Source organism: Carcharodon carcharias, chromosome 1, assembly GCF_017639515.1.
Source record: "Carcharodon carcharias isolate sCarCar2 chromosome 1, sCarCar2.pri, whole genome shotgun sequence".
Classification (NCBI taxonomy): domain Eukaryota; kingdom Metazoa; phylum Chordata; class Chondrichthyes; order Lamniformes; family Lamnidae; genus Carcharodon; species Carcharodon carcharias.
The window spans coordinates 226,743,482-226,887,660 of record NC_054467.1 but is presented as its reverse complement, the minus strand read 5'-3'; the positions used below and the strand labels follow the sequence as shown (position 1 = coordinate 226,887,660).

Sequence of the window (144,179 nt, the reverse complement as noted above, 5' to 3'; positions counted from 1 at the left end):
TCCTCAGTCACACATTTCTCCCAATAAAGCTGGTCAGTCTCCAGCTAGTAGGTGAAACAGAACCATACATATTGCATCCTCATCAGTTTCCCCAGTTCCTGGTTCAGTGATCGTTTTGATCAGCTTATGACATAGTGGCAGAAAAGTTTCCTTATGAACAATCAAGTCCCTCTGTGTGTACTATCTACTCAGTGTGTACGAGCTACAGGATGTACTGCAGAAGGCTAAGGTTCCTTAGGCAGCACCTTCCAAACCTATGACCATCTGCAAGGACAAGGGCAGCAGATGCATGGGAACACCACCACCTGGAAGTTTCCCTCCAAGCCACTCACCATATATCACCATTCCTTCACTGTGGCTAGGTCAAAATCTTGGAACTCCCTAATAGTACGGTGGGTGTACCTACACCACATGGACTGCAAGAAGGCAGCTCACCCCCACCTTAGGGGTAATTAGGGATGAGCAATAAATGTTGGCCTGGCCCGCGATGGCCACATCCCATAAATTAATAAAAACAAAATTCAGCACACTAAAAATCGCTAGAATCTTTAAAAATGGTTACCAGAACAGGAACAAACACACTTTGGGTATTAAAATGCAAATTTCTAAAATATCATGACCTAATTTGATTTTTATACAGATTCACATATTACTGCACCAAGTTTGTGTAATCCAGGTTATTCATTCACTTCCTGTTTCTAGCTCCAGTCTCTCAAATGAACACTTATCAAGTGGAAGGCAACATATCCCAGTTCTGCAGTAGAATTGCAATAATTGGGAGAATTAAAAAAGCTTTGGTTAAAGCTATAAACAAGAGCCACATCCTAGTAAATTAAAGGCTTTCCATCAAAGGAAGGTTTAGTTCAGCTGGTAGAGCTAGCATGCAAGGCGTCTGATCCAATTCCTGCTCTATGCAGTTAGCTGATCTCAGTGGGGTGACTGTATAGCGTGCAAAGAGCTAGATTGCGTGGGTGGGGTGCTGAAAGAAACAAATAAAGAGTTAGCTGTTTTAATTCAGATGGCTTTCTAATGAGCCGCTGCTAGAAAGTCTACACTGATTGTGGGGATGTTTAGGCTACGTTGTTTTCTCCCTATTTTCTCAAACTTAAAAAAACTACATGATTCTAAGGTTTTTCTCCAACATGTTGGCATTCTATGTATTGATCACCATTGGAAAAACATCCTGATATCAGCCTGAACTTCTTTATCTCAGTTTCGCTATCTCTAGATATGACTGTTCCAACGCACTACTGGCTGGTCTCCCCCATTCTGCCTTGAGTAAACTTGAGGTCATCCAAAAGTCTGATGCCCGTGTCTTAACACACTAAGTTCTGTTCCCCTGTCTCCCATTTGCTTGCTGGCCTCTACTGACTCCCAGTAATGCAATGTCTTGATTTTAAAATTCTCATACTTGTTTTCAAAGCCCTCCGTGGCCTTGCCCTTCCCTAACTTTGTAATCTCCTTCAGCCCCATGACTCTTCAAGATGTCTGCACTCATCTAATTCTGGCCTCTTCTGTCTCCCTGATTTTAATCACTCCATCACTGGTGGCACCATCTTCAGTTGCCTAGGCCACAACCTCTGGGATATGCTCTCCATACCTCTCAGCTCTCTATGTTGCTTTCCTCCTTAAAACATACCTCATTGACCAAGCTCCTTGCCATACTTAGTTTCATAGTACTCCTGTGAAGTGCCTTGGGACATTTTATTATGTTGAGGCTTAATATAAATAGAATAGAAGAGATGGTGGTGGAGCGGTAATGTCACTGGACTAGTAATCTAGAGACCCAGGCTAATGCCCTGGGGACATGGGTTCAAAACCAACCATTGCAGCTGGTGAATTTTAAATTCAATTAATAAAACTGGAATATAAAGCTAGTGAATGGTGATCATGACAACTATCATAAATGTAAAAACCTATCTCGTTCACTAATGTCCTTATGGGAGGAAATGTGTCATTGTTACCTGGTCCGGCCTACATGTGACTCCAGACCCCACAGCAATGTGGTGGACTTTTAACTGCCCTCTGCAAGCCACTCTGTTCTAAGGCAATTAGGGATGGGCAATAAATGCTGGCCTTGCCAGCAATGCCCACATCCCATTAAGGGAAAAAAGTTGTTTAGTTTGAGGTCGTGTTCTCCTTGCATTTTCTATAGTTTACTATTTTTGTATATAAAAACACTTCTCATTTTCCTGCTGTCAAAGTTGATTACTTTTAGCAGGGATACAAAACTTTAGATAAGAAATACAGTTTCTGGTGCCCTGCTTTCTATTCTTCAGTCTAAGAGAGGAGAGAGAACCTGAGGGGAAACAGCGGGAAAGGCCAACAGATAAAAGCTGCAAAAAGTCAGCGAAAGCAAGAGAACAAGCCTGAGTGTGGTTAAGTCAGGATGAGCTGAACTTGGATACCAGGAAAGAAAATTTCAAAGTTGTCATTGCCATGGGGTGAGCAGGTTGTTTGGTAGCTGGCAAGTGTTCACTTATTGCATTAAATTGTTCATTTTTGTACTTTTGATTCACTGGATGGTAATTTCCATTGTGTTTTAGGTTGATGGATTTCAATTTCAATGTTTTTAGTTATTTTTGTAGCTCAGATTCTTAGGCAATGTCTTAAGATTTTCAGTGTTCGGTGCCAAGTATTTTAGTGGTCAGCATCTCGGTGATTTAGAGGTAAGTGAATTGATTACCATGGCAGGCCAGCAGGGTCCTGTTCCAAGCACATCCTGTTTGAGGTGGAGACTCCAAGACTTCCTGGATATCTGTATACAGGAAGTGCTGCCAGTTGCTCAAGCTCAAACTCCAAGTTTGAGCAGCTGGAGTCACTGCAGTGCATCAGGTACATTCCAGTAGGTACTCATCCCACTGCCACAGAAGGTAAAGGGGATGAGGGTCACCACCCAGCAGGAGGTGCAGGAATCCCTCACGTCAGTGGCACTTGCTAATCAGTTTTTAGTTTTGAATACAGGGCAGGATATGGCTCCCTGGAGAAATGCAGTAAGAATTAGATCCCTGGCATGTACTGTTGGAGGTGTGACTGCACACAGGGCAAAAAATGGTAGAAATGCAGTAGTCATAGAGGGGGGGGTGGTGTTCAAGAGTTAAGAGCATAGGCAAGTGTTGCTGTAATTGCAAATGTGATTCCTGAATGTTATGTTGATTCCCTGGTGCCAGGCAAAGGTTATCACGGAGCAGGTAAAAGGACATTTTGCAAGGGGAGCAGCCAGAACTCACCAAGGCTCCTTAGGCAACATCTTCCAAACCCACGACCTCTATCATCTACAGGGACAAGGGAAGCAGGCACATGGGAACAACACCACCTGGAAATTCCCCTCCAAGCCACTCACCATTCTGACTTGGACATATATCACCATTCCTTCACTGTTGCTGGGTCAAAATCCTGGAACTCCCTTCCTAATTGGGTGTACTTACACCCATGGACTGCAGCAGTTCAAAAAGGCAACTCACCACCACCTTCTCAAGGGCAATCTGGAATAGACAACAAATGCTGGCACCAGCCAGCGACGCCCAAATCCTGTAAATGAATTTTTTTAAAAAGTCGTGGCTATCTTAATCACCGGGATGAACTGAATGAGTGCTGGCAGACATCTTGGAGGCCGTGTCACAGTAGCAATCGACTGATATAGTTTAACACCATTATTCCCTGCTTTTATTCCCACATTATTCCAGCATTTTGCTGATGTTAGGAGCAAGGACATCAAATGAACCAAAGATTACTAAAATCAGAAAACAGAGGGTACACACAACAGATCAATCAGCATCTGAAAGAGAAAGATAGGTTAATGTTGTCATTAACATTTCATTACATAGAGCAGTGGAATGTGTGCTAAAATAATGTTAGTGTGAATGTATTCCACAGCTCCAGCATCCAATCCCCTTTAAAATTGCAGTATGGCAGTTGATGAATTCCATCAAGCAATTTGATATTTTGAATTAAGTTATATTTTGAAGTTGATCCAGTTTTTTGTCACTTGGTCTTGCTGGCAGCAGAAAGACACAGTGGTTTGGCTCAGTAAAAAGCCCAAACTTTCAGCTCGGTCATGCATTCAGATATGGACAACACTTCAAGCAGAAAAATGCACAATATGGGGGGTGGGGTGTGGGGGGGGGAGAGAGAGAGGCACTGCAAACTGAGCATGCAGGGTAAGCATGCAGCAGGGCGAGGACAAAACTCCAGGAAACTTGCCTCTTTTTCAGGACTGGGGATTTCTCACCAAAGTAACTGCTCATGAATAGTCTGTCACTAAGAGGTCACAAGGATGACCAAGGTGGGGACACACACAAAATATGAGATAAAATGAGATGAGCGGCGCTTCCCATCAGCTACACTGCTGGATTATGACACAAGAGCATTACTTTCTACGTATTACCCGATCTGGCCCGCCACTGGAAGAAAATGCAAAATGAAGCCTCAAATTCCTCAATTTTGGTGGGGTGCAAAAGTGGGGTAATTGCTATGGGCCGGAGGGGAGGGTTTTGGGGTGCAAGATATACAACAGTTCAATACATTCTAAAACGCATGCTCAATTTCAGTTAGAAACAGATGCTGGCCGACGATGCATCTGCATATATGATAATTGGGCCAAAACCTAGTGTCCTCAAAAAATCCACAATTTAAAACCGAACCACAAACCAACAGCCTTAGCCTGTAGAAAAGGAGGATGTTACCTGCATGGCTTGTCTTACCTGGAAGTGGTTGAGTTTGCAACCGCGCCAACTTCTATTCAAATAGCACCATTCGATGTGGTAAAACGTCTGGCGATACTTCGCAGCAGCATTATCAAACAATTAGGACAGGTGACCAGAAACTTGGTCAGAAGACAGTGAGGCGAAAAGGTTCAGGGAAGGAATTCCAAAGCTCAGGACCTAAGACGGTGATGAAGCAATGAAAATTTGGGATGCATAAGAGACCAGGAGGAACATAGATGCCTGTGTTTCAGATGCATTTGTAGGGCTAGGGGAGATTACAGAGATAGAATGGGATGAGGCCAGGTAGGGATTTGAAAACCAGGAGTCCTTGAGATGTTCCTGTACATGGTTTATAATGTGATTGATCAGGAATAAACCAGACAGCCTGACAGTACTCTTCTGGTGATGTCCTTCTCAGCCAGGTTGCTTGCTTCCTCCAGTGCTGTCATTACCCCCTTAAGCAACAACATGTCTTATATTCTGATGCTGCACCAATTCTCTGCGAGTCCTCCAACTATTTCTCACCCCCAGCTCCGATCGCCTAACTGGAAGCTTTCCAGGCTAGGTTTACACAGCCTGCACATCTCTCAAACTTCCAACTATCTGACGCTCCAACTTATAGTATTTTGGAATTATGACAGGTGGACATTCTGTCCCGCCCGCCTGAATCGGCCATGTGATAGCTCTACGTAAAGTTTCAGTCTCTCGATGTTTTCCAGGGGAAGAAAGCTCAAGGTGTTTACGCATCGAGAACAAACATCTGGGTAAACTCAGATGTTCAGCTTTGGTAATAATTCAAATTCAAAGGTATCCCGCTCCTCCACAAGGTGCATTGTAACAATCTTTGTCAATACAGTTGCTACAGCATTGATATCAATGTCATGAACTTGGGATAGTTGCCCGCCAGTTCCCCACTTTCCATAAAAGGACCGGCCTGATGTATTCCGGAATACGTAAACTTTCAATGGTATGAGAATTGATACGTATTGCCAAGGGCAGCTAGGGACGGGCAATAAATGCTGGCCCAGCCAGTGAAGCCCACATCCCATGAATAAATAAAAAGAAGACGAGCCTCCCTGGTCCTGAAAATTTAATTTTAGAAGAATGGAACCTCATTCCTTCATTAGTTAATTGGTGTCGGAGATTTAAAAATATAATTTTTAACTCTGTCTCTTATCCCTCTCTCTTTCCTAATCCCATCTGCCCCAATCTTTATTCTTCTTTCTGTACATGATTTAAATCTAATTTATATTTCCTTCAATATAGTGTTCAAATGGGTGGAGATTCTCCAATCTGATTGAAGAGGCTTGCTGTTTCAAGCACTGCTCACAGATACCACAGATGCACAGTAGAGGGCACTGCGCTGGAGCTGTCACCAGATTAGAGAAAGTCTTCAGTCTGAACCTGTAAAACCTTTGGGAAACTGTCAATAAATCGAAGGTTGGGCACTGTTCCGCCACCACTGACTGCATAATTGATAGACTATCCGTATGCAAAAAACTGTAGCAAATGGGGTTCAACATAAGGAAGTGTGAAATCATCCATTTTGAACCTGAAGAAAGATCAGAGTATTTTTTTAAATGACAACATGCAAGGAACTATGGAAGAACAGAGAAATTTAGGGATCCAAGCGCAGAAATCGCTAAAATGCTTAGCAGTTAACTATAAGTCACCATCAACCAGTGCATTCTCCATAGTAACATCTCTACTAATCATAGTCTACTTACCAACCAATCAGCGCTCTGTTCTCATACAGGATAAATTGTTGTTCCTTTTACAATTGGTATTTTCTTGCGAATTGTCCTGATGAGCGCAAGACAAAAATCTTTGGCAAAAAAGTCTCTTTTTTTCAGCAATACTTGAGTTCTGTACCACCAAACGACTATCTAAGCCACTAAAAGGAAGAGGACAGGCACAAAAGTCAATTTAAAGTGTTAATGGAATGTTCACCTTTATCTGAAGGGAGCTGGAATATAAAAGGGATGGAAGTTATGTTACCAATATATAAAACTCTGGTTAGACCCTGTTTACTATATTCAGTTCTCCAGAAACATATATTAGCCTTGGAGGGTCGGGAGGTGGGGTAGGCGGGGGAAGCGGGGGGCGGGGGGCGGATGTTGTCGGGGGGTTGTTGGATGGAGCAGTGCAGAATCACTAGAATTACACTGGAGCTAAATGAGTTAAATTATGAGGACAGGGTGCATAAACACTGCTTATATTCACTTGAACATACAAGATTAAAGGAGTGATCTAATTGAGATGTTTTACAATTAAGGTGTTATAGTTTCTCTCTGACTATCCTATTTAAGGAAGACTAGGAATCCAGAGGCCTAGGCTAGAGGTCTGGGCCTCCAGGTTCAAATCCCACCACAGCAGCTGGTGGAATTTAAATTCCATTAATAAATCTGGAATATAAAGCTAGTCTCAGTAATGGTGACTGTGACAACTATCTCAACCCATCCTATTCACTAATGTCTTTTAGGAAATGAAATCTGCCATCCTCACCCGGTCTGGCCTACATGTGACTCCAGATCAATAGCAATGTGGTTGACTCTTAACTGCCCTCTGAAATATGCCCACATCCCATGAAAAAATAAAGAAAAAAAAATCCTGGAATGGGAGAGGCAGAATGTGGTGGGGGGGATGAATAACCTTAAAACTGGAGCTAGGCTGTTGAGAGACGGTGTCAGGAAACACTTCTTCACCTAAAGAATAATGGGGAAAAAATGGTACTCTGGCCCCAAAACACTGGGGTGAAGTCAGTTGAAAAATTCAAAGCTCAGCAAGGACATTACATGTTATGAAGTGGCTAAATGGAATTAAGATATAGATCAGCCATGATCTAACTGAATGGTAAAAAAGACTCAAGAGGCTGAATGAACTATTCCTATATAAACTACATAAAATATAAACTATTCCTATATTCCTATTTAAAAGAGGTGACTTCCCCAAGTGCTCCTAAAGTATAAAATCTATGTCCAAAGTGCTACTCAGGCATACAGGCTCAAAAATGCCTGCTACCTCTGATCTGTGCTGAGCTAGCTAATCTCAACAAGGATTGCACTGTGACCCTACAGCTGGCTCCCTGCAGAACACAGGTGCGTAGCAACCTATGAAAATGTATGCAAAATCAGTCAGCATGATCAGAAAGCAGGGTCAGGGTTGAGGGGGAATGTGGTGAATTACAATATCTTATTTTGATAAAATGCACAATCTAAATTAGGCATAAATAAATGTTTTGTATTCACTGAAGATGCAATCTAATTAATAAGACACGAGCTACGTTCCCAAATAGGGTCCCATTTCCAGATAAAAATAGCTGATGCAGGGATAAGTTCAAATTTGCCAAGTCACGACCATTCAAACCCTTTTCCGTTAAATCGGACTCCATTTGTTTTCTTTCCAGATTAACTATGCAAGATGTCTCCATTACCTTTCACACGTTTTAACTTAAATAAATTATCCGCGATATGGCGCTTGGCAAAACCTACTGTCATTCCGATTAAAACATATAATCATGTATCAAGTTCAGAGGGCTTCAGATTTGCCATAAGACAGGCCACATAATGTGATGTTCATGGGAAGAAACACAAAGGGCAAAGGGAAGAAAATGTCTGTTATGTGGATTCAAGTGAGGGAGACAATTAAAAAAAATACTAATTACCTGCTTACCGAAATCTTGATGAGTCTCATTAGCAGGAACGGCTCCAAAAACAAACACCTCAGCTCTCCTGAATGTACAGCATCCCAGAAGTCGAGGCCAGCTGTGATATAGGAAGAGGAAGTTAGAACAAATTGTCCCAGCTCCTTACAGTCAATAACAGGTATGCTGGGAGTTGTAGTCTTTGTAACAATGAAAACAGTCTGCTGTAATCTAAATGAGCGAATACTAAAACTTTGAAGAAATTTAAATCTTCAATAAATAATCTTGTTAATTTTATTATTTTGAACTGAACAGCCAGAGGTAAATGTAGATGCTTATGCCTTTGCAAGAAAGGTTAACTTGACTGAGTGGGTAGCCCATTGACTGTAAGTCAGAAAGTTGTGCGTTCCAAGTCCCACTTCATGCACCACTGAGGGAGTGCGACTCACCCCAGACATTCATTTTCTGCTCGGCAGTCTGCCAGGCAATTGGGTGATCAGGCCCAGACCCCAAAATAGGACAGGTCTCCACTAGGATATTGGGCAGCACATCTGCCCAACACCCTCTACCAGCTAAGATAAAAGCAAAAAACTGCGGATGCTGGAAATCCAAAACAAAAATAAAAATACCTGGAAAAACTCAGCAGGTCTGGCAGCATCTGCGGAGAGGAACACAGTTAACGTTTCGAATCCGCATGACTCTTCAACAGAACTAAGTAAAAATAGAAAAGAGGTGAAGTATAAGCTGGTTTAAGAGTGTGTGTGTGTGTGTGGTGTGTGTGTTTGGGGGGTTGGGTGGGGGGGGGTGGTGGGGGGGGGCGGCGGTAGACCCTCTACCACCTGCCTGCCTGCCTGAAAACTGAATTTGAGGAGGAAATGTACTTAATCCTGTCAAAGTCGAAATTTCAATTGAGGTGGTGTTTTTTTTTTAAATTCAAACACCTCATCACCTGTACAATACATTACAACACAGTGTAATGTAGGGCATCAGTAGGTAGGAACACTACAACCTGTTTTCGTCCAGGACAAAGCAGCCCAATTGACTGGCACCACATCAACAAACATTCACTCCCTCCACCACCGATGCACAGTTTCAGCAGTGTGTACCATCCACAAGATGCACTGCAGGAGTTCACCAGGGCTCCTTAGACAGCATCTTCCAAACCCACAACCACTACCACCTAGAAGGACAAGGACAGCAGATAGATGGGGAGACCACCACCTTGAAGTTCCCCTCCAAGTCACACATCATCCTGACTTGGAAATATGTTGCCGTTCCTTCACTGTCACTGGATCAAAATCCTGGAACTCCTTCCCTAAGAGCACTGTGGGTGTACCCACACCACATGGACTGCAGCAGTTCAAGAAGGCAGCTCACGACCACTTTCTCAAGGACAGCTAGGGATGGGCAATAAATGCTGACCCAGCCAGCGAAGCCCGTGAATGCATAAGAAAAAAAAATCCTCCATCCATGCTAATTATAACCCCAGTTCCATGAACCCTTATCTTGTGTATTAAGTTTTTAAAAACATAATTCCCTAGAATAGGGACATTGTGAACAAGGCCAGTATTTGTCACGATTCCTAATTTCCCTTGAACTGAATGGTTTGCTAGACCATTTCAGAGAGAAGTTAAGAGTCAACCATATTGGAGTCACCTGTAAGCCAGCAGGTAAGAATGGCAGATTTCCTTCCCCAAAGGGCATTAGTGAACCTGATAACTTTTTATGACCATCAATTATAGTTTCAGTATCACTATTACCAAGACTAGCTTTCAATTCCAGGAATTAATTGAATTTAAAATCCACCAGCTGCCATAGTGGGATTTGAACCCACCTCCCCAGACCCCCTGGGGTCTCTGGATCCCTTTCATGTGGCACCTTATTGACTCTCTTTGGAAATCCAAGTTTACTACATCTACTGGTTTCCCTTTATCTACCCTACTAGTTACAGCCTTAAAAAACTCTAATAAATTTGCCAACCAATTTCCCTTTTGCAAAACCATGTTTTTGTCTGATTATATTATGATTTTCTAAGTGTATTGTTAATACTTCCTTAATAATAGATTCCAGAATATTCCTAACTACTGATGTCAGGCTAACTGTCCTGTAGTTCTCTGCTTTCTACCTCCTTTCTTGAATAGTGGTGTTACATTTGCTAACTTCTAATCTGCTGGGACTAGAATCTAGGGAATTTTGAAAATCATGACCAGTCTACCACCAAGTCTACACCTTAGGGTGTAGGTCATCAGTTCCTGGGAATTTTTCAGATTTTAGTCACTTATTCTCCAATGCTTTTTCTCCACTGATATCAATGACCTTATGTTCCTCACTTATTAGCTCCTTGGTTAGCTATTCACAATATTTATCAATTATTTGGATGAGGGAACCAAATGCAACATTTCCTAGTTTGCTGATAACACAAAACTTGGTCAGAATGTGAGTGGTGAATATGATGTTAAGAGGCTTCAAAGCAATTTAGACAGGTTGAGTAAGTGGGCAAATACGTGGCAGATGCAGTATAATGTGGATAAGTGTGAATTTATCCACTTTGGCAGGAAAAACAGAATTAGAGTATTATTTAAATAGTGATAGATTGGGAAATGCTGATTTAAAAAGGGACCTGGGTGTCCTTGTACACCAATCACTGAAAGCAAGCACGCACGTGCAGCAAGTAGTTAAGGTGGTAATTGGTATGTTGGCCTTCATTGTGAGAGGACTTGAGTACTGAGTAAAGATGTCTTACTGCAGCTGTAAAGGGTCTTGGTGAGACCACACCTGGAGTATTATGTGCTGTTTTGGTCTCCTTACCTAAGCAAGGATATACTTGCCATAGAGGGAGTGAAGTGAAGGTTCACCAGACTGATTCCTGGGGTGACAGGATTGTCGTATGAGGAGAGATTGGGTTGACTCTGAAGTGGTTCTTTGCTGGTTTCCAAAGCACTCCAAATCCTCAGGCTTTCCACTGTTCTTTGCAACATTATATGCCTCCTCTTTTAACCCAATACTTTTCTTAACTTCCTTAGTGAGTGACAGTTGGATCCCTCTTGCCAAGTTTTTCTTTAATGGAAAGTATTTTCACAGTATCTTCATAGTGCAGGAGGAAGCCATTCAGCCCATTGAGTCTGCACTGGCTCTCAAAGCGCATTCTACCTAGTCCCACTCCCCTGCCTTATCCTCACAACCTTGCACATTCTCTCTTTCCAGGTATCAATCAAATTCCTTTTCTAATACCTCGATCAAACCTGCTTCTACCACCCTTTCAGAAGGTTTATTCCAGTCTCCAACCACCCTCAGGGTGAAAACATTTTTCCTCATCATATTTGCTCCTTATGCATTATTTTGAATCTGTGCCCTCTAGTTCTTGATGTCTTCTTGAGCATGAACAGTTTCTATTTACCCTGTCCATACCTCTCAGGATATTGAATACCTCTATCAAGTCTCCTCTCAGCCTTTTTTTCTCCAAGGAAAACAGTTCCAACCTCTCCAATCTATCAACATAGCTACAGTTCTTCATCCCAGGAATCATTCTTGGTAATCTCTTCTGTAGTCTCTCCAAAGCCTTCAAATCCTTCTTCAAGTATGGTACTCAGAATTGGACACAGTACTCCAGATGAGGCCTAACTAGTGTCTTATACAAGTTCAAGATGACCTCCTTATTCTTGTACTCAATACCCCTAATAAAGCCTGATACTATATGTTTTATTAACTGCTCTCTCAACATGCCCTGCCATCTTCAATGATGTATGTACGTATACACTGAGGTCCCTCAGTTCCTGCACCTCCTTTAGAGGCTCTCCCTTTATTTTATATTGTCTCACCATATTCTTCCTGTCAAAACGAATCACCTCACACTTCTCTGTATTGAACTTCATCTGCCACTTGTCTGCTCAATCCACCTATGGACATGTCTATGTCCTTTTAAAGTTCAAGATTATCCCCATCAGTTAACATTTCCAATCTTCATATCATCTTCAAATTTTGAAATCATGCCCTGCACACCACAGTCTGGATCATTAATGTATATCAGGAAGAGCAAGGGTTCCATCACTGACCGCCGAGGAACTCCACTACAAACCTTCCTCCAATCTGAGAAACAGCTATCTATCACTACTCTCTGTTTCCTGTCACTCAGCCAATTTCTTATCCAAGTACCTACTTTCCATTTTGTTCCAAGACCTAGAATTTTGCTCACAAGTCTGTTGTGTGGCACTGAATCAAATGCCTTTTGAAAAACCATATATATCACATCAACAGCATTTCCTTTATCAACCTTTTCTATTAGCTCCTCAAAAAAAGCTACAGCAAGTTAGTTAAGCATGATTTTCCCTTGATGAATCTACGCTCATTTTCATTAATTATCCTGCACTTGTCTAAGTGATTATTGATTTTATCCCATACTGTAGTTTCCAGAAGTTTCCCTGCCACTGAGGTCAAACTGTAGTTTGCCAGCTTTACCCTTGGATCCCTTTTTGAACAAGGTTTTAACATTTGTAGTTCTCCAGTCTTCTAGCACCTCCTGTGTCCAAGGAAGACTGGATGATTATCACTAGTGCCTCTGCAATTTCCACTCTCACTTCCCTCAGTACCTTGAAAGCATCTCATCCAGTCCTGGTACTTTATGTTTTTTAAGTAAAGATAGCCTTTCCAACACCACCTTCCTCTCAACTTGAAAGCTCTTCTAGTATACCAGTTACCTCCTCTCATCTCAGCCCGGGTAGCAAGTTCTTACTTTTGTTGAATTGTTTCTTTAAATGTTTCTCTCTGCTTATTTACCACCATACATTCTATTTCCGTTAGCAGGCTCTCCCCTCATACCTATATCATTGGTTTTGTTTTAAAGTTCTTGCTTGGGATCGGATATGTCAATTTCATGCTTAATATGGAATTCAGTTTTATAATGACTTTTCTCAGCAGACCTTTTATATTGTGATTACTAATTAACCCTGCCTCATTGCAAAAACTATTTATCTCCCTGATGGCCTGCAATGCTGAAGAACTGACAACTTTGACCCCAAGTTCCAAAATTGCAGGCACTTGTCACAGATAGTCATCCAGCTCTGCAATGCATTCCACAAACTCCCAAATGTTGCATCCTTGACACACCACCTGCCTTGTCATGCCTGTCTAACCTTATTTATTTGATTACTTTACTAAATTAGTAACTGGTTAGTGAAGTTAATAACAAATTGCAGTCTCCTGGACTGGAAACAAAAGAACCCTCAAAAATAAAAAGCAGCAGCTCTTCTTCCTCCCTCCATGCCAAATTCCCACTTGCACCAAATTCCCAAGTTTGCACTCAATTCACGAAGCAGTCAGTGCTACTGCACAGAGTGGGAAAGCAACCTCTATCTACTTATAAAAGAGCTTATGTCTCACACACAAGCCACAACAGCTTCCTGCTAAAGTAATTAACACTTATTCAGTTAACCCCTCTGTTGATGAACAATTGCCTGTCATTCGCAGGCAGTTCCTTGTAATTAGGTATCTTAACTAGCTTAGAATTTTAAAACTGCAGATGAAATTGTAAATATGGAGTGGTGTTTTGGGAGAACAGGAGGGTAATTAAAGAGGAGGAAATTAGGCAAGGGAAGCTGAAACAGGGATCAAAATCACAGGGCTGAATTTTCCCAGTTTATGGTGGTGGGCTTTGAGGCAGGTAAGGTAGTGTTTGGTATCTTTGACAAACGAACCACAGGAGACTCAGGTACAGATTACGATCGTTTATTCGAGCAATTGCAAGGAGAGAACCACCTCAAAGCAGCTTGAGGTAGCACTCTACCAAATTACAAGTTAACAGCTTATTTATACATCACTGATCATGTACAAGAACATTGTTCAGTACATACATCCCCCTTCACCCAGGCAGAGCTTCTCCCCCTATCTGAGCTGGGACCATCTGTCCTTTCCTTATCTGTTGAAGAGCACACTTAATCTATATTGTTTTCATCCTCCATCTCCAGACTGGTTCCCAGGGTCTTTCTGGTGATTGCAGGCCCTAAGGGTGTGCAAAGTTCATCTGGTAACCCTTAGCTGTTAATGTACTTGATGGCACGGTCTCCCTGGAGATTCTAAGTAATTCCTTCTCAACAAATTCTTACCGTACTCCCCCTAACAGTAGGAAAATAGGGGGAGCCAGGTTGGGATGGCTCTCTGAAACATTCCCAGGGATCTTTCCCAGTGCGAGTAGGATTGGCTGTGTGCTCCACAGAAGCTAGCAGCCGGCTAAGATGTTTAAGGCCCCAATTAAGGGTGATTTTGAAAGCATTTTGTTACCTTTTGAGTGACTTCAGCCACATGCAGAGGCTGCCGCTTCCAGTAAGGCAACCACGAGGCAAGTTTGGGGGTGGAGAGGGCATTGGAGCCAAAGGCTTCATCCTCCAAAGAGGGAGTCAGGCAAGAGTGGCCACTCTTGCAGCCCAAATTATTCACCTGGAGGCATTTCCCCCACCCTCTCAAAAGGGGGCAAGGTTTTGCCCCTCATAACTTTTATCTTAGATCTGTGCCTCCAGCATCTTCACTGTCCCTAACCTGCTTCAACAGCGCCTGCCTGACCTGTTGGGGGTGCCAAGGCTTGAGAGCCACTAAGCCTGCAAGGCCAGTGAGGTGAGCATGTAGGCAAACTATTAAAAGGACACTCCCAGAAAGACCATAAGACATAGGAGCAGAAATTAAGCCATTCCGCCCATGGAGTTTGCTCCACCATTCAATCATGACTGATAAGTTTCTCAACCCTATTCTCCTGCCTTCTCCCCAGAACCTTTGATCCCCTTACCAAAGAACCTATCTCGGTCCTAAATACACCCAATGACCTGGCCTCCACAGCCTTCTGTGGCAATGAATTCCATAGATTCACCACTCTCTGGCTGAAGAAGTTTCTCCTCATCTCTGTTCTAAAAGGTCTTCCCTTTACTCTGAGGCTGTGCCCTCGGGTCCTAGTCTCTCCTACTCATGGAAATATCTTCCCCACATCCACCCTATCCAGGCCTTTCAGTATTCTGTAAGTTTCAATCAGATCCCCCCTCATCCTTCTAAACTCCATCGAGTATTGACCCAGAGTCCTCAAACGTCCCTCATATGTTAAGCCTTTCATTCCTGGGATCGTTCTCATGAACCTCCTCTGGACCCTCTCCAGGGCCAGCACATCCTTCCTGAGATACGGGGCCCAAAATTGCTCACAATATTCTAAATGTGGTCTGACCAGAACGTTATAAAGCTTCAGCAGCACATTCCTGCTTTTATATTCTAGTCCTCTTGAATTAAATGCCAACTTTGCATTTGCCTTCCTAACTACCGACTCAACCTGCAAGTTAACCTTAAGTGAATCCTGGACTAGAACTCCCAAGTCCCTTTGCACTCCAGATTTCCGAATTCTCTCCCCATTTAGAAAATAGTCTATGCCTCTATTCTTCCTACCAAAGTGCATGACCCCACACTTCCCCACGTTGTATTCCATCTGCCACTTCTTTTCCCATTCTCCTAACCTGTCCAAATCCTTCTGCAGCCTCCCCGCCTCCTCAATACTACCTGTCCCTCCACCTATCTTTGTATCATCTGCAAACTTAGCCAGAATGCCCTCAGTTCCTTCATCTAGATCATTAATGTATAAAGTGAAAAGTTGTGGTCCCAACACTGACCCCTGCAGAACTCCACTTGTCACCGGCCGCCATCCTGAGAAGGACCCCCTTATCCCCACTCTCTGCCTCCTGCCAGACAGCCAATCTTCTATCCATGCTAGTACCTTGCCTCTAACACCATGGGCTCTTATCTTACTGAGCAGCTTCCTGTGCGGCACCTTGTCAAAGGCCTTCTCGAAGTCCAAGTAGATAACATCCATTGGCTCTCCTTTGTCTTATCTACTTGTTAGTTTCTCAAAGAACTCTAACAGATTTGTCAGGCATGACCTCCCCTTCATGAAACCATGCTGACTTTGCCCTATTTTACCATACACTTCCAAGTATTCTGAAATCTCATCCTTAATAATGGACTCTAAAATCTTACCAACGACCGAGGTCAGGCTAATCGGCCTGTAATTTCCCGTCTTTTGCCTTACTCCCTTCTTAAACAGGGGGGTCACATTAGCGATTTTCCAGTCCTCTGGGACCCTCCCTGACTCCAGTGATTCCTGAAAGATCACCACTAACGCCTCCACTACCTCTTCAGCTATCTCCTTCAGAACTCTGGGGTGTAATCCATCTGGTCCAGGTGATTTATCCACCTTCAGACCTTTCAGTTTTCCTAGCACCTTCTCCTTGGTAATGGCCACCATATTCACCTCTGCCCCCCGACTCTCTTGAACTTTGGGGATGTCATTCGTGTCTTCCACTGTGAAGACTGACGCAAAGTACCGATTCAGTTCCTCCGCCATTTCTTTGTTCCCCACTACTACTTCTCCAGCATCATTTTCCAACAGCCCAATGTCCATTTTTGCTTCTCTCTTACCCTTTATATATCTAAAAAAAACTCCTGAAATCTTCTTTTATATTACTGGCTAGTTTACCCTCATATTTAATCTTCTCCCTCCTTATTTCTTTTTTAGTTGTCCTCTGTTGGTCTTTGTAGGCTTCCCAATCCCCTGGTTTCCCACTGCTCTTTGCCACATTGTATGCTTTCTCTTTAGCTTTTATGCTGTACCTGACTTCCCTTGTCAGCCACGGTTGCCTCGTGCTCCCTTTAGTATGCTGCTTCTTCCTAGGGATGAATTTTTGCTATCTCTCCCAAATTACTCCCCGAAACTCCTACCATTGCTGTTCCACTGTCTTTCCTGCTAGGCTCATCTCCCAGTCAATTCTGGCCAGCTCCTCCCTCATGCCTCTGTAGTTGCCTTTATTCAACTTTAATACCGTTACATCTGATTCCAGCTTTTTCCTCTCAAATTGCAAGGTAAATTCTATCATATTATGGTCACTTCCTCCTAAGGGTTCCTTCACCTTAAGCTCCCTTATCAAACCTGCCTCATTACACATCAGTAAATCTAGAATTGCCTGTTCCCTAGTGGGCTCCACCACAAGCTGCTCCAAAAAGCCATCTCATAGACATTCCACAAATTCCTTTTCTTGGGATCCACTACCAACCTGATTTTCCCAGTCTACCTGCATATTGAAAATCCCTCATGATCATGGTAAGCTTGCCTTTCTTACACGCCTTTTCTATCTCCTGGTGTATCTTGTGCCCCACATCCTGACTACTGTTCAGAGGCCTGTACATAACTCCCATTATGGTTTTTTTACCTTTGCCGTTCCTCAACTCTACCCACACAGGTTCTACATCATCTGACCCTACATCATTTCTTGCTATCGATTTAATTTAATTTCTTACTTACAAAGCAACGCCACCCCTCTGCCAACCTGCCTATCTTTTCGATAGGATGTATATCTTGGATATTTAGCTTCCAGTCCTGATCCCCTTGCAGCCATGTTTCCGTGATGCCCACCACATCACACCTGCCAATTTCAATCTGCGCCACAACCTCATTTACCTTATTTCGTATACTGCGTGCATTCAGATACAACACCTTCAGTCCTGGATTTCCCATCCCTTTTTCCCTTCCCCTTTCTCATTGTCGTCTCTTTGTCTGATGTGCTTGAAGTTAGATTCCTAGCCCTTTCCAAACACTCTGTCCTATTGTGTGTTCTGGAGACTTTAATAGCCTCTCCTGGGCTCTCCTTTCTTATCAGTTTTTTCATAATTTTCCATGAAGTTGAATCCACCCTCCCCCCTCCCAAACATGCTAACCTGCTGCTTTATTTCCCATTAGTCATACTTCTTGGAGTTTTACCCTTTCCTTCCCCCCCCCCCAACTTTCTAGTTTAAAGTCCTGTTGACCACCCTATTTACCCTTTTCGCTAGTCCCAGATCGGTTCATGTAGAGACCGTCCCAATGGTACAGATCCCTCCTGTTCCAATACTGATGCCAGTGCCCCATGAAATGGAACCCTCTTTCCCGCACCACTCCTTTAGCCACGTGTTTACTTCCCTTGTTCGCACGTCCCTATGCCAATTTACACATGGCTCAGGTAGTAATCCAGAGATTATAACCCTTGAGGACTTGTTCTTTAATTTAGTTCCTAGTTCCTGATAATCCCCAAACAGATCCTCCTTCCTAGTCTTACCTATGTTATTTGTCCTGACGTGGACCACAACAACTGGATCCTCCCCCTCCATCTCCAATATCCTTTCAAGCCAGTCGGAGATGTCCCTCACCCTGGCACCAGGCAGGCAACATACCATGTGGGACACTTGATCCTGTTTACAAAGGATGCTATTAATTCCCCTATAGAATCCCCTACAACTACCACTTGTCTTTTTGCTGCCCCCTCTTGAATGGTCTCCTGTACCATGGTGCTGTGGTCAGCTGGCTTATCCTCCCTACAGCCCTCTTCCTCATCCACACAGGGAGCAAGTACCTCGTACCTGTTGGACAAGGTCAAGAGCTGAGGCTCCTCTGTTCCTGAACACAGGATCCCTCTACCTGCCTCACTTGCAGTCACACCCTGCTAACCCTGACCACTGACCGAATTTGAGGTACTTAATCTACCGGGTGTGACCGCCTCCTGAAACAAAGCGTCCAGGTAACTCTCCCCCTCCCGGATGTGCCGCAGCATCCGGAGCTCAGACTCCAGCTCATCAATTCTGAGCCGAAGTTCCTCCAGGAACCAACACTTGCTGCAGATGTGGTCACTGTGGCTCACAATGGGATTTGCCAGCTCCCACATCATACAGCTACAGAACATCATCTGCCCAGCCATCTCAATTTAGCTAATTAATTTATTAATTAGTTCTGCAGTGTTTTTTTCAAATTTGGTGCAGATTTCCTACCAACCAATCAGGATACAGCTTTCCTGTGATGTCACTTTTTTCAGTTTTGGCTTCAGTTACTCTGTATCCTGAGGTCACCACTCCGGTGCTCCTCCCTCCGAGTCTGCTCCCTGGAGACAAAGCCGTGAATCCCCGAAGTAAGCTAGATTTATACTCACCGCTCCGTTGCTCCTCCCTCCAAATCTGCTCCCAGGATTTACTCACCATTCAGCTGCTTTTTCTTTAAAATCCACTTTCAGAAGAGTGTCTCTCGCAGGTCTGGTGCACTCCTGAAGGCACTGCCTCTTCCTCTCTCTTTTTTTAGGTTTGAGGAGGGAGGGAGGGATGGAAACACAACAGCAATGTAATGTTTGGGGCTATTCCATTCTTTGACAGTGGGTCCTCCTCAATTCCCTCCTGAGTAGCGGTGTCTGCGGCGACTTCTTCCAGAACGCTTCAGTCACTTCTCACCAGCGCCCTCTGTTGGATTGCTAAGCTAGTCTCAGTGCTGGCAAGTGTGAGCTCAAGGCCCCAATTTGGAACCAACATTGGGGTCCCAAAGTAAAATTCAGCCCATAATGTCTATTAGCCATACTCCATTGAGGGGCCTGCTTACTTCTCAAACCAATCATGCCAACACAAACCATACACCACAAAACCAAACACCAAAACATCTCTGAACAGTCCTGTGAAAGAAAGAAGTCTGAGTCCTTTCAGTTTGGTCATTTCACATACACAGCATTTATTTTTCTTAAAAAATTACAATTCAAAATATTAAGCATTTCACTACAGGATTCAAGGCACACCTTAGTGGAAAGAGTCAACATTAGAGTCTGCACCAAATTTAAAAATCAGAGTTAGAGAACCATCACTTCCTCTTCTCAATCCCAATTTTTAAAAAAATCTACTTAAACAGTCAGCACTGATGTCACTGGAGGTATCAAAAATTCAGCTGTGAATTCAGTTAAACATGCAAACATCCCAAAAACACAATTACCTGTACTGATATTAATATAGTATCCATTTCAGTTTTTCAGGTTAAGTGATATCAAAGCCATATTTTGCCTCCCAAAATGTATGGATTCCCAACTATATAAAAATATAATTTTGTAAGATCTCAGATCAATAGTACAGTGAGTCACATGAGTTCAGTGACTTACATGGACAAAAAACAGGAATAAGAAATTGCTTAATGATGTGAGGTTTGAAGAGACTGGTGTGGGTGTTTGGGTGCAGCAGGGTTTGGAAGGTGAGGAGAGGGAAGAGAGAAGATTTTTTTTTTAAAAACGGGGAAGAAATTTTGCTCAATTAATTTTAGCCAGCGAAATCCATTCAATGCCTGCAAGTTACTATAGAAAACAAAATTTGATTTATTGAAGCGTGCAGTTCTGATAGTGCATCTGTAATAACTTCCCACTTTTTGAGAGCGACACTATCAGACACCCAGCCCCACTGACCAACTCACTCCAGTTTACACTTCAACCTGAAAAATCCACAAAATAAATAAGTGGGAATCTACGAAGGTAAACTGGGTCCTTCACAGATCTAATTGCAGCCAACAATGAAGAGCGAACAGCACATTTGCAGTTGACTTGGCACTTCCACATTTGAAAAACTTTCAACTTCCAAAAGGAAAAATGGACATGGGGCAAGGAAGACAATCCTTTCCCCACTCATCTATACAGGCTATTATATCGCTTTACAGCACGCTTTAAATATACAATCGGCCAGAGTTTTACTGCAAACTAATTTACATTTAAACATTCCATAAACAACATTTTATATAAAAAGGTTCAGAAGAGCAAATTTAAAATCCAGCTTACCAGGGGGGGAAAAAAAGTTACAATTTGGACAGTGATGGTTCCAAAAAGAAAATTTAGTGAAATCTGCACATGTTCACTTTGTACCAACGATCCATTAATAACATGGGAGCACAGTTCTATGCTTCATTCAGTTACTTCCTGGAAGAACACTGTACCAGACAAAGTTAGATAAGTAGCACCCCATCATAACTTCCAAAATAAAAACAAAGTATTTTTGAATAGATACTGCCTGGAAAAATGTAGTTAAGGTGCATCCAGTAGTTTGTCAGTAAATTTTTACTCAAAACAGAAAAATTCTAGTACCAAAAAAAAAACCCCAATGTTTTTTTGTTAAGATAAAAGACATTAGTGCAAAATGCAATTGTTAACCCTGTTCATCTTAAATTTTGTGTCTCATAACTTTCTAGGCTCTCAAAACAAGTGAATTATGTACAGTTCTGGGTGCAATTTCTTCAGCAAACAAAAAGTTGATGAGGTGACTTTGAGATGCCCTGGTGGCACAAGGATGAGCCATTAACCTCCAGCCAGAAATTCTATTTGCAAGACAACTGGTAACAGCTGTTCAACTCCATGGAACGCCACCGGGTTTCATCTGGTCTTCTAGATGGCATCGTCACAAAGAAGGATGCAACAAACCAGTCCGGTCGACTGATCACATTGAAAGTACCTCATCACCAGTGAACATTATAGACCATGTCAGACAAACGACTCAATTGTCCCTCTCTTCTAAAGGAAACGAGACAGGTGACAATGGGCAACAAAAGACACCATTTAAGAAATTGCTCGTGATCCAGAATGCATCAAAGATTTGTAATGAATCAGAGGATTGTGTGGTTCCACAAGACTCCAACTCCCAGTTCAGAAGATACACATTTGGATGAGCATCATTTCTTCATTTTTTTTTTTAGAAAGAAATTGTGCATCGTGTACCAATCGTGAGCCTAGCCCTGGTGCTGAAAGAATCGTGGGGCCACAGTTACCATCCTGCATACACCGGTTCTCTATCCCAGGAGATTCCGTAAGATGGGTGAGGCTCCTGCCCAGGGAACTGCTCTTTACTCAGTAATGGGGATCGCACGGAGTCTATTGGTCTGACTTTCTTTTTGTGACGAACAATTATTACAGAGATTATCAGCAAAATAACTGAAAAGGAAGGTGAAAATTGATCAGAGGCGGAAGCATGCAAGAACACAATTAGTAACAGGCAAGTGCACAACAGTTTTACTTGGTCATTTTTCTTTGTAATTTCTTTATAATATAAAAAAAAACTAGAAAAGCAAAAGTGAGCAGTGAAGAAAAAATACTTGCCTCTTACACCAAATAGCCTAGTCAATTATTGTAACTAACACCAAGTACAATATATCCACTTACAGCTGACTTTTAACTTGATGGATTCCACCCCCACCCCATCCCCACTTCCAAAGAAAGAGGCTTGTTACTTGATAATCCTTCAAGGTGTTTAAAAAACATTTTGAGCTGAGAAAGATACGTACAAAAAAGGTGATCCGAACAAAATTATTCCAACTTTGGCTGGAAATATTCATTTTAAAAACAAACCTCCCCACTTTTCCAATTCTAACATCTTGTACTGCTGACTCCAACTACTATATGGCCAAGGCAGACTGCCAGCATCTCGCCCCAAGCAGGGCCCACTGATAACCGCCAAGAACACACTCTTGAATCCAGGACCCAGAATCCAATGGCAGAATCCTTCTTGCCACATGACACAGATCCAGGACCGATGAAATCAGGAACCTTCAAGTCTGTTCAGCTCAATATTGCCAATCTGTCGTGCAATGACTCATTGAACCACAAACTGAGCTCTCAATGGCACTGGGACAATGACAGATGATCCTCCCCAGGGATGTGTACTGGGGCCTCAGTTTTCACCAAATACAACTTGCTTCTTTAAGTATATCCAAGTTTGCTGATAACACTAAGTTACATGGTACAGCACGTTGTGTAGATTTATTAATTTACACAGTGTGGGCATCACTAGCAAAGCCAGCATCCATTGAGCACCCCTATTTTCCCTTAAGAAAGTGGTTCTCCATTGAAGTCCATATGGTGAAGCTACTCCCACAGTGCCATTAGGTATGGAAAGGGAGGTGAATAATGAACCCATTTATCTTAACATCTGTTACACAAGAACATAAGAAATAGGAGCAAAAGTAGGCCATTCAGTCCTTTGAGCCCACTCCACCATTCAGTCAATATACTTAATGAATATACTCAATGACTGAGCCTCCACAGCCCTCTTAGAAAGAGAATTCCAAAAGATTCACCGCCCTCTCGAATGAAGAAATTCCTCCTCATCGGTCCCAAATGGCCTAGCCCTTACTCTGAGACTGTGTCCCCTGGTTGTGGACACCCCAGCCAGGGGAAACATTGTTCCTGCATCTACCCAGTGGGGCCCTGTAAGAATTTTGTATGTTTGAATGCGATCACCTCTCATTCTTCTAAACTCCAGAGGATAAAGGCCCAGTCTATTTAATCATCCCTCATTGGACAATCCTGCCATCCCAGGGATAAGTCTGGTGACCTTTTGTAGAATTCTCTCTATGGCAAGTATATCTTTCCTTAGGTAAGGGGACCAAAACTGCACACAATACTCCAGGTGCAGTCTCACCAAGGCCCTATATAACTACAGTAAGACATCTTTACTCCTATGCTCAAATCCTCTTGTAATAAAGGCCAACATACCATTTATTGTCTTAATTGCTTGCTGTACCTGCATGTTAGCTTTCAGTGACTCATGAACAAGGTCATCCTTTGATGTTCAACATTTCCCAGCCTCTCACCATTTAAGAAATACTCTGTTTTTCCAACCAAAGCGGACAACCTCATTTCTCCACACTGTATTCCACCTGCCAAATCTTTTCACATTCGCTTAGCCTCTCCAAATCCCCTTGAAGCGTCTTTGCATCCTCTTCATAACTCGCACTAGTTTTGCCTCATCTGGAAACATTACATTTAATCCCCACATCCAAATCATTGACATACATTGTGAATAGCTGGGGCCCAAGCACTGATCATTGTGGGACCCAACTAGTCACAGCCTGCCAACCTGAAAATGACCCATGTATTCCTATTGTTTTGTGTGTGTTTATCAGTTCTTAATTCATGCCAGTATATTCCCCCCAATCCCAAGTGCTCTAAAAATTTTGTTTACTAACTTCTTGTGTAGGACCTAATCAAAATTTCTGAAAATCTAAATGTACCACATCCACCAGTTCCCCCTTATCTACACTGCTAGCTACATCCATGTTTGTTAAACATCATTTCCCTTTCATAAACCCATGTTGACTCTGCCCAATCCTACCATTATTTTCTAAGTGTCCTATTATTATATTCTTGATTATAGATTCTAGCATTTTCCCTACTAATGTCAGGCTAACAGGGTTGTAGCTCCCCATTTTCTCTCTTCCCTTTTTTAAATGGTGGAGTTATATTTGCCACCTTCCAATCTGCAGGAACCGTTTCAGAGTCTATAGAATTTTGAAAGATGATCAAAGCTCTAATCACCTCTACAGCCACCTCTCAACACTCGGATGTGGATCAACAGATCTAGGGGGTTTACCTACTTGAAGCCCCATTAATTTCTCTCATACTTTATAAAAAAAACGAATATTAATATCTTGCAGTTCCTTGTTTAGTCCCTTGATTCTCCAAGGGAGAAACTCCAAGGGAGGTTTTTAGTATTTTCCTCCAAGAAGACCATCTATCCCCCAATTCTTCTTACCCACTCTAGCAAAACCCTTCATACTTTGAACATCTCTTAACTCCCCTATTAGCCTCCTCTGCCCTTAAGGAGAACAATCTCAGTCTCTGATCATGCCTAGCTGACTAGTTAAATTCTCTGAGGAGATCCCTTACATGGAAAATAAAGGAGTGTCTATGGGTGGTATTTATATGGACCTCCAGAAGTTCATCAATAAAAGGTTCCACAGAGTGCAACGAGGCCAGAGTGTGATGAGGTACGTGCTAAATTGGGAATTTGGTGGAGGGGGAGGAAAGAGGTGCTGCTTTTTATGCAATTTTTCAGCCTCCAGAGGCTGGTGAATGTTAAAAGGCTTTCATTAGCCAGAGGTCGTGGTACACATTGGTACTAACGACATGGGCAGGAAGAGTGACGAGGTCCTGCAGCGAGAGTTCAGGGAGTTAGGCAGAAAGTTAAAAAACAGGACCTGTAGAGTTGTAATCTCAGGATTACTCCCTGTGCCACGTGCCAGTGAGGCTAGAAATAGGAAGATAGTGCAGCTGAACACGTGGCTGAACAGATGGTGTAGGAGGGAGGGTTTCCAATATCTGGATCAGTGGGATCTCTTCTGGGGCAGGTGGAACCTGTACAAGAAGGACAGGTTACATCTAAACTGGAGGGGCACCAATATCCTGGCTGTGAGGTTTGCTAGTGTCACTCGGGAGGGTTTAAACTAGTATGGCAGGGGGGTGGGAACCAGAGCAATAGGTCAGCAGGTGAAATAAAGGACTGGGAACCAGTGAATATGGCCAGTAGGACTAAGAGGAAGGGCAGGCAGGGAGAAATTACTGAACACAGTGGGACTGGGGGTCTGAAATCCATTTGTTTTGGTGCGAGAAGTATAACAGGCAAGGCAGATGAGCTTAGAGCTTGGATTAGTACTTGGGACTATGATGTTATTGCTATTACAGAGACTTGGTTGAAGGATGGACAGGATTGGCAGATAAACGTTCCAGGATTTAGATATTTCAGGCAGGATAGAGAGGGATGTAGAAGAGGTGGGGGAGTTGCACTGCTGGTTAAGGGGAATATCACAGCTGTACGACAGGAGGACACCTCGTTGGGCTCATGCAGCGAGGCAATATGGGTAGAGCTACAGAATAGGAAGGGTTCAGTCACAATGTTGGGGGTTTACTATAGGCTTCCCAACTGCTGGCAGGAGATTGAAGAACAGTTATGTAGGCAGATTTTGGAAAGATGTAAAAGCAATAGGGTTGTTGTGGTGGGTGATTTTAACTTTCCCTATATTGACTGAGAATCACTTAGTGCTAGGGGTTTGGATGGTGCAGAATTTGTAAGGTGCTTCCAGCAGGGCTTCCTGAGACAATATGTAGATAGTCCAACTAGGGAAGGGGCAATACTGGACCTGGTATTAGGGAATGAACCTGGCCAAGTGGTTGAAGTTTCAGTAGGAGAGCATTTCAAGAAAAAAAGTGACCATAATTCAGTAAGTTTCAAGGTGCTGGTGGATAACGATAACAGGAGTCCTCGGGTAAAGGTGCTTAACTGAGGGAAGGCTAATTATAACAATATTAGGCAGGAACTGAGGAATCTAGACTGGAGGCGGATGTTTGAGGGCAAATCAACAACTGACATGTGGGGGGCTTTCAAACGTCAGTTGATAAGAATTCAGGACCAGCATTTTCCTGCTAGGATGAAGGATAAGCATGGCAAGTTTCAGAAACCTTGGATAACGAAGAATATTGTGAGATTAGACAAAAAGAAAAGGGAAGCATTTGTAAGGGCTAGAAGGCTGGGAACAGATGAAGCTCATGGAGAATATAAAAAAAGTAGGAAGAAACTTAAGCAAGGAGTCAGGAGACTAAAAGGGTCATGAAAAGTCAATGGCAACCAGGATTAAGGAAAATCCCAAGGCCTTTTATACATATGTAAAATGCAAGAGGGTAACCAGGGAAAGGGTAAGCCACTCAGGGACAGAGGTGGGAATGTGTGTGTGGAGCCAGAAGAAATGGGAGAGATACTAAATACTTCTCATCAGTATTCACCAAAGAGAAGGACTTAGCAGTCGATCTGTCTAGGGAAGAGTGTGTAGATAGCCTGGATCATGTTGAGATCAAAAAAGGTGTTAGGCGTCTTCAAGAATATTAAGTTGGATAAGTCCCCAGGGCCAGATGGGATCTACCCCAAAGTACTGAGGGAGGCAAGGGAGGAGATTGCAGGGGCCTTGACAGAAATCTTTGTATCCTCACTGGCTATGGGTGAGGTCCCAGAGAACTGGAGAATGGCCAATGTTGTTCCATTGTTTAAGAAGGGTAACAGGGATAATCCAGGAAATTACAGGCCGGAGAGCCTTATGTCAGTGGTAGGGAAATTATTGTAGAAGATTCTCCATGACAGGATTTACTACCATTTGGAAGCAAATGGGCATATTAGTGAGAGGCAGCATGGTTTTGTGAAGGGGAGGTTGTGTCTCACTAACTTGATTGAGTTTTGAGGAAGTGACAAAGATGATGGAATGGCAGTGGATGTTATATACATGGATTTCAGTAAGGCCTTTGAGAAGGTCCCTCATGGCAGACTGGTACAGAAGGTAAAGTTGCACAGGATCAGAGGTGAGCTGGCAAGATGGATACAGAATTGGCTTGGTCATAGAAGACAGAGGGTAGAAGTGGAAGGGTGCTTTTCTGAATGGAGAGCTGTGACTAGTGGAGTTCCGCAGGGATCAATGCTGGGACCTTTGCTGTTTGTAGTATACATAGATGATTTGGAGGAAAATGTAACTGGGCTAATTAGTAAGTTTGCAGATGACATTAAGGTTGGAGGAGTTGCAGAAAGTGAAGAGGATTGTCAAAGGATACAACGGGATATAGATCGGTTGGAGACTTGGGCGGAGAAATGGCAGATGGAGTTTAATCCAGACAAATGCGAGGTAATGCATTTTGGAAGGTCTAATACAGGCAGGAATTATACAGTAAATGGCAGAACCCTTAAGTGCATCGACGGGCAGAGGGATCTGGGTGTACAGGTCCACAGGTCACTGAAAGTGGCAACGCAGGTGGATAAGGTAGTCAGAAAGGCATATGGCATGCTTGCCTTCATTGGCAGGGGTATTGAGTATAAAAGCTGGGAAGTCATGCTGCAGCTGTATAGAACCTTGATTAGGCCACACTTGGAATATTGCATGCAATTCTGGTCACCACATTACTAGAAGGATATGGAGGCGTTGGAGAGGGTGCAGAGGAGGTTTACCAGGATGCTGCCTGGTCTGGAGATTATTAGCTATGAGAAGAGGTTGGAGAAACTCGGATTGTTCTCACTAGAGCGACGGAGATTGAGGGGAGACTTGATAGAAGTTTACAAAATTATGAGTGGCATGGACAGAGTAGATAGTCAGAAGCTTTTTCCCAGGGTGGAAGAGTCAATTACTAGGGGACATAGATTTAAGGTGAGAGGAGAGAACTCTATAGAGGAGATGTGCGGGGCAAGTTTTTTACGCAGAGGGTAGTGAGTGTCTGGAATTCACTGCCACAGGAGGTGATGGAAGCAGGTACGAAAGTGGTGTTTAAGAGGCAGTTTGACAAATACATGAATAGGATGGGAATAGAAGGATACAGACCCCGAAAGTGCAAAATGTTTTAGTTGACGGGCAATATGATCGGCGCAGGCTTGGAGGGCCAAAGGGCTTGTTCCTGTGCTGTACTTTTCTTTGTTCTTTGTTCTATTAGGTGAGCAGGTAGGTGATTTCTTGGTGAGTTAAGATTTTTATCCTTCTAAATGCAGGCAATAGTATAAACTGTACTGGGGAGATAAACATATTAAATTTATAGCTTGACTACTTAAACTACTTGGTATAGCTACAAGTATAACTAGAGTGATATTTCAATAATTTAGTAAACAAAATATGGCAGGGCAAGGTGATATGTTGCAGCTGTAGCAATCACACCTGCAATGTCTGTGGTTTAAGGAATTTCAGCTCAGAGTTAGAGTTGGAGGCTGACCTTGACAAACTTCAACACATCAGGGAGGGGGAAGTTACCTGGACACTTTGTTCCTCAAGGCAATCACATCCCTTAGGATAGGTACATTAGATTTGGTCTGGGGTCAGAGACAGGAGAGTGCGACAGCGAGTGAGGCAGGTATGGGGACCCAGAAGGCAGCAATGAATCAGCCTTGCTTATGGTCCAATAGGCTCAAGGTTCTTGCAAGTTGTGAGGGATGAGAGCTGGGACTGCAGGGAGGATGAGCAAACTGACCATGGCATTGTGTCGCAGGAGGCCATTCAAGTGGCAGGAATAAAAAGGAATGTAATTGTAGGAGGAGAAGAGAGTGTAATCAGGGGGTTAGATATTGTTCTTTGCAGCCAAGGGAGAGAGAGTCCCAAAGAATATGTTGTTTGCCCGGTGCCAACATTAAGGACATCTCCACAGGACTGGAGAGGAACTCGGAACGGGAGGGGGAAAATCCAATTGTTATGGTCCACATGGGTACCAACAACATAGATAGTTCTAAGAAAGAGGTTCTGCTGGGGGTGTACACGTAGCTAGGGACTAAATTAAAAAGCAGAATCATAAAAAGATAATCATCTCTGGATTGCTACCCGAGGCACAAGCATATCGGCACAGGGTAAATAAGATCAGAGTTGAATGCGTGTGTCAAAGATTGGTGTGGGAGAAATGGGTTTCAATTCATGGGGCGCTGGCATCAGCACTGGGGAAGGAGGGAGCTGTACTGTTGGGACGGCCTTCACCTGAATTACACTGGGACCCGTGTACTGGCAAATCATAACTAGGCTGCAGAGAGATCTTTAAACTAAATAGTGGGGTTGTGGGGGTGGGGGTTTCCACATGAAGAGACATCTAGAACGTTAAAAAAGTAAAAGGCAACAGTGCAGAGTAGTCATAACCAGAATGTGATAGGAAAGGACACAGCACCAGCAAAAAGTGCCAGAGTAGGGGGAAAAAATGGTAACGAGACAGAATTAAAAAGTCCTTTATCTCAATGCACAAAGTATTCTTAATAAGATGGATGAATTGATAGCACAAACAAAAATAAATGAATATGAAATAATAGCTACGTGACCACAGCTGGGACCTGAATATTCTAAGGTATTTGAAATATAAGAACAAGGAGAAAGTGAAAGGAGGTGGGGTGGATCTGTTAATAAAGCATGAGATCAATACAGTAGTGAGAAATGATATTTGTTCAAAGGATTCAAATGTAGGGTCAGTTCAGGCGGCAATAATAAAATAAATCAGTGGCGGGAGTGGTTTATAGGTCCCCCTGGTAGTAGCTACATTGTAGGACAGAGTGTAAATCAAGAAATAATGGGGGCTTGTAAGAAAGATACTGCAATAGTTGTGGGTGATTTTAATCTTCATATAAATTGGACAAATCAAATTGGCAAAAGTAGCCTAAAGGATGAGTGTATTCAGTAATATAGTGTATTCAGGATGGTTTCTTAGAACAATACATTCTGGAGCCAACCAGGGAACAGGTTATTTTACACCTGGTATGTGTAATGAGGACAGTTAGGGAAGCCTGGTGCTCATGTAAATTATTGGCTTGGATTTTGCAGTGAAACCGTTAGCATTCTCAGTCATTGCTCTGTGAAACCAGCAGCAACTTCTGATATCCAATATGCAGTTAAATCCGGAAAAAGTCTGTTAATGATTCCCAACTCCTCCACAGGACATGCTGCTGTCGTCCTTGCAAATGGAAATCTTAGAAATCACTTCATTTGATATGAACTTCCGTTAGTTTCACTGCAAAAGCCCTTGAAAAGGTTATACCTTGTGAAAGAGGTGTCTTTGGGTATTTAATGGCACTCATCTGACCAACCACACTCAACCTGAAAAACTATTTCATTTTTGTGAAATGTCAAATTGCTCCATTATTATAAGAAAAAGCTGTCTTTTAAAGAAAAGGTTATGATGATATTTCAGCTTCAATCACATGTATACATTTCAGTCTCTAAAATAATTACCAAGGTGAAGGATAATCAGTTTTTGGCTTCCTGATTTTATGTCTGCAAGAATTCTTGTGTGTGGTTGGCTGCTTAGCCTGCTTAATCCTTTGTTCGATATTGGAGAACCCAGTAGATGATGGCGAATGAGATTTCACTTTCCCGATGTTAATTTATGTCACAGAGATCACTAAATCTTTGCAGATAGCCTTCTTCAAAGTTTGTGGTGAACACCATCAGCTCGGCACCGATTTCAACATCCAGGCTATATGTATCCCAGAAGCAAGAACATATCAAGGGAATTCTGCTTCTTTACCCAGTAAAAACACCAAATCCCCTTCTCTAGATATTCTTTTTTGGAATGCTCTATAATGTGCAATGAATGAGCTGAGATTTTCCCTTCATCTGCTTCAAGGACTATTGGGAAACTTCCTTTGAGTTACTGAGCAGTTACAGTTGGACACCATGTCTTACTGCAATAAATTACTGTTCCTGAGGGACAGATCACAAGGGAGAGATCATGAGAAGAAATATACATTGCATACTCACTTAGTGACATGACCACAAGCAGGAATATGGTCAGTGGTGCCAGCACACAGTGATCTCCTGATTTGAAGAAGAATGTCTCCATGCAGTACTGAGGGGCAGTACTTCCAGCTGGACAAAATGCATCACTTGGACATCGGATTGGAGCTACATCTGGACTCTGAGAAAACAGAGGTCAGGTAGTTTGCACTTCCTATTGGCCATATTTAAGATTGGGTTTAAATTCAACTGCCAAGCACCAGAAGCTCAAAACATGGAAATAGTGAAACAATTGATATGGCAAAATGAGAAAAAAACACAAACAAACACTGCAAATCTTGGCAAATATTCTACCTGTGTTTTTCATGGATGTTGACAAATTTGTTGTTTATTTATATTTATTAGATTATGAAGACCTTGCTCTTTAAAATAGGACTTGGAATTCATTAAAGTGCTTTGAAACTTCCCCCTTTTTTAAATGATGTTGTAACAAATTATATTGCAATTATTGTTCCTGTCCACTCCTGACATTCATGCTTAAATCACACAGGAACCATTATGGTTTTAACTGATTGCTGAGGACACTTACAAAGCAAAACCCAAGCAACATAGAACAGCCAAAACGCCAAAGGAGGACATCCAGCCTTCAAAAATATATATGAGGTATTACTCACAGTAGACCAAGAGATTGAGATTTTTGTGAGGCAGTTTGTTCCCAACCCCAAAAACCAAGCACATATTATGGAAATAACTCACATTCACTCCACATTGCTGAAAATTACCATGTGCAATTTCAGAATTTTTTATTTTGTTTTTGTGGGTTATTTTCATTCATAGCAAACCACGAGCACAACCCCCCACCCCCACATAAAAAAAGTCCCCAATCAGGATAGTGTCCAAATACTCCAACTCCATCAAACTAGGATTACTCACAGGGCAATAATGTTCTTCAGGACATAGGCTACAACTCTCCTGTCCCATCATTATCTGGTAATACCCAGTTTTACACATTCTACAGAGCAGATCTTTTGGTTGTTTGTGCATTCCTGCAACATAAAGAAACTCCATGAAAGCATCAGGCTGGGACCCAATCATCACACCTCACAAATGTTATGATTTCAAATTCCTACATAAACCCACCTGTTAGATATCGCCACTGTTCAATGGGTAAATACGCCACGTGGCATCTAGAGCTCTCGAGCTATGCAGACCAGCACAATGATTAGTCTGATTGCTGCTCTGAGGAGGAGTAACCTGGTGCCAACCAGAAGAGTAGCACAGCCAACGACAGGCAAGCAGACAAGAAAGGGGCACTACTAATAACCTCCCTACTCTCAATCTGGGAGCCGGAAGGGGCACAAACAAATGAGGCTCACTGCCTGCTTCAGTAACCTGCACCCCCCTCCATCCCCATTGGACAGGATTACTCAGCTCCAATGAGCTTTGGTTACATATCCCATCAACGTTGCAGTTCCAGAAAACACTGCCGCCCGCTTGGACCAAATGAGTTGGAGACAATTAGAACAAGTCTAGTTAACAGGAATAGCATTATGCTTTTGACCACATGCTTTACCCTCCCGCTTCGTCTGTCACTGTATTTAAATTCAACCAATCTTAAAATGGGCAGATTTCACCACTATAGGATTTCACTGCGCATTTGAGATAGTCGTGTGGGTTGAGCAGAAATAAATTGTATATATGCACAACCCAGGTTTAGATACCATAAAAAAATTGCACCAGTTCAGGTAGAAAGCTCACCACCAGCTTCTCAGGGTAACTAAGCACATACCAATAGACACAGCTTTGGCAGGGTCATCCACATTCAGAGAAGAAATTAAAAAAAAAGGTAAAAAAAGAAAATTAAACCAAAAGATAGGACCCAAGGGTTATCTTAGAAACTGTTAACAGGAGACATCTCCCACCATCTGAAAAACTTCACTGCTTAATGCTCTAGCAGTCACTCAAAATTTCAGAAAATCTACTGTTCCTTTCCTTAATGTTTTGTGCATATACTTGGTTTTGTTTCCTCTTTGCCACCCACCCCGCCAAATATTGAATTTCCCCCAATAAAGGGTCCTCGATTGCTGCAGCCAGCCCCCATCACCATGAAAGTACCTGGTCGACACGGCGTACACTCTGTTGCTGCTGTAGACAGAGCTTCCTCCCCACCGGGACACAGTGTACACTTGCTGCAGTTAGTTGTGCTGGAAAGCAAGAGAACATTTTACACATGCACACTAACCTGAAAATAGGCTTCCAATCAGTAAAAAGATAGAATCCAAAAAAATAAAATTGAAATGATCGAAGGTACACTTGACCGACAGCACAGCTCACATTAGTGAAAAAGGTGGAATCTTAAGTCTACGCTGATGGCCAATTTGCATTTCTATAGCATCCCTCATGTGGATGTGTCTAAATGGGTTCACAGAGAGCGAGCAAAGCAAAAGGGAGTGGGGAAGTGGGCAAGGCAAAAGCACGATCAAGAGAGAAGGATTTTTGGGAGACATTTGATTCAAAGAAATAGAAAATAAAACAAAAAAAATGCTTCAGAGTCAAAAGAGGGCTGAAAAATGGCCAAAGAGTGGAAAGAAGGCCAAGAAGCAGCTAATTCGAGGACTACAGGATGAAGAGATTGGAAAAGATCATGGTAACATTCAATAAGTTCAGAGAGAGATCCAAAAGTGATGAGAATTTTGAAGTTACCTCGCTGCAGCACGTGGAGTCAGGAGACAACAGGGGCAATAGGAGTTTGATACAGAGTCGGTTGGCGGGGGAGCAATAGGAGTTTGATACAGAGTCGGTTGGTGGGGGGTGGGGGGGGTGGTTCACAGGCTGTAGATGTACTGAGCAGAGATCTGCTAACACAGCACACACCAGGAATCCACAAATTAGCAACTCCATAGATGTGGTTCTGCAGATATACACACTGCCAATACTTACTTGCAGAATAATCCTTGGGAACAGGACTCACAGACAGTTGCATTTTTCTCAGAAAAGTAACCTGGGGAAACAAGTGGAATTTTGGTGCATATCGCTTCCAACTGAACATATTCAGAATAAGCCAATTTTCACACAAATATATTCAAACTAGAGACACATCAACGAAGAGGCATCAAGTCCTTGCAGTCCAGGGGTGACACTGGCCTGTATAACTACCCCCACCCCTCAAGTCCAAGGAGCCACTCGACTGAAATTTACAGGCCAGCTTGGTCCCCGGTCTCCTTTCCCCTTCCAGCTAAAAGTTGGGAGAGAGGTGGGCGAGCCCATCCACAATCTCAACTACTGCCCCGCAGCAATTTAACGCTGGGAATAGCAGTCGTCTCAGCACCCAGCAACAGTGGCTACTGCTGGGATGACACGTAGTCCCCCAATGTCAAGGGGCTAAGTAAAGTCCAGGGTCTCGGCAAGGAGAGTGAAGGGTGTTAGAGCCAGGTTCAAGAGACAGGGGGAAAAGTTGACCTTAGGTGCTTCCAATTGGCCAAGACAGGCACCCCCCCCCCCCAAAAAAAGAGACCCCCTTCCCCCACAGACTTGCACAGCTAGAGCTGCTGGGCTTCCTGCATGGTGTGGCCCTCCCCCACTGCCACAGGTAGAATGCCTGCAGTGGCAGGGTGAGACCCTTAAAGGGACCATTAATTGGTCATGCGAGGGATTCAATAGGTCCGAGGGCAGATGGGTAATGTGTCCAATGCCTCCCATAAAACTTCAGACAGGCAGGAAGGCTACCTGCTGGATGTTGAGGCCCCTGCCTTTAAATCCATTGGCTGGGTGGGGCAGGGTAGGGCGGGGGGAAACCCAGCCCGTCACTTCCAAATACAAAGCAAATAGCTCCTTCAAATTCTCTTATCCAGTTCATAATTTTAATGGAATCATTAAGCACTGTTCAACAGTGGATAAGAACAGTGACAGATGGATGAAATGGGCAGACACACACACACACACACACACGAAATTTAACAATGTTGGGGGGAAGAAGGCAAAAAAAAAAAGCAGCAGCGATACAAAACGGTATAATTGTAAGAAAAGAAAAACCCATGCGGGACATATACCCAAATTTTTGAAGATGGCAGGACCAGTCAGTAAGGCTGTTAAAAAAAGCAAATAGGATCCTATAAAGACACATATAGTGCATAGAAGCTATGGTAAACCTTATTTTAATCCCCAGGGGATTAGAAGGCTCACAGTCTCAGCATAAGGGATCAGTTATTTAGGACTGAGATGAGGAGATATTTCTTCATTCAGAAGTGTTGTGAAGCTTGGAATTCTCTATACCCGAGAGGGCGATGGGTGCTCAGGGTATATCGAAGACAGATGGCACTAAAAGGAATGAAGGGCTGTAAGGATATTGTAGGAAAGTGCAGATGGAAGTTCAGTCATTATATCATTGGCTAGCAGAGCAGGCTTGATGGGCTGGAGAGACTAGAGAATTGATCTCCTTAAAGCAGAGGAGTTGCATGGAAGATTTACAATATTAAAAAAATTATGAAAAGTTCTGTTAGATAAGGAGAAACTGGTTCTACTGGCAGGAGAGCCTGTAACCAGAGGACACAGATTTAAGATAACTGACGAATAAAAGGTTTGGTGGGGTGGGTGGGAGAAATAAGGAGAATTATTTTTAAAACAAGCAGAACATTGTTCTGATCTGGAATATACTGCCTGAAAGGGTGGTGGAAGCAGATTCAATACCAACTTTCAAAAGGGAATTGGATAAACTTGAAAAGTAGAAATGTTCATGGCAATGGTGAAAGAACAGGTGAGTGAAACTAACTGGAGCACTCTTCTCAAAAGTGCTTCTATGTAGACCCAATTGGCCTCGATTTCTGTATCATTCTATGCATCAATAGAAAATCTAACTCTACATCTACACCAAACATGCTGAATAGATTGTTTCAGTGTGGATGGTCATCTGCATAGCAGCCTACAAAAATAACAACCATGGAACAACAAAGGTTCAAAATTAAAAAGCTCAATGGACATGGATCAAATTCCAAACTGATTTTCCTGAACAGAGAAATAACACAAACTACTTTGGGGAGAAAAGAGTTGCTCTATTGTTTTCAGAGTTGTTTCACAATCAGGAAGTAAAATACTGCAGGAGGAGCTGTTGTAAAGAACATATCTTTTTATTTTCTGTTGGACTGTGGATTGGGATTGCAATGGCTGCAGTTTGAGAGAAATGTCCACTGGGACAGGATGAGATATATATACAATGTTGCAGCCCTGGAACAGAGTGTGCCATGAAAGGCAGGATGGTGCTGGACAGCAGTGCTAGACCAAGGGAGCTGTCTGATAACAGCTCCTGACCAGGTGACCAGGTTTTTGTGCAAGAGCAGTGCAGAAAGCTCCTGGCCTGCAAAGATGGCCTGCATCTCAAATCTCTTTTCCCCATTTCTCTCCTACTCTCTCTCTCTGAGGAAACATCTGTTAAAAGGAAAAGGGGAAAACCATTGTTTGAGAACTTGCTTTTCAATGTCTCTATCAGTGAGCTAAATACTGAAAATGCTGGAAGACCACCTCGTGTCATCAACAAGAACTGAAAGGAATTTGGAAGACATCAATCCAAATCAACCCATCGAGTCCTGTGCTCCGGATTGGTGCTATTGAGCTGTTTTATCCCACCCTTAAAACCCATGGTGTGTGTGTGCGCGCGCATGTATATATAGGGATTTAAGAAGGGAGTAGAGTTTAATTTATTTACTTTTAAGTTTATAAACCTGGTGCTTGTACTCTGATAACCTACAGTTAGGTAGCATTGAGGCAATCTGATGGTTTAATCAAACTTTTCACATTTGTCATGGCTCAGGGAAGCAGTGGGGCTTGATATTACTGATATTACTGCGCGCTATCCCCAGTGAGTCGTGACACAGTTCAATCACAAACTCTGCTCCCTTCTTTTAGCTTAAAGATGATGCAAAACATCCATGTGGAAAAGGGGTGAACACAATGATCTAGTTTAAAACTTCCACTTTGCTGCGCAAGTGAATCAAAGTTGGGTTTAAACCTATGTTTGTTCCATTTACCTTCCATGAGTTATAAGTGAAGGGAGAAAGAACGTAAAGAACACAAGACACAGCAATTTACTGCATTACCAACCCTCCCCACCCACCCCTAGCCCACCTTCACTGAACTTTTGCATAGCAGTAGGAAAGCAACTCTACCTGGAAGGCAAGCTCTGCAGGATTTGGAACCAGTTTCATTGGCATAAAACCCAGATTCACAGGATTGGCATTCTGTGCTCCCTGTAGAACTGCAAAAGAATAGACACCAAAGTATTACGTTGGAACTTAAAATGACTTGGAATGAAACTTTTAAAACTTACAATAAAAGATTAGGCAATTGTGAAGATCTACCTCATACCCTTATAGATGGAATTGGAATTTATTATACACAATCCCAAATCTTTCTGCTTTGAATCCACTTTACTACATGAAGGGTCTTTTCCTCCCCCACCTATATTTTGTAACAAGTTTATTGTTGGCTAAACTGAAGCTATATATACGCACACAAGCAAAAAAAATCCAGACAGATCTGAATTTGAACCCATACCCAGAAAATAAGGGGCAGTAATAAGGGGCAGTGTCGTAACATTTTTCACCACTCAAAGAATCTACAATGTATCAATACAATGTCTGCCAAATGAGGAATTACACAGAATGAGTGAACTGCCAAGAAGCCCCACAAAACACACTTAAAAAGAGTTAGAGAATTACTTTGCAATAAAAAAACATTCCTCTCCGGCCACCTATAAACAAAAGTCAGTGAGTGTATTTTATTTGATTATTGGGCATAGAGAACAAGGTTGCATTGATTTTTTTAAAATTTATTCTTTCATGGGATGTGGGTGTCATTTGTTGCCCATCCCCAATTGCCCTTGAACGGAGTGGCATCATCACGAAACTAGTTTTTCATTATATTATTGTGGTTTATCGAAAAGGACTTTTAAGGGTATGAATGTGGATGGGTCCGCCTGTATAATTTAATTGACTTAGAGTCAGATAGACTGAAAGCTTGAAATTATCAAGAGTTAGGGGTAAAAGGCATTTGAAATGCAAATGAGTAAACATGGATGAGGTCTTAGCATTTAGGGTGCGAAGGAAATTTTAATCTTAGATAAATGAAGAGTTGTTTAGGTTTCAAAGGGATGATTGGATGTTTACAACTAACAAGATAAGCAAGGCTGAGCTGTATGTTTATTTTTCCCCCAAAGCTACTGACCATATTGGCAACATGAAAGATTTTTATATTGTGGGAAAAGTAAATTTCCAAAGACATATCGAACAATGAGATTTACAGATAAGAGAATGGAAGGCTATGTTGGGGGCCAGGTAAGATCTAAGAGGACCATGTAAAATGATGCCTCCAGCCATTTTTGCAGAACTCTGCTGTATCCAGTAACCAAAGATGGGGGAAAGCATTTGGAATTCCACTGTCAAGTGGGTGCTGTGGTAGACTTGCTGGCTTGATGATTTAAATTTAAAATGTATTTTGGACTGTTGCCTTAAAAGGGGTGTATAGTTGGGAGACAGGCCTCCTGAGTTTTTCCAGGTATTTTTATTTTTGTTTTGGATTTCCAGCATCTGCAGTTTTTTGCTTTTATCCAGAGTTTAGGGCCTGGACAGCTGAAGGCATGACTGCCAATAGTGGAGTGATGACTAAGAACTCTGTGTTGCTCCATTCCTAGAGTTGTAGGGCTGTAGGAGTTACATAGCTGGGGAGGGATTTGAAAATAAGAATGAAAAAAGTAGAGGTGTTACCAGGTCCAGAGCTAAAGGACAGCAGGCATCAGAGTGATGGGTGAACAGGATTTGGTTGAGTTAGGATAGATGGATAAGCTCAACTTTAGGAAGCATGGAAGATGAGAAGCCAGCTACGAGGGGTTTAGAATAGTTGAGCCTTGAAGTAACAAAGTATGGATGAGGATTCCAGCAGCAGATGGACTGAATCATCTGTTTCCCCATTTCCACAGTTCGGACTTCATTTTTGATCAACTTGTGAGGGGTCCCAGCAATGTCTACCATGGTAGTAAAATGTTTCATTATGAACAGTCTAGACCCTCCCAGAATTCAGTACACCGAACATGGCTGGAATGTATTTTTTTTAAATGGTAGCCAACACAGGAAAAGAAAAGTTCAAATTCCTAAAACAGTCATGACCCCATTTAGATATTAGATCAGTTCACATTCCTACAGGAAGTGTGTGTGTTAATTGGCTCTCTGTGATCCACATTACTCATTCACTTCCTGTCATCTGTTTCAGTCCCGCGAATGCCCATTAAACACTTAAGCAAAGGCAGCAGGTCCTAAAGCTACTGTGATGGATGGAAGAGTATAAGAACAACGTTTATGATCGCAAAGCAGTGTCACACGCACAGTAAACTAAAGGTTTCCCACTAAAAGGAAGTTTAATACAGATCTTCCAGTGGATCAGTTAGAAAAGCTAGCATGCAACTGAGCTACTGGTATATTCAAAAAAATTAGATCTTGGTGTGCAGGGGACAATTTCAAAGTTTGCAGATGACACAAAACTTGGGAGAATTGTAAACTGTGAGGAGGACAGTGTAGAACTTCAAAAGGACATTGACACATTGGTGGAGTGAGTAGATAGGTGGCAGATGAAGTTCAATGCAGGGAAGTGTGAGGTGATACACTTTGGTACAAAGAACATGGAGAGACAATATAAAATAAAAGATACTATTCTAAAGGGTGTGCAGGAACAGAGACCTGGGTGTAGATGTACATAAGCCATTAAAGGTGACAGGACAGGTAGAGAGAGTATTCTAGGCTTCATTATTAGGAGCGTAGAGTACAAGACCAGGGAGTTATGATGAACTTATATAAGACACTGGTTAGACCTCAGCTGGAGTATTGTGTAGAGTTCTGGGCGCCACACTATAGGAAGAATGTGAACACATTGGAGAGAGTGCAGAAGAGGTTTACAAGAATGGTTCCAGGGATGAGACACTTCAGTTATGAGGAAAGGTTGGAGAAGTTGGGACTGTTTTCCTTGGAGAAGAGAAGGCTAAGAGGAGACTTGATAGAAGTTTTCAAAAACATGAGGGGTCTGGATAGAGTAGATAGGGAGAAACCCCCTACTCTGAGATGAGGAAAAATTTCTTCAGCCAGAGAGTGGTGTGCCTGTGGAATTCGCTACCACAGAAAGTAGTTGAGGCCAAAACATTGTTTGTTTTCAAGAAGGAGTTAGATATAGCTCTTGGAGCGAATGGATCAAAGGATATGGAGAGAAAGTGGGAGCAGGCTATTGAGTTGGATGATCAGCCATGATCATAATGAATGGCAGAGCAGGCTCGAAGGGGTGAATGGCCCACTCCTGCTCCTAGTTTCTATGTTTCTTTGTTTCTAAACTGTTCCTGCTCGTAAATGGATCAAGGACGAGAGGGCACAGACTTAAAGTATTTTGCAAAAGAAGCAAGTGTGAGGTTAGAAAAAACTTTTACACACAACGGATAGTTAAGGTTTGGAATGCACTGGCTGGAAGTGCGATGGAGGCAGATTCAATTGAGGCACTCAAGAGGGTATTGGATGATTATTTAAATAGAAACAATGTGCAGGGTTATAGGGAAAAGGCAGGAGATTGGCACCAAGTTAAAATGCTTAGGGAGCCAGTGCAGACACGATGGGCCGATTGGTCTCCTTCTACAATGTAACAATTCTGTGATTCTGTGATAGTGAGACCAGTTAGTGTCTGATTCAGTTCCTAGTCTGTACAGGGTTGGTTGATCTTAGTTGGGTAATGGTATGGGTTGTAGACTGGATGCATCGGTACAACGTTTTATTCATTTTGCTAACCCCTAGTGGACTATCACCATCAGCTCTCCTGTACTCTTCAGTAGTCCCCTTTCCTCTCAAACATTCACATGTCTAGTCATCAATTTAGTTGCTCTGGGACGAAGGTTTAGCAAACATTTTCCTGCCTTCCAACTTGAAGGCACATAATTAAGCAACCTTTTAGTTCACTGTTCCTTTTTCACTTTTCCAACTTCTCAGTCTATGCAAGTCTGGCTATTTTTCTGTTATTAAAACCTGGAAATTTAGTCAGCTTTTTCTATAACATTTGGATAAACCCTGACAAATGATGATATGGTGCTCATTTGACCATTCATCTGGTGGGTGCAAAGCTTCAATGTCACTGCGGAAGGAAGGTTAACTGTCAGAGGAGATTAGGATTGGGCTCAACTACATTGCCCGTCTGGTCAAAGAACCTGCCACTCAGTGCCTAGAGCCACCCGTGAAGAAGGGCCACTTGTGAAGATATTAAAGGGAGCCCAATGTCCAATTGTTGGTATTTCTCCCATGTACTTACTTCGTATAAGCACCTTTTGAACAAGGCAAACAAGTCATCTGTCCAGCCCGAGACTGGTAATAACCCTGTGGGCACATCAGACAATCATCTGGGGCAAGGCAGAACCCATCAGAACAGCAGGAGCAGTTCAGGGACCCTTGAAGAAGTGAAAAAAATAAAAGTTATGGCCATACTTAAATATCCATCACATTAGACATGAAATATAAACACTTTAGTTAAACTCAATAATATAAACGAGGACATTCATAAACCTTAGTTAACAGCAGAAGTGTATCAAATTCAAAATAGCTTGGCAAGTCAGGCTTCCTGTTGTCCCATAAACCACCTAAAATTCGCACTGGAATACATGATTTAATTGATTGGCGAAACAGGTTTAAGGAACTGAATGAACTTCTCCTGATCCTGAATTCCTAAATCTGGGGATGCATGTAGATATTTCTGATGTTAGAATCATATCGCTCAAGACTGAAGTTTCTTTTACAAAATGGAAGAATTTGTCATGATCTGGATGTGTGGATGCTAACCTGGGATTTTTTTTTTTAAAAAAACGTCATAAGTTCACCTTGGAACTGTAAACAAGCAGGCCTTTTCCAAGAAATCACCTGGCCTGTACAGTACTTGAGAAGGAGTTGTTTGTTTGTGTTGAACTGCAAAAGCAAATCAATAATGAAAATCTGGGTGACAAAAAGGCATGGGAGAGAGAGAAAAAAAAACTTAAGTTGTGAACCTGCTTGTTTTGAAGGCAAAGACAAAAACTGCTGGAAAAACTCAACAGGTCTGACGGCATCTGTGGAGAGAAAGACAGGGTTAATGTTTTAAGACTGTACGACTCTTCTTCAGAACTAGATAGCTCTGAAGGAGAGTCATAGGCACTCAAAACATTAACTCTGTCTTTCTCTCCACAGATGCTGTCAGACCTGCTGAGTTTTTCCAACATTTTCTGTTTTTGTTTCAGGTTTCCAGCACCTGCAGTATTTTGCCTTTGTTTTGAAGGCAGTTTGGTTAGAAACCAAGCTGAGGAAAGAAGGCTACCTCGACTGGCCCCCTTTCTCTAACTTGCCTGAAATTGTGTGGCTATCAACCAGAGAACCCTCACCGGAGCGTAACCAGCTTTGCAGGTCCAAATGCAGACTGAAACCAGTGGTAAGAACACCCAGGCATCCACTGGGATCAGCAGCCTGTCTTTATGTGAGAGAACTCCAAGTCAACAGGATTGAGGCCCTGTGAACGTTACCCTTTAGTTTATAACACCCATCCCTGCAGAGAGACTCCATTATGCAAGTGAACGAGCTGGGGGAATTCTTCAGGAAGAGATGGTTATACTCGATTGCAAGTGTGTTAACCAGTACTTGCAGCTTGTTAAAACAAGTTTTGCTTTTAAAATAAATTAAATCATTCTGAGTCTTTGAAAGAAGACTGACCAGCGTCCCTTTTTTTCTGGGTGCTAGAGGTATAGGTACACAACTGGCCATTTTGGTGAGTAAATTAAGCATTTAAATTAACAGTACAGACTGTGGAGTAGTAGGGCTTGATAATTCTCACACTCCTCACATCCCGGTGATAATACTGAGGATTGGATTTCCATAGTGGTACTAATTTGCATTAGGATGATCCAAACAGATTACAGCTGCGAATCCAGGCACAGTAAAAAGTATACCAACAGATGCATCATCACATACAACATGCGTTAAACAAAGATAGCACAAGATGATGGAACTGGCTGGAACCGTGCACCAAAGACCAAGGCCAGGATTTTCCTGGTCCTGTCGTATCAGGACCTGCCACAGGAGGTTCGGTGGGAACAGATGAGCCTGGTTTTGGGGGTGGGGGGGGTTGCAGAGGTGGGAAATCCCGCCCCAAGATTCATTCCACAGGGGGGGGAAAAAAAGACCAAAGATTTTAAGTACATTGCTGCTTTAAGACTTGGGCAAAACTTCTAACTATAGAAACACCAAAGCCACTTACCATTATTGGAGAAATGCCCTGGAGAACACCCAGCACAATTAGAGATGTTTAAAACTGTACAGTTTGGAGAAATGGATGTGACTGTCCCTGAAAAGTGAGCTGATGTGGCGTTAATTCCCTGTGTCGTGCTGCTGGTAATGTTAATGCCATCAGTTGTGTTAGGCAAAGTGGTCACTAGTGTAGAACCAAGTGGAACTGTAGGAACAGTGCTGACTTGACCAAGCACCAAACCTAAAAGTAAAAACACAAGCATGACTTTTTAAAAAAAAGAAACAGAATGATGCCATGTGCGCACATAATAATTATAATCACAACTCGGTGCATTAACATTCTGGTTATTGGGTTAATACACTGAATGCAGAAACCAGAGCCCCAATAAGAACATAAGAAATAGGAGTAGACCATTCGGCCCCTCAAGCCTGCCCCATCACTGGTTGAGATCATGGCTGATCTACCCCAGGCCTCAACTCCTCTTTCATGCCAGCTCCTTATAGCCCTCAACTTCAATATTTCAGAAAGACTCCATTATCCAAGAAGTAATCTTTTCAGGCATTTAATCTCGTCATAGAAAGGTTTCCTAAACAACAGTCAAGATATCGAGCAAAAGTGAACTCTAGACTAGTACAGTGTAGTAATTATGGTTTTATTTAGTTTGCAATGTACCTTTAAGAATAATACTTGTTAAGGAAGATCACATGATCTGTAGTAACCAATAGGAGAGTAGTGCAGGCTACCTCGGAAGTCGGTGTAGAGACAGAGTTGGAGTTGAAAGCACACATGTAGTTGCTGCTGCGTATATTGTAAATAAACTTAATGTTTCTACTCAAAAAGTGTCTGTATATCAACTCTATCACTAATAGTACCACTCAGCCACCCTACAACATATGGCATAACAATGCAATGGTGGAAAAAGCAAGCAGCTCTGCCATTTTTTAAGGTTTACACTCAGCTGGTTAGACATTCAGGAACTTTCTTCATTACCACATTGGAATATGTTCCCATTACTCAGTTGCTGCAAAGAAACAAGACGAATTGGCACTTTGCTATTGATACAAGCCACAGAATGGAGCAATAGATAGGGATTCACATCCATGATGCTCCATATAGATTCTCAGTCATTGCAGGCAGACAAGAACATGGAGGGAAGCAAAATGAACAACAGCCTAATCTATACTTCAATTACAGAGCACAGCATCATATTTAAATTCTATCATCCTTCTCTTGGGATTGCAAACTCCTCGCTGGAAAGTGCTCTAATCACCCAAATGGTCACTCACATAACTACTTTGCACTGCACCGCTGTAGGAATGCATGAATTTGGCTCATATGCAGATTTCATAGGGCAAATGTTCTACCTAAACAAAAACAGAATTACCTGGAAAAACTCAGCAGGTCTGGCAGCATCGGCGGAGAAGAAATGAGTTGACGTTTCGAGTCCTCATGACCCTTCGACAGAACTTGAGTTCGAGTCCAGGAAAGAGCTGAAATATAAGCTGGTTTAAGGTGTGTGTGTGGGGGGCGGAGAGATAGAGAGACAGAGAGGTGGAGGGGGTTGGTGTGGTTGTAGGGACAAACAAGCAGTGATAGAAGCAGATCATCAAAAGATGTCAACGACAATAGTACAATAGAACACATAGGCGTTAAAGTTAAAGTTGGTGATATTATCTAAACGAATGTGCTAATTAAGAATGGATGGTAGGGCACTCAAGGTATAGCTCTAGTGGGTTTTTTTTTTAATAATGGAAATAGGTGGGAAAAGGAAAATCTTTATAATTTATTGGAAAAACAAAGGGGGAAACAGAAAGGGGGTGGGGATGGGGGAGGGAGCTCATGACCTAAAGTTGTTGAATTCAATATTCAGTCCGGAAGGCTGTAAAGTCCCTAGTCGGAAGATGAGGTGTTGTTCCTCCAGTTTGCGTTGGGCTTCACTGGAACAATGCAGCAAGCCAAGGACAGACATGTGGGCAAGAGAGCAGGGTGGAGCGTTAAAATAGCAAGCGACAGGGAGGTTTGGGTCATTCTTGCGGACAGACCGCAGGTGTTCTGCAAAGCGGTCGCCCAGCTTACGTTTGGTCTCTCCAATGTAGAGGAGACCACATTGGGAGCAACGAATGCAGTAGACTAAGTTGGGGGAAATGCAAGTGAAATGCTGCTTCACTTGAAAGGAGTGTTTGGGTCCTTGGACGGTGAGGAGAGAGGAAGTGAAGGGGCAGGTGTTGCATCTTTTGCGTGGGCATGGGGTTGTGCCATAGGAGGGGGTTGAGGAGTAGGGGGTAATGGAGGAGTGGACCAGGGTGTCCCGGAGGGAGCGATCCCTACGGAATGCCGATAAGGGGGGTGAAGGGAAGATGTGTTTGGTGGTGGCATCATGCTGGAGTTGGCGGAAATGGCGGAGGATGATCCTTTGAATGCGGAGGCTGGTGGGGTGATAAGTGAGGACAAGGGGGACCCTATCATGTTTCTGGGAGGGAGGAGAAGGAGTGAGGGCGGATGCGCGGGAGATGGGCCGGACACGGTTGAGGGCCCTGTCAACGACCGTGGGTGGAAAACCTCGGTTAAGGAAGAAGGAGGACATGTCAGAGGAACTGTTTTTGAATGTAGCATCATCGGAACAGATGCGACGGAGGCGAAGGAACTGAGAGAATGGGATGGAGTCCTTACAGGAAGCGGGGTGTGAGGAGCTGTAGTCGAGATAGCTGTGGGAGTCAGTGGGTTTGTAATGGATATTGGTGGACAGTCTATCACCAGAGATTGAGACAGAGAGGTCAAGGAAGGGAAGGGAAGTGTCAGAGATGGACCACGTGAAAATGATGGAGGGGTGGAGATTGGAAGCAAAATTAATAAATTTTTCCAAGTCCTGACGAGAGCATGAAGCGGCACCGAAATAATCATCGATGTACCGGAGAAAGAGTTGTGGAAGGGGGCCGGAGTAGGACTGGAACAAGGAATGTTCCACATACCCCATAAAGAGACAGGCATAGCTGGGGCCCATGCGGGTACCCATAGCCACACCTTTTATTTGGAGGAAGTGAGAGGAGTTGAAGGAGAAATTGTTCAGCGTGAGAACAAGTTCAGCCAGACGGAGGAGAGTAGTGGTGGATGGGGATTGTTCGGGCCTCTGTTCGAGGAAGAAGCTAAGGGCCCTCAGACCATCCTGGTGGGGGATGGAGGTGTAGAGGGATTGGATGTCCATGGTGAAGAGGAAGCGGTAGGGGCCAGGGAACTGGAAATTGTTGATGTGACGTAAGGTGTCAGAGGAATCACGGATGTAGGTGGGAAGGGACTGGACAAGGGGAGAGAGAAGGGAGTCAAGATAACGAGAAATGAGTTCTGTGGGGCAGGAGCAAGCTGAGACGATCGGTCTACCGGGGCAGTTCTGTTTGTGGATTTTGGGTAGGAGATAGAAGCGGGCCGTCCGAGGTTGGGCGACTATCAGGTTGGAAGCTGTGGGAGGGAGATCCCCAGAGGAGATGAGGTCAGTGACAGTCCTGGAAACAGTGGCTTGATGTTCAGTGGTGGGTTCTACCTACCTTGAAGAGAGAAGAGTTCAGAGGTGGGAAAGTAAATATATACTGATTACTATACTGATTATTAGTCTGCCAAAGCAAGATATGCTATCACTAGGTAACATGAGATTAGTTAGGTGAAAGAATTGTGGGTTTCCCCACACTAAAGAAAATCTTGATACCCAGGTAATTGCCCAATGCTTTTCACTTTACCACACAGCACAAGACCAGATGGGATTTAGCATTGATTCGAGTTAGCGCAATCACAGACAAGCAGAAACACTAACTGCATCCTTGCACTGTGGCTTTTCTTGCTTCCAAACTGCTTAACCACAGCACAAACAAAATCACGAGTCCCATCAACAGGCAGCGTAAAAATTGGACCTACAAGATTGATGGTTTGTTCTCAAATTGCCATGAAAAAATCAATAACAAAAGCAACATCCCTTAACAGGATGTTCTACTTAGTGGTTAACAAGCCAATACCCCAATAAGCTGAGGAACGAATGAAAAAAAACAAATTTGTCAGTTGCATCAAGACCAGGCCATAAGGATTGTTGGTGCATGAAGTGAAAAGTTTGGCACTGCTACTGTAAGAGCTTTTCCTGTGGTGATGGTTAAAGGGACAAAGAAAACACTTGTCAATTACATAATGCACTAAAATTATTTCAAAAGGCATTTTTTGGCTACATAGGCATTAAAATAGTAATAGCTATCTTGTGTCAAATTTGTTTCATGATCCTTGTAGAGACTTTTAAAAAGAAATTCGAACTTCCAGCGACTGACTGGAAGGATCACATGACAAGGTTAAGTCAAGGCTTCTACTGCAACAAACTAAAAGCAACATTGACTAAACACTGTTTCAGTAGGCAACCTATACTCTTAAATGGGGGATCCTTTCTGTAGTTTACCTTTCACAATGACCGCAAATCCCCCGATACGGTTATACTTCACTGTCCTTCAAGTGGAAACTTCATTCTTCAAGAACCAGTCCAAGGTTATTCTCAGCTCCTTTTCCTGTCCCACCCAGGTAACTTCTATTCCCCAAACTGACTTTGAGAAATGAATTGTAGCTCCTTCCTCTAGCCAAAGCTAGAGGAATCTCCCAGTTGTGTTTAAACCCTTCATGAACTTGGTTTCTTTATCCCAAGCATGGGTTCCCACCTACATCTTGTATGGTGAACAATAGGGACTTGCTGTCTCTATCTCTCTGCTTGCATTCTTGAAGACAGAGCCTAACAGTTCAGGGTATTTTTTTTTTAGGAATTCCTCCAACTCAATCCTACAATGGCTTCTTATGGACTCTTCCCCCTATCAAAGCCCATCTTCATAGCAAAGTGACTCACATGGGCCTTGTATCCAGGTAGAAATGCCGATTAGTATTCTCCAGATCCACAACTTCATTTTATCAAGAATTAAATAGACAGTTTAAAGTATTGCCATTTATAAAACATGCCATCCTAACAACACCCAGTAACTTGGAGAATAATGGTCAATCGATCGTCAGCACAGCTTCCCTGGTTATTACTGTGTTTACAGGTGTGAATATCTAGCACCTCAGTAAAACACCGAGGCTCCCTTTAACAGCCAAGCGACCCAGGCTTGTTGTCAGCATAATTCAGAGCAGGTCTTGTGACCCCTCCCTTCATTCTTCCTTTTTACCTTAAAGGCACAGTCCCAAAACATCATAATCTCTGTAATTGTAACATTCAAGAGTACAATTTGCCTTTTGAGCTCAGAATACACATTTTCACCCTCCATCCCAGCCTGTACCTGGGTGTACCAGACTCAACAGGAAAATAGTCGCAAAGTGATGAATGTCAGTGCTGAGGCATAATTACCAGGTTCAGTACAGATACAAACCTTAAGTCTTATAAGCCAGGTACCATTTACCACCCCCCTCCCCCCCCTTGTAATTCAGCAATGTAAAATACAAATTTTAAAAGCAGCTTGTTGAATACAGCTAAGCAAAGGGCAGTCTGGTGCCTATAATGGATGCATTTCATTTTCATTAGAACAGATTCACGAATGCTTTCATAGATGATACAGCAAGATGGAGGCCTTGGCCCATCATTCCCGTGACAGCCCTTTCAAAGAGCTAACCCTTTAGTCCCATTCACCGTCACATCCGCCTGCCCTTTCACTGTAGGCGTACAAACTTTCTCCCTTCAAGTATTTATCCAATTCACTTTTGAAGGTTATTATTCAATTTACTTCCCCAACTCTATAAGATAATGCTTTTCAGATGATAACCAGAATTTAAAAAAAGTCTCTCCTCTCCAACTAAAAACAGTTTCTCCTTATTTACTCTAATCAAAAACCCTTCACGAACCTCTATTAAATCTCTCCATAACCTTCTCTACTCTCAAAGAAATCAGCCTTAGTTTCTCCAGTCTCTTTACATAACTTGAAGTCCCCCATCCCGGTACCATTCTAGTAAATCTCCTCTGCATCCTCTCTAAAGGCTCGATGTTCTTCTTAAAAGCGTGGTGCTTAGAATCAGAAGAAATACTCCAGCTGAGCCTTATCCAGTGTTTTATAAAAGTTTTTACTATAATTTTCTAGCTTTTGTACCCTATGCTTCTGTTCACAAAGCCTCCTCAACTTGCCCCGTCACCTTGAAAGGTTTGTCTACATACACGCCCAGGTCTTCGTTCCTACACCCGCTTCAAAACTGTACCATTTAGTTCATGCTACCTCTTCTCATGCTTCCTACCAAAACACACCTTTGCACTCCTTTGAGTTAAAGTTCACCTGCCCATTTTGTCAGTTTGTTGTCTTACTATCCTCTTCACTGTTTTACTATACTTCCGTGTTTCATACCACCTCCAAACTTCGAACTTATATTAACGACCTTGCATATACATGGAGGCATCTTGAAAAAGAGCAGGAATCCTATACCAACCCCTGGAAGATACCACTATGAACATCCCTCCAGTTTGAAAAATAACTCTTCTCCACTCCTCTCTGCCTTTGTCCATTATCCAATTTCCTATTCATGCTGCCATTGCCCCTTTACTCCCATGGGTTTCAGTTTTACCATCAGTGGTGCCAACCCTTTCCAGCCCCTCTTCACCTCCCAAACCTCATGTGCAAGCCAGGGATTAAGACCAACTAATTTAGCGACATTACCAGCTGCATTACATCATGGGCACTGTTCTTTCTCCCCTTCCCAAGAAGTCCACACAGATCGTTAGCCAACACTGGTGCCAACTGGCAACGGAACAGTTTAATTTTCTTCCTTAACCCCTTCCACGTTCAGTGTTGTATGATATGCCCAATGCAATCTGGCTGGAAATATACTGAGCAGGTTGATTAATAACTATGATGGATCTTCTTGGTCAGGTCAGAAAGTCACAGTAGAAGGAAAAACTCGACAAGACACTAACTTATCTTCCAACCATTCACAATCAATGCCATCACTTCACTTTATTTTTTAACCTTCAGAAGCCTAAACTGTGCAAGTGAAAATCAGTTTTGGAATAAGTAGTTTACCCTTTGTTGCCAATATCTAGTTCATGGTTCACATGTTTTTGAATATCATCTTTAGTTTCAGGAATTAAAGTTTATCTATTAAAAAATGATACATGTAATTAAAGCAAGCTTGGAGTCTATTACGTTTAAAAGGTTGGAGTCACGTTGCCTTAAAGAGGTTAACAGCTAGGAATGCAAAGTAATTAAAATGCAAGGCTTTACAGATTGCCAGAAAACATCAAGAAATCACAGTTCAAAAAGATGACTATGTTTGTTTAGTAAAGTCAGAAGAGAAGAGATGGAGCTATAAAACAGGTGGGCTTATTTAGCTAAAAGAGTTGGTTACATGATGTCTGCAATGCTTGCAAGACGAATCGCAGCCCAGAGAGATGTTTTTGTTTTGAGAGGTAGAGCTAACTTAGTTCAAAAGTATTCACTACACCCCAAAAGGTCGTGAAACCCATGAAGCGGGAGATAATCAAACTGAAGGTCAGATGGATGACATCCCAGATGGGTGGAGCTTAGGAAGGTTTGCTGGATTCAATTTATCTGGATGCTTTCTGAGAGTGATTTGGTAGTGCAGAACTTGAGTACTGCTGAAAAAAGATAGTGTAAAAGTTTTTCATCTTACACTCATCAGGACAATCGCAAGAATACTAATGTTAGGGAAGCAATAACTTTACATACTGTATGAGATGAACGTGCTGGTTGGTTGCCAAGTGGTCTCTGGTTTCTTTTTAATTAATTTATGGGTTGTGGGAACTGCAGGCTAGGCCTGCAGTTATTGCCCTTCCCTGAGTGCCCTTGAGAAGGTGGTATGTGCTGCCTTCTTGGATTGCAGCAGTCCATGTGTTGTAGGTACACCCACAGTGCTGTTATGGAGGGAGTTCCAGGATTTTGACCCGGCAACAGTGAAAGAATGGCAATGTATTTCCAAGTCAATATGGTGAGTGTTTTGGATGGGAACTTCCACGTGGTAGGGTTCCCATGTATCTGCTGCCCTTGTCCTTCTAGATGATAGTGGTCGTGGGTTTGGAAGGTGCTGTCTAAAGGAGGCTTGGTGAGTTTCTGCAGTGCATCTTGTAGATGGTACACATTGCTACTGTGCGTCAGTAGTGGAGGGAATGAATGTTTGTAGATGGGATACCAATCAAGCAAGCTGCTTTGCCTGGATGGTGTCAAGTTTCGTGTACTTGGAGCTGCACTCAACCAGGCAAGTGAGTAGTATTCCATCACGCTCCTGACTTGTGCCTTGTAGATGGTGGACAGACTTTGGGAGTCAGGAGGTGGGTTACTAACTGCAGAATCACTGCTCTAGTAGCCACAGTATTTATATGGCTAGTCCAGTTCAGTTTCTGGTCAATGGCAACTCTCAAAAATTGTTGATAGTGGGGGAATTCGGTGATGGTAATGCCATTGAATGTCAAGGGGAGATGGTTGGACTCTCTCTTGTGGAGATGATCACTGCCTGGCATATGTGGCCTGAATATTACTTACCACTTGTCAGCCCAAACCTGGATATTGTCCAGGCATTGCTGCATTTGGACATGGACTGCTTGAGTATCTGAGGAGACGCAAATGTGCAATGTTCAGCACCAATCATCAGCGAACATCCCCACTTCTGAACTTAGGTTATGATGAAGTAGTTGAAGATGGTTGGGCTGAGGACACTGTGGTGATGTCCTGGAACTGAGATGATTGACCTCCAACAACCACAACCATCTTCCTTTGTGCTCAGTATGACTCCAACCAGTGGACAGTTTTCCCCGATTCCCATTGACTCCAGTTTTGCTAGGGCTTCTTGATGCCACACTCGGTCAAATGCGAGCTTAATGTCAAAGGCAGACACTCTTGCCTCACCTCGGGAGTTCAGCTCTTTTGTTTGAACCAAGGCTGTAATGAGGTCAGGAGCTGAGTGGCCCTGGCGGAACCCAAACTGAGTGGCAGTGAGCACGTTATTGCTAAGTAAGGGCCACTTAATAGCACTGCTGATGACCCCTTCCATTACTTTACTGATGATCGAGAGTAGACTGATGGGGTGGTAATTGGCCAGGTTGGATTTGTTCTGCTTGTGTACAGGACATATCTGGGCAATTTTCCACATTGCCGCGTAGATGCCAGTGTTGTAGCTGTACTGGAACAGCTTGGCTAGGGGCAAGGCAAGTTCAGGAGCACAAGTCTTCAGGACTATTGCTGGAATATTTTCAGGGCCCATAGCCTTTGCAATATCCAGTGCCTTCAGCCGTTTCTTGAGATCACGTGAAATGAATCGAATTGGCTGAAGACTGGCATCTGTGATGCTGGGGGCCTCTGGAGAAGGCAGATAGATCATCCGCTTGGCTTCTCTGGCTGAAGGTTGCTGCAATTGCTTCAGCCTCATCTTTTGCACTGATATGCAGGCGTCCTCCATCATTGATGATGGGAATCTTTGTGGAACCTCCTTTTCCAGTGAGTTGGTTAATTGTCCATCACCATTCATGACTGCATGTGGCTGAACTGCGGAACTTAGATCTCATCATTGGTTGTGGAATCGCTTAGCTCTATCAGTTGCTGCTTAGAGACAGCACTTGTGTGCCAAACAGCATGTTATAGCTTCACCAGGTTGACACTTCATTTTTAGGTATGCCTGGTGCTGCTCCTGGCATGCTCTCCTGCGCTCTTCGTTGAACCAGGGTTGATCCCCTGGCTTGATGGTAATGGTAAGTGGGGGATATGCCGGGCCATAAGGTTACAGATTGTTGTTGGGTACAATTCTGCTGCTGCCGATGGCCCTCAGCACCTCATGGATGGCCAGTCTTGCTAAATCTGTTTGAAATCTATCCCATTTAGCACGGTGGTAGTGCCATACCACACAATGGAGGGTATCCTCAATGTGGAGACAGGATTTAGTCTCCACAACAACTGTGCGGTGGTCATTCCTACAGATACTGTCTCAGACAGATGCAACTGCGGCAGGCAGGTTGGTGAAGTTGAGGTCATGTATGCTTTTCCCTCATTGGTTCTCTCACCACCTGTTGCAGACCCAGTCTAGCAGCTATGTCCTTTAGGACTCGGCCAGCTTGGTCAGTAGTGGCTACTTCCCCCATCCAGAATACATTGTGCAACTTTTCCACCCTCTGCTTCCTCCAAGTGATGTTCAACATGGAGGAGCACTGATTGATCAGCTGACAGGGAGTGGTATGTGATAACCAGCAGGGGGGTTTCTTTGCCCAAATTTGACCTGATGCCATGAGACTTCATGGGGTCCGGGGTCAATGTTGAGGACTCCCAGGGCAACCCCCTCCCGACTGTATACCACTGTGCCACCACCTCTGCTGCGTCTGTCCTGCTAGTGGGACAGGACATACCCAGGGATGGCGATGGTGGAGTCTGGGACATGATCGGTAAGGCATGATTCCATGGGGATGCCTATGTCAGGCAGTTGCTTGACTAGTCTGAGAGACAGCTCTCCCAATTTTGGCACCAGGCCCCAAACCTGCCAACAAGGATGGTGCTATTGTTGTCTGGCATATTGACCTCTACCTCGCAGAGGCAAAGCGCCAACTCTCAGGCACTTCCTCCTACCTCCCCCTGGACCGTAACCCCACCACCGAACATGAAGCCATCATTTCCAAGACTGGCCTCATCTCCTCGGGAGATCTTCCCTCCACTGCTTCCAACCAGTCTCCCAACCCCAAACAGCTTCTACCTCTTTCCCAAAATCCACAAACAGGACTGTCCCAGTAGACTGATCATGTCAGCCTGTTCCTGTCCCACGGAACTCATTTCTTCCTATTTTGACTCCGTTCTCTCTCCCCTCATCCAGTCTCTTCCCACCTACCTCCGTGATTCGTCAGATGCCCACGTCATATCAACAATTCCCTGTTCCCTGGCCCCAACCACCTCCTCTTCACCATGGACATCCAATCCCTCTACACCTCCACCCTGCACCAGTATGGTCTGAGGGCTCTCCGCTTCTTCCTTGAAGAGAGGCCTGAACATTCACCATCCACCACAACTTTCCTTCGTCTGGCTGAACTTGTTCTCTCACTAAACAATTTCTTCTTAAACTTGTCTTGCTTCCTCCAAATAAAAAGGTGTGGCTATGGATACCCACATAGGCCCCAGTTATGCCTGTCTCTTTATGGGGTATGCAGAACCTTCCTTGTTCCAGTCCTACTCAGGCCCCCTCCCACAACTTTTTTTGGTACATCGATGACTGTTTTGGTGCCAATTCATGCTCTCGTCTGGACCTGGAAAAATTTATCAACTTTGCTTCCAATTTCTGCCCCTCTCTCACCTTCACATGGTCCATCTCCGACACTTCCCTCCCCTTCCTTGACCTCAATCTATCACCAGAAATGGAGACACAGTCTACCAATATTAATTACAAGCTCACCAACTCCCACAACTACCTCAACTATAGCTCCTCATACCCTGCTTCCCCAAAGGACTACATCACATTCTCTCAGTTCCTTCACCTCCGTCGCATCTGTTCCGATGATGCCACTTTTCAAAATGGTGCTTCAAACATGTCTTCCTTCACTGAGGTTTCCCACCCACTGCGGTTGATAGACCCCTCAGCCGTGTCCAACCCACCTTCTACGCCTCTACCCTCACACCTTCCTCTCCCTCCCAGAACCATGATAGGGTCCCCCTTGTCCTCACTTTTCACCCCACCAGCCTCTGCATTCAAAGGATCATCCTCTGCCATTTCCACCAACTCCAGCATGATGCCACCACCAAAAACATCTTCCCCTCACCCTGTCAGTATTCCGTAGGGCCGTTCCCTCCTGGTCCACTCCTCCATCACCCCCAACACCTCATCCCTTTCAAAATACAGAAAATGCTTCTTCCCATGCAACTGCTGAAGATGCAACACTGGCCCCTTTACTTCCTCCCTTCTTACCGTCCAAGGGCCCAAATACCCCCTTCAGGTGAAGCAACACTTTACTTACACCTCCTTCAATTTGGTCTATTGCATTTGCTGCTCCCAATGCGGTGTCCTCTACATTGGAGAGACCAAACACAGACTGGGTGACCGCTTTGCAGAACACGTCCAGTCTGTCCACAAGCATGACCCAGACCTCCTTGTCGCTTGCCATTTCAACACTCCACCCTGCTCTCATACCCACATGTCCATCCTTGGCCTACTGCAATGTTCCAGTGAAGCCCAATGCAAATTGGAGGAACAGCACCTCATCTTCCAATTAGGCACTTTACAGTCTTCCAGACTTAAAAGAGTTCAACAACTTCAGACTATGAACTCTCTCCTCTATCCTCAGCCCTTTTTTAATCCCCTTTTTTCTACATTCATTTTTATTTTTTATCCATAGTTTTATCCCTTTTTTTTTTAAAATCCCTTCTATCCTATTTTCTATCCTCCCCACCCCCCCCTCCCCCCCCCCCCCCACCCCACCACTACCCCCTGCCCCCACCCCATCCCTTAAAGGGCCATCTGTTACTTGTTCCATGTTGTTCTTTCACACAATGCCACCCTTGTTCTGCTATTATCACATTCTGCTTTCTTACCTTTGCACCACTATCAGCACCTTTTTTCAGCCCTTACCATCACAATTAACATTCCTTTTGTCCTTTAGTTCATGACATCTTTGTCAATCTCTCCTTTGTCCCACCTATCGCTGGCCTTCTAGCCAGCTTCACCTGCTCCGCCCCCCCTTAAAGAGTATAAATTTCATCATATTTCCACTTCTCTTCAGCTCTGTACTACCAATCCAGTGACAATACCACTACGTCACAGCCTCCCCTTAGAGGCAGTGTGATGGAGAATGCACCAGTTTAATGGTGACAACAGTTAACTGCCTAGCATTATTTGAAATTTAAATCAGGCAGCTTGACTGATTAGTCAAGACATTGCCCTGAGGAATGAACCAGCAAATGGCTATCACTTATTTTATTTAGCCGAAACAGGTGCAATGCGTGTACATGCTCTCACTTATTCTTGCTGTTTTCCTGATGAGTGGAAGACAAAAAGCTTTGACAAAATGTCTTTTTTCAGCAATACTAGAGTTGTATTTTGGACCTCGTGCAGTTTGCAGCTCAGAGAAGTAATCCAAAGCAAATGACAAGTTAGATCTGCACTGTAAGCAGAGTAAAGAACCAGCATCATTACTGACTGCATGGAACGCAGGTAAGGTGTAATCTCAGTTTGAATCTTGAGGCAGCAGAAGCTGGAGGATTAATTAGTCTGAAGCTAGTAGGAGAATCCACAGTGGGCCTCACAGTTTCTTATTGCAAAAGAAAGTAACCGGCTGAATTAGCATGGAAGCATTGAAAGATAACCAGAACTGGGAATGGGGCATCCAGAAGAGAATTCTCCAGAGCACTGTGGCATACTTATCGGTGTTGCCACCAGAAGTAAAAATAGTTTTAAGATTGATGTGCCCTATAAGAGAATTCTTTGGGTGGGGGGAGGAGGAGGAGGTGTAAAAAGTAAACCTGAGTGCATAACATCCATCGTTATAAACCATATTGTTAACAGTGGGTTTTTTTTGTTTAATTCTTTTATATAGAAAAACGTTTTGTTTTTTAAAAAAGTGAAATCTTGTAGCATAGCTTTACTGGTTAAAAATGAGGTATTTGGATTTCTTTTTAAATGTTAATGGTCCCTAACTGGAGTGTAACACTAATAGCACTGTTCACATGACCAACTTAAACTGGTCAGAATTCAACAAGAGTTTGTTAATACAACCAATAAATAAATGTCCCATACAGAGTTGCATATGCTGCTTTTTGTTCCACCTGCTGCACAAACAGATAATTCAGCAGGTTTACCCAGTAAGCTGGTTGACGATCCAAACAGTTCAAGAAGGGCCCTGTTGGAAATGCCTGTCGTGGACAAGATGAGGCTCATTGTAATTGTGAATAACAACCTGCTAGTCACATGATACCAGAGAGTGAGAGAGAGAGGAGATCATGCCTCATGCCAGTGAAACCATGCTGTAGTACAGTGGGAGGGGAGAAACTAGCATAGAATATATATTAAAAACAAAAAAGGAGCATAATTACCTTTGTTGTTGAGTAAGAAGGGGGTGTTATCCTTTTGATGATATTCAGTTGAAGCCTTCATTGCCTGTTCTAGTGGTTCACTTCAAGGTAATTGTATGTAAATTCCTTGGACATTGAGACTTGCTATGATACTAAATACAGTAAAATTTTGTTCCATTGTGGTATTTATTAAAGAAAGTATGATGCAACTATACTGAGGATATATATATGTACCAGAGTACAGCCAAACCAAATAGTGGTCATATGTTTAAGATGCTTCCTATAAAAGTTGCAAATAGTAATATTTAAGAAACTATTATGCAGTAGCCATAAGTTAATATTACTGCTTAGTCAATAAACGGACTAAAAGATACTAAACGCATTTCCAAGATTCACCCCAACAAATACACCCCCTCTTGTAAATATTGGGCTTCGGTTTCTCTGAATACTGAAGCAAAAACCCAAAACTTTATTAATTGAGGCAAGAGGGAAAAACCTGGACTTCACATCAACCAAAACCAGGTCACAAGGGTTTAGTTTGGAGTGTAGGACAAATAAACCACTTACTATACAAAGGGCATGCCACTGCTTTATATTAGAGTGTGCATATACCCATTAGACTGAATGTTTACTGAGAAAAGGAAAGTTTAAAAATAACCTTAGTAAAGCTTAAAATTGAAGTACTGCTGTCTTAATGAGGAAGTAAAACACAAGACCTAAATTAGAGGGGGAGAAAAAATCCCCACATCGTTCATGTGGCCAGGTCCAAAATAAATCAAATAGAAGTTCAGTTCTAGCTTTCACAATGCTGTCTGTCAGAGGGCGGGTGCATTCCCATTCTCTCCAGCTTTCTGAAAGCATATTATAGCAAGAGGTTTAGAAAGAATTGAAAGGGGGAAGATTTCCCCCAGAGGCTGGTGGGATTCTGGAACTTACTGCCTATAAAAAGGGTGGGAGGGGCAGAAGCCCTCACAACATTAAAGTACATGGACATGCACTTGAAGTATCGTAACCAACCAGGCTATAGGCCAAGAGTGGGTTTAGACTGGATGGCTACTTGTTAGCCTGTGCAGGTGCAATGAGCTCTTTTGAGGTTGCCAAATTAAATGCATATAGTGAGTGCATATGTCTTACCTCATGTCCAAGAAAATATAGAGAACCTCTACTCATGGCCTTCATTGATCACAAAGGCTTTCGATTCTATTGATGGGGAGGGATATGGAGTGTCCTCCTCAAATTTGGCTGCCCACAGGAATTAATCATCACCCTCTATCTGTTGCACAATGGCGTGCATGCTGTGATCTACCACGAGTGCAAACTGGAATCAAGCAAGGCTGTGTCATCGCACCAACGCTCTTTTCCATCTTCTTCACCACAACACCCTACCCCATTCCACGAAGCTCCCCGCCAGAGTGGAGATACTCTGCAGAATGAGTGGAAAACTATTCAGCCTATGTCACTTCCAGTCAAGAACCAAGATCACCCCAACCTCTGTCAGAGCTGCAGCATGGTTGACGACACTTGCATAGGCACACACTGGTTTGGACAGCGAACTCCAAACTATCATCGCACATTCATGGAGTGTGAGAAAGAATGGGCCTGAGGCTAAACATCTGGAAGACAAAAGGTCCTCTACAGCCTGCTCCCACTGTGCAACATTGTCCCCTGGCCATCAAGATCCACAGCGAGCCATTGGACATGGATCATTTCTCATACCTTGGGAGCCTCCTCTCAGCGAGGGCAGGCATCAATGATGAAACTCAACAGTGCCTCCAGTGTGCCAGCACAGCCTTCGGCTGTCTGAGGAAAAAATTTAAAAAGTGTTTGATGACAAAGACCTCAAACCCGGCACAAAGCTCATGCTCTACACGGCTGCATTGCTATCTGCTCTCCTGTATGTGTCAGAGTTATGGACAATGTACAGCAGACACCTTAAATCACTGGAGAAATATCACCAGCAATGCTTGCACAAAATCCTGCAAATTCATTGGCAGGGTAGCTGCTCACTCAGGCCAACATCCCCAGTATTGAAGTACTGGTTTTGGCTAATCAGCTATATTGGGTGGTTCACACCTTCCACATGCCTGAGACAAGGCTCCCAAAACAAGCTCTCTACTTAAAGCTTTGTCATGACAAGCAGTTACCAGGAGGGCAAAGGAAATGCTCAGGGACGTCCTCAACACCTGCCTGAGAAAAATCCAACATCCCCACTGATTTGTGGCAATTTGTTGCTCGAGACCACTCAAACTAGAGACGAATCATCGTGAAGGTGCCAACCATTTTGAACATCTCCGACAGGTCCAGGTGGAGGCCAAGCACAAACAACAGAAGGAGTGTACCAAAATCCCAGCATCCCACCCATCCACCTACCTCATCAAACACCACCTGCGGCAGTGAGTAGATTCAGCATTGAAATTTTTAAGTCACCTCAGGACCCACAGCCCTGGATTGGAAGAAAGTTATCCTCAGTTCCGAGGCACTGCCTAAGAAGTATGTGTTTTACCTAGTGACTACTGGAAACCAGTACAATTGAAGCATTAATTGGAGGGTAATTTACAGCGTGGAAATCCAGCCAACACAGTAGGAAAGTTTGACTTGCTACTATCTTAAGGTGACAACTAATTGCATTACCCGATAGAATTAAGCAAAATTTTTTGCAAGAACTGAGAGAAGCATTTCTTACAAAGATCACAGGTAGTCAAATCACAAACCTCGAACCATAATGAGGAGAAAAATTTCCAGAGAAAAAAAATAGCAAAGAGAAAGAGGAAGAGAAGAAAGAAAATAAGGAAATGAAAGTGCTTGCATTTAAATAGTGGCTTGCAAAACATCACAATACCCCATAGCACTTTACAGCAAATGAAATACTTTTGAAGTGTAGTCACCATTGTAATGCAGCAACAACCATTTGCACCAAACCAGGCCCCATACACAGCAGCAAGATAAATGACCAGATATTTTGTTTTAGGTAAGGTGGATTGAGTAAGTGATGTTCGTCAGGACACTGGGAGAACTTCCTCCAATAAGACTAGAACTTTTATATTCACTTGAAGAGGAAGGTGAGCCCATATAGTTTAACGTTTCATTCAAAATGTAGGATCTCTTACAGTGCAGTATCATGGGAAGGGAATGCGTGTGCACTACAATCCTGGTGATCCGTGACCAAGTACAACAAATTGGCCAACATTGCAAATACCTTGCAACGAGACCGATGCATAAAAATGCAAGACCCAAGATAACTTGTACAGATCTTAGTTGTATGTTGGAGGTCTTCCTCAATGAAATAGAACCACAAGAGGCATACACTCAAAGGAGGCACATTGGCTCTTTGCTAATGTAATCCAAAACTAATTCCAATGCTCACTTTCTCTCCGTAGCCCTGGATCTTATGCAATCTCAAATATTTATCTGCTTTTGTTTTAGAGATGCAACAGTCTTTGCCTGTTCCCCGAAGCAAAATATTTCACACTCCTAATTGCCTACATGAAGAAATTTCAACAGATAGTTAAGGGAGGGGTCTGTCCACATTCAACAAAAATGAACCCATTTTCCTTGATGTAAATTGTCCTCATTTCACTGCTCAAAACTTACAGCATGGGAATAAACCATTTGGCTGGTGTTTATGCTCCTCATTAGCCTCCTCCCATTCTATTTATTTGGCTTCCTCTCTGGCTAAGGGAGGCTAGGAAAGAACAGGTCCAGCTGGAGTGGGCTCCTGGTATATCCCATTAAACATTCCCTGCAGCCTCCAACTCTAAAAATGCCTAACTTGCTGGAAGAGTGAGCTGATAATGGTGTGTTGAGAGCAACAGGGCATCTGGGACCTGAAGTGATCAACTGATCTAACAGTGTATCTCCTTAATCAATGAGATTTAAGGATTGAGAAATAAACAGAACAACTAAAGGAGGGTGAGAGACACAGACAGATGCCACTGGAAAGGAAAAGTACAACAGTTTAAAATTTAAAATTTGGCATTTTAAAAACCTCAACAATAATTCAGAATGAGATGCAATGCCACAGTTTAAATTGTTCACTATTTTTAGTCAGCAAGGTCAATTGACAGTCATTAACAATTATTACTTTGTTAAATATATACTTACACATTAATTATGAGATTTTACTTGCCCATTAAACTTAGCAGTTGAGAGAAAATTCAGCAAATACTTACAAATAAATATAATGCTAAGGGCAAGCTGCTGTTTGAAGCAAACAGCGAGCGGCATAAATGGACCAGCAATGGATCAGAGCTGCACATTAATAACGGCATGCCTTGTCAACAATGTTATTTTACCAGTAAAATCCGGCTAATTCCATAGAAGCCTGAATTTGAAACTAACAGACAAACTGTGGTTAGTGCCAATCAATGCAGAAAATACATCAAGGGTTAAATTTCTATCAATTATTACTCCTTGTTAAATTACTTAATTAGATCAAATTTCACAAAAATCTGTCCACATTCAACAAAAATGAACCCATTTTCCTTGATGTAAATTGTCCTCATTTCACTGCTCAAAACTTACAGCATGGGAATAAACCATTTGGCTGGTGTTTATGCTCCTCATTAGCCTCCTCCCATTCTATTTACTTCATCTCACTTTATCAACAGATCCTTCTCTTTTCTGCCTCCTGGATTCCTCTGAAAAGAATCATCAGTTCATCTTCCAGAATATAGAGGAAAATGTGCATGGAGCACATGCAAGATCAGAGTGTCCAGTATGGTGTCTTATTATGGGCCCCATCTCACATTATGATATAACTGTACAAGGAAGTGCAAAGGCAAATTCCTGATTGTAGTGGCCTCAGGGTTAAGTGATCTCCTGCATTTGTTATCCTTGTAATCGTTTCCACAAATGCACTTAAACCTGAGCTGGTTATCCTCATTATCCCATGCATTTCACAATGCTCATGAATTTGATTTCAAATTATGGATTATAATAGATTGCCCAGAATTGACATTAAACTCACCAATTTAATGTTGTCTGGTTTATCCTTCTCTGCTTTTAAGTAAAGGTGATACGTTGGTTTACCTGCCACTGCACCCCCACCCCAGAACAATTTGCACATCAAAAGGAAGATTAAAACATTGCAGTCAGAACTTCTGATATTTCTTCTCCTCAAGTTCCTTCAGTCATCTAAAGAGGTGCCAGCCAATTAATAGTGGCTTTTGTCTCTTCAGCCTCGGTAACTTTGTTGTTCAGTCACTGCCAACTAGTTGTGCCTCAGTGTATAGAAGCAGTAGGTATTATGTCCAGTAGTGAGCTCAGGTGCCACCTCAAAAGCTGCCATTAAGTGCCAAGAAGTCCTGAAAGCAACCATACATTTCCTTTCTGCAGAAACTCTGTTTTCAATGCGGCAATTTCTTTCAAAACCTGAACAAGTGAGACTTGGTTCAGCTTCTAAGCTGAAAGTTGGTCAACTTGGACACCAGTGGCAACTGCCAAATTGAACAGACAGAATGATGGATTGCCTTTAGTATGCACTTGTCACTAGGCCCAGCAGGGCACAATAAGAAGGGCTGGCAGGTGCACTGCCTGGAATTGCCATCATGCTTCCCATCTCATCTCCAAGCCTGGGCACAGCTTACACAGACTTAAGATCGATATCTCCAGAAGTTACGATTTAGCTAGAACTCAGCGATGGAGCAATGTTACGTACTTCAAGGAGGAGTTCCAAAGCCAATCAGTCATTTTTTTTTTTAAATGAATCAGTATTTCCACCCTCTCTCCCTCTCCAAAGTACCTGTCCTTCATTCAGCACCCCCACAGATGAGTTATGTCTCAGAAATATTTTGGAATATAAGACCATAAGACATTGGAGCAGAAATTAGTCCATTCAGCCCATCGAGTCTGCTCCGCCATTCAATCATGGCTGATAAGTTTCTCAACCCCATTCTCCTGCCTTCTCCCCGTAACCTTTCATCCCCTTACCAATCAAGAACCCATCTATCTTGGTCTTAAATACACTCAATGACCTGGCCTCCGCAGCCTTCTGTGGCAATGAATTCCATAGATTCACCACTCTCTGGCTAAAGAAGTTTCTCCTCATCTCTGTTCTAAAAAGGTCTTCCCTTTACTCTGAGGCTGTGCCCTCGGGTCCGAGTCTCTCCTACCAATGGAAACATCTTCCCCATGTCCACTGTATCCAGGCCTTTCAGTATTCTGTAAGTTTCAATCAGATCCCCCTCATCCTTCTAAACTCCATCGAGTATAGACCCAGAGTCCTCAAACGTTCCTCATATGTTAAGCCTTTCATTCCTGGGATTCTTCTCGTGAACCTCCTCTGGACCCTCTCCAGGGCCAGCAGGTCCTTCCTGAGATACGGGGCCCAAAATTGCTCACAATATTCTAAATGTCGTCTGACCAGAGCCTTATTAAGCCTCAGCGGCACATCCCTGCTTTTATATTCTAGTCCTCTCGAAATAAATGCATTTGCCTTCCTAACTACCGCGTCAACCTGCAAGTTAACCTTAAGAGAATCCTGGACTAGGACTCCCAAGTCCCCTTGCACTCCAGATTTCCGAATTTTCTCCCCATTTAGAAAATAGTCTATGCCTCTATTCTTCCTACCAAAGTGCATGACCTCACACTTCCCCACGTTGTATTCCATCTGCCACTTCTTTGACCATTCTCCTAACCTGTCCAAATCCATCTGCAGCCTCCCCGTCTCCTCAGTACTACCTGTCCCTCCACCTATCTTTGTATCATCTGCAAACTTAGCCAGAATGCCCTCAGTTCCTTCATCTAGATCATTAATGTATGAAGTGAAAAGTTGTGATCCCAACACTGACCCCTGCGGAACTCCACTAGTCACCAGCTACCATCCTGAGAAGGACCCTCTTATCCCCACTCTATGCCTCCTGCCAGACAGCCAATCTTCTATTGATGCTAGTACCTTGCCTCCAACACATGGGCTCTTATCTTACTGAGCAGCCTCCTGTGCAGCACCTTGTCAAAGGCCTTCTGGAAGTCCAAGTAGATTGCATCCACTGGCTCTCCTTTGTCTAACCTACTCATTACCTCCACAAAGAATTCTAACAGATTTGTCAGGCATGACCTCCCCTCAATGAAACCATGCTGACTTTGCCCTATTTTTACAATGCACTTACAAGTATTCTGAAATCTCATCCTTAATAATGGACTCTAAAATCTTACCAACGACCAAGGTCAGGCTAATCGGCCTGTAATTTCCGGTCTTTTGTCTCACTCCCTTCTTAAACAGGGGGGGTTACATTAGCGATTATCCAGTCCTCTGGGATCCTCCCTGACTCCATTGATTCCTGAAAGATCACCACTAACGCCTCCACTATCTCTTCAGCTATCTCCTTCAGAACTCTGGGGTGTAATCCATCTGGTCCAGGTGATATATCCACCTTCAGATCTTTCAGTTTTCCTAGCACCTGCTCCTTGGTAATGGCCACCATACTCGTCTCTGTCCCCTGACTCTCTTGAACTTTGGGGATGTTACTCATGTCTTCCACTGAAGACTGACGCAAAGTACCTATTCAGTTCCTCCGCCATTTCTTTGTTCCCCACTACTACTTCTCCAGTATCATTTTCCAGTGGCCCAATGTCCACTTTTGCCTCTCTTACCCTTTATATGTCTAAAAAAACTCTTGCAATCTTCTTTTATATTACTAGCTAGTTTACCCTCATATTTAATCTTCTCCCTCCTTATTTCTTTTTTAGTTGTCCTCTGTTGGTCTTTGTAGGCTTCCCAATCCCCTGGTTTCCCTCTGCTCTTCACCACATTGTATGCTTTCTCTTTAGCTTTTATGCTGTCCCTAACTTCCCTTGTCAGCTATGGTTGCCTTGTCCTCCCTTTAGCATGCTTCTTCTTCATAGGGATGAATTTTTGCTGTGTAAAAAGAGCATTAATAGTTCATCTGACAATAATCAGTGCAATCATTTATAACACCACATGGAATCATTAACATTTATTCAAAGCCTTTTCACCCTAGTTTTACATGGCTTCTTGATTAAGAAGCCGAGAAAACAGGTTGTGTTTTAAGCAAAGATAAAAACAGTTCTGTCGAAGAGTCATGAGGACTCGAAACGTCAACTCTTTTCTTCTCCGCCGATGCTGCCAGACCTGCTGAGTTTTTCCAGGTAATTCTGTTTTTGTTTTGTGTTTTAAGCAAGTTTAGTCGAATCACTGTTCATATGTTGACTGACTTAAATGAAAACTCTTCTAAATAACCAACTATCTGTTCCACAGCACATATTGTTTATGAATAGCTCATTCGAACTCCAGTTCCAGCTTTTATTTATGGAATGATTGCACTTACTGTCAACATCATGTACAGGAACATTCTCTACATGGTCACATGTGCAGGAAAACAGTTTATCCTGTTTGTGGGATGAGGAAGAGGAAGAGCACAAGAGCAAGGGAGCATGAGTGACTTCAAATAACAAGATTCAGCCACAATTTTAACCAGTGACCTGAACAGGGAAGATGTTGTAGCTTTCCCATCAGATGAAAAGTGAGAGCAGATAGAGAAGCCTGTGCTGAACGAATATCTTATCCTTTCATTGAAATACTCCTTTGGACACCCACAAGCAAACTTAGGCTTCCACTTCCCTGAGCACGAGACCCCCAGCTGGACAGCACTCAAAGCCAATCCCGCCACCTACCTGGCATTAGTACTTGGCTTCCCAGCCATGTGGTTTTCCTAAACAAAAATAAAAATACCTGGAAAAACTCAGCAGGTCTGGCAGCATCTGCGGGTAGGAACACAGTTAACATTTCGAGTCCATATAACTCTTCAACAGAACTAAGAAAAAATAGAAGAGAGGTGAAATATAAGCTGGTTTAAGGGGGGGGCGGGTTCAGACAAGTAGAGCTGGATAGAGGGCCAGTGATAGGTGGAGATAACCAAAAGATGTCATAGACAAAAAGGACAAAGAGGTGTTGAAGGTGGTGATATTATCTAAGGAATGTGCTAATTAAGGGTAGAAAGCAGGACAAGCAAGGTACAGATAGCCCTAGTGGAGGTGGGCTGGGGTGAAGGAATCGAAAAAGACTAAAAGGTAGAGATAAAACAATGGATGGAAATACATTTAAAAATAATGGAAATAGGTGGGAAAAGAAAAATCTATATAAATTATTGGGGAAAAAAGGGGGGATTGGAAAGGGGTTGAGGATGGAGGAGAGAGTTCATGATCTAAAATTGTTGAACTCAATTTTCAGTCTGTAAGGCTGTAAAGTGCCTAGTCAGAAGATGAGGTGCTGCTGTTCCTCCAGTTTGCGTTGAGCTTCACTGGAACAATGCAGCAGGCCAAGGACGTTCAACAATTTTAGATCTTGAACTCTCTCCTCCATCCCCACCCCCTTTCCAATCCCCCCCTTTTTTCCCAATAATTTATATAGATTTTTCTTTTCCCACCCATTTCCATTATTTTTAAATGTATTTCCATCCATTGCTTTATCTCTACCTTTTAGCCTTTTTCGATTCCTTCACCCCACCCCTACTAGGGCTATCTGTACCTTGCTCGTCCTGCTTTCTACCCTTAATTAGCACATTCCTTAGATAATATCACCACCTTCAACACCTCTTTGTCCTTTTGTCTGTGACATCTTTTGGCTATCTCCACCTATCACTGGCCCTCTATCCAGCTCTACTTGTCCCAACCCCCCCCCCCCCTTTAAACCAGCTGATATTTCACCTCTCTTCTATTTTTACTTAGTTCTGTTGAAGAGTCATACGGACTCAAAATGTTAACTGTGCTCCTCTCCGCAGATGCTGCCAGACCTGCTGAGTTTTTCCAGGTATTTTTATTTTTGTTTTGGATTTCCAGCATCCGCAGTTTTTTGCTTTTATCCGTGTGGTTTTCCTCTTCTTTATGCTGACACTCCCAAGTGGGATTTAAATGAGATCTGGGAGTTAGATAAGCTGGATCGGGTGGGGAATTAACAGGAAGCAGTGGAAAACTGCACGGGAGGTTTAAGCTTTCCTTAAGATAAAAGCAAAATACTGCGGATGCTGGAAATCTGAAAAAAAAACAGAAAATGCTGGAAAAAAACTCAGCAGGTCTGGCAGCATCTGTGGAGAGAGAAAGAAGTCCAACTCATGGACTTGAAACATTAACTCTGTTTCTCTCTGTACAGATGCTGCCAGACCGGCTGGATTTTTCCAGCATTTTCTGCTTTTATTAAGTTTCCCTTAGTTGTGAGATCCCAGGTGATTACTCCTGCTCCTCCTGGCCCCAAAACTGAAAATTTACTAAAATAAATAGTTTCCTCAGTTTATTCTGAGCCCAGCTACTCTTTCCCACTGCCTTTACCTGGCAGGAACCCTCCAGCAGGTTCTACACCAGTTTAAACTGTAGTCAAGACTCAATGGTTACTGAGAGACACGACGTGAATCTGTCAAAGAATTTTGCCAGTTTTTGGGGCAGCTTTTTATCGCCATCTGCTCAGTAGAGCAGCTCAAGTTCAGAACAGTGAGCTCCTGGAAGCTTTCTGGTGAGTGAGTAAACTGGGCCATGGACCACACTCCTGGTTTCTGTCTAGTGGATACTGTTTAAATTACTCCATTGTTTATGGTTTTAATATTCATTGTAATCTGCTTTACGGGTTATATAGAAAAAAGGAATTAACAACCCCATCCAGCTATTTCTCATCATGGGCAGGTTTAAAACAATGTGACACCTTTCATAACCTCCAGACGTCCCAGAGGATTTCAATTAAGTACTTTTGGAGGTGCAGTCACTGTTGGAACGCTAGAAATCAAAGCAGTCAACTTGCGAGCTGAAAGATCCCACAAGAGCAATGAGACAAATGATCAGATCAAATGTTTTAACAATGTAGGTTAAGGAATGTCTTGGCTACAGGTCTGTGCTTTTTAAAAACTGTGGAATCTTTTACATCCATCCGAGTGGAAAGATGGGCCTAACTCATCTAAAAAATACTGTAGCATTTCCAAAGCTGGAGTATTGTTAATGGTATTTATATTTATATCAAGATACACAGGTGAAGGCCATTGTTTAATTAAACACTGACCACATCAATAGTGGACATGTTAATTAGTTTAATTAGTTAATTAGTCTACTTCATTTTATTGGTCTACTCAAGAGTATAAATAGGGGACACTGGGTGTGAGAGGGGAGAGCTGTGAAACTGAACAAATTCAATAAACTCTCAGTAAAACAAAGCTCCGTATCTTGATTTGGACATCACCAACTGGCCTGGATTCTATTAACAAATACTTCTGAAATTGTGTGCTTAAATTGTTGGTGTTTTGGTCAAAATTTCTGACTCAGGTCAGAAGAGTCCTACACTGAGCCATGGCTAACACTTCATTGGTGACCATTTTAACTTCTTTTGAATTAAATACCTCAATATTTTTCAATTTATTTTTTAAAAACACTTTATATTAGTAGGGTTCTGGACTTGCATTAACACAGCTGTGTTGCCGTTAATTGCTCAAGTAGCAGGGCTTCAAATACTGAATGTTTTGGCAGTTGCGCAATTGAGGAAGCAATCATCTGCTACAGTCTTTGATTTGTGCTGAGGGATTTGTTGTAGTCAGAAGCAAGCAGCCATTAGGCACCTGGATATGCTCAAAATATAAACTGTAGTTGAGTCTTTGGGTTTAAAAGACAGCAATGAATTAGTGATAGTGGTAAGAATGTGGAACTCAGCCACATGGAGTGGTTGACGCAGATGGCATTGGTATATTTAAGGGGAGGCTTGATGCGTCCACGAGGAAAAAGGAATTGAGGGATATAAATGCTCAAATCGGAGTTTAAACATCGAAGTATATAGATCGGTTGGCATGAATGGCCTGCATGTTTCTATGTTGTACATTCTGTGCAACTCCCAATGTTTCAAGTAGCACACAAAACACTTAACAGTACTAGTCCTCGCTCCAGGCCTACCCTACTACAATGCTACACACAGTATTCAAGAAAGTTTTTTTAAAAAAACACATACTTCACCAAGAAAATTGATCAGGCATCTCAGAAGAATTAGCATAAACTTCTTCAAACCCTCAATTTAATTTCCTGGTATTAAAACCAATTTTAATCCTTTAGAAATTTCAATATCACATATTTGGTAAAAAAAAGTGTAACAAAGCGTTTGTTTAAAAAAAATGTATTTGCCACTACTCCACATTGAGTTGGTTTTGACAGTGAGCTTGCAAACCTTTTATATCTGGTATACAGTAGGAATCTAAAAGCTGGCTGCAACAATGCACTTTTGACATGAACAGCAGAATAATACATTTAAACTGTAGAGAGACCAGGAGAGGAATGTGAAGCTCCCAAATGGGCTATCATTCCAACTGGTCTGGGTAATTCCTGGTGCCAAACACTCATGTTGGCATTATTTGGTGTATAAATGCACTCTTCAAATGGTTAAACTACATTCAACATTAGATGTACAGTACAGACTTTTCTCCCTTTCCTCAATAGCTGGTTGGCCAGTGTCCGGCTGTACCTTTTCTACAATACACAGTGACTGAACCCGGCTATAATTTCCCGATCTCGTCGCTCTCCTTACAGAAGTCTAAACATACGACACAAAAAAGCCATTTTGGTATCTTCTTCCAGTTTAGATTCTCTCAACAAAACACCTTTGCCAAAATTCCAGGCTTTTGTCCAGTCGTTTGCTCTAAAAGAGAACACGCTGGAAACACACAGCAAGTCCCTTCACATTTACAATAAAAGGACAGCTTAATATCCCTGAAACCACTGAGCATTGTCAACTTAGATTTCTAGCATTTAGAGCTTTACTTCCCCCCTCCCCCTCCTCTCTTATTCCCAACTTGTTTGGACAGAGAATGAAGAGAAAAAAGTGTGACAGAGGTAAAATTTGCTACACAGGGACACTGTTATTTTTCTGTGATTACTAATCTGTTTTAAATATTTCAGTGTTAATTTCTGAAGTATTTACAAGATTTTAAAGCAAACGCAAATAAGACACGTCTGTCTAATCTGTAAATGAAACCCGAAAGTAATAAATATTCCTCACCGACGGACGAGACCACAACCAGAAGCGAGTAGTATCTGTGCCCGGGGTGTTTCATGGTGTTTGTTGTGAAAAGCTGATCTGTCGCTTGGCCGATGGGAATTTCAGCGGCGATTACACTCCTCTTTCAATCTGCTGATGGCAGATATTGCTGCTTTCTGTGTTTTGCCTATTGTGTGATCATACCGGTAGAACAACTCAGGAACCAGCGCTATCATATGATTCCCATCATGTGACAAGTCCCAGCTACAGCAACAACTATTTTCATTCCGCATTCTGCGGAGGTGGGGTTTATATTTTCGGGAAGAGGCTTTCGATCCAAACTTTGTACTGCTTTAAAAATAACAAACCGTTCGTGTAAATAATTTCAATTCAATTGGCAAAATCATTGTTGAATATGAACGCGAATGTAAAGTTTCAGAACAAATTCTGTTTTCTTCCATTTTTAACACCGCGAGTGACATGTTGAAGTCACTGCCGGATCTCTGTCCTGTAGCTTGTGAGTAGCTTGCTTCATAGAGCAGAATCAGAGAGATGATGCACTTGTTAAAACACGGAGCTTTGCTTACAAACCAAAATACGCCGAGTAAGATTTGTGTCACACAAACAAATGCCAGGCAATAACCATCTTCAACGGGAGATAATCTAACCGTTTCCCCTTGACATTCAGTGGCATTAGCTTTGATCAATCCCCCACTATCAACATCCTGCGAGTTACCATTGACCAGAAACTGAACTGGATAAGCCACATATATATTGTGACTACAAGAGCTATGTCAGCGGCTGGGAATCCTTTGCTCAGTAACTCACCTCCTGACTCCCCATAGTCTGCCCACCAAGGCACAATCAGGAGTGTGATGGCATACTCTCCACTTGCCTGGATGGGTGCATCTCCCACAATACTTGGAGCTTGACACTATCCATAACAAAGCAGTCTGCTTGAGCAGCACTCTATCCACCATAACGTTCACTCCCACTACCATACCGCTTCAGTAAGAACTATACAGGATATCTTCAGCAGATCCACTGGGAGTTGAGGCGTAGACTGGTTCTTAGGATGAGGCTTCTATCAGTATCCAATCCTTCTTTGTCAGGTTTTCCAGTTCTCCCCTGTCGCACACCCCCACCCACCCCCCATGCCAATCCACTGCTTTGCTCTTCCTCTGGACCCATCTATTACTTCCATACATGTTTCATTATCACATCCCTTTGCCTTACACCATTCTCACTTTTGTCATTTAATTACTCCTCTCTCCAGACTTTTCCCCTAGGTTCTTTTCTTTGGCTCTTAATTTATTTAAACACTTAAAATCTCTTAACATCTTCCATACCTGATCAAGAGTCATCAAACCAAAACATTAACTCTGTTTCTCTCTCTGCAGATGTTGCCAGACCTGCTGACCATTCCCAGCACATTCTGTTTCTTTTTCAGATTTCCAACATTGCCACAATACTACTCCTTTCAAAATAATGAGATTGTTTTGATATTTGGCTGAGTAGTGGTGAACAATCAGGCCTTGGTTGGTAGTGCTCATGCCTCTGAGTCACAAGATGTTGAGTCCAAGTCCCACCTTGAGCACAAAAATCAAGGCTGACACTCCAGTGCTACACTTAGGGAGTGCTGTACTGTTGGAGGTACTATCTTCCAGATGAGATGTTAACCTGTCTGGTGGGCAGAAGATCCCATGGCACTATTTTGAAGAAGAGCAGAGGAGTTTTGCTTGGTTTATATTGATTGATGGACAGAATCAAACTCTAATTTAAATGTCATAATGTAGTTCTAGTTTGCTTAGGATGGGTTTATTATTGGTCCCTTCTTCCTGGGGGCACTTAGTCATTTATTTTGCACCAGGTGGGCTTTATTGACCCCTTCAAAACAATTGTCCAACTGTTGCTTTTGATGGGATTCTGTCCTCCTTCAGCAATTGCTCCTCCATCAATCAATACAAAGCAGGGAAAGCTCCTCTGCTTTCCTTCAAAATAGTGCCATGGGGTCCTTTGCCCAACCAGGCAGGTCAAGGTCTCATCCGGAAGACAGTACCTTCAACAGTACAGCATTACCTCAGCAATTGTTCAGCAATTGCAAAACACCTCAGGTTGCCAGCAATGGGCTGTGTATTAGCTGCCATGTGGTGAGGTCAGGTGTTGAAAATAATTCCTTTTATTTCAGCTTGCTGGATAAATCACATGCTCACTTGTGGTCACCTTGGCTTTGGAAAGTGGTAAATGTTATTAGACTATGGTTTAAGCTATCAATTACCAAACAGATCTATTAACTGTTGAACTGGTTTTCTATTCCCCAAAACAGAACTCCAGCAGTAGTTGTACCAGTAGTGCTCGTGCTACGGGTACCGACTATTTTGGACAGGTCTGAACTGATTCTCCTCCAACAGTAACAAGGATATAGCAAATTCACCAGAATTACAGATTTAATAACTTAGATTCTCCAACCTGAACTAGAAATACAGCAGAGCATGAAACATCTGCCCGACATCATGTACTGACTCTGCTGTCCCAGGATTTAACTAACTGCAGCTGTTTAAAGAGGCAAGAATCATCATCTTTATTCCTCCTGTGTCAAAGCACACACTTTTGCTAAAAGAAAAATCTGTAATGTCAGCCTTCTCCAATCCAGATGTGGAACTGCAACTGCAGGAGGTTATGTAAGGGGATGCATTGTTTGCTATGCAATGAGAACTGCTCAGGAGGCAGTAGAAGGAGGTGATTGTATGAGTGTCATAGAATCATAGAGGTCTACAGCACAGAAAAAGGCCCTTTGGCCCATCGAGTCTGTGCCGGTCAAACAAGCACCTAACTATTCTAATCCCGTTTTCCAGCACTAGGCCCGTAGCCTTGTATGCCATGACATCGCAAGTGCACATCCAAATACTTCTTAAATGTTATGAGGGTTTCTGCCTCTACCACCCTTTCAGGCAGTGAGTTCCAGATTCCCACCACCCACTGGGTGAAAAAATTCTTCCTCACGTCCCCTCTAAACCTCCTGCCCCTTACCTTAAATCTATGCCCCCTGGTTATTGATCCCTCCACCAAGGGGAAAAGTTCCTTCCTGTCTGCCCTATCTATGCCCCTCATAATTTTATACATCTCAATCATGTCCCCTCTCAATCTCCTCTGCTCCAGGGAAAATAACCCCAGTCTACCCAATGTCTCCTCATAACTAAAACTCTCCAGCCCAGGCAACATCCTGGTAAATCTCCTCTGCACTCTCTCTAGTGCAATCACATCCTTCCTATAATGTGGAGTCCAGAACTGCACGCAAAACTTTAGCTGTGGCCTAGCCAGCATTTTAGACAGTTTCAGCATAACCTCCCTACTCTTATTTTCTATGCCTCAGTTAATAAAGGCAAGTATCCCATGTGCCTTTTTAATCACCTTATCTACCTTTCCCACTGTCTTAAGAGACCAGTGGACATGCACACCAAGGTCCCTCTGATCCTTGGTACTTCCCAGGGTCCTACCATTCATTGTGTATTCCATGCCTTGTTTGTCCTGCCCAAGTGCATCATCTCACACTTATCCGGGTTAAATCCCATTTGCCACTGATCAGCCCATCTGACCAGTCCATCTATATCCTCCTGTAATCTTTGGCTATCTTCCTCACTATTTACCATCCCACCAATTTTCGTGTCATCCATGAACTTATTGATCAACCCTCCTACATTCAAGTCTAAATCATTTATATAATACCACAAACAGCAAGGGACCCAACACCAATCCCTGTGGAACCCCACTGGACACAGGCATACAGTCACAAAAACACCCCTTGAACATCACCCTCTGCTTCCTGTCACTCAGCCAATTCTGGATCCAATTTGTCAAATCGCCTTGGTCTCTTACCTTCATTATCAGCCTCCCATGCGGGACTTTATCAAAAGCCTTGCCGAAGTCCAAGAAGACTACATCAAATGCATTGCCCTCATCTACACACCTGGTCACCTCTTCAAAAAATTCAATCAGATTGGTCAGACATGACCTCCTCTTAACAAAACCATGCTGACTGTCTTTGATTAATCCCTGCCTTTCCAAGTGTAGGTTAATTCTGTCCCTCAGAATTGCTTCCAATAGTTTCCCCACCACTGAGGTTAGACTGACTGGCCTGTAGTTCCCTGGTTTATCCCTTCCTCCCTTCTTGAATAACAGTACCACATTAGCTGTCCCCCAGTCCCCTGGCACCTCTCCTGTGGTCAGAGAGATATTGAAAATTATTGCCAGTGCCCCTGCTATCTCCTCCCTTGCCTCACTCAACAGCCTGGGATACATTTCATCCGGGCCTGGAGATTTATCTACTTTTAAGCCTGCCAGACCACTTAGAACCTCCTTCCTTTCTATGCTAATTTCTTTAATTATATCACAGTCCTTCTGCCTGATTTCCATACCCATGTCGTCCCTCTCACTTGTGAACACTGACACAAAGTATTCATTTAGAACCCTACCTACGTCTTCTGTGTCAACCGTGCACTAAAAGCATAGTTACTCAATGAAAGTTTACCAGATCATGCAAGGTAAGAGCACACAGCTGCACTTTCCAAGGATGAAGCAGATGTGATCCTGTGCTTTATAAATAGAGGCTTAGAGTACATAAACCAAGAGGTTATGCTAAACTTTGAAAACATGAGGTTGACCCCAGCTCAAGCATTGTCTCCAATTCTGAATGCCAAACTTTAGGAAGAATGGTAAGCATTTGAAGAGGCTCCAGATGAGATTTATTTGAATGGTTGCAGGGTTGAGGGGTTTGAATTATATGAAGAGACAAGATAAATTGAGGCTGTTTTCCTTAGAGCAGAGAAAGGCAAGAGGAAATTTGATAATGGTGTTTAAAGTCATGAATGGTTTAGATAGAGTAAATAAGGAAAAACTGTTTCCAGTGCCTCAAGGTTGGATGACCAGATATAGGTTGATTGGTAAAAGAACAAGAAGTGACATGAGTACTTGATTGGCATTTGGAATGCACTGCCTGATAGTGATATAGATTCAATAGAAGTCTTAAAAGGGGAACTGGATAAATGCATAAAGAAGAAAAAAATGCAGGGATTTGGGAAAAGAGTTGGGGAATGTAACGAACTGGTTTGTTATTTGAAAGAGTTGGTGCAGACTCAATGGGCCGAATGCCCTCTTTCTGCATTGTATTACTCTATGATTCTTTGATTCTATGAACTGTACTAAGCATATCTGCTGCTTACAATCATACACTCCTCCGTTAAAATGACTGATTTGTTTTTTACTATCAATGCTCAGAAATAACATGGGACATTTGTACTTCCCCAGTCTTCACCTGTACATGTTCTATAACACAGCTCCTTGAATTCTTCTCACAGAAAGCCTTACATGACATGTGTTGCATCACCCATTGCATTGTACTATTATAATCCCTATATGCTGATAACAGTGTCTTATTGCCTGTCACGAGAATCAGCAGTAACCTTGCCTTTTGCTTACTTTTTTTAAGGACAACACAACTCACAATAGTCAGGAGAGATCTGCAATGACTGAAATGAAAGGGTTTCTTTTCAACACCTGACCTCACTACATGGCTGATAATGCACAGTCCATTGCTCACAACCTGACGTGCTTTGCAATTGTTAAAGGAGGACAGAATACCATCTAAAGCTGCAGCCGGAGAGTTTCCTCCATGATTCCCACTGATTCCAGTTTTGCTAGGGCTCCTCGATGCCACACTCTGTCAAATGCAGCCTTGGTGTCAAGGGCAGTCACTCTCACCTCACCTCTGGAGTTCAGCTCTTTTGTCCATGTTTGGACCAAGGCTGTAATTTTGTTAAGGCTGTAATAGGGTCAGGAGCTGAGTGGCCCTGGAAGAACCCAAGCTGAGAGTCAGTGAGCAGGTTATTACAGAGTAATTGCTGCTTCTTAGCATTGTCGATGACCCCTTCCATCACTTTGCTGATGATTGAGAGTAGACTAATGGACCGGTAGTTAGCCAAGTTGGATTCATCCTGCTTTTTGTGGACAGGACATATCTGGACAATTTTCCATATTGCCAGGTAGGTTGTTTTTAAAAATGCATTCTTTCATGGGATGTGAGTGTCGCTGGCGAGTCCAGTATTTGTTTTCCATCCCTAATTGCCTTTGAACTGAATGGCTTACTAGGCCATTTCAGAGGGCAGTTAAGAGTCAACCACATTGTTGTGGACCTGGAGTCACATGTAGGCCAACCAGGGAAGGACGGCAGATTTCCTTTCCTAAAGGACATTAGTGAACCAGATGGATTTTTATAACAATCAATGATAGACAATCTTCCAATTCTTAGTTTTATTAATTGAATTTAAATACCACTAGCTGCTAATTGTTTTATTTGTTCATGGGATGTGGGTGTTGCTGGCTGGGCCAGCATCCCTAATTACCCCTGTTCAGAGAGATTTAAGAGTCAACCACATGGGTTCTTTAATGAAGCAGCTGAAGATTGTTGGGCCGAGGACACTACCCTGAGGAACTCCTGCAGTGTTCTCCCTGAATTGAGATGATTGACGTTCAACAATCACAACCATCTTCCTTTGTGCTAAGTATGATTCCAACCAGTGGAGAGTGTTCCCCCTGATTCCCATTGACTCCAGTTTTGCTAGGGCTTCTTGATGCCACACTCGGTCAAATGCGGACTTGATGTCAATGGCAGTCACTCTCACCTCACCTTGGGAGTTCAGCTGTTTTGTCTATGTTTGAACCAAGGCTGTAATGAGGTCAGGAGCTGAGTAGCCCTGGTGGAACCCAAACTGACGGTCAGTGAACAGTTATTTCGGAGTCTGCAACATGTCTTAGGGTATGATTCCATGAGTATGACTATGTCAGGCTATTGCTTGACTTGTCTGTGGGACAGCTCTCCCAATTTTGGCACAAGTACCCAGATGTTCATCAGGAGGACATTGTAGGGCTGAGAGGGCTGGGCTGCCTACACATTTTACCCAAGAGATAAATCGTCTGTTTTGGGAGAGTCCCAAGTATTCCAGGAGGTTCGCCAGCCCGAATCTGAACTATTTGTGAATTTTCCTATGGTCTTTGATTCAATCTCCTACTCTGTTAGAGGATTCCACTGCATTTATACCCTCAATCTACAAAGGATTGTTCTTCTATTCGGTCCTTAGAGTCCAAATCCTTCCATCATTGGAATCAGCCTGTTTCTGTCTCCCTTAACCCTTCCTTTCATAATTTTAAACACTATCAAATCTGTAATCTCCTCTGTTCTAACGAAAACAGCCTCACTAACACTCTTCATCCTGGGGAGGGAGGGAGGAGAAGGAAGTGGAAGAGTTTGTGGTAGTTGTAGGTTTGTGTGATACCCTTCACTCCTTCACTGAAAGTGACACATGAACTCCATTCAGGAAACTGTTCTAAACTCACTTCTGCTTTACTTTTTAAAATATACCACAGGAAGAAAGAAGCCCCTCTGCATTCAGCATTGGCATCACTTTACTCTCTCCCTAACTGACAGTTAACACACATTCAACTTGTGAGAATTAGAGTGGGTGAGCCACAGGGGAGACACACCAGGCAACACATAAAGCATAAGCGAACAGGGGATGGCGCATCGCAGCAACTCACATTTATTGAGTTCCTTTAATACAGAGCTCCTTCACAGAGACATAATCAGACAAACATGAACAACAAGCCAAAAAAGGAGGAATAGGAGAGGTGATCTAAAACTTGGGCTGTTTGTGGGTTTTAAAGAGAGAGAGGGAGGTGGAGGATTAGGATGCTAACACATTAAGCTGCATGGGAAAATCCATTGCTGCTTCAACCTCGAGGAATCCTGCCATTCTGTAAAATTATAGTGTTCTGAGGCAGCACTGGTTGTACTTAGAGCAAGAGGCTGAAATTGTTGCTCTAGCAAATAGTGCATCTGTACTTGCTCAAAGCACAGCTGATTGGCTAATGCTCCCTCTGTTCCCATTGACAGTCGGAATGACTGGTACCATAAAACTGATGGGTAGCTGTGATCCTTATACTTGTTGGCAGTGTAATGCTAGTGGTGGAAATAGACCATACGTCAACTTGAAGGAAGTGTCATAACTCATTGACCTCTCTCCTCCTTTCAGATCCTCCTTAAAAGCTTGTGGTTACCTACTGTAAGGTATCCTAATGGCTCAGTGGCAATCTTTGTTTGAATTTGCTCCTGTAAAACACCTTGGGACATTTTACTGTGATAAAGATGCTGTATAATTGCAAGTTGTTGTTGATGGCCTTATTTATTAAGTAAAACACCTGCAAGCACTGCTCCTGGGATAACTGGAGGTAGGAGCACCTCAGTTTGGATATCTTAGTGTGGGGTACTGTGACCTCCGTGCTGTGAGGCACCAGTACCATTTTCCCACTCTGCCTCCATTGCTAGTCCAAGTCCGCTCTATTTAAGCTTCAGGAACAGTATCTAATCTTTGTTCCATGCAACCTATTCCTCCAATCTGAAGTTTCAGGGGACTGGTGATGTGGGGTGTTATCGACAATTGGGAAGGGGGAAGGTTTGTTGACAGTTCACTTGAACATAGCTCTGGTGGATGCCAGTGAGATGGGGATCCAGGGTCTGCACCCTGGGTGTTGACCTTTCTCCAGGAATGGCAGGGCTACTGTGTGTTTCCAGGTGTTACTGCCAACATTTCAGACCTCCTTCCTTTCACGTGTTTATCACCATGTTCTGTTGCCTCACAACAACAACCGTAAAGTGCTTCCAGGATGCTTCACAGGAGCATTATGACACCAAGCCACATAAGGAGATATTAGGTCAGATGACCAAAAGCTTGGTCAAAGAGGTAAAGGAGGACAATGAGGTAGAGAGACAGAGAGATGTGGAGAGGGTATTCCAGAACTTGGGGTCTAAGCAACTGAAGACATGGCCACCATTGGTTGAATAATTAAAATTGGAACACACAAGAGGCCAGAATTAGAGGAGCACCGATATCTAACATCACAGCTTCTCTTATGCTCACCTAAAAAGGCAGGCATGGCCTCAGTTTAATGTCTCGTTCAAAGAACAGCTTCTCCTGTAATCGTCCCTCAGTACTGCAAGGAAGTGCCAACCTAGAACCCACAACCTGCTGACTAAGAGTGCTCCTACTGGGCCAAGCTGATGATTAATTTTCAGTTTTCTATTCTGAAGATCGGTACACACCTGAATCAGTTATAAACCTATGACTGAGTTCAGTGTATCAAAATATAATTGTAGCTGCTGCCCAGGTACTTGATGTAATGAGCTGCGGTTTGAGGGATTCTTGCATTTAGGGTATGCGAAGTATTAGGAATTCTCCTATTATTCAGTCTTGATTGTGTTTAATTCCCAGCTGGCAGTTTCCTCATCCTATTCTTCAAAATGGCAGTGGTTACCAGTGAGCTCTGGCAGTCAGAAGTGTGAAGCTTCAACCGTAGCTACTTACCTCTCTGAATTTCTAGTTTTATTTTTCATTTACAGGTGTGAGCATCACTGGCAAGGCCAGCATTTATTGCCCATCTCTAATTGCTCTGTTCTGCTAGGCTGCATCGTTTTAGCTGGGAGAGTTACATATTTCCCTGAATAAACTAAGGGGATCCCTAACCTCAGCTCCTGCCAACCTGAAACTAAGTTAGATTTAGGGAAGTGATGTTTTTCTCTACAGAGAGACAGTATCAGCTCCATGTAGGGCAAACATATAAGATTCCCCAGTAGCTTGGTCTGTGTGTAAACATGGTGATAGGGGTTTCCACATGTGTTACATAACTGACTGGTTAAAAAAATGAGAACTCCAAATGGCTACTGCCCTTCCTGAAAGTGTACACTGCATAGTCTATCATTTATTTTCATTTTCAAAAAAAAATCTGAAAAGATGTAGACAAGCAAAGAGCTGTGCAAGGAAGAGAAACCTCGCTGCTTGTTGGCTATTGTATGCTGCTTGCAGCAATGTCATTTTCAGTAACGTGATCAATATATTGAGGCAGTTGTTGGCTTTGGATTTAGCCCAAAGGAGCAAATCATTCAGTCTGCACTGTGACTCCAAGGACCATATCAATTAATCAACCTTCTGTTCATCGATGTTTCATAAGAAACAGTTAGTTGTTTAACTTGACATTTTCTCTAGCACATGAGCTGGGATAGTATAGCTGCTAGGATTTTACAGTTCAGCTCTTTCTGCACTTGTACCCACATAAAGATTAAATACAGATCAATGAAAATTTCTCATGATGGGCATTGTTTGCATCTATTAGACAACTAAAAAGCACGGTTCAGTAAGCAGAGGCCTACAGAGAAAAAGAAAAATTACCAGCATTATTCTGTGGCATAGGCCCTGGTTGAGGGATGAATATTGGTCAGCTCACCAGGTGACGTCTGCTGTTTTTCTGCAAATGCTGCCATGAGATCATTTACATTCACATGCATGGACAGGAGTGTGTCCAACACTCCATTTTTTTAAATTATTTTACTGGATGTGGGCTTTGCTGGCTTGGTCAGCATTTATTATCCATCCCTAGTTGCCCTTGAGAAAGTGGTGGTGAGCTGCCTTCTTGAACCACTGCAGTCCCTGTTGTGTAGGTATACCCACAGTGCTGTTAGGGAGGGAGTTCTGGGATTTTAACCCAGCCATAGTGAAGGAATGGCACTATAATTCCAAGTCAGGATGATGTGTGGCTTGGAGGGGAACTTCCAGGTGGTGGTGCTCCCATGTGTCTACTGCCCTTGTCCTTCTAGATGGATATTGGTCGTGGGTTTGGAAGGTGCTGTCGAAGGAGCCTTGGTGAATTCCAGCATTGCATCTTATAGATGGTGCTACTGAGCCACTCTTGGTGATGGACATTGAAGTCCCCCACCCAGAGAACATTCTGCGCCCTTGCCACCCTCAGTGCATCCTTCGAGTTGTATTCAACATGGAGAAGTACTGATTTGACAACTGGGAGTGGGCAGCATGTGGTAATCAGCTGGAGGTTTCCTTGCCCATGTTTGACCTGAGACTTCATGTGGTCTGAAGTCGATGTTGAGGACTCCCGGGGCAACTCCCTCCTGGCTGTATACCACTGTGCCGCCACCTCTGCTGAATCTGTCCTGCCGGTGGGACAGGACATACCCAGGGATGGTGATGGTGGTGTCTGGGGCATTAACTGTAAGGTATGATTCCGTGAGAATGCCTGTGTCCAGCAGTTGCTTGACTAGTCTGTGAGGCAGCTCTCTCAATGTTGGTACTAGCCCCCAGATGTTGGTAAGGAGTTCTTTGCAGAGTTGACAGGGCTGAGAATGCCCTTGTCATTTCCAGTGCCTAGGTCAATGCCGGGTGGTTCATCTGGTTTCATTCCTTATTGACTTTTTAGCAGTTTGATACAACTGAGTGGTTTGCTAGGCCATTTCAGAGGGCAGTTAAGACTTAACCACATTACTGCAAATCTGGAGTCACATGTAGGTACAGCCAGGTAAGTACAGCAGATTTCCTTCCCTAAAGGATATTAGTGAACCAGAAGGGATTTTACAACAATCGACAGTGGTTTCATGGTCATCATTAGACTTTTAATTCCTGATCTTTTACTGAATTGAAATTTCACTATCTGCTGTGGTGGGATTCAAATTCCTCGTCAGCTCCTGGGTAACTATGAAACTGACCCCCCACTTTCCCCCCCGCAACACCCCCTGACCAGATCTGGCCTGACCTCACCACAGATGCCCTGACTCCCCCCCAACCCTCAACTACCCATCACCCGACTTCACTACCCAAAGCCCCCCAACCCTCCGACCCTCCCCAACCCTGACTAACCCCAACCCAAACTGACTAGTCCCCCCCCCACCCGACTCACCACCAACCCAACTTGGTCCAACATCACCATCCTACCCACCTACCACCCTACTCACCTATCACTTTACCCACCTACCACCTCACGTACCTGCCACTCTACCTCCTTATCCACTCACCCCACCCACTCTACACCCTAATCCAGTTACATATTCACCCATTCATTCAGACACTCATTTGCTGAAAAGCTGTTTAAATGCCTCAGTGTGCTAGTGAACACTTACCAGAATACAGCAACTAATGCCATAAAAACGGGGTGTGGCTTGTCATCCTGCAGTGACCTAGCACTACGAGGAAGCAGTTGGATTTCAGGTACATTCCACATTTCTGGAGAAGCCAGGGTCCAAAGTCCCGGCTGGAAATGCTGAGCTCTGGCGTGTCACAGAAAAGTGGGAGTGGTGTGGCAATCCGACAGTGGTTGCCATTCCTTGGAAGATTCAGGCCAATGTATCACCCTACCCTCCTACAACCTTACCCACTTACTGTCTAATCCACTTGCCACCCTACCTCCTTATCCACTTACTTCACCCACCCTCAACTGTTACACTCTTGCCTCTGAGTCTGAAGGATGAAACTAAATGCAATGTGTTTTTAAGTGTGGTCATTGTTATTATGTAGCCAACATGTTAAACTGAGGACTCAACACATTTCAAATTTAAGTCAGGAAACCCTTCAATGTAGTCATTGTACTTGGCAAAATGTATAACCTATCTAAGTATTTCTATTTGGCGGTTTACAAATATATATTTTTATTTTCTTAAATTTCATTCAAAAACAAATGTATGTGCAATTGAATCCCTCAAATGATTCAGACGCACAGCTACTTTTGCGCCTCTTTCATTACAAAATTGGCTGAGCAATAGGAAACAGAGGGTAGTGGTCAATGGATATTTTCGGGCTAGAGGAAGGTTTGTAGTGGAGTTCCCCAGGGGTCGGTATTGGAACCCTTGCTTTTCCTGAATATTACTAATGATCTAGATCTTGGTGTGCAGGGGACAATTTCAAAGTTTGCAGATGATATGCAGCTTCCAGGGATGAGAAACTTCAGCTATGAGAGCAGATTGGAGAGTTTGGGGCTGTTTTCCTTGGAGAGAAGAAGGCTAAGAGGCAACTTGATAGAGATGTTCAAAATCATGAGGGGGCTGGACATACTAGATAGGGAGAAGCTGTTCCTGCTCATAAAAGGATCAAAGATGAGAGGACACAGATTTAAAGTGATTTGCAAAAGAAGCAAATGTGACGTGAGAAAAAACTTTTTCACACGACGAGTGGTTCAGGTCTGGAATGAACTGTCTGGAAGTGTGGTGGAGGCAGGTTCAATGGAGGCATTCAAGAGGGCATTAGGTAATTATTTGAATACAAACAATGTGCAGGGGCACAGGGAAAAGGCAGGGCAATGGCACTAGGTCATAATGCTCATTTGGAGAGCCGTCACAGACACGATGGCCGAATGGCCTCCTTCTGTACTGTTAAAATTCTGTGATTGTGTGATGTTGTGTTTAGTTCCCATAAGGGGAGCAGTGCATCTAAAGTTTTCCTCACATCCATCTTTTCCTTTTGATCTTTCTCTTCAGTGTTGTTAGATGGTTTCTGAGTTTGACATGGGCCCAGAAGCCCAGAATATATTAATATTCATTAATAATGAATATTAAATAAAAACAGAATATGGCGGAAATACTTGGCAAGCCAGGCAGTATCTGTAGGGAGAGAAACAGAGTTAACCTTACAGGTTGATAACTTCTTGTCAGAATTGGGAAATGTAATACTTTTTAAGCAGCAAGGCGAAAAGGCGAGGTGGAAAAGAAGCAAACGGGATGTCTGTGATAGGGCAGAATACAGGAGACATTTAATGGGCAAAGAGTTGGTTGAGCAGAGCCAAAGGGAGTTGCAGCAGGGCAAGCAAAGAAACAAAGGATGTGTCCAGAGGAAGTGTGAATGGCAAAATAATGAACAGCTGCCATCCAAAAGCAAAAACAAGAGGAAAACAAGATTAAGACTGAAAGAAAAGGAAACAAAATGAGGGAGAGAGAAACTATAGTCTGAAGTAGTTGACCTCAATGAGAGGAAGGCTGAAAAGTGCGTCTGCAAAAGATGAGGAGCAGTTCCTTGAGCTAGCGTTAAGCCTCATTGGAACACTGCAGTAAACTGAGACAGAGAGGTCAGCATGAAGATGAAGGTGGTGAATTAAAATGGCATTGGTGCTCACAATGCAATCTTCTCTACAGTGGGGAGACCAAATGCAGATTGGGTGACTGCTTTGTGGAATACCTCCATTCAGTCTACAAGCATGAGCCTGAGCTTCCAGTGGCCTGTCATTTAAATTCTCCACCTTGTTCTCACACTGACATCTCTCAGATTTCCAGCATCTACAGTATATTGCTTTTCTATAAATGAATACTAAAGTTTTTTTTGTCTCAAATGATTTTACTCTCTAAATAATTTTGGAAGTAGTAGGAGAGATAATCATTTAAGTAGACAATGAATGTATCATAACTTATAAAATGGATTCAACATGTAACTTTCCCATGCATTCACTGGCTTGATGCTGGAGGTCTCATTCAAACCATGAGGTGACTAATTTCTCCCATTATTGTAGATATCAGTTTGGCTCAGTTGATAGCACTCTTACCTTTAAGTCAGAAGGCTGTGAGTTGAGCCTCTTAAACATATGATTCTTGGCTAACACCTCAGTGCAGTAATAATCAGCTTGGGCTGATAAATGGCAAGTAACATTTGAGCCAAACAAGTGTCAGGCAATGACCATCCCTAACAATAATTTTTAAAAACTGCGTAGTCTCTGACTCTAACACTGAGTTGGAGAGCTTTTCGGGGGGGTCCAGGGAGCAGGGCAATTGCCGCTCGGAAGTTCAAACTTCCCGGGCAATTCCCATGCAGGTTGGATGAACAAACTGACCATGGCACCGTGGTACAGGAAGCCATTCAAGTGGGAGGAGCAAAAAGGAATGTAGTGTTAGTAGGGGACAGTATAGTGAGGGGGATTGACACTGTTCCCTGTAGCAAAGAGTGAGGTTCCAGCCAGCTATGTTGCCTGCCCGGTGTCAGGGTTTGGGGCACCTGCTCAGGGCAGGACAAGAACTTGCAGTGGGAGGGGGATGATCCAGTTGTCATGGTCCATGTAGGTACCAACAACATAGGTTGAACTAGGAAAGAGGTTCTATATAGAGTATGAGGAGCTAGGCACTAAATTAAAAATCAGTACCTCAAAGGTTAAAATCTCTGGATCCCTTGGGGGAAGGCAGTGGCAGAGTGGTATTGTCACTAGATTGGTGTTCCAGAGACCCAGGATAATGCTCTGGGAACCTGAGTTTGAATCCCACCACGGTGATGGTGAAATTTGAATTCAATAAAAATCTAGAATCAAAAGCCCAATGTTGACCATTGTGGTAAAAACCCCTCTGGTTCACTAATCTCCTTACCTGGTCTGTGACTCTAGATCTGTAAAATGTGGTTGACTCTTAAATGCCCTATGTTAATAAGTAATGAAACTGGATGGACCACCCAGCATTGACTTAGGCACCAGAAATGACAATGGCAAATTCAGCCCTGTCAACCCTGCAAAGTCTTCCTTACTTAGCTTGGCATTACCACCATGCTAGATGAGATAGATTTCGCAACTCAAGGCTGGGCATCCATGAGGCGCTGTGGGACATCAGCAGCAGCAGAATTGTATTCAAACACAATCTGTAACCTCATGGCCTGGCATATCTCCTATTACCACCAAGCCAGGGCATCAACCCTGTTTCAATGAAGAGTACAGGAGGGCATGCCAGGAGCAGCACCAGGCATAAAATAAGGTGTCAACCTGGTGAAGCTACAACACAGAACTATGCGTGCCAAATAGCATAAGCAGTAAATGATAGACAGATATAAGCAATTCCACAACTAACGGATCAGATCTAAGCTCTGCAGTACTGCCACACCCAGTCATGAATGTTGGTGGACAATTAAACTACCCACAGGCAGCTCCACAAAGATCCCCAGCCTCAAAGATGGGGGAGCCCAGCACATCAGTGCAAAAGACAAGGCTAAAGCATTTGCAACAACCTTCAGCCAGAAATACCAAGTGCATGATCCATCTCAGCCTCCTCCGGAGGTCCGCAGCATCACAGATGCCAGTCTTCAGCCAATTCGATTCATGCCACGTGATATCAAAAAAACGGCTGAAGGCACAGGATACTGCAAATGCAACTGGCCCTGACAATATTTCAGCAATACTACTGAAGAATTGTGCTCCAGAAATTGCTGTACCTCTAGCCAAGCTGTTCCAGTACACTGGCACCTACCCGTCAATGTGGAAAATTGCCAAGGTATGTTTAGGCGGTAACATATTAGCATGGAAAGATCGACTGCAGTGGTTCAAGAAGGCAGCTCACCATCACCTTTTCAAGGGCAACTAGGGATGGGCAATAAATGCTGATCTAGCCAGCGAAGCCCAGATCCCCTGAATGAATAAAAGATTGGCTGGCTGGCAGAAAACAGAGTAGGGACAGAATATTTCAGTCGGTGTGCGGGGGCGAGTCCGACACGCTGATGCGTAAAATGAGGTGTGATGACATCGGGCGTGCATCCCGACATCATTGCGCAGTCCCGCGATATTTCATTCAGTGGGCGCACACCGATATGTAAACGGACTATTAAGGCCATTAAGAAATTAATTGAAGTAATCGTTAACGCTGCCCGTCCAACCTTACAGTTGACGGGCAGGCAAAAATGCCAAGTGGCCTTCGCGCTTTTTAGGAAACCCGGGATGAGGTTTCCTAAAGCTTTTATTCAATAAATAAAACTTTTTCATCAATATAATAACACGCCCCATCTAATGTGACACAGTCACGTGAGGGGATATTTTTAAAAAATTTATAAACCTTTTATTTAATAATTTCAGAAGCCCTTCAATCTTGCTGAGGCAGCCCTGTTCCTCTGGGAGATTGAAGTGCTCTTTCACAGTCAAGCGGGTGAAAGAGCACTGGCCCCGACTCTCCCACCTCCCCCTGCCCACACAGGTAGCGCTGAGCGCTACCGGTTGCTTCTTACACTAGACAGGCCTTAATTGGCCCGCCCGCGTAAGATGGCGGCATGGAGCTGCTCGTGGTCCACGCCCTATCCCGCCCGCTCCCGCCGAGCCCGTCCACCATATGAAAAATTCTGCCCCATGTATAAATGGGTCTTTGCCTGATTGGCAGGATGTGACAACTAGAGTCCCGCAGGGGTCAGTGCTGGGGCCTCAATGTTTTACAATTTACGTCAATGACTTAGATGAGGGGAGCAAAGGCATGGTAGCTAGATATGCAGACAACACAAAGATAGGTAGGAAAATATGTTTGTGAAGAAGACATAAGCTGTTTGCAGACAGATATACGTAGGTTGAGTGAGTGGTCAAAAATCTGGTAGATGGTGTATAGTATGGGAAAATGTGAAGTTGTTCACTTTGGTATTACTTAAATGGAGAATGACTGCAGAATTCTGAGGTGTAGAAGGATCTAGGTGTTCTAGTGCATGAGTCACAAAAATAAGACATAGGAGCAGAAATTAGGCCATTCGGCCCATCGAGTCTGCTCCGCCATTCAATCATGGCTGATAAGTTTCTCAACCCCATTCTCCTGCCTTCTCCCCGTAACCTTTGATCCCCTTACCAATCAAGAACCTATCTATCTCGGTCTTAAATACACTCAATGACCTGGTCTCCACCACCTTCTGTGGCAATGAATTCCATAGATTCACCACTCTCTGGCTAAAGAAGTTTCTCCTCATCTCTGTTCTAAAAGGTCTTCCCTTTACTCTGAGGCTGTGCCCTCGGGTCCGAGTCTCTCCTACCAATGGAAACATCTTCCCCATGTCTACTGTATCCAGGCCTTTCAGTATTCTGTAAGTTTCAATCAGATCCCCCCCCATCCTTCTAAACTCCATCGAGTATAAACCCAGAGTCCTCAAACGTTCCTCATATGTTAAGCCTTTCATTCCTGGGATCGTTCTTGTGAACCTCCTCTGGACCCTCTCCAGGGCCAGCACATCCTTCCTGAGATACGGGGCCCAAAATTGCTCACAATATTCTAAATGTGGTCTGATGAGAGCCTTATAAAGCCTCAGCAGCAAACCCCTGCTTTTATATTCTAGCCCTCTCGAAATAAATGCCAACATTGCATTTGCCTTCCTAAGGCTTCTTACACTAGACAGGCCTTAATTGGCCCGCCCGCGTAAGATGGCGGCATGGAGCTGCTCGTGGTCCATGCCCTATCCTGCCCGCTCCCGCCGAGCCCGTCCACCATATGAAAAATTCTGCCCCATGTATAAATGGGTCTTTGCCTGATTGGCAGGATGTGACAACTAGAGTCCCGCAGGGGTCAGTGCTCCTACTGACTTAGATGAGGGGAGCAAAGGCATGGTAGCTAGATATGCAGACAACACAAAGATAGGTAGGAAAATATGTTTGTGAAGAAGACATAAGCTGTTTGCAGACAGATATACGTAGGTTGAGTGAGTGGTCAAAAATCTGGTAGATGGAGTATAGTATGGGAACCTGCAAGTTAACCTTAAGAGAATCCTGGACTAGGACCCCCAAGTCCCCTTGCACTCCAGACTTCTGAATTGTCTCCCCATTTAGAAAATAGTCTATGCCTCTATTCTTCCTACCAAAGTGCATGACCTCACACTTGCCCACATTGTATTCCATCTGCCATTTCTTTGCCCATTCTCCTAACCTGTCCAAATCCTTCTGCAGCCTCCCCGCCTCCTCAATACTACTTGTCCCTCCACCTATCTTTGTATCATTTGCAAACTTAGCCAGGATGCCCTCAGTTCCTTCATCTAGATCATTAATGTATAAAGTGAAAAGTTGTGGTCCCAACACTGACTACTGCGGAACCGGCTGCCTTCCTGAGAAGGACCCCCTTATCCCCACTCTCTGCCTCATTCCAGACAGCCAATCTTCTATCCATGCTAGTACCTTGCCTCTAACACCATGGGCTGTTATCTTACTGAGCAGCCTCCTGTGCGGTCTTCTCGAAGTCCAAGTAGATAACATCCATTGGCTCTCCTTTGTCTAACCGATTCGTTATGTCCTCAAAGAATTCTAACAAATTTGTCAGGCATGACCTCCCCTTGATGAAACCATGCTGACTTTGCCCTATTTTTACAATGCACTTCCAAGTATTCTGAAATCTCATCCTTAATAATGGACTCTAAAATCTTACCAACGACCGAGGTCAGGCTAATCGGCCTGTAATTTCCCGTCTTTTGCCTCACTCCCTTCTTAAACAGGGGGGTTACATTAGCGATTTTCCAGTCCTCTGGGACCCTCCCTGACTCCAGTGATTACTGAAAGATCACCAATGATGCCTCCACTATCTCTTCAGCTATCTCCTTCAGAACTCTGGGGTGTAATCCATCTGGTCCAGGTGATATATCAACCTTCAGACCTTTCAGTTTTCCTAGCACCTTCTCCTTGGTAATGGCCACCATTCTCACCTCTGCCCCCCGACTCTCTTGAACTTTGGGGATGTCACTCGTGTCTTCCACTGTGAAAAGTATAGTATGCAGGTGCAGCATGTAATCAAGAAGGCTAATGGAATGCTATCCTTTATTACAAGAGAATTCATGAGACCACATCTTGAATACTGTGTGTAGCTTTGGCCTTCTGATTTAAGGAAGGATGTAAATGCATTGGAGGCAGTTCAAAGGAGGTTTACTAGATTGATACCTGGAATGAGTGGGTTGTCTTATGAGGAAAGGTTAGACAGACTGCGAGTTTAGAAGAGTGAGGGGTGATTTGATTGAAGTATATAAAATTCTGAACGGTCTTGACAAGGTGGACATGGAAAGGTTGTTTCCTCTTGTGGGTGAGTCCAGAACTAGGGGGCACTGTTTTAAAATTAGTGGTTGCCCTTTTTGGACAGAGATGAGGAGAATTTTTTTCTCTCAGAGGGTTGTGTGACTGTGGAACTCTCTGGGCAGAATTTTTTGCTCAGCGTGTGGGCACACACCGGACACGCTTGAGCATAAAATTGCGTGTGATATTTCGATCGGCACACGCGCGTGAGAGTCAGCAGCGTGCCCACCAACAATTAAGAGGGCTATTAACAGGGCAATTAACTGGGATTTTTCACTGCCCATCCAACGTTACGGTTAGTGGGCAGGCAAATCAGCTGGGCAGCCTTTGCACTTTTCAGGAAACCTCATCCAAGGGTGAGATGAGGTTTCTGAAATTAATTTAAAAAATAATAAAATATTTGGACAAAAATTTCAGCATCCATATGTTAAGGTGACGCATTCTGGTGCATGGGCACTTCTTTTCCAGATTTTAAATTTTTTTTTATTGAATCTAAATTCTTCAGCTCCCTGAGGCAGCTCTCTGCCTTCAGGGAGCTTTCACTCTGCACTCCCCCACACCTGCACTGACTTCAGCACTCACTCTCCTCCTACCACCACCCCAGCAGTGCTGAGCCTTTCAGTGCACCTCTAATGCTGGCTGCCCGTTAATTGGTCATTCAGCATGAAATCGCGGTCGGGGGCTGATCCAAAAATCCTGCCCTCTGCCACAGAAGGTGGTGAAAGCGGGGTCATTGAATATTTTTAAGGCAGTGGTAGATAGATTCTTGAATAAAAACATAGAAAATGCTGGGAAATCTCAGCAGGCCTGGCAGCATCTGTGGCGAGAGGAACAGAGTTAACGTTTCGAGTCCGCGTGACTCTTCTTCAGAGCTTTCCAGCATTTTCTGTTTTTATTTCAGATTTCCAGCATCTGCAGCATTTTGCTTTTACCTTAGTAGATAGATTCTTGTCAGGCAAGGGGATCAAAGGTTATCGGGGGTAGATGGGAATGTCTAACTCAAAACATAAACAGAGCAGCCATGATCTTTTTGAATGGCAGAGCAAGCTTGAGGGGCCGAATGGTCTACTTCTGCTCCTATTCCGTATGTTGATGTGTTTGTTTGATGTAACTGTGAATGTTCTCTCAATCGCATTGATTGTGTTATGAACGATGTGAGTCAATTGCTTTTACCAAATCTAGGAGAAATCCTGGATCCAAGAGCTAGAGAGGGATTAAAAAAGCGCTCCAAAAGTGTCTATCAGACAGTTGTAGATATTCACAGAAGAAAGGAGATTGAAGAGAGAAGAAACAGCAGAACAAGCCAGGCTGGACCAGAACTAGTGTTGGTCTGTGTCCAAGCTGCGCAGGAGAGTAAAGGCCATGTGTGAGTCGTAACTGGTTGTCAAGTATTGCTTTATTACTAATAAATCCTATTAACTTTTACAGAGTGTCAGTCTCGCGTTGCATACTTTAGATGTTTTTCCGAATATTTTAAAATGGCATAGCTTGGTGGCTTGGTGATTCTTGTGTTGTTAGCTCTTGTTGGACATGTTTCTGAATGTTTCATCATAAGATCTCCCCAACTCCATCCTCCCAAACAGCCTTTATTTCCTATTTGCGATGTATTACTAATAAAGTATTCAAAGAAAATGGAAGAAAAAACATTTTTTATTAATAGAATTGTTAAAACCTCAAGACAATCCTGCAGTATCAGCAATACAAAGGAAGACTGGACCCTGAGAAAACTAAAGAGTCCTCAAACTGAATATTGAAAGTTGACCTCTCCATATTGTTCCTTCCAAGTTCTATAGTGCTCCTCCTCTGAAGGCACTGACTCTAAGTAAAGCTACCTTGCCCAAAATCCATTGTTTTTGTGCGAGCCTGGGTTTCAGCAAGCACCTCGGCTGACATTTCTTCTTCTCTGGTCCTAGACCAAGATTGTAGGACCTCCAAACCAAAAACAGAATTACCTGGAAAAACTCAGCAGGTCTGACAGCATCGGCGGAGAAGAAAAGAGTTGATGTTTCGAGTCCTCATGACCCTTCGACAGAACTAGGCGAATCCAGGAAGGGGTGAAATATAAGCTGGTTTAAGGTGGTGGTGGTGGGGGGTGGGGGGAGAGAAGTGGAGGGGGGTGGTGTGGTTGTAGGCAAAAGCAGTGATAGAAGCAGATCATCAAAAGATGTCACAGACGGCAGAACAAAAGAACATATAGGTGTCGAAGTTGGTGATATTATCTAAACGATTGTGCTAATTAAGAATGGATGGTAGGGCACTCAAGGTATAGCTCTAGTGGGGGTGAGGGGAGCATAAAAGATTTAAAAATATTTAAAAATAATGGAAATAGGTGGGAAAAAGAAAAATCCATATAATTTATTGGAAAAAAACAAAAGGAAGGGGGAAGAAACAGAAAGGGGGTGGGGATGGAGGGGGGAGCTCAAGACCTAAAGTTGTTGAATTCAATATTCAGTCCGGAAGGCTGTAAAGTGCCTAGTTGGAAGATGAGGTGTTGTTCCTCCAGTTTGCATTGGGCTTCTCTGGAACAATGCAGCAAGCCAAGGACAGACATGTGGGCAAGAGAGCAGGGTGGAGTGTTGAAATGGCAAGCGACAGGGAGGTTTGGGTCATTCTTGCGGACAGACCGCAAGTGTTCTGCAAAGCGGTCGCCCAGTTTACGTTTGGTCTCTCCAATGTAGAGGAGACCACATTGGGAGCAACGAATGCAGTAGACTAAGTTGGGGGAAATGCAAGTGAAATGTTGCTTCACTTGAAAGGAGTGTTTGGGCCCTTGGACGGTGAGGAGAGTGGAAGTGAAGGGGCAGGTGTTACATCTTTTGCGTGGGCATGGGGTGGTGCCATAGGTGGGGGTTGGGGAGTAGGGGGTGATGGAGGAGTGGACCAGGGTGTCCTGGAGGGAACGATCCCTACGGAATGCCGACAGTGGGGGTGAAGGGAAGATGTGTTTGGTAGTGGCATCATGCTGGAGTTGGCGGAAATGGCGGAGGATGATCCTTTGAATGCGGAGGCTGGTGGGGTGATAGGTGAGGACAAGGGGGACCCTATCATGTTTCTGGGAGGGAGGAGAAGGCGTGAGGGCGGATGCGCGGGAGGTGGGCTGGACACAGTTGAGGGCCCTGTCAACAACCATGGGTGGTAAACCTCGGTTAAGGAAGAAGGAGGACATGTCAGAGGAACTGTTTTTGAAGATAGCATCATCGGAACAGATGCGACGGAGGCGAAGGAACTGAGAGAATGGGATGGAGTCCTTACAGGAAGCGGGGTGTGAGGAGCTGTAGTCAAGGTAGCTGTGGGAGTCGGTAGGCTTGTAATGGATATTGGTGGACAGTCTATCACCAGAGATTGAGACAGCGAGGTCAAGGAAGGGAAGGGAAGTGTCAGAGATGGACCACGTGAAAATGAAGGAGGGGTGGAGATTGGAAGCAAAATTAATAAATTTTTCCAAGTCCTGACGAGAGCACGAAGCAGCACCGAAGTAATCATCGATGTACCGGAGAAAGAGTTGTGGAAGGGGGCCGGAGTAGGACTGGAACAAGGAATGTTCCACATACCCCATAAAGAGACAGGCATAGCTGGGGCCCATGCGGGTACCCATAGCCATACCTTTTATTTGGAGGAAGTGAGAGGAGTTGAAGGAGAAATTGTTCAGTGTGAGAACAAGTTCAGCCAGACGGAGGAGAGTAGTGGTGGATGGGGATTGTTCGGGCCTCTGTTCGAGGAAGAAGCTAAGGGCCCTCAGACCATCCTGGTGGGGGATGGAGGTGTAGAGGGATTGGACGTCCATGGTGAAGAGGAAGCGGTTGGGGCCAGGGAACTGGAAATTGTTGATGTGACATAAGGTGTCAGAGGAATCACGGATGTAGGTGGGGAGGGACTGGATAGGGGAGAGAGAAGGGAGTCAAGATAACAAGAAATGAGTTCTGTGGGGCAGGAGCAAGCTGAGACGATCGGTCTACCGGGACAGTTCTGTTTGTGGATTTTGGGTAGGAGATAGAAGCGGGCCATCCGAGGTTGGGCGACTATCAGGTTGGAAGCTGTGGGAGGAAGATCCCCAGAGGAGATGAGGTCAGTGACAGTCCTGGAAACAATGGCTTGATGTTCAGTGGTGGGGTCATGGTCCAGGGAGAGGTAGGAGGAAGTGTCTGTGAGTTGACGCTCAACCTCCGTGAGGTAGAGGTCAGTGCGCCAGACAACAACAGCACCACCCTTGTCAGCGGGTTTGATGACGATGTCAGGGTTGGACCTGAGAGAATGGAGTGCAGTAAGTTCAGAGAGAGACAGGTTAGTATGGGTGAGAGGAGCAGAGAAATTGAGACGACTAATGTCGCGCCGACAGTTGTAGAGTTGTAGGACCTCACCTGAGACGGGACCTGAGGATTTCTATGTCTCATAAGTTAGGCTCAAAGCCAGCAGAGAAAAAAAACTCTGTTGCCAGTTCTTTTGAATTATTTTCTGCAGCATTTTGTTTTGTGCCTTGTTCAGTTGATGTGTAGAGCAGTACAGATGGGGTAAAGGGGGAGGAGGGGGGCGGAACTTTGATCAATGGCGGCCCAGAGGCCCGGCTGCTTCCGGCTGTTACACCGGAAGGGACCTAGTGAGTCCCCGCCCTGCCTCCCAGTTTCAGCCAAATTCGGGTTTTAAAACGGGCGCTGAAGATGGGAAAGAAGAAAGAGGCGGCGGTGGAAAGAGGCCTGGGTAAGAGCAGCGGGTCTGTTATGGATTCATTTAGAGTGGGTGCGGCCGGTGGGAAAACGCCAACTTTAATCCGCTGCCTCGGGCCCTGCCCCGGCTTTCACCCTCTCAGGGACCGGGGCTCCCAAAGCAAAACAACTGCCGACGAAGAATTCGTGTTTATACATGCATCACCACCACCCACCCCCCCCACCCCCTTATTCCCTCCTACCCCTCCCTCCCTACAAATTCCGGCTGCTTCGTGTCTTCCCCAAGCGGCCGCTATTCCTGCCCGGGCCTGGCTATTCGGCCACATAGGGCATCGTAACCAGACTGATCAGGAGTAGGAACTTGGGCTGTTCCTTTTTCCCTCCTTCACTCTGCCCCACTGATGATACTGAGGTCCATTGTAATGCCTTGTTGCTGGGAGGATGTTTCCTCTGTTGAGGAATCTACATCTAGGGGGTGCAGTTTAAAAATGAAAGGTCTCTCATTTAAGACTGAGATGAGAAGGAATTTCTTCTCTGTGAGGGTCGCTAGCCTTTGGAAGTCTCTTTCCCCGGAGAGCAGTGGAGGCTGGATCATTGACTGCCAGCTCTGCAAAGCCTCTACACCATCGACAAGGCACAAGTGATGGAATACTCTGCACTTGCCTGGATGAGTGCAACTCCAACAACACTTGACGCCATCCAGGACAAAGCAGCCAACTTGACTGGCATGCCATTCACCAGTTTAAACATTCACTCTCCACCACAGAAGCATAGTGGCAGCAGTGTCTACCATCTACATGATGCACTGCAGCAATTCACCAAAATTCCTATGACAGCAATTTCCAAACCCACAGCCACTACTGCCTAGAAGGATAAGGGCAGCATGGGAAAACCACCACCTGAAAGTTCCCCTCCAAGCCACACATCATCCTGACTTGTAACATAAGAAATAGGAGCAGGAGTAGACCACATGGCCCATCGAGCCTCCTCCACCATTCAATATAATCAAGGGGGAGATCTTGGGCTTCAACTTCATTTTCCTGCCCACTCCCCATATCCCTTAATCCCTGAGAGACCAAAAATCTGTCTGTCCCAGCTTTAAATGTATTCAATGATGGAACATCCACAACCCCATGGGGTAGAGAATTCCAAAAATTCACAACCCTCTGAGTGAAATAATTTCTCCTCATCACAGTCCTAAATGTTTGGCCCCTTATTGTGAGACTGTGCTTTAGATTCCCCAAATCCACCTATCAAGCCCCTTCAGAATTGTGTAGGTTTCAATGAGATTGCCTTTCAATCTTCTAAACGCCAGAAAATATAACCCAATTTACTCAGCCTTTCATCATAGTACAACCCCCCACCCCTGGCCTCCCACCCCGCCCCAGGGACCAATTTAGAGAACCTTTGCTATATTGCCTGCAGTGCAAGTATATCCTTTCTTAAATGTGGAGACCAAAACTGCACACACCACTTTAGATGTGGTCTTACCGAAATCCTGTACAACAGTAGCAAGACTTATTTAGTTTTGTACTCTAATACTCCTCACAGATGCCAGTCTTCGGCCAAGTCGATTCACTCCACGTGATATCAAAAAACGGCTGAATGCCCTGGATACTGCAAAGGCTATGGGCCCTGACAATGTTCTGGAAATAGTATTGAAGACTTGTGCTCCAGAACTTGCCGTGACCCTAACCAAGCTGTTCCAGTACAGCTACAACACTGGCATCTACCCAGCTATGTGGAAAATTGCCCAGATATGTCCTGTACGTAAGAAGCAGAACAAATCCAACCCAGCCAGTCACTACTCCATCAGACTACTCTCGATCATCAATAAAGTAATGGACGGAGTCATCAACAGTGCTATCAAGCGGCACTTGCTTAGCAATAACCTGCTCAGCGACGCCCAGTTTAGGTTCCGCCAGGGCCACTCAGCTCTGACCTCATTACAGCCTTGGTTCCCAAGGTGAGAGTTACTGCCCTTGATATCAAGGCAGCATTTGACTGAGTGTGGCATCAAGGAGCCCTAGCAAAACTGGAGTCAATGGGAATCAGGGGTAAAACTCTCTGCTGGTTGGAGCCATACCTAGCACAAAGGAAGATGATTGTAGTTGTTGGAGGTCGGTCATCTCAGCTCCAGGACATCACTGCAGGAGTTCCTCAGGGTAGTGTCCTCAGCCTGACCAACTTCAGCTGTTTCATCTATGACTTTCCTTCCATCATAAGGTCAGATGTGGGGATGTTCGCTGATGATTGCACAATGTTCAGCACCATTTGCGACTCGGATACTGAAACAGACCATGTCCAAATGCAACAAGACTTGGGCAATATCCAGGCTTGGGCTGACAAATGGCAAGTAACATTCGCACCTCGCAAGTGCCAGGCAATGACCATCTACAACAAGAGAGAATCCAACCATCGCCCCTTGATGTTCAGTGGTATTGCCATCACTGAATCCCCCACTCTCAACATCCTGGGCTAGCCATATAAATACTGTGGCTGCAAGGGCAGGTCAGAGGCTGGGAACCCTGCGATGAGTAATTCCCCTCCTGACTCCCCAAAACCTGTCCACCATCTACAAGGCACAAGTCAGGAGTGTGATGGAATACTCCCCACTTGCCTGGATGAGAGCAGCTCCCACGACACTCAAGAAGCTTGACACCGTCCAGGACAATGCAGCCCGCTTGATTGGCACCACATCCACAAACGTTCACTCCCTCCATTAATAGTAACAGCAGTGTGTAGCATCTACAAGGTGCACTGCAGAAGTTCACCAAGGCTCCTTCGATAGCATCTTCTAAATCCATGACCACTACCATCTAGAAGGACAAGGGCAGCAGATAGATGGGAATACCACCACCTGGAAGTTCCCCTCCTAGTCACTCACCATCTTAACTTGGAAATATATTGCCGTTCCTTCACTGTTGCTGGGTCAAAATCCTGGAACTCCCTCCCTAACAGCACTGTGGGTGTACCTACACCACATGGACTGCAGCGGTTCAAGAAGGCAGCCCACCACCGCCTTCTCTAGGGCAACTAGGGATGGGCAGTAAATGCTGGCCCAGCCAGCAAATCCCACATCCTGTGAAAAGAATTTGAAAAAATAAGCAAGGCTGAATTTGACAGATTTTTAATCTACATGGGAGCTGAGGGTTATGGGAAACAGAGAGGAAAGTGAAGTTTAAGCTACATCAGATCAGACATGGCTCCAGGGGCTGAATGGCCTGCTCCTATTTCTTGTGTTCTTATGCTGAGTTCAGCCCAAGAAAGGGGTTAAACCTGGGACTTTCCGTGCCACTGTTGGCTGAGTTTGCACTGGGAAAGATTTTGACTCAGAGGGGAATCCACACCGGGAGTTTTAAAGTCAGATGTTTCAACGTTATTGTATTGATGAGTGATAAGAACAGACTTCGTGAGAACAACCCTTGAGCCTTATCCACCATTTAGTTAGATCCTGACTGAATTGTACTTCACTGATATTTATCTGCTATTTTTCCATGTCCCTCGATGCCATTGTCTAACACAAACCAATTGAAACTCATGCAAAATACAGTGCATGCTGGAAATTGCAAATAAAAATGCTGGAAATACTCAGCAGCTCAGGCAGTACCTGTGCCAAGAGAAACAAAGTTGATGGGTGGAATTTTACATCCCTATCGCGGTGAGGGTGTAAAATGCACTCAAAAGTCCATTGACTTCAGCGAGATCATAAAATCCCACTGGCATAAAATTCCACCCCAGTTTTTTTGAAAGGTCACAACCTATTGATCTCAGTCTAGAAAATTTCAATTAATCCACAATTCACAGGATATTGGCGGGGAGAGTTCCACCACCTTTCATGTGAAAAGTTGCTTCACTCCTTACTGGGCTCGTTGTAATTTTGAGATTATGCCCTTTTATTCTTGATTTTCCCCATTTAAAGGGACATAATTCGCTAGCTTTAATTCCTAGAACACAATTTTGAAATTCCTTTGCAGTCATAAATTGATAAGATTGATCAAGTAAAGACACGATGAATTTACACAATGCGGATTGTTGTCATTCTGCCTTGGTAACAGCATGTGTGATTGGAAGTACAATCATATAAGCATGGAAAACTTAAAAAGGAAATCTGAATACTCTGGAAACGTGGAAGGGCAAAGTAGTTTTGTTAGCATCGGAATAGACCGGTTTGTCGTTTCTTATTGGGAAGCATCATTACAAGTGCCAAGATGTATTTTGCAGAAACTGGTGGACCTGCCAACAACTCCCAGCATTTCAGTTTTGTTTCAGTTTCTGGAATGCTTTGTGTGTCACTACCACTGTGCTAAATGAGTTAAGTTCAGAACAGACTTAGCAACTCAAAACTGGGCATCAATAAGATGCTGTGGGCCATTAGCAGCAGCAGAATTATATTCAACCACAATCTGTAACCTCATGACCTGGCATACAAGATCCTGGTTCAATCAGGAGTGTATGGCAGGGGCAGCACCAAGCATACCTAAAAATCAGATGTCAACCTGGTGAAGCTACAAACAGGACTACTCGCATGCTCAGCAACAGACACAGCATGTTATGGATATAGCCAAGGGGTCCCACAGCCAACTGATGAGATCAGAGCTCTGCAGTCCTGCCATGTTCAGTTGTGAATGGTAATGGGCGATTAGAGAACTGACTAAACGAGGAGAATCCACAACTTTCCCTATCTTCAATGATGAGGGAGCCCAGTCAGTGCAAAAGGCCAGTTTGAAGCATTTGCAACCATTTTCAGCCAGAAATACAGTGTGCATGATCCATCTTGGTCTCCTCCTGAGGCCCCCAGCATCACTGATGTCAGTCTTCAGCCAATCCTATTCACTCCACGTGATATCAAGAAGTGGCTGAAGGCACTGGATTCTGGGAAGGCTATGGGCCTTGAAAACATCCTGGCTGTGGTACTGAAGACATGTGCACCAGAACTAGCTGTGCCCCTAGCCAAGCTGTTCCAGTACAGCTGCGACAATGGCATCTACCTGATAGGGTATGTCCTGTACATGAAAAACAGGACAAATCCAAACTGGCCAATTGCTGTCCCATCAATCTACTCTCGATCATCAGCAAAGTGATGGAGGTGTTGTTGACAACTGCTTACAGAAGCTCAGTTTGGGTTTTGCCAAAATCATTCGTTTCTAGATCTCATTGCAGCCTTAGTCTAAGTATGGACAAAAGAGCTGAATTCCAGAGGTGAAGTGAGAGTGACTGCCCTTGACATCAATGTTGCATTCGACAGAGCATTGCATCAAGAAGCCCTAGCAAAATTGAAGTCGATGAGTCTCTGAGGTGGGAGGTGTGGAGAATGGTGTGGGAGCTGTCCACTAGTTGGAATCGCACCTAGCATAAAGGAAGATGGTTGTGGTTGTTGGTGGCCAATCATCTCAGCCCCAGGATACTGCTGCAGGAGCACCCCCCCCCCACCCCCACACACACACACACACACACACACACACCCCCCCAAACCCCAAGCCCCACACTTCACTGTTGCTAAGCTCCCTACCTAACATACTACACCACACGGACTGAGTGGCTCAGGAAGATGATTCATTGCCAACTTCTTGAGGACATTTAGGGTTGGGTAATAAATGCTGGCATTACCAGTGATGTACACATCCTGTGAAGAAATATTTTTTAAATACTGCAGGGGATTTTTTCGTGATGGGGAAATGGTTACCCAACGTAGTGCTTTGATTTATACCACATCATGTTCATATTCAGCTAAACACAGCCTGAGAAAATGGTGTGTAGCATTACATCTTTTGTCTGTATAGCGTTAACTCATTGAATTGCTAATGATTTGTTGCCAGTTATTATGCTATGATATTACATTATGTCGTGCATGCTTTTTGCTGTGAAATTAAATTAGAAAATGCTGGAAATACTCAGCAGTTTGGCAGCATCAGTGGAGAGAGAAACCATTAACATTTCAGGTTGAGGGCCTTTCAGAGATGAAGTGTTAACTGTTTCTCTGCAGATACTGACCGACTTTCTACGTATTTCCCACATTTTCTGTTTTATTATTCCTATGTCCAGCATCTCTAGGATTTGCTTTGGTATTAATGCTTTTACCATGGATGTTTTGATAATACGTTCTACTTGATTGATTGCAACCTATTTAATTTTCACCTCTTCAACTTTATGGTTGATGTTTTGGCTCATTTCCCTCTAAGGCTAGTACCTAATGTGAGTCAGAAGATTGTTGATCTAAAATCCCCTCCAGGATTTGAGTTTGTAATCTAGGCTGACATTCCAGTGCAGCACTGAAGAAGTGCTGCATTATCAGAGATGATGTCTGTTGGATGAGATGTTAAACCAAAGTCACTCCTGTCTGTTCCAGTTGTCCAGGGAGTCACCAACATCTCACTGCATTATTTAAGCAGAAGGGACCGTCTCCTGCTGCTGTTGTCGGTGTTTCTGCTTTAAGTCATGCCATCAAAGATAGATTATGCGCTCACTCGCTTCACTTGCTGGTGAATACTGCGTTGTGCAAATTGTCTGCCCTGTTCATTGATTACACTGGCTACACTTCAAAAATAAATGCAAGTTCTTTTTAATCAATATCATGTGGCAAATATCTAGATTGGTGGTTAAAATTGGTGAGGATGGAAGCAAAACCCCTGCTACTGATGTTACATTGTTTCAAACAGGAGGCTGCAAAGCTGATGGAGTCAGAAGGTTGAAATAAATTGATATTAAAAAAATGCAACATTTATTAGCATCTTTTGCAAATAGGTGAACACTTCAAAGAGGTCGACTCTAAGGAAATGTGGCAGAGGAGAGCAGTATGCAGCCAGGATATTTGAAGGTTCTATTGGTGACTTGATTGAGGTGTACAAAATTATGAGGGGAATAGATAGAGTGGACAGGATAAAATTGTTTCCCTTGGTGGAGAATTCTAGAACCAGAGGACATAGATTCAAGATAAGTGGCAGAAGGTGTAGGGGGGACATGAGGAAGAACTTTTTTACGCAGAGGGTAGTGGGTTTCTGGAATTCGCTGCCCAAGTTAGTGGTAGAGGCAGAAACTCTTTTTAAAAAGTACCTGGATCTGCATCTTAAGTGCTGTAAGCTGCAGGGCTATGGGCCGAGTGCAGGAAGGTGAGATTAGAAAGGGCACCTGGGTGTCCTTGGGTTGGCATGGACAAGATGGGCCAAATGGCTGCCTTCTGTGCTGCAACTTTTCTATGGTTCTATTAAGACTGGAAGACGGGAAGGGGGTACTATAAAGGAGGCAAGAGCCAGAAGAACAATTCTGGGTGTCTGGAATTCCCTGCCCAAGTTGGTGGTAGAGGCAGAAACTCTAAACAGATAGATGATTTCAGTATCAGACATCATGCAGTTAAGGAACAGGAGAGAAGAGTCGATGTTGAAACCTTGGGGCATGTCTGAGTTGAGTTTGGGGCAGGAGGAGAAGCCACTGCAGGAAGATGTGCAAGCTTTGTTGGGCAGAACCACAGTGGATGGAGTGGTCAAATTTGTTGCTTCCTTAGCTTTTTTTTGGAATTGATAAACATCAATTACCCATCATGTCGGGAAGTCTTTCATTTTCTTGTGGGGGAGACTAGAACTAGGCAACACAGCTTAAGAATAGGACGGAGATGAGATTGTTTTTCTCTGAGGATCCATTAATCTGTGGGGTTCTCTTCCCCAGAAAGCAGTGGAGGCTGGGTCATTCAATTTATTCAAGGCTGAGTTAGACAAATTTTTGATAGACAAGGGAATCGAAGGTTATGGAAGACAGAAAAGAAAGTGGAGTTGAGACCACAACCAGATCAGCCATCTTATTGAATGGCGGAGCAGGCTTAAAGGGCTGAATGGCCTCCTCCTCCTATGTCCTGTTTTCCCATGAGTCACGGGTTCCTTTCTAGCTGTGAACAGAGATGGGAAGAAACAGGCATAGGAAGTCAGATCTCCAAATAGGAAGCTGGGAAGCAAGCTTCTGCCACACCCAGAAATAGTATGCAGGAGCGTGCTATATTTGGGAGTGATTTGATTTAAGTTAAGTGAGCCGTCCCCTGGTATTAGTCTAGTAAACCTTTTCTGAACTGCTAACACATTTACATATTTCGTTAAATAAGGAGACCAGTACTGTACACAATACTCCAGATGGGGTCTCACCAGTGCCATGTATAACTGAAGCATAATCTCCCTACTTATATATTCAATTCCCCTCACAATAAAAGATAACATTCTATTAGCTTTCCTAATTACTTCCTGTATCTACATACTAGCTTTTTGTAATTCATGCACTAGGACACCCAGATCCCTCTGAATCTCAAGAGCTCTGCAATATCTCAACATTTAGATAATAAGCTTCTTTTTTATTCTTCCTGCCAAAATGGACAATTTCACATTTGCCCACATTATACTCCATTTGCCAGGTTTTTGCCCACCCACTTAACCTGTCTATGCCACTTTGTAGCCTCCTTACATCTTCTTCACAACTGACTTTCCTACCTATCTTTGTGTTATCAACAAATTTAGCAACCATACCATCTGTCCCGTCATCCAAGTCATTTATATAAATTGTAAGAAGTTGAGGCCCCAGCACTGATCCCTGTGGCACACCACTCGTCACAACCTGCCAACCAGAAAAATACCCATTTACACTCTAGTTCCTGTTAGTTAGCCAATCTTTCTATCCATGCCAATATGTTACCCCACACCATGAGCTTTTATTTTCCGCAGTAACCTTTGTTGTGGCACCTTATCAAATGCCGTCTGGAAATCTAAGCACAGTACGTCTACCGGTTCTACCACTATATCTGCAGCATATGTGACTCCTTCAAAGAGCTCCAATAAATTGGTTAAATATGATTTCCCTTTCACAAAACCATGTTGATTCTGCCTGATTGCCTTAAATTTTTCTAAGTGCCCCTGCTATAAATTCTTTGGTAATAACTTCTGACATTTTCCCTATGACAGATGTTAAGCCAATGGGCCTGGACTTTACTGCTTTCTGTCTCCCTCCCTTTTTGAACAAAGGAGTTACATTTGCTATTTTCTAATCTAATGAAACCTTCCCCGAATCTAGGGAATGTTGGAAAATTAAAACCAACGCATCAACTATTTCACTAGCCATTTCTTTCAAGACCCTAGCATGAAGCCCATCAGGACTCAGGGATTTGTCAGCCCACAGCTTCACCAATTTGCTCAATGCCACTTCTTTGGTGATTGTAATTTTCCTGAGTTCAAATAAAACAATACATTTAAATAGAGTATTACAATGATTTATTGAACTTAATTAAATCTCATTATGGCTCTTGCTTTGTATGGAAAGAAAGAAAACAACTCAGTGACTCACCAAGCCTCATTTTAGCAAGTGTTCTCCCTTCACCTAAATGGAGATTTAAGAATCACTTGTGCAAAACGTGCAGATGTTTGCTTCAGATCACAGTGAAATATCTGTTGTTAACACTTCTAGGTTATGCAATTAAGTGGTCAGATTTTGGGCAGTACAGGCGTACTGACTGGTAACAGTTCGATTTTACTGCACGCAAGTGTTAAGAGCAGTTCCAGTGCCACAACTTCCACCCTGTCTGAGACCATCTAACTGAGCACAGTTCAGGGATTAAAAAGCCCCTTCTGTCTGTATGGCTCATTATTATAACGGCAACACCCTTAACTAGGCTATTAGCAGAATCAGCTTTTAGATTTTCATGAAGCAAGTATTTACCAGAAGCTCAGTAAAGCATAGGGGGCATGTAACATTTGCTGCGGGACAGTCAGCAATACAGTTGGTCATCTATCTTTCCAAACCTGGGTTTTGCCTGGAAAGAGTATTTTGTGCTCTCTAACACTGAAACAAATGGATCAGTTGTTTGTGGTCGGAGCAATGATAAATTAGAAGTATGACATGACAACATTGAAACATATTGGAGTAAAGTACAATATTTTTCTAAAATCTTAGTGCTACCAATGAGCCCTGTGACATCAGGAGACCCTCAGAACAATGAATCAGCACATTAAGGCACAGCAAATGTGATTTAATTTGAAAGTGTAAAACAGCCTTTGTTTAAATTTGAGCATTTTGAAATTGATTCAGCAGGTTGACAGCCACCATTCCTATTGGGCAGTTTTATGTATAGTTGCAGTCCTTTATTGGCTATTGATTTGCGTAACAGGCAGCTCTTGGTAAGAGCTGGGTGGTCAGCCACTCAATCAGCTGCCTTTGCACTGACATCTTGCTCTCTTTGCTATTTCACAGAGGACGAAGCTGGTGGGCACAGCTCTCACAAGAAGAAACACAAGAAGCACAAGAAACACAAGAAGAAGCATCACCAGGCAGACGTGGGGCTTGGCTTCTCCTCCGAGACTCTGGAATCTGACTCTGGCACCGGAAAACCCCAGCTAAAGCTTAAAATAAAACTGGGTGGGCAGACCATGGGTACAAAGAGGTAACATAACTTCATTATCAGGTTCCACAGCTTACCATTTTTAGTTGAGACTCATTTTCACACCTTGAAGTCTGTCAAGGAATGCTTCTATATTTCTAAGGAGCCCTTATATAGAGGCAAACGGTTTGCTCTCATTCAGAAATAAGCATGTTCCCCATTTCTGGGGTTCTGTGTAAAATTGTGGCAGAGAAATGACATGGTAGCACAATGGCTATATGGTACTGGACAAGCAGCCCAATGGTCATAAGTGAAATTTCTATCATGGAAATTAAATTTGGTTTGTGGGCTACACTGCAAAAGCTGCTAAATTATGATAAACTAATGCACTGCTGTCTGATCTGTTATACTAATGATGCCTTCCGGTTAACACCAGCTGAAGTGGTATAGTAAACCACCTTGCTGTAAAACGATTACTGTGGCCGTTCAAGAAGGCGTCCTGTGAGCAATTAGGAATGGATAATAAACATGGCCTTGCCATTATTAACCACACACTGAGAAATTTAAACAAAGCATAGGAATGCACAGGATTTGTTGTGGATTGCCACCTTGTCCCATGCCAAATCACTTGCCCAGTTATTGCATGGGCAGGAATACACTATTTGTAGGTCAGTTGGAATAGACTTGTTAATTTGCAAAGTCCTGTCTCATTCCATTGGTGAGTTTTTTTTCCTTTATTCTCTAGTGGGATGTGGGCATCACTGGCAGAGCCAGCATTTGTTGCCCATCGCTAATTACCCTTGAACTGAGTGGCTTGCAAGGCCATTGCAGAGGGAAGTTAGTGGTCAATCACATTGCTGTGGATCTGGAGTCACACGTAGGACCAGACAAGGACGGCAGATTTCCTTCCCTAAACAACATTAGTGAACCAGTTGGGTTTTTACAACAGTTGATGGCAATTTCATGGTCACCATTACTGAGACTAGATTTATATTCCAGATTTATTAATTGAATTTGAATTCCACCATGGGATTTGAACTTGTGTCCCCAGAACCTTAGCCTGGATCTCTGGAATACCAGTCCAGTGACATTACCACTACACCACCACCTCCCTGAGTAAGTGCACCATGTGATGGAGACTGAAGTAGGACACAGCTGGAGGCTACAGTTGATCTTGTCAGCCCAGGGAATGAAGGTGACTGTGACTAGATTCCCTGTACTTGCTGTCAGATGTTTTGACATACAGGCTTGTGCATTGGTCACCTCCATGATTTGCGGAGAGCTAAAGAAGTGAAAAGGAAGAAAATGGAACAAAACTAAACATACTCTTAATAAGCAGTGTATTATACAACTTTATTTCTATTGAGCATGTAATTCTGACTTTGTTTTCATGTAACAGCGTGCCCCACTTTTCTTTGGCTTCGGAGCTGAAGCAGTCTCCAAGCCCACTCATGGTTGATGATGAACCAGATGAAGTACCATTGGATCAGTATAGGGCCTGGCTGGGTAAGTGCTGTACATCCTAACTGTCTCAAAAGACACTCTGAGCTTATGTACTTAAGTTTCCTGTACACTTCTGCAAACCCTTGCCAACCGTGTATGGTACATTCTGTGAATTGGTCAGTTTTAATGTGGAGAGTATTTTTCTGAATGTTATGTGCAATTTTGTCAGGATTTTCTTACCTGATGAGCAACAACCTTGAGTCAGCAGTTATGGGTGTTCTTTAAAGACTGCTGACTGAGCAACAAAAGTGCAAGCCTGTGCAAGAAATGCTACTTGCTTTGGAGCAAGAAAACGAATCAGAATTGTGCACAATATCCTAAATGTGGTCTAATCAAGGTTAAATCGTTTTAATATAACTTCTCTGTTCCAATTCTGTTTCTCTTGAAATGAACTTTATTGCTTTGTTTGTAATTTGTGTGGCATTATTAACCCACCTTGCTACATTTTTTAATGATTTGTGAGTCTGTACTCCCAAATCCCTATGCACCCCTACCCCATTTAGACTCCTATTTTCCAAGGAATATATGGCTTCCTTACTCCTCCCACCAAATGCTCCTCGCACTTACCTAATTGATATTAATTTGCCATTTACACACCCATTCTGCAAACAAATGTGGTCTGAGCACCAATACCCATGGAAGACCATGTTTTACTGGTCTGAGTAAACTTGTATGCTGCCCATGCACTTATAGTGCCATGTCTCACATTATCTCAAAATTATTTTCTGAAAAAAGTTATCCAAATCGGATTTCTAGAGTATGAATCACAAAAAGCTAGTATACAGTTCAGGTAATAGGGAAGGCAAATGGAATGTTGGCCTTTATTTCAAAGGGAATGGAGTATAAAAATAGGGTAGTCTTGCTAAAACTACACAAGGCACTAATTAGGCCACACCAGGAATACTGAACCTTTTTGGTCCCCTTACCTAAGGAAAGATTTACTGGCACTGGAGGCAGTCCAGAGAAGGTTCGCTAGGTTGATCCCGGGTATGGAGGGATTTTCTTATGAGGAGAGGTTGAGTAGGTTGGGCCTGTACTCATTGGAGTTTAGAAGAATGAGAGGTGACCTTATTGAAACTCATAAGATTCTTAGGAGGCTCGACAGGGTAGATGCTGAGAAGGTTGCTTCCCCTTGTTGGAGGGTCTAGAACCAGAGGGCATAATCTCAGAGTAAGGGGTCGCCCATTTAAGCCAGAGATGAGGAGGAATTTCTTCTGAGGTTAGTGAATCAGTGGAATTCTTTACCGCAGAGGGCTGTAGAGGCTGGGTCATTTAAGTATATTCAAGACTGAGATAGACATTTTTAGTTGGTAAGGGAATCGAGGGTTATGGGAAAAGGCAGGAAAGTAGAGTTGAGGATTATTAGATCAGCCATGATCTCACTGAATAGCGGAGCAGATTCGATGGGCCAAATGGCCTACTTCTCCTCCTATGCCCTATGGTCTTATGGAAATAGCTCTGTATTCTGAAAATGATCGCCTTCCGACACTAACAGGGCCAAAGATGGCAAGACTAGCACAAAAAATGCTGCCAAGACAGATAATAAGCTAAAAAAAAAACTAATAGGAAAATTTTACTTCTTATTGAGTGAGATTTCACAGCATCCTTTCTGATCCTTCTGGGTTGAGCGTTTTGCCAGAACCATAAATCACACCATTGATCACCTGAATAGTTGCAGCTAGATTAATATGCATTAATGACATAAAACCAGCAATTTCATGACACACAATTTGTTTCAATGGGGATGCTCAAGGCAAGCTTGCAATTTTTTTCACTTTGTTGAGACTAACAGCAGCACAAATCCTCTAGTAATTTCATCGAATGGTTGCAACACAAAAGGCAACTATTCTGCCCGTCATGTTCGTGCCAAATCTGGAAGTGCAGCTTGCCTAATTCCACTAACCCTGCCTTTTCCCTGTAGCTCTACAAACCTTTTCTCTTCAGGTAATGTCCAAATTATCTTTTGAAAGCCTCGATTGAATCTGCCTTCACCACGCACTGTGCGTTCCAGATCCTAACTGTTCACTGCAGGGGAAATAAAGTATTAAAGAAAATTGTAGAAAATCTGAACTGCTGGCTTGTCTTTTCTTCACAAATTGCAAATTTTATTTTTTAAACAAACAGGCCGAGCACCTTTTCATTTGTCACTTCTAGACCCATGTGTTTCCCAGTGGGATGTCCAGTCACTTCTGTTTGTTCTATCACATATTGTCAACAGTAGGATTGAGAGCAGTGCAGTAACCTTTCATCTCAGTGGGAAGCATGGAGATACTAAAGGAGGGGAAAAGAAAATAATTTTTATCAAAGAAAAATAAGCTTGGTATACTGTCTTCTCTTTTACCCTTAGTCTTTTTATATTTCAGTCATAAATGTATGAAAGTAAAAATTTTGAGTTTGACAAGAATTACCCATAACATTTGCAGATGAGGAGAGCAATTTAGATCCATCCCCTTTACCAGACCTGGATTCAGAAAGCCTTCAGGAGCCAGAACAGGATGAGGAGCAGCGATGGCTGGATGCTTTGGAAAAAGGAGAGTTAGATGATAATGGGGAGCTAAAGAAGGAGATTGATGAATCATTGTTGACAGCTAGGCAGGTGAGTGTTAAACCATAGAAAAAAAAAGTGTGTTAATGATGCACTATGTCACTAATGTGCAAATTAGCCAGCAATTTGAGGGAATAAAGAGGGATGACATGAGCTGTGAATCTCCAGCACCTTCTGGCCGATCTACACTAAACCACCGTTGATGGTATCTTGCCCTTATTATTTTTAAGAACTTGCTGAATTTGCACATTGATGGCCCATTTAACATGCCACAGCAAGTTAGATTTGGTGGTTAATGGCTTGACTTCCTTTTCAACAATGTGATAATTGTTAGTTCAGTTCAGTAACACTCAACCCCACCCCCCACACCAGGCTCACAAATGGAATAATTTCGACTGTGGAGAGTCTCAAGCATGGGTTAATGATTGGCAGCCAGTACAGATTTTTAAAAAATTCTTTCATGGGAAAAGGGTGCCACTGGAAAGGCCAGCATTTGTTGCTCATCCCTAATTGCCCTTGAACTGAGTGGTGCTCTGGTGGGATTTGAACCCAGTGCAGTTAGTCTGGGTCTCTGGATTAATAGTCCAGACCGCTATGCTACCATCTCCCCCTGATTTGTTAAAGGTAAATCATGTTTGACTTTTTTGAGTTCTTTGAAGTCACTGAGAGTGTTGATGAAGGCAGTGCAGTTAATAATGTGTAAAGCATCTTTAAATGGGTATTTGATAATACATCACGCAATAACCTTGGTAGCAGAATTGAAATCTGGAGGATTAAAGAGACAGAGGCAGCATTGACAAGGAAATTGAGTATGGGACAGAAAGAGAGTAGTTGTGAATAGTTGTTTTTCGGATTAGAGGGAAGTAAACAGTGGTGTTCTCCAAGGTGTGGTATTAGGACCACTGCTCTTTTTAATATAATAATGACTTGAACATGGGTAGACGGGGCATAATTTTAAAGTTTCCAGTTGACATAGAAATGAGTTTCCTTTATGGCCGACACAGACACGATGGGCTAAATGGCCTCTTTCTTCACCATAACTTTTCTATGGTTCTATAGATCTGCACCTGAAACGCTATAACCTCCAAGGCTATGGACCAGGTGCTGGAAAGTGGGATTAAAAAACGAATAGCTAGAATTGTAGTAATAATGACGAGGATAGTAATAAACTTTGGGAGGACGTAGACAAACTGTAAAATGGACGGACGTGTGGCAGATGAAATTTAATGCAGAGAAGTTTGAAGTGATGCATTTTGGAAAGAAGATTGAGAAGAGGCAATATAAAATAAATGGTACAGTTTTACAAGGGGTGCAGGAGCAGAGGGGTGTTGGGATATATATACACACAAATCTTTGAAGGTGATAGGTCACTTTGAGGGGGCTTTTTTTTTAAAGCATATCCTTGGTTTTAAACAAAGGAACAGAGTGCAAAAGCAAGGAGCTTATGCTAAACTTTTATAAATCACTGGTTAGGCCCCACCTGGAGTGTTGTGACCAAGAGGAGATTTAATAGAGGTGTTCAAAATCATGAAGGGTTTTAAAAGAATAAATAAATGAATCCAACCCCAATTTCTTTTCCCCTTCAAGCATTTATCTAATTCTCTGAAATTTATTGTTGAACCTTTTTCCATTTTGCTTTCAGGAAGTGCATCTCACATGTCTAGAGAAGTGGTGCAGGAGGGAGGGCTTTAGATTCCTGGGGCATTGGGACCATTTCTGGGGCAGGTAGGTGGGAACTGTACATCTGAGCAGGAACAGGCCCAACATCCTCGCGGGGAGGTTTGCCAGTGCTATTGGGGTGGATTTAAACTAAATTAGCAGGGGGATGGGATCCTAAAAAGTAGATCAGAGGGGAGGGAAGCTGAGATAGAATTAGAAGTTAAAACGCTAGTAAGTGAGTATGGAAGGCAGAGGAAACATAGGATAGATAAGAAAGAAGTGAGTTTAGCAAGGCTAAATGGAATATATTTTAATGCAAGGAACCTGAGGAATAAGACAAACGATCTGAGGGCACAGATAGGCAGGTGGGAGTATGATATCATAACCGTGACCGAGACTTGACTAAAAGGGCAGGATTGGCAGCTCAACATACCTGGTTATAGGGTATTCAAAAGAGATAGAGGGGGGGATAAAAGGGGGCAGTAGTTCTAATATTGATCAAGGAATCAATCTTGGCAGTAAGAAGGGATGATATCTTGGAAGGATCATCAGATGAGGCCATATGGGTAGAAGGAAGAAACACAAAAGAGGCAAACACGTTGTTGGGTGTGTACTATAGGCCTCCAAACAATCAGGGAGAGATAGATGATCAAATATGTAATTAACTTTCAGAGAAGGGTGAGAATAACAAGGCAATAATAGTAGGGGATTTTAACTACCCAAATATTAACTGGGATAGTTTTAGTGTGCAAGGTAGGAAGGGAGCAAAATTCTTAAGTTGCTTAATCCAGGAGAACTTTTTTAACCAGCACATAGAAAGCCCATCAAGTTAGGGGGTAGTTCTGGACCTCTTATTCGGAAATGAGCCCAGGCAGGTGGAAAGCGTATCAGTAGGGGAGCATTTTGGAGATAGTGATCATAACTCAGTTAGATTTAGGATAGTTATAGAAAAGGATAAGGTTGGTCCGGGAATAAAAGTTCTAAACTGGGGAAGGCTAATTTTACTGAGATGAGATATGATTTGGCCTAAGTGGACTGGGAGCAGCTACTTGCAGATAAAACTGTCAGAGTAGTGGGAGGCATTCAAGGACGAAATAGCAAGAGTGCATGGCAAACATGTTCCTGTATAGACAAAGGGGGGTACCAAGTCTGGAGATCCCTGGATGTCAAGGGACATAAAGGTTAGGATTAAGAAAAGAAGAGAAGCTTATGGCAGATACCAAGGGTTCAATACGGCAGAGTCCTTAGAGGAGTAGAAAAAGTGCAAGGGGGGAAAGCTTAAAAAGGAAATTAGGAAAGCTAAGAGAGTGCATGAGAAAGCATTGGTGTGTAGAATAAAGGAAAACCCAAAGGGTTTTTTTAAATATATCAAGAGCAAGAGAATAACTAGGGAAAGAGTAGAGGCAGTTAGCGACCATAGAGGTAATCTGTGTGTGGACCCGGAAGACATGGATACTTTGCGTTGGTCTTCACAATAGAAAAGGATGACGCAGATATAGACATCAGGGTGGAGGATTGTGAAATATTAGAGAGAGAGAAGAGGTACTGGCGAGTTTAGCAGCCTTAAAAGCGATAGATCCGCAGGCCTGATGAGATGTATCCCTGGCTGTTGAGGGAGGCAAGGAAAGAGATATCAGGGGCCTGGCAGTAATTTTCAAATCCTCTCTGGCCACAGGTGAGGTGCCAGAGGACTGCTAACGTCGTCCCATTATTAAAGAAGGGAGGAAGGGACAGACCAGGAAATTAGGCTAGTCAATCTGACCTCGGTGGTGGGGAAGTTACTAGAAAGAATTCTGAGGGACAGAATATATCTGCATTCAGTGTTCAACCTGGAAAAGTGTGAGGTCATGGACTTGGCGAGGGCTGACAAGGCAAGGGATTACACGGTGAATGGTAAGACCCTGGAAATTAATGAAGATCAGAGGGACCTTGGTGTGGCATATCCACAGATCCCTGAAGGTAGCAAGGCAGGTAGATAAGGTGGTTAAGAAGACATATGGGATTCTTGCCTTTATTAGCTGAGGCACTGAATACAGGAGCAGGGAGCTTATGCTGGAACTGTATAAAACGCTGGTTAGGTCACAATTGGAGTACTGTGTGCAGTTCTGGTCACCACACTATAGGAAGGATGTGATTGCACTGGAGAGGGTGCAGAGGAGATTTATCAGGATGCTCCCTGGGCTGGAGGGTTTGAGCTCTGAGGAAAGATTGGGTGGGCTGGGGTTGTTTTCCTTGGAGCAGCGAATGTTGAGAGGGGACCTGATTGGGGTGTATAAGATTATGAGGGGCATAGATAAGGTGGATAGGAAGGCACTTGCTCTTTTAGTAGATGTGTTAATAACCAGGGGGCATAGATTTAAGGTAAGAGGTAAAAGGCTAAGAGGGGAGTTGAGAAATTTTTTCACCCAGAGGGTGGTAGGGTCTGGAACTCACTGCCTGAAAGAGTGGTTGAGTCAGAAACTCTCATAACATTTAAGAAGTATTTAGATATTCAATTGCATTGCTATAGCCTCCAGGGCAATGGGCCAAGTGCTGGAAAATGGGATTAGTGTAGTCAGAGCTTTGTTGACGGGTGCGGACACAATGGGCAGAATGGCCACCTGTGCTGTAAATGTCTGAGATCTAAACTCTGCATAAAAAAATTTTACTTAGTTTACAGCGTTTACTCAAGTTCTTCCACAAATCTTTTTTGTTTATGCAGCGTGCCCTGCTACACAAGCAGCAAAGCCAACCACTCCTGGAGCTGCCCATGGGATATAAAGTGAAGGAGATGACCGAGGAGATGATGGTGAAACGAGCTGAGCGTGCGCGAAAGAGACGCCTACAAGCTGCCAAGAAAGCAGAGGACAGCAAAAACCAAACCATTGAGCGGCTGACAAAAACCAACAAGGCCAAAGTGAAAACGCTGAGGGAGAGAAGGACCAAGAGAATGCACTATCCAATGATTAGATATTCAAATAACGCCATAGGGATTACTGTCTCCTTTCCACACGGATGTCCTGTCCCACTCCCAGCCATTTCGCAGTCTGTCCCCACACCTGTAACCTGTGGGGTAGAGGGCTGCTCAAACTTCAAGAAATACTCATGTTCTAAAACCGGGATACCTCTCTGCAGCCTTGAGTGCTACAAAAAGAATTTGTTAATCCAGGGTTTGGCTTGATGGGCTGTAAGCTTTGTTTTTGTCAGTCCTGATGAAATAAGAGGGAGGCACCTAGAAAGCACATTGGGCCAAGTTGCTACCAGTGGGCTACTGCAGTAACCAGGAACAGTTCATTTGCCAGTAGAACCCAAATGGGTGGTAATAAGATTCTTCTGTAATATGAAATATCTACTGTGCTTTTCTGACTCCTTTTATGACACGAGTTGGATCATGATGCTTGTTTCAGTCAGAACTAAAGTGGTTATGTTACGTTAATAGAAGGATTAATGGATGGCAGTCTTCAGTTTAGTAATGAAAAAAAATGGTGTTCCTCACAGTGAGGAATGAAACTGTTTCCCTTTCAGTCCCCAGTGTAAACACACTAGCTCCAGTAAAGCTGCCTCTACCCTGCCGCAATGATGCAGTTCATCCCCACCAGTGTGACGTTTCTCCATTCCTTTTCTGTACTCAATTTAGTATAAAATAGGAAGCAATTGGAACTTTGGAACCTTGCTCACTTAAAAAGTGGGTTGAGACTGACGAAACTCAAGATTTCACAAGACTCAAATAGTGAGCAGGATAGACTTCCATCCAACAGTGTGGATGCATTTAAATCTAGGATCACAGAGGTTAGCTTCCCACACACTGAACCGCCTAATCCCACATTAACCCATTCTCTTTGTTTTATTCCACCGCCCCATAACAAAATATAATCACTCTAATTTTCCTTGGTGGACATGCTGTGCCCCACAGGCATGCACCCAGATAGTTAACTTTCCAGGAGATGTATTGGGTATTGGTAGATACCTCTGGTTAGCACAAGCAAGGTAGGCAAAACTCACCAGAGGAAACCCAGGGTAACTTGAGATTTGCTGCCCATTCGAGTAAAAAATCTGTTGATGTTATTATACAGCCTTAATGATTTTGTTGTAGATAATGGGACTCAAACTACATGTTTGAAATATAAAAACATCAAATGCGAATACTCAGCCAGCCACGCAGAATCTGTGGAGGGAGAAACAGTTTACATTTCAGGTTGATGATCTTTCTTCAGAACTGCAAATTTGAATATACTGTGTTGGCTGTAAACTTTCTGTTGAATGTCTCACCTGTGCATCTGTAACTTCAAAATACAGGATTATCTGATAACTTTCAGCAAAGTAGAAGGAAATGGTGAGCAATGTGCATGTAAAAGCGAAAGGTGGCTGTTTTGTGTAAGGTTAGATATTAAAAACTGATTAAAGTATCTTTTTGTTGGTGAAAAATTATTATTTCTCAGATACATGTGAATTATATAACTAGCTGAGAAGAATATCATCAGATAGATACAGCTGAAGAAACTCAACCATCCAGAAAGAACCTGCAGTTCCTCCCTCTCCCCATATAAACAATCCTAGGGTTTTGTCTTCAACTTGCCCAGAGCCTATTCCATGAGTAACTTCCTGATATTTGCCTTTTTATTAGTTTGCACCTGTCTCTTTGTTCTGCTTTCATACTTTACCTTGAGATTGTCTTCTGTGCCCACCTTTTCCATATCATTTGCTCTCATCCATCATATCTCAATAAGATAACCTCCTTTCAAGCTGAAAAGCTTGTTTCCTCAGTTTATTTTTTCCTAATGGTGCTAGGAATCAGCTTAATACTTTGGCTTAAATGTCTCCTTTGTATCTCAAGAACCAGGATTGGACACAATGCGGTCTGAGCAGAACATGATGCAGTTTGAGTATATCATCCTTTAACTTGATAAAGTTCAGCATTCTTTAACTTTGTTGTCTTCTACTTTGTAGAAATTGGGCATTTTGAGCATTATATCTGCTAAAACCCTTAAATGCCTTCTTAAATTCGCCTATAGCTATTTTAGCGCACACAAAATTCCAGCCAATATGACCCAAGAAAAAGTGTAAATTAATTCCCTTTTTAAAAAGATCTTTTTTGAAAAATTAATGTCCAAATGTAAATCTTCAGAAAAGCAATTGGATGATGTTTGGAGTTAATTTAGCTCACACCAGATCTCAAATTGTGTGTGAAAGATTTAAGAGGTGAATTTCCTTGAAGTTTCTCATTGCATTAGTGGAAGTTCATTGTGCGAATTTTTGTATTGAGAGTAGAGTGTTATGTGCGGTAAGTCACTGTAGAATAAATGGCAAGTCCCCACATCAAGGAGTTTTGAGCTGAAAGCCCAGTTTCCTTTGGAGTGAGTCCTTTCTATTTGTTAACAGGTGCAGTGGCATTCATGTCATATGGATGCACATCTGCCTTAGGCTAGAGCCATTTTCCACTTTAAAGGCATAATATAAATACAAGATATTGAAGTTACTGCTATTTCTGCAGCATATTATGTTATGAACTTTTTCTCAATATATTTTATGTGTGGAGAAAAGAAAATTCTCCCTTTCAGTTTATTCTGCCCCAGTGCCTCTTCCTGACAGGATATGCACCATGCAGAATTTGAGGGATGGGTAGAAGTTGACTCGCACAACCCCACATTTGGTTTCCCTGGGCACATGGCTAAAATTATAAGCTGATACTGTGATGCATCAGTTGCCATGGAATCTAAACTATGATTCCATGATCCATGGGTGCCAAGCTCCGGCGATTTTATTGCACTGGGAGGTCTTGTATCTAAGGAAAATGCACTTCGATTTGTATATTTTGGAGTTTGTGTTTTCTTCATCTTTATTCTATAACTGCAGTGGATATGAACATTTTTGTAAATATATTTGTCGCTTAGATAAAATTTTATTTTTTCAACTTCTTGAAGTAGAGTGAGCCTTATTTTGTGACATAAGGAAAATCACATTCATTTGAAATGGTCTGTCTGATCCAATGTGTAAGATACCCTAGTTGTGTATTGAGAATATGGTTTAATCTCATGAATAAAGTTTTTGCTTTTTCTTTTACTGAATTAAATGGTGAAAAGTTGTTAATTCCCGGATTTGGTGCACTGGGGAACAATTTAACTGATTGTTGCTGGAGTATGTACACACTGCACCTGTTTCAGCTAAACAAAATGAGTGACAGCCATTCACTGACTCACTTGTTAGGGCAATGCCTTGACCAATCAGGGTCAAGCTGCCTGGCTTAAATTTCAAACAATGCTTGGCAGTTAACTGTCAGTCACCATTACTAGTAAAGGTGTTACCGTGGGGAATGCACCAATCAGAGTTCGCTTACCAACCAATCAGCACTCTTCATGTACAGTATAAATAGTTGTTTTCCCCTTATATTGGTATTCTTGCGAAATGTCCTGATGAGTACAAGATGAAAAGCTTTGACATGTCCTTTTTTTCAGTGATACTCAAGCTCTGTACTACCAAGCAACTTTACTAATGGACTGTCCTGTTTATCTTCTACTGAAAGTGCAGGATACAATATTTGTGTCTCTTGTTTTCATACCCATGTTAGGAAATAGCCAATACAGTTTTGAAATGAGATGGGGAAAAAACAAATTGGCATCTGTTGTTTTGTAGGAAATACATTCTTTCTGGGGCTCTTATTCGCAATAACGTTTGTCATGCCATCATGAATTTTCACCAAGTGGTCCCCTCCACCCAAACTGTGTTAGACACAGACACACACTCACACTTTGCAATTAAGAAACCTGAGAGAGATCTCTTGCCTTCATATCTAAACCCAAATAAATAGGTGCTATGGACACAGTATTGAGTAGTGTATGCTATGCTCAAACTGATGAGAGAGGAAGAAATTAACCAGCTGATGTATGCTGAGGGCTATTCTATGCTGCAGAATAGGCTGGAAGTCTGATCTATGTGACTCCAGATCAACAGCATTGTGGTTGCCTCTTAACTGCCCTCTGAAAAGGCCTAGGAAGCCATTCATTGTAAGAAATCACAATAGAAAAGGTGAATAACAATAAACCCAGATAGATCTCTCGCTGTTGACCTAGACAATGGAAGGAACAAAGGCACACTCTGTCCAGTCAGCCCTGCAATGGCGTCCTCAACTGTAGACCTGTGCCAAAATTGGGAGAACTGTCCTTTATACTAGTCAAGCAACAACATGACATTGGCTGCAAGATATGATGCAGTGATTATAACAATGTCCCAAACTCCTCCATCATTATCTTTGGATAAGTCCTGCCCCACCAACAGGACACACCCACTGGATGTGGCAGCACAATGATATACAGTCAGCTGGGAGTGGCCCTGGAACCCGTTGACTCTGGATCCCATGAAGTCTCATTGTATCAGGTTAAGCACGGGCAAGGAAACCTCCTGCTGATTACCAACTAACACCCTCCCATAACTGATGAATCAGCACTCCTCCCGTGTTGAACACTTGGAAGAAGCACTGATCATGTTAAGGGTGCAGCATGCACTTGGATGAGGAACTTCAATGGCCATCACCAACAGTGGCTTGGTAGCACCACTGCTGGCTGAGTCTTGAAGACAAAAGTTATAGATTCAGAATGGATGTAGCAGCCCAAAGCAATCTATAACCTCGTAGCTTGGTATGTTCTTCACTCTATCATTACCATCAAGCCAGGAGACTGACCCTGATTCATTGAGGAGGTGAAACTGTAGCACAAGACTGCATGCATGCTAAAGAGTGGAAGAAGCATGCCATAGACAGAGCTAAATGATCCCACAATAGGTCAGATCAAAGTTCTGTAGTCTGACCACATCCAGTACTGCCACATCTACTCATGAAAGGTGGGTGGTGGACATTTAAACAACCAACAGGAGGAGGAAGGTCCACAAACTTTCCCAACTCAATGAACCATAGAACCATAGAAAAGTTATAGCACAGAAAGAGGCCATTCAGCCCATCATGTCTGCGCCAGCTGTAAAAGAAAAAAAATGAAGAAAACGAGCCATCCATTCTAATCCCACCTTCCCACACTTGGCCCGTAACCTTGCAGGTGCAGATCCAGGTATCTTTTAAATGAGCTGAGGGTTTCTGCCTCCACTATCAAACCAGGCAGTGAATTCCAAACACCTACCACACTCTGAGTGAAGAGAATTTTCCTCATATCCCCTCTAATCCTACTACCAATCACAAATCTATGCCCCCTGGTAATTTACCTCTCTACTGGGAGAAATAGATCATTCCCGTCTATCTAGGCCCCTCATAATCTTGTACACCTCAATCAGGTCATCCTTCAGCCTCCTCAGTTCCAAGGAAAACAACCCTAGCTGATCCAAGCTTTCCTCATAACTGAATTTTCAAACCCTGGCAATATTCTTGTAAATCCCCTCTGTATTCTTTCCAATGTATATGTCCTTCCTGTAATGTGGTAACCAGAACTGTACATAAAATTCTAGCTGTGTCCTAACCAGCATTTTATACAGTTCCAGCATTACATCACTGTTTTTGTATTCAATACCTCATTCATTCCATATGCTTTCTTTACCACCTTGTCCACCTGTCCTGTCAACTTCAGGGACCTGTGGACATACACTCCAAGGTCTCTCGCTTCCTCAACCCTTCTCAATATCCTCCCATGTGTTGAGTATTCCCTGGTTTTCTTTGTCCTCCCCAAATGCATTACCTCACTTTTTCTGGATTGAATTTCATTTGCCACTTTTCTGCCCATTCAACCAAACCATTGATATAATTCTGGAGACAACTGCTATTCTTTTCACTATCAACTACACGGCCAATTTTTGTGTCATTTGCAAATTTCCCCATCATGCCATCCACATTTAAGTTCAAATCATTAATATATACCACAAACAGCATGGGACCCACATCAAGCCCTGTGGAACACCACTGGAAACCATTTTCCATTGGCAAAAACATCATCAATCATTACCGGAGAGAAAAAGAGTTAATGTTTCGAGCCCGTATGACTATTTTGGATCCAACTGACCACGTTACTCAGTATCCCATGGGCTTCTACTTTTCAGACCAGTCTGCCATGTGGGACCTGGTCAAATGCCTTACTAAAATCTATGTAGACCACATCAACTGCACTATCAATCCTCCTTGTTACTGCCTTAAAAATTTCAGTTAAAGTAGTAAGACACAATCTTCCTCTAACAAAACCATGCTGACTATTCCTGATTAATCCGTTCCTTCTAAGTGACAGTTTATCCTGCCTCACAGAATTGATTCTAATATTTTGCCCACCACCGAAGTCAGAATGACCAGCCTATAATTATTTGGTCTATCCCTTACACTCTTTTTAAATAATGGTACAATGTTCACAGACTTCCACCATAGGCTAGGGCAAAGCCAAGGCTGAAGCATTTGCAACCTTCTGCAACCTGAATTGCCGAGTGGATGATCCATTGCAGACTCATTCTGAGGTCCCCATTATTACAGATGCCAGTCTTCAGCTAATTTAATTCAATCCATGTGATATCGAGAAATAGCTGAAGACCCTGGATACAGCAAAGGCTGTGGGCCCTGACACATTCTGGCAGTAATTCTGAAGACTCGATTATCAGCAAAGTAAAGGAAGGTGTCAAGTTTAGTGCTATCAAGCAGCACTTACTCAGCACCTTAAACAATCACTCCGTCTACCGTGGCAGCAGTGTATACCTTCTGTAAAATAAGCTGTGGCAACTTTACAAGGCTCCTGCTGCCACTGCTGTCACTGTTTGTTAGTGGTGGAGGGGGTTCGATCAAGCGGGTTGTTTTGTCCTGGGTAGTGTCAAGCTCATTGAGTTTTGTTGAAGCTGTAAGTGGAGCTTGGGACTTTTAGATGGTGGACAGGCTTTGGGGAGTTAGGATGTGAGTTACTCACTCCATAATGCCCTGCCTCTGACCTGCTCTTGCAGCCGCAGTATTTATTTGGCTGGTTTCAGTTCAGTTTCTAGTCAATGATAATCCCCAGGACTTTGATAGTGGGGGATTCAAAAGGGGAGATGGTTAGATTCTCTCTTGCTTGGCACTTGTGTGGCACAAATGTTATTTTCCACATCAGCCTAAGCCTGAATGTTGTCCAATTATTTTGAATCTGTGCCCTCTAGTTCTTGATGTTCTCTTGAGTGGAAACAGTTTCTCACTATTTATCCTGTCCATATCCCTCAGGATCTTGAATACCTCGATCAAGTCTCCTCTCAACCTTTTTTTCTCCAAGGAACACATTCCCAACTTCTCCAATCGATCCTCATAGCACCAGTTCTTCATCCCTGGAATCATTTTTGTGAATCTTTTCTGTGCTCTCTCCAATGCCTTCACATCCTTCCTCAAGCATGGTGCACGGAACTGGACGCAGTACTCCAGATGAGACCTAACTAGTGTCTTATACAAGTTCAACATGACTTCCTTACTCTGTGCCCTATTAATAAAGCTGAAGATACCATATGCTTTATTAACTGCTCTCTCAACATGCCCTGCCATCTTCAATGACATATGTACGTATACACCGAGGTCCCTCTGTTCTTGCATCTCCTTTAGAGGCTCTCCCTTTATTTTATACTGTCCCACCACAATCTTCCTGCTAAAATTAATTGCCTCACACTTCTCTGCATTGAACTTCATCTGCCACTTGACTGCCCTACCAACATGTCTATGTCCTATTGAAGTTCAAGACTATCCCCATCACAGTTAACAACATTTCCAGTTCTTGTATCATCTGCAAATTTTGAAATCATGCCCTGAACACAACAGTCTAGGTCATTAATCTATATCAGGAAGAGCAAGGGTCCCAACACTGACCCCGGAAAACTTCACTACAAACCCTCCTCCAATCTGAAAAATAACTTGTCACTACTCTGTTTCCTGTCACTCAGCCAATTTCTTATCCAAGTGCCTATTTTCCCTTTTATTCCATGAGTTAGAACTTTGCTCTCAAGTCTGTTGTGTGGCACTGTATCAAATGCTTTTTTAAAATCCATATATACTACACCAACAGCATTGTCATTATCAACCTTCTCTGTTACCTCCTCAAAAAACTCCAGCAAGTTACTTAAACATGATTTTCCCTTAATGAATCTATGCTGGTTTTCCTTACTTATCTTGCACTTGCCTAAGTGACTATTGATTTTGTCCTGAACTATAGTTTCTATAAGTTTCCCTACCACTGAAGTCAAACTGACTGGCCTGTAGTTACCAGCTTTATCCTTACAACCCTTTTTGAACACTTCACAATTCTTCAGTTCTCTGACACCTCCCCTGTGTCTAAGGAAGACTGGAAGATTATCAATAGTGCCGCTGCAATTTCTACTCTCACTTCCCTCAAATGCTTCCCTTGGACCCTGGTACCTTATCTATTTTAAGTAAAGATAGCCTTTCTAACACCTCCTCCTTCTCAATTGTAAATTCTCCTAGTGTACCAGTTACCTCCTCTTTCACCTCAGCCTGGGTAGCATCTTTTTCCTTTGTAAATACAGATGCAAAGTACTTGTTTAATACCTCCACTATTTCTCCTGACTCCACGTGCAAGTCCCCTTTTTTTATTCCTAATTGGCCCTAATCTTTCTTTTACACTCTTCTATTATTTATAAGCTTATAGAAGACTTTGGGATTCCCTTTATGTTTGCTGCCAATCTCCTTTCATGCTCTCTCCTTGCTTTTCTTATCAATTTTTTCACTTCCCCTCTGGTCCCTCTATATTCAGCCTGATTCTCCATTGTCTTTTCTATCTGACATGGATTTTACACACAATTCTTCCTTTTCACCTTCATCTCTATCTCTCTCATCATTCAGGGCACTCTGGATTAATTTGTCCTACATCTTCCCTTCAAGGGAATATACCTTGACATTACCTGCAATACCTTTTCTTTGAAGGTGGTCCATTGTTCAGCCAATATCTCTTCTGCCAACATTTGTTTCCAACTCACTCAACTCAGGTGTATTTGCATCCCATCGAAGTTGGCTTTCCACCAATTAATTATCCCTGCTCTGGATTGTTCTTTGTCCTTTTGCATAGCCAACCTAAACCTTATGATATAATGGTTACTGTCCCATAACTGCTCTCCCACTGATATTTGATCCACCTAGGCCAACTCGTTCCCCAGAACCAGGTCCAACAGTGCCTAACCTCATGTTGGACTGGAAACATACTGCTGCAGAAAATTATCTTGAACACATTCCATGAACTCTCGCCCCTCTTGTCCCTTTGTACTATGATACTTTGTATGTCAGTCTATATGTGAATAATTAAAGTCCCAATTACAATTACTCTATCATTCTTGCACTTCTCTGTAATTTCTTTGCAAATTTGTTTCTCTACATCCCTTCCACTAGTTGGTAGTCTATATACGACACCGATCAATGTAGTTGCACCTTTTTCATTCCTTACCTCTAGCCAGAGAGATTCCATCCCTGACCCCTCTGGAACATTCCCTCTGTCCAATACTGTAATACCATCTTTAATAGTAATGCCACTCCCCCTCCCCACCACCACCACCACCACCACCACCACCCCCTCTAACCTTTTCTTCTTTTCTTGTCTTTCCTAAACACCTTGTACCCAGGAATATTTAATGCCTAGTCCTGCCCTTCTTTGAGCCAGGTCTCTGTTATAGCAATAATATCGTAATTCCATTTGTCAACCTGTGCCTGCCGTTCACCAATCTTATTAACCACACTCCATGCATTCACATACATGCACTTTAACACTGAGTTACACTCATTTTTACTTTCCCCCACATTCTGATCCCATCTAATGACTCACTATTGCCTATTCTAATGCTTTCAAACTCTCCAAGCATTCTAATTACCTTGATACTGCTCTCTAATACGTTCTTCTTATCAGTTGATACTTCTCTACTTCCCACTGCCAGTTTTTCTCCTCACCTCTCTGAATTTCCCCTCAGGTCCCCACCCCCCTGCCAATCTAGATTAAACCCTCCCCAACAGCACTAGCAAACCTCCCAGCGAGGACGTTAGTCCCAGTCCTGTTAAGGTGTAACCTTTCCATTTTATACAGGTCCCACCTGCCCCAGAACCAATCCCAATGTCTCTGAAATCTAAAGCTCTCCCTCCTACTCCATTTCCCCAGCCACGTGTTGAACTGCTCAACCTTTGTATTCTTATGTTCATTAGCAACTGGCTCTGGGAGTAATTCTGACATCACTGTCCTTGAGGTCAAGGTTTTTAATTCCCTTCCTAATTCCCTAAAATCTGTTTTCAGGACCTCATTCCTTTTCCTACCTTTGTCATTGGTCCTAGTGTGGACCACAACCTCTGACAAGATTCTGAGGGTGCTGACAGGATGGAGAGGATGTTTCCTGTTGTAGAAGAATCTAGACCAAGGGGGCACAGTTTCAAAATAAGAGGTCTCCTACTTAAAATGGAGATGGGGAGGAATCTCTTCTCTCAGAGGATCGTTAGCCTTTGGAATTCTCTTCCCCAATGAGCAGTGGCGGCTGGATCATTGAATCTTTCAAGGCAAGTTAGATTTTTGATCAACCAGGGAGTCATGGGTTATGGGGCAGGCAGGAGAGTGGAGTTAATGCCACAACCAGATCACCATGATCTTATTGAAAGGCAGAATAGGCTCGACATGTCCAAATGGCCTACTCCTGTTCCGATTTTGTATGATCTCATTGTGATCTTTCTCAGCTCATCTGCTCTTGAAACACTCATCCACACCTTCATTACCTCTAGACTGTTCCAATGCACCCCTGAATGGCCTCCCACATTCTACTCCCTGTAGACCTGACATTGTCCAAAACTCTACCCCTATCCTTACTTGTACCGAGTCCCATTCATACTTCACCCGTGTGCTTGTTGACCTTCATTGGTCTCAGTTAAACATCACCTCAAATTGAACCTCAAAACTCTCTGCCTCTCTACCTTGCTTTCTTCCTTCAGGCCGGTCCTTTAAACCTATCTCTTGAACTAAGATTTTGTTCGTTTGTCCTAACAGTAGTTTGGTGTAAAATCTTGCTTTATAACACTCGTGTGAAGTGCCTTTGGAAACTTTATTATGCACAAGGTGCTATATAAATATATATAAATAGTGTTCTCGTTTTTTTGTTCTTGATGTAGATAGTGGTGCTGGTAGTGGTGGCCCATAGTAAGACAAACTGCAAATTTTCACTGGGAAACTCAGTGATGATCAGGCAGCTGATGAGTCAGCTCAAATAAACCATCCTTGGGAACCTTCCCAGGCCTTAGCTAAGCCAACACTTCAGGAGTGGATGGTAATTCTGATGAAGGGCCATCAACCTAAAATGTTAACTCTGTTTCTCCCCACAGATGCTGCCTGGTCTGCTGAGTATTTCCAGCATTTCCACATTTGCCACAGAAGATGAATTTAGTAACCTTGCAGGATTCATTTGAACTTGACCAATTTGTCAAGGGGTGGCGCACATCCAGTAACAACTGCCTCAATCTACTAAATAAACTAATGATACAAACGTGATAGGGGCAGATCAGGCTCCATTAGCTCACAATATACTGCTAGATGACCAGTGTTTATCGCAATGGTGGCCCCACAGCTTGCTTAAGGAACATTTTTGTATTTATTCACTCATGGGATGTGGGTTTTGCTGGCAAGGCCAGCATTTGTGGGCCCAATACAGACAGGGAATGGAGAATTTATTATAGGGAATCAGACAAAGGCAAAGGCAGAGAAACTAAACAAATACTTTGTGTCTATCTTCACGGAGGACGATACAAAAAACCTCCCTGAAAAATTGGGGAGCCAAGGGACTAGAAAGGTTGAGGAACTGAAAGAAATTAGTATCAGTAAAAGAAGTAGTGCTGGAGAAATTAATGGGCCTGAAAGTTGATAAATCCCTTGGACCTGCGCATCTACATCCCAGGGTTTTGAAAGAGGGTGGCTGTAGAGTGGACGCATTGGTGACATTCATTAAAAATTCTATAGGTTCTGGAATGATGCCTGCAGATTGGAAGGTAACAAATGTAATGTCACTATTTAAGAAAGGAGGGAGAGAGAAAGCAGGGAACTACAGATCTGTTAGCCTGACATCAGTGGTGAGCAAAATGCTAGAATTTTTTCTTATTCATTTATGGGATGTGGGCATCACTGACTAGGCCAGAATTTATTGCCCATCCCTAATTGCCCTTGAGAAGGTGGTAGTGAGCTGCCTCCTTGAACTGTTGCAGTCCATGTGGAGTAAGAACACCCACTGTGCAGTTAGTGAGGGAGTTCCAGGACCTAGGGACAACTGAAGGAACGGCGATATATATTTCCAGGTCAGGGCGGTGAGTGTCTTAGAGGGGAACTTCCAGGTGGTAGTGTTCCCATGTGTCTGCTGCCTTTGTCTTTCTAGATGGTAGCGGTCATGAGTTTGAAAGGTGCTGCCTAAGGAGGCTTGGTGAGTTCCTGCAGTGCATCTTGTAGATGGCCCACACTGCTGCCACTGTGCATTGGTGGTGGAGGGAATGAATGTTTGTGGATGGGGTGCCAATCTATTCTAAAGGATGTGATAACTGGACACTTTGAAAATAATGGTAGCATTGGGCAGAGTCAACACAAATTTATGAAAGGGAAATCATGTTTGACAAACTGTTGGAATTTTTATGAGGGTGTTCCTAGCAGGAAAGACAAGGGAGAACCAGTAGATGTGGTGTATTTGGATTTTCAGAAGGCTTTCAATAAGGTTCAACACAAGAGGTTAGTAAGCAAAATTAGAGCACATGGGATTGGGGGTAACATACTGGACTGAGAACTGGTTAATGGACAGTAAACAGAGAGTACAGATAAATGGATCATTCTCAGCTTGGCAGGCTGTGACACTACAAGGATCAGTGCTTAGACCCCAGCTATTCACAATCTATATCAATTTGGATGTGGGGACCAAATGTAACATTTCCAAGTTTGCTGATGACACAAAACTTGATGGGAATGAGAGTTGTGAGGAAGATGCAACAAGATTTCAAGGGGATTTAGACAGACTAAGTGACTGGGCAAGAACATGGCGGATGGAATATAATGTGGAAAAGCATGAAGTTATTCACTTTGGTAGGAAAATCAGAAATGCAGAATATTTCTTAAATGGGGAGAGATTGGGAAGTGTCGATGTCCAAAAGGACCTGGGTTTCCTAGTTCATAAGTCACTGAAAGCTAACATGCAGGTGCAACAAGCAATTAGAAAGACTAATAGTATGTTAGCCTTTATTGTAAGGGGATTTGAGTACAGGAGTAGGGAAATCTTGCTGCAGTTGTAATGAGCTTTGGTGAGACCATCCTGGAATATTGTGAACAAAAACAAAAATACCTGGAAAAACTCAGCAGGTCTGACAGCATCTGCGGAGAGGGATACAGTTAACTTTTTGAGTCTGAATGACTCTTCATCAGAACACTGTGTATAGTTTTGGTCTCCCTACCTAAGGAAAGATACACTGGCCATACAGGGAGTACAATGATTTAAAATCTTGGCAACAGATCCAGAGATGCGATGGAGAAATTTTCCAGAGTTGCTGAAAACTGGAACGTTGTACTGGAAAAGTTGGTGGAATCTGACTTTGTAAATTATTTTAAAAGGGAGTTGAACAAATATTTGACGATGAGGAACTGCAATTCAAGGTGTTGTTTTTGACCATCACTGAGTCTTGTCTCTTCTTTAATGTGCATTTTCTTTCTAATCAGTTAATGAATGTGAAGCCTCTGCTATGCTGCCTTTGGAGTGCCAGTATTTGAATAAAAATGCCCTGATGACCCTGTGGGACCACTCACGCCCCCAGTGAAGCATTTTCAACTCAAAAGAAAACCCAAAAGTGCCAAACTTGGAGCAGAACTGTTACAAAAATGTAAGCAACTCATTACTGCAATTTGTTACAGGAATATTTCTGCATAATCAAACTGTGATGGTAATTTGTCTTCAGGGCAGCTGGGGACTTGATGGACTGAATAGCCTCCTTCTGTGCTGTAATGACTATGCATGTATCACCCACATCCCAAGAGCAAATAAACAAAAAGGAGATTGGCCACTTAGACGCAGTGCTGGGGAGCTGACTGTGCCTACTGTACCGTACTCAAATAAGAATGACATCGGCAGGAAGGGAAGGAAGAAAAGTGAATAAAATTAGGGAAAAAAATTATTCTCTTTTTAAAAGAGCAGCATGGAAAATGCTGCTTCAGTGACTTACAGCACATGTAATGTACCATTCAGGTTAAGGGGGAGAGTAGCGTCTTGTTTTCATTGTTTACAGAAAGTATTTTTGCATTTTTCTTCTGTCAAAAATTACAGATTCAGTTTGTTGACGCATTTAAGTTATTCAAGCGATAACCAGCCTAAGATGTTTTTTGAGATTAGATTAATTTTTCAGGAGTTTTTCATTTGCTCTGATCTCATCTCTCCATCTCTGCTGTTTAACCTCCTTTAGGAGATTATTTCCAATAAAATATATTTTACTGTTTTTCAGCAACAGAAACTGCACAACAGCTCAAAAAGACCTCCGGAGTGCCTTTTCTAGCCAAAGGGAGAGGTTTGGTTAAGAAACTCGATACCACTAGTATGTACTAATAGTTACTGGAATACAGTTCAATTATCTTCAATGCAATAATGTGACTTGATCAAATGGTAGATGAAAAATGTAAAAATTTGATGCCACTTACCTCAGGTTGAGTATTTGTTTGAACATTTCACCTTTGTAAAATATGCTTTATTTTGCACTTAATAGTTAAGCTAAAAAGGCTGTTTTTTTTCTAAAAATGAACTTATGGCTTCATGTATTTATAACAACTATTTGGCTATGCAGCTCCCCTCAAAGGGATTCCAAAGCAAGCTCCCTTTCGGAGCCCGACTACTCCCAGTGTGTTCAGTCCATCAACGAACAGAACACCAATGGCTGTCCGGACACCTATGCGCAAGGAGAGAGGCGTGAAGGTAAGTTTAGTCAGTTGCAGAGTTTTTTTTTAACAGTTTCTAGTCTCTGTTAATGAGTTTGACATGTATTTTGGGCTTTTAAAGTATGTTTTTTTATATATATTTGTTCATAGGATGTGCGTGTCCCTGGCTAGGCCAGCATTTATTCCCCATCCCTAATTGACCATGAAAAGATGGTGGTGAGCTGCCATCTTTATTCAGCATTAATCAATCATTGTGTGGACTACTCCATGTAATGGTTTAGTTTTTTTCTGGAAGAATTAATTTTGAGCAACTGATGTTACCATACTTGCAGGAATAATCACAAATTTTCATTTCTATTTGAAAAATCAGTCTCTTGTGTTCAGTAAGTGTTTATTTTTCTTGCACTTGAAATGGCTTAAAGCGTTAGGGCTTTATCATCATAACTGAAAAGAACAGTGATTGACAGATTGTTTTTTGAGATCAATGTGCTTAAGCACATACCACCACCCACACCCCTGTCCCAACCATTTCCCCCTAACAGCTACCAGGTTTCCAAATATGACAAAATGTTCCTGTTGTAATTACAAACGTTGTGGGTAAAATTTTAACTTTATTTTCGTGTCCTGACTACAAAGTACGGCATTCATTTAAAGCCGCTATGCATATCAATGCCAATTTGATGTGTATTAATCTGTTTATATGTCCCTGAGGAAATTATATCCTACAAAGTGTCATGGCCATTAGAGGTTGCATTCTTTTTTTTTGTCTTTAACATACAAATTGCAATCATTCAACTAATAAAATCATGGTACCTCATTACTGTTAATGTGTTGAATTACAGCCATTCATAAATTGGGATATGGGTAAATGAGAATGCCTCTCTTTTGTTACTTGGTGGCTAGTTTCAATGCTTGCCAACAAATGTGAGTGGTTCTATCACTTGAACAATGTAGAAAGTGATTTCTGAACTCAGAAAAGATTATCAGTCAGAAATGTTGACATTTTTATGTGATTTGGGATGAATTGCCAGGGCCAGATTCCCAAACATTACTGCAATATTAACGTTACCCTCTTCCTGTTCTGTTCTAGTTGCTGGACATATCAGAGCTGGAAATGGTAGGTGCTGGTTGGGAAGCAAAAAGGAGAAGGAAGACATTAGGTTAGTAAAATCTAACTTTTCTTCAAAGTGCTAAGTTGTAACTGAGCTTTGAGAGAGACTGGAGTGGGAAGGAAAGCTTGTCTTCCAGTCTCAACTGACATTGCTATGTCTTCCCCCACTATTTCAGTCTTATACAGATGTCTGGGGTATGGCATTAAGTGCCTGCCAGCAGGTCATGCAAGGGCTGCAAATGAATGAATCATTCTGTTGCCCTGTCCCAGGAGAACAGCACACAAGTTGGCTTTTTTAAAAATAAAAAAAAATGTTTAATTATTTCATGCAAAATGTCACTTCCAATCAGACATCTTAAAAAATCCAAGACGATATAACTTTTGGTATCTATTTGACCCTAAGCCACGCTTCAAGCCCCACATCAGCCCACCGTTCACACCTGTCTCGTTGTAATTGCTACTCTCTGATCAACTGACCTTCTTGCCCTCCATTGGATTGATATCATTGTCCTCACTGAGGATTGCAAATCATTCCATGGCCTTGTATTAGAGTTGTAGTACCTCACCTCTGCAATTTGTTTTTCAAACTACATATTAATTTTCATCTTCTGCTACTCTGACTCCACTTACTTCCATGCCAGTGGCAGAACCTTCAGAATCTGGACCTCTCTTCCTAAGCCCCTTTGCCCTATGATGTTTGAAACTCTCTTCCTCAAAGGTAGTGGAAGCAGGGTCTTTGAATATTTTTAAGGCAGAGCTAGATAGACTCCTGATTAACAAGGGGTGAAAGATTATTGGGGATAAACAGAAGGTTACAATCGGATCAACCATGATCTCATTGAATAGCGGAGCAGGCTTGAGGGGCCGAGTGGCCTACTCCTGCTCCACATTTGTATGCCTCATGCCTTTCAAATGCCTTCTCAAAACCTGTCTCTTCTGCCCTGCTTTCACATTTTTCCCCCGATTGTCTTCCAACACCTGTTCTGTGATTCTTGTTTTTCCTCCCTTCACCCCTCCCCCACCTCCTCATGATGGAGTGGGGATATTTCATTAAGTTTTAATCATATAATTCAAATCCACAGAGGAAATGTGGTAGCCTTCATTTTCGGAAAATGTTGTACTCCTCGGTATATGGACTTTCCTTCTATCAGAACTTATCTGGGGTCCCTTTGTCAAAACATGCTATATGATTTACTGATTCTATAACTGGATGGTGCAGTTGAAATCAATGGCTGGTTGGCATAAATCTTCCAATACTGATGAGAATGTCTTTGCAGTTTCCCCGACAAATTTTATGTGTGATATACCTGGCATGAGCCTTTAAGCACGTTCCAAATTCCTTGCGCATGATGCATTTTGAGACATCATGAGTGACATTAGGCTCCACATAAATACTAGGTAGGAGGATTGTACATTTAAAATCTGTAGCATCAGTGGTGAAGTAGTGGCATGGCAAACTATTCTTTTGTCTCTGGGTTAAAATTCAATCCAAACACGTTTCTGCTTCCTGTAAAGTTCCTGCTTGAAATTAGTTTGGGCATCTCAGCCAAGTTCTTTAGTTGCATAGGCTCATACTTTTAACACAATTTTACATTGAACTAACAAATCTCATGCTGAGAAAAACTAGCTTTGAAAAATGAAACATTCATCTGAGTACCTTTTAAAATTGTATATGTATTTATAACCATTGTAACACATGGTAGAGGAGGCTCCATTCTACATCCACCCATGCTATACCTAAGTGCCAAAGTGAAAGATGTAGGACTGCTTTCCTGTTCTATTTTGCTTTGTTACTTTATAGACTGACATTAGTTGTAACAACTACAGAATCAAGTTTTCGTCTTTAATGAGCCCATGTTACACAATCCAACATGAGTACTTAGTCAAATCATACAACATGATTCCATGTGATGATGTGATTCTTCATTGAGTTAATAATTCAGAACTGAAGTACCATCTTTCATTCTAGCATAACTACAACAAACAGTGATTTGCTCAGAATACTTATACCAATTCTGTCCTTGATCTCTACATTCCATGCAGATTAAGTCTAAATTATAATCAATAAAAAGACACGCAATCAGCCATCTGGTTTACCACCAGGAGCTAAGATCCACTTAAATTCATCTTAATCTCTCCCGATGATTCCGTTTTTTTATTCCTTCATGGAATTTGGGCATTGCTGGTTAAGCCAGTATTTACTGCCCATTCCTAGTTGCCCATGAGAAGGTGGTAGCGAGAGGCCTTCATGAACCACTGCAGCCCATGTGGTGTAGGTACACCCACAGTGCTGTCTGGGAGGGAGTTCCAGGATTTTGACCCAGTGACAGTGAAGGAACAGTGATATATTTCCAAGTCAGGATGGTGTGGGGCTTGGAGAGGAACTTCCAGCTGGTGGTGTTACCATGTGTCTGCTGCCCTTGTCCTTCTAGATGGTAGCGGTTGTGGGTTTGGAAGGTATTATCTAAGAAACCTTGGTGATTTCCTGCAGTGCATATTGTAATTACCATTGCTATATGGTCTACCTAAGCAATTAGGGATGGGCAATAAATTCTGGCCTAGCCAGCGATGCCCACACCCTGTAAATGAATAAAAAAAAACTCTCCAGTCACTTTGGACAATGAACAGTGACCAAACCAACATGTCCTCAGACCCTTAAGATGTGAATGTTTGGCCTTCCCTCAACTCGCCCTGTTTCACAAAGCTTCCCTATTCAGAAGGACTGAAAGCTGTTCTAATTCATCATGCGTTGATCCCACAAACGACGAGGTACATTGAGATACATGAGTGGTGTTAACTCACATTCTTACAAAAGACAAGTCTGCTCATTATCACAGATATCCATCATAATGAATAAAATACTAACTCCTTATTCCTCCTCCCACCCTGCCGCAAAAATCTCTTGTATGTAGTAGAGGAAAATGCGCATCATTTGGGACTTGAGAATAACCTGCCTGCTTCCCAAATATCAGTGAATGATATTCTGCTGATGTGCATGGCTAACTCCCTTTTCAACAGTGGTTAACCTTCACACTTGCCTAATCCCAGTATACTAAGTGTATATCGTTTCAGAAGCTGTAAATATTTATTTGAATCTTTAGAAGTGATTTTATTTTAAGATTATCCACTTCTGGAACAAGTTAATTCACTGAATATATATTTTTAAATATAGATGCTGAAGTCGCAGAAAAACCTGCCAAAGAAGAAACAGTTGTTGATAGTGTCACGCCAGATTATGCTGTTGGACTGGTCTCTACACAGGTAAATTGGTCATACAATGGAATTGAAATATCTTTCTAACTTCTGATATTTTTAGTTCATGAAGTTAATTGACACACTTGTGTTAGTGAATAATTTCTAAAATATCAATGAGCAATTTGATTTAAGAATATAACTTCATAGTTCCTTAATGCTGTTTAGAACTGCTGAGCAGACTTCAGTTATGAGGAAACAGATTAAGTCATTTTTAAAGGTATTCAAAATAGGCGGCCTGAGGGTTTGAACACTTTTTTCTGGGGACAAGCGGAGCTATAATATTTTGGATAGCTTGTTCATTGAGATATTATGGCACTGCTAAATGTTAGTATATCTTGTTACTGTATAAGTTATGTCAAATCTAGTTAATTGCTGAATGACAAAGATTAGCAAATTAAAGAATTGGGAGGATCCTTGGTGACCTGTCTTGCTATTTGATTTCAGTGGTTGTGACCTTGAAAATGTCCATGTACAGTAACATAATTCTTAATCAACCACACATTCATAAATGCTTGTGCTCCTTAATGATTGGAGTTGTTTTTCTCTCATATTTCCTTGTGTCCCCTTCAGAAACTTGGTGCTTTGAATAATGATAATGCACTACCATCTACTAGTTATTTGCCTGCTACACCAAGTATGGTGCCATCATCTTCCTACATTCCCAGCTCCGAAACACCACAAGGTAAATACCAAGTGACTTGAAGGAAATGGCAATCTTTGATTTGATTACTTTATCAAGAAGGATTCATCATAAACTTTCAGAAAAAAGCTGACTTGTTTCACAAATAGCACAAGGAACACAGTGGGCTGATTGAGGCAGCATAATGTAATTGAAACCATTTGTTCACAGGCTTGTCTAATTTTATTGGTGATATAAAATTGCTATTAGTGATGGAATTTTTCCCATTAGCGGTTAATTCTCAAGTGTTTTGCTCTGCGTATTTTGTGGATAATAAAATATCTTGCTGTACAGAAAACAGCAGCTGACATACAGGCTGATTTAAAGAACAATTAATACACAACCATTTTATTGAACTAGCAATTGAGTTGTCTGGATTAATAATCCAGATGGTGAATTCAAAGTGATTCGTAGTAGTTTGAGAATGTGAAAATTGGAGTTTGTCTTTGTTTTAAAAGAAAAAATTGGAGAAAGTGGCTATGAAGCTGTCAGATTTGTCATTAAAATTACTACTGGTTCACTAATGTCCTTGCCTCATCTGGGCTTGTACATAACATTCAGTCCCACGCCAACATTGTTGACTTGTAACTACCCTCTGAAGTGGCCTAGCAAACCACTCAGTTGTATTCAGGGCAACTGGGGATGGGCAATAAATGCTGACCTTGCCAGTGATGCCTACATCCTGAGAATTAATATTTTTAAAATACCATGCCCCAACACAGTATATGAACAGGTAAACTGCAGAAAATTTTGCAATTTAGGGCGTGTCTCTTTATTGCAATTTATTTTAAGAATAACCATCTCTCTGTTTTTAATAGCCTTTCTGCTTTCTGCCTCTATCTTATTGCTGTCCACATAATGGTAAGGAAATATTACTAAGGGAGTTGATGGTCTGTGTTCAAATGTTCATGGAGTTGTACCTGGGTTATCCTTTGGATTAGCTGCATTAGGCTAAGTGTAAAACGTGAGTCATGATAATTGGAGAATGTGGGTTCCATCTCTATACCACTGAGTAGTTAATTTTAGTTGACTTCAGGGCATGGAAAAGATTTGAGGGTCATCCAACAAGCGGAAGAAAGGGTTCAATAGGCTAGACATGGAGAGGACATTTCCACTTGTGCACAGTCCGTAACTAATGATTGTGAATGTGAAATAGTCACTGATAAATCCAATAAGAAAATAGGGCGGGGGGAATCTTCTTTACCCAGAGAATAATGGATGTGGAACTCTGCTTCACATGGAGTGGTGAAAGCTAAATGCATTTTCAGAGGAAGGTAGTTAATTATATGAGGGAGGAAATAATAACAGGATATGCTGATGGCACGAAACAAAGTAAGGTGAAAGGGGGCTTGTGTGGACTATGAACACCAGCATGGACCAATTGAGCCAAATGGCCTGGTTTTTTTTTTGCAAGGTTCTATGCCTTCAGGCGATAAAATGATGAGGAGGAAATAGAAGGCACAAGTTATGAAATAAAATGTTTAATCTGCAGATTACATGAAAAGACTAGCGGTTGGATCACATTCTTTCTATGACTTCTTATAGACTCTGGAGCAGTTTCTACAGATTGGAGGGTGGCAAATGTAACCCCACTATTTAAAAAGGGAGGGATAGAAAAAACAGAATTACAGACCAGTTAGCCTAACAACAGTAGTGGGGAAAGTGCTAGACTCTATTATAAAAGATGTGGTAATAGAACACTTGGAAAGCATTAACAGGATTAGACAAACTAAACATGGGTTTATGAAAGGGAAATCATGTTTAACTAATCTAAAGTTTTTTGAGGAAGTAACTAGTAGAATAGAAAAGGGAGAACCCAGAGATTGGTTCAACTGGGCCTGTATTCACTAGAGTTTAGAAGAATGAGAGGGGATCTGATTGAGACATATAAAATTCTAACAGGGCTAGACAGACTGGATGCAGGGAGAATGTGGTGTATTTGGATTTCATGGAGGCTTTTGATAAGGTCCCACGTAAGAGGTTAGTGGGCAAAATTAAAGCACATGGGATTGGGGATAATAGACTAGCTCGGATTGAGAATTGGTTGAGAGACCAGGAACAGAGTGGGAATAAATGGCTCCTTTTCCGGATGGCAGGCGGTGACTAGTGATGTACTGCAGGGATCAGTGCTTGGGCCCCAGCTATTCACAATATCTATAAATGACTTGGATGAGGGAACAAAATGCAATATTTCCAAGTTCGTTGACGACACAAAACTGGGCGGGGTTGTGAAGAGGATGCAAGGAGGCTTCAGGGCGATTTAGAGAAGTTGTGTGTTTGGACAAACACATGGCAGTTGCAGTATAACGTGGATAAATGTGAAGTTATATGCTTCAGTGTGAAAAACAGAAAGGCAGACTATTAGTTAAATGGTGGTGCATCGAGAAATGTGGATGCACAAAGGGATCTGGGAATCCTTGTGCACCAGTCAATGGAAATAAATAGGAAGGTGCAGCAAGCAATTAGGAAGGCAAATGGCCTTCATTGCAAGAGGATTTGAGTTCAGAAGTAGGGATGTCTTACTGCAGTTATACGGGGCCTTGTTGAGACCAACCTGGAGTATTGCCTGCAGTTTTGGTCTCCCTACCCAAGAAAGGATATACTTGCCATTGAGGGAGTGCAGCGAAGGTTCATTAGGCTGATATCAGGGATAGCAGGACTGTCATATGAGGAGAGATTGGTTCAACTGGGCCTGTATTCACTGGAGTTTAGAAGAATGAGAGGGGATCTGATTGAAACGTATAAAATTCTAGCAGGGCTGGACAGACTAGATGGAGGGAGGGTGTTTCCCCTGGTTGTGTAGTCTAGAACCAGGGGCCACAGTCTCAGGATATGGGGCAGGCCATTTAGGACTGAAATGAGGAAGCATTTCTTATTATTGGGAGATGGCAGCTTTGTGTTATACCTAAGGTTATTTCTCCTCTTCTCCCCACTGCGATTATTATGCAGCCAAGACTGTTGGATCAGTCCGGGAGGCTTTACAGACAAATAGACTGCCAGAAGAGTCAACAGTGCCTACCTCCGGTCTACCTGGCCAGTTCAAACAAAGACCACCAATTTACAACAGCAGCTCAACTACATCATCTACCTCAACCACCACTGCCCCAGGTACTGCACCTGTCACGACTACAACAGCAACGACACCCACACAGCAACAGACCCAGCCTCAGCAGCAGACCCAACAGCAACAGCAGACCCAACAGCAGCAGACACAACCTCTGCAGCAACAGCAGCAGCCTCGCAAGAGTCTTTCCCTTACAGTAAGTAGAAAGTACAGTATGCAACGTTTGAAGGCATTGAATGAATTAATTGTTTGGTCTCCACATAGGATATTGCTGCTATTCCAGTGGGAAAAACAACTGAGAGATATCCATTTTAAAGCCTCCCTGCAGTCATTTCAGTCTAGACTTTCTGTTGGACATTTGTGCAGTGCTGAACTTGCCACTTTGTGGTATTGTGACAAGTAATGGGAAAAATGTATTCCAAGGATTATTGGAAATATTCCCCAGGTTGTCAGATGGTTATTTGCTCAGGGATGACTCCACTTCACTTCCTCTGGAAAGAAATTTGTTCCTTTCCCAGGGGTCTGGAAACCTGGCAGTGAATTGGAGATGGAAGCAGCCAGCCCTAGAAGGTATGAGCTTTCTAAGAGCACTGCCTGTGAGCCACTGGCCCATAGGAGTATTCTCCAGGGCCCCTCAAGCAAACCTACATCCTCCCTTCTGACGATTGCCACCTGTGCTCACTACTGAGACTGACTGATCTTCAGGCCCCACTGATCTCCACCAAATTCCCACAATCGCCACACCCTACAATCTACATCTACATCTTAAAAGGCCCTTATACTTGGGTTTATGGCAGGGTCAAGAGGTATATTGTAACTTTTCTTTCTATCCTCACCACTTCCTGCACATAGATGATGACTCCTGCTGCAGTAACGTTTGATGGGCCCCACCCAGGTTTCCATTTCTACAGGAAAGATGAAATACTGCAAAATCTGAAATAAAAAACATTAAGTACTAGAAACACTCAGTAGGTCTGGCAGCATTTGTGGTGAGATAAACAGAGTTAATGTTTCAAATCAAATAGGACTCTCCTTCAGAACTGAAGGAGGGTAGAAATGTGATGGGTTATATGCCGTCAAAGGGAGGGACTGGGAGGAAGAACAAAAGGGAAGGCCTGGGATAGGGTTGAGGGCAGGAGAGATTAAATGACAAAGATATCTTAGAACAAAAAGCAAAGGGAGCGGTATGGTTGTCGTAAAGATAAAGCATTTGTCCAGAGTGAGTGAAAACCTATAAAATTCTAACAGGACTAGACAGGGTAGATGCAGGAAGGATGTTCCTGATGGTGGGGGAGCCCAGAACCAGGGGTCACAGTCTGAGGATATGGGGTAGACCATTTAGGACGGAGATGAGGAGAAATTTCTTCACCCAGAGAGTGTTGAGCCTGTGGAATTCGTTACCACAGAAAGTAATTGAGACTAAAACATTGTATGCTTTCAAGAAGGATTAAATATAGCTCTTGGGGTGAAAGGGATCCAAGGGTATGAGGAGAAAGCAGGAGCAGGCTATTGAGTTGGATGATCAGCCATGATCATAATGAATGGCGGAGCAGGCTCGAAGGGTCAAATGTCCTACTCCTGCTCCTAGTTTCTGTGTTTCTAAATGCCAGAATAATGAACAGCTCTTGCCTGAAAGCAAAAACATGAAAAACAAGATTCAAAGCCAGCACAAGGCAAAAAGACAGAATCAAAGTGAGAGCAGTTCATAGTCTGAAATTGTCGAACTCAATGTTGAATCCGAAAGACTGTAAAATGCCTACTAAGATGGTTTGGTCCCTGGAACTTGCGTTGAGCTTCACTGGAACACCATGGAAGGCCAAGGACAGAAATGTGAGCTTGAGACTAAGGTGGTGAACTAAAATGGCAAACAACTGGAAGCTTGGGGTCATATTTGCGGACCAAGTGGAGGTATTCTGCAAAGTGGTCACCCCATCTGCATTTGGTCTCCCCAGTGTAGAGGAGACCACATTGTGAACAACGAATGCAGTATATATAGAAGGAAGTAGAAGTAAAGAAATTGGTGTTTCAGCTGGAAGGACTATTTGGGGCCTTGAATGGTGAGGAGAGAGGAGGTAAAAAGGCAGGTGTTACAGGGAATATGCAGTGGGAAGGGGACCAGGGTGTTGCAGTGGGGATGGTCCCTTCCCTTCAGAATACTGACAGGGAAAGGGGAGATGTGATTGGTGGTGCATCATGCTGGAAATGTTGCAAATGGCATAGGATGATCCTTTGAATGTGGATGTTGGTGGGGTGGAAAGTGAGGACAAGGGGACCACTATCTCAGTGAGGGGCAGAGGTGACAGAAGAAATGCAGGAAATTGGCTGGACATAGCTGTGAGAGCTTTGTCAACCAGTGTTGCGGGGGAGTCCTTGGTTGACGGAGAAGGAAGACATATCAGAAGCGCTGTCATGGCACAAATGCGCCAGAGAAACTGGGAGAATGAATGGAATCGTCTAAGGAGGCAGGTTTTGAAGATGTCTAGTAGGTAGCGATGGTCAACTGTGGTTTTAACAAATATTAGTCAACAGCTTATCCCCAGAAATGAAGAAAGAGAAGTCGAGGAAGGGAATTGTTGGAGATGGACCATGTGAAGATGAGAAAAGGGCGGAAATTGGAAGCAAAGTTAATTAAGTTTTCCAGTTCCAGGCGAGAGCAGAAAATGTCACCGATACAGTCATCAATGTAGCAGAAAAAGAGTTGGGGGAAGGGAGCCTGAGTAAGGCTGGAACAAGGGATGTTACATATACCCTACAAAAGACAGGCATAACTAGGACCCATGTGGGTACCCATTGCAATACCTTTTATTTAGGGGAAGTAAAACATGATATTCAATGTGAGACCAAGTGCATCCAGGCAGATGAGGGTGGTGGTGGATGGCGACAGATTGCACCTTCATTCAAGGAAGAAGCTGAGAGCCATCTGACCGACCTGATGGGGGTGGAACTGTAGAGAGATTGGACGTCCTTGGTGAAGAGGAGGCAGTTGGGGCCAGGAAATTGGAAACTATTGAAGTGACGTAGGGTGTCAGAGCAATATGATTGGTGCAGGTTTGGAGGGCCAAAGGGCCTGTTCCTGTGCTATACTTTTCTTTGTTCTTTGAATCATGAGTGTAGGTGGAAAAGACTGGACAAGGGGCAAAAAATTAGAATTGAGGTAGGTAGAAATAAGTTCAATGGTGCAAAGACAAGTTGGAATGATGGGAAACCTGCATGGATATTGGGAAGGAGGTAGAAGCGGGCTGGGTATGGACAGGGTAAATAGTGAGAAACTGTTCCCACTCAATGGAGCATGAAGAACTAGAGGGCACAGATTTAAAATAATTGGCAAAAGGAGTAAAAATGATGAGGAAAATTTTTTTCATCCAAAGGGTGGTTGGAGTTTGAAGCAAAGTTCCTGAGAGGATGGTGAAGTTAGGTTCTATCGAGGTATTCAGAAGAGAATTGGATTGCTATCTGAAAAGAAAGAATGTGCAGGGTTACGGGAATAAGGCATGACTAGAATAAGACGAAGTAGAATGCTCTTTCAGAGAGCCAGTGCTGATTCGATGGGCTGAATGGCCTCCTGCACTGTAAAGATTCTGTTTCAGACTGGAGGACTATGAGGTTGGAAGCTGTACAGCAAAGATCTCCAAAGGAGATGAGGTCAATGACAATCCTGAAAATAATGGCTTGATATTTGATGATGGGGTCATAATCCAGGGGAAGGTAGGAAGAAATTTCTGAGAGTTGGCGCTCAGCCTCTGCAAGGTAGAGCTCGGTACGCCAGAACACAACAGCACCCTTGTCAGTGGATTTGATAACAATGTCAGGGTTAGACCTGAAAATGAAGTGCAGCAAGTTCAGAGGGAGACAGCTTAGAGTGAGTGAGGGGAGCTGAGAAATTAAGATGACCAATGTCACACCAACAGTTCCTGATACAAAGATCTAGAGCAGGGGTAGGAGGCTAGAAGGAGGGGTCCAGGTGGAAGGGGATTACTGGAGGTGAGTGAAAGGGTCCGCTGGTCGCGGGGCAGCCAAAGAAGTGAGCATGGATGCGAAAGCAACAGAAGGAGAATTCACACAATACCAAGCTCAAAATTAGTTGAGGTGCGGATGTTAGGGGATAAAACTGAGTCCTTTGCTGAGCACAGATCATTCAGCATCTGAGAGGGGAAGATCAAGAGGGTATTGTGAATACACAGCAAGAGGTGGGATTAGAAGCAGGGATGTAGTCAGAGGAAAGTGAAGAGGAAGTAAGGTTGGTTTTATTCCATTCTTCAGTGTTGGCTGGCTGTTAACGACTGTAAGGATGAACAGGTCAGAAAGCATTCAAACAAAAGCCTATGAAGATGTGGTACTTATACAATTTTAATTAAGTTTGCTGGCAATAGAACAGTTAAAACTAAAATACTGAAATAACCTGTGCTTAGTTTAGCTACTATCATCCTTGTTAACGTCCTTAAATTAATTTAGTCAAAATGCTCATGATGAGATAAGCTCATATCTTAGCCACTATAGATCTAGACAATGTCCTGCCTCTTAAAGCATTTAGCCTGTTGTGACAAAACACTCATGGCTGATTGGCTATGTTCCATTCCAGTCTAAACTCAAGCTGACAACTGATCAATCTTATCCTCCCTGGCCTTGTTCTGTTGGAAAAACAATGTCACATTTAGAGGCTTCAGGTGCAAAGATCAGGCTGACACCAGTACAAGACAAGTAGAAGAACAGGTAATTGTCAGAGGCCAGGAAGAGAAGTAAAGGTACAGAGAATAGAGTCGCTGTTGAGTTCAGACTATACTTGAGAAGGGAACCTAGTGATGTTATTCTGTTATAATTACTATGGCTCGAGCATTGTAATCATCTTCATTTGAGCTTGGTTTGATCACCTCAAAAGAATCTCGTTCCCACCAGTAAGGTGTTGGGTTCACTTTTATACTGTAGGGAGCAAAACAACTAACTCAATGGTATGTTATATCTGGTGTCTGCAAAAGTGACACAAAGATCTGTCAGGAAGAATATATAATTCTCAATGTTATTGGAATTTATTGTAAAAAAGTGGTCTGTGTACACACATGTATGCTTTAGTTAATTGGATTAATGACAGCTGGTCTTAAGGCTTGATGTGGTAGAAGATGAGCTAGGTTTGAAATGTTAAGTAGGTAAACATAGGTTTCAGGAATATTTGCATTTTTAAATAAACTAGACTAAATTGTTTCTAAACTTCACCTGGCTAGGTAACACATTTCAGCCCTTCTTTGAAAACAGTGTACTTAGTTTTCCCAAAGATTACTGGTAAAATGAGTACTATGCTAATTTTTTAGGATCAGAAAGGCATAGTGAAACAATGGGAACTTGCATTCAAAGGGGAAAATATGCATAAAGGAGTGAAGGCTTGCGTAAGGGTAGGAATTCTAAGATCTAACAGGTGTGAAAAGCCTCAAACTGCTATCTTCAAAGAACTGAAGTTAAAAAAAAACTTACTTTGAATTCGACTGGTTGAGGGTATTGTGTGTCACCTTGATTTGGGCTTTTAAAATCTGTATGTCTTACTGTTGCCTTAATGAAAGTGTGACTGGGAGTCAGATTAAGTAGGGGATTTAGAAGTTGTTATACATAATTTGTAGACATATGTATGTGCTTAAAAATCATTTTTCTTAAATGTTTAATCTAGTTTTATAAAAACCTATAAGACTTGGTGGTCTTATTACTACTGAATTCAAGACACGCATCTCGAAATATATACAAATTGCAAAACAAGTTGTGGCAGTTGATTCAAATTTCCCTTTGGGATTTGAACAACTCAGCGCTTACCATCGTCTGTGCCATAACAGATGTGGGATTTCTGACTATTTATACCCCTGACTTGGATTGTCATTTGGATGTTCTTAGCTGGTACCAGCAAGTCATTTAACCCTGCAGATGGAGAGATATCATATTTGACCACATTATATCTTTGTGAACCTATGAATGCGCTACAATCTGGCAAGGATTCCTGGGTAGTAATTGGTAACAAGATCCATGGCTTATTTTCTATTTCCCAAACTATTTGAGGTAATCTGTAATGTCGGTATAGCTCATCCTACTTTTCTTCCCATCAATGTTGGACATGAAATGTATGTTTATTTTCCCCTTCCACAGTTGTAGCAAGATGGATGAAAATTAATTGGGTGGGGGGAAGGTGGGGAAAAATTGCAGAAAGTTTAATGTACTTCTAGTTTCACATTGAAGGAAAATAGCCAAAGTGATTTAATCGCTGATTGAAAAAACCTACACTCTGACTGTCACTTCTGTTAATATTCTGCTTCAGAATGGTTTATTGTGCAAAACTGATTGATTCCTTCAGACAATCCATGTCCAGAGCAAGGTGATATCATTCAAATCAAACTGAGCGAACATACAGAAGTTCTACCAAAGGCAGATGGCACGGGGAGCACCACAATGCTCGTAGACACCGTCTTTGAAATGAACTATGCCACAGGCCAGTGGACCACACTGAAGAAGTACAAGCCTGTCACAAATGTGTCCTGAGAGTTCACCAGGACCAAGAACTCGTGGACCAAATCCAACGTTGTTATCCTGATTACCACTGACCTGAGCTTCAATGATTGTATTCACAGACAATTCTAAAACATTCGCAGGGGGCACCTATATAACAGATTGTGACACAGAATTTAGGGCCACCAGAGAGTGGGATGAGATGAATAGAGAAGTGATTTCCTGCAATTGATGTTTTTTTTTGTCTCCTGTGGTGTTAATGTCTTTTTAATGTCTCCAGCTACACCAACAACTCCAGCATGAAAACTCTTTGATTTGTGGAAAGCATGTGGACCTTAGTTACGGCGGAAAGGAGGACCACGTGGCCACAGCCTTGAGTTGGTTAGTCATTTATGAAATACTGTGTGGAGATCATTTAGCAGCTTAGATTTGGTTCACTTTTAACAGCGGGGTTTGAACTGGAGAGCATTGGAAAGCCAGGCGATTTCCTGGTATCTGATGCCTTCCCGAAGTCATATTATGAGTTTTGTAAAGTATTTGTTGCAGAGGCAGCATGATTTAACAACATTTTTCTATTTTTTGTACAGTTGTAAAGATTCTAGGTTTCTCACTCTTTCTTTTGCGTGCTCTCTCATACAGTGTAAGATGTAAAATAATTAGATTTTCTATGGAAAGTAAGTGCAGTTTAAAGAATGCACAGCCATAATTGGTTTTCATGTGTTTAGGCAGCTGGTTGAACTGTCAAAGCTTAAGGGACGTACAGTACCAAGCACAATAAAATTACATTGTAACTGGAGTCAATTATTTCATTGATTCACTTATTATGTGCAAATACAATGCATAATTAATACATTCAGAATTCTTTCTTCAAGTAAGCAGCTGAGTTACCTTTGTTCATTGGTGTCAGAGTGGCAGACAGCAGCAGTGAAATTTAATCACCTATTTTTGCTTTAACCACTGTAATAACTTGTGACTTCATTCAGTTATCATTTAATGGAAACTGTGCAAACTGCTCTGAATACAAAAGCAAAATGCTGGAAATCTGAAGTGAGAA

The 144,179-nt window shown here is 42.9% G+C and overlaps 2 protein-coding genes and 1 pseudogene across 3 annotated transcripts; 2 read left to right on the top strand and 1 right to left on the bottom strand.

Moving 5' to 3' along the window:
- Positions 1-19,860: 19,860 nt before the first annotated feature.
- On the bottom strand, positions 19,861-70,656 carry LOC121283113 (proprotein convertase subtilisin/kexin type 6-like). Of its 2 annotated transcripts, XM_041197235.1 has the most exons (10): positions 70,400-70,656; positions 57,448-57,578; positions 43,460-43,690; positions 41,495-41,630; positions 37,333-37,421; positions 34,115-34,175; positions 33,290-33,378; positions 32,108-32,220; positions 31,199-31,355; positions 19,861-22,109 (listed from the first exon to the last, which is right to left on the bottom strand). In XM_041197235.1, the coding sequence occupies exons 2-10, from the start codon at positions 57,506-57,508 to the stop codon at positions 21,943-21,945; spliced, it is 1,104 nt and encodes a 367-aa protein (XP_041053169.1). In that variant the 5' UTR covers positions 57,509-57,578; positions 70,400-70,656; the 3' UTR covers positions 19,861-21,942. The 2 variants fall into 2 exon arrangements, with proteins under 2 accessions (XP_041053169.1, XP_041053178.1); XM_041197244.1 differs by lacking the exon at positions 57,448-57,578 and having other exon boundaries at positions 70,400-70,655.
- A 23,917-nt stretch (positions 70,657-94,573) lies between these two features.
- On the top strand, positions 94,574-115,105 carry ino80b (INO80 complex subunit B). The gene is made up of 5 exons (XM_041195073.1): positions 94,574-94,702; positions 104,887-105,076; positions 106,413-106,519; positions 108,940-109,112; positions 113,422-115,105. The coding sequence occupies exons 1-5, from the start codon at positions 94,663-94,665 to the stop codon at positions 113,878-113,880; spliced, it is 969 nt and encodes a 322-aa protein (XP_041051007.1). The 5' UTR covers positions 94,574-94,662; the 3' UTR covers positions 113,881-115,105.
- Positions 115,106-127,140: 12,035 nt separating this feature from the next.
- On the top strand, positions 127,141-143,158 carry LOC121275840 (annotated as a pseudogene).
- The last annotated feature ends 1,021 nt before the right edge of the window (positions 143,159-144,179 follow it).

Coding starts and splice junctions, on each gene's coding strand:
- LOC121283113 (XM_041197235.1), bottom strand. CDS start 57,508: ATGAAGGCTTCAACTGAATATCATCAAAAGGATAACACCCCCTTCTTA. Junction 43,691..57,447: donor CTTCTTACTCAACAACAAAG/GTAATTATGCTC, acceptor TTTTACTTTTAG/GTTTGGTGCTTGGTCAAGTC. Junction 41,631..43,459: donor AGGGCATTTCTCCAATAATG/GTAAGTGGCTTT, acceptor CACTTCTTCAAG/GGTCCCTGAACTGCTCCTGC.
- ino80b (XM_041195073.1), top strand. CDS start 94,663: ATGGGAAAGAAGAAAGAGGCGGCGGTGGAAAGAGGCCTGG. Junction 94,703..104,886: donor GGCGGTGGAAAGAGGCCTGG/GTAAGAGCAGCG, acceptor GCTATTTCACAG/AGGACGAAGCTGGTGGGCAC. Junction 106,520..108,939: donor TCAGTATAGGGCCTGGCTGG/GTAAGTGCTGTA, acceptor TAACATTTGCAG/ATGAGGAGAGCAATTTAGAT.